At 39.2% G+C, this 144,179-nt stretch overlaps 2 protein-coding genes and 1 long non-coding RNA gene across 5 annotated transcripts; 1 reads left to right on the forward strand and 2 right to left on the reverse strand.

Annotated features, from left to right (window-relative positions):
* Positions 1-281: 281 nt before the first annotated feature.
* Positions 282-40,903, reverse strand: FBXL5 (F-box and leucine rich repeat protein 5). Of its 2 annotated transcripts, XM_032494340.1 has the most exons (12): positions 40,678-40,855; positions 33,067-33,282; positions 30,601-30,696; positions 29,050-29,236; positions 27,008-27,190; positions 24,888-25,013; positions 23,074-23,222; positions 22,381-22,463; positions 20,610-21,335; positions 7,745-7,893; positions 6,370-6,420; positions 282-1,063 (listed from the first exon to the last, which is right to left on the reverse strand). In XM_032494340.1, exons 1-11 carry the CDS (start codon positions 40,759-40,761, stop codon positions 6,383-6,385), a joined length of 2,037 nt encoding a protein of 678 aa, XP_032350231.1. In that variant the 5' UTR covers positions 40,762-40,855; the 3' UTR covers positions 282-1,063; positions 6,370-6,382. The 2 variants fall into 2 exon arrangements, with proteins under 2 accessions (XP_032350231.1, XP_032350239.1); XM_032494348.1 differs by lacking the exon at positions 6,370-6,420 and having other exon boundaries at positions 40,678-40,903.
* Positions 40,904-77,867: 36,964 nt separating this feature from the next.
* Positions 77,868-90,272, reverse strand: LOC116668007. The gene is made up of 4 exons (XR_004325037.1): positions 90,216-90,272; positions 88,893-88,941; positions 86,916-87,023; positions 77,868-81,490 (listed from the first exon to the last, which is right to left on the reverse strand). It is a non-coding gene; the product is annotated as an uncharacterized LOC116668007 (long non-coding RNA).
* A 160-nt stretch (positions 90,273-90,432) lies between these two features.
* Positions 90,433-113,417, forward strand: BST1 (bone marrow stromal cell antigen 1). 2 transcript variants are annotated; one of them, XM_032494364.1, is made up of 10 exons: positions 90,433-90,872; positions 91,870-91,996; positions 93,572-93,707; positions 97,094-97,176; positions 100,012-100,088; positions 100,412-100,504; positions 103,140-103,226; positions 106,079-106,138; positions 108,047-108,105; positions 112,065-113,417. In XM_032494364.1, the coding sequence occupies exons 1-9, from the start codon at positions 90,679-90,681 to the stop codon at positions 108,069-108,071; spliced, it is 882 nt and encodes a 293-aa protein (XP_032350255.1). In that variant the 5' UTR covers positions 90,433-90,678; the 3' UTR covers positions 108,072-108,105; positions 112,065-113,417. The 2 variants fall into 2 exon arrangements, with proteins under 2 accessions (XP_032350255.1, XP_032350249.1); XM_032494358.1 differs by lacking the exon at positions 108,047-108,105 and having other exon boundaries at positions 90,436-90,872.
* The last annotated feature ends 30,762 nt before the right edge of the window (positions 113,418-144,179 follow it).

Consider the following 144,179-nt stretch of genomic DNA (forward strand, 5'->3'; position numbering starts at 1 on the left):
CATGACATAAAACTGACTCAACACGTGCCTTTCTGAATAATAGGTCTCCATTCCAATTGTTGTTTCACACAGCAATAAAGCTAAACTTACAAGTTTAAATTCTGACTACTGCACAATTAATTTCAAAAAGACAATTCAGCTCAACAAAATTAGGTATCCGTCTAAAACTAACTGTCAGGGTCATGATTTCATGGAAGCTCAAAAGACAAAATATTTAGTTCTATTTCACAGTAAAGTAACCCTGGATTGAGATTTACAACAAAATCAAAACACAAAAGAAATTACTTGGTAAGTCCTCAAAGTAGATTTTATTTATACATTTCTTCAAATGATTGTGGAACTTTTAAAAACCCCTCCCAAACGTGACAATTTAGGGACTGTGGTGGGAAACAGGGGTCTTTGAAAAAAGCAAATGCAGATGCACTGGTGCTGTGCCAGCTCCCTGAGCTAACACCAAGAAGCCAATTTATTTTATAATCTTAAAGAATCATATGTAGGTATGTCTGAATTGGCCCTCTGAGAATTGTTCAAATAAAGGAAATACTTTGGAAAAGAGACCGGTTTCCAAAATAAAACTTCAGAAATGTATGTCTGAAAAGATCTGCAAAGCTTGGTACAGTGTTTACCTATAAAGAGAACCAATAACCCCATTGACTTCAAAACTCAAAGTAATCTAAAAAATACTTTAAATAGCATGGCATTAGTGACATTTTTCCCCCAAAGTATTCAATTTAAAAGAAATCAGATGAAACTGTTCTCACCCTATGAAAAAACCTAGCCCCTTTCTAAAACAAAAATATGATCTGCAAGAGAAACAACACTGTACAATTCACTGGTAAATTAAGATTTTTGAGGCTGTAAGAAATGGGGCCAAAACAAGTCACACTCAAAAAAGGATGGTTAACACAAGAAATGTGCTATAAGTAAAGTGCATGAAAGGAAGCCTGCTCAGCTAAATGAAGTAGACAAAGGTCAGAAGTCAAGGGTCATTCGCCAGAGCGGCAGCAGGCTCGAAAACCACACTGCAAATTCTGGCATCCGCTGGCGGTGTCAGCATGAGGACCTGTATGAAAACAGAAAAGTGTGAAAGGAGGAATTTCTTATCACATAAAAATAATCTTGCTAATGAAAAAAGTAAAACACTGATTTTTCTTTTTTACTAGTAATACACTTATAGAAGTAAAAATACCTCACAATGAATGTATAAAAAATTATTTGGAAACAAAAATCACCAATAGCAGCTTGACTTTATAGTTAAATGAAAAGAAAGAAGGAAAAGAAATAATTTTTTTGGCAACAATCTTACAAAATAAAAAATCCAAGAAGAAATGAGATAACCCACAGAAGCAAGACTGCCAGGCTAACTTAACAATGGATTTCTTATACCATGAACATCCTTCCTAGAAACATAATTAAGGCAAAAACAACCCTATTTGTAACCAATAAGCTAAAGAATCCAGTATTGAGCAATTACAATAAATATTATCTTCAAAATATGTTAAAAATAAACTATGCAGACATAGCCTTAACATGTCTGCCATATTTTTATTTAACATCTGTACCCAAAAAAAATCATATGGTAGGGCTAGATGAAATTATCTTGCAGAATTAAGAATATAATGAGTGACTAATTAAATAAACATATCTAAGACATAATAAAATTGTGATTTAATTACAAAGAAAAGTAATAAAGTATTTGTGGAATAACTGAGGTTTTATTCTAATCACAGTATGCTACCCAAACACTAGATTAAAAGATCCATCAGGGAACATTGCTCAGAATTAGAAAATGTCAAAGAGTTATCACGACACATATTCAAATATTGAGTACTCTGAATGAGTCACAGTTTTCATAAAGGCAGGCAAATGTGGAAAAGATGTTTTGACTACATTGAAGCCCTGAAGGGTTGCATCATGAACAAAGTTAATGAGTTCTTTACTCATCAGTTAGAACCAAAATACCTGTAATTGTGATAAGGACCACAAAAGTACATGAAATATAATTTCATTATAGAATATATCAAATGGATTATAATTGAAAAAGCATAGTACCCTGAAATGATATCTAGACTTTAACTCAGAAAAAATGTGAAATTAGCTTTGTTTTGTTTTTTAAAGTAGTAATCCATTGCAAAAGGCAGCAACTATGCTAATATCAACACAAGAAAATAATTACTTGCAACTAAACACATAAAACACACATTTCCCAGAATTTAACTTTTCTTTGTATTCCTGAAATGGCAATATATAAGATTAATATAAAAGGCAAATTTCTTAGGCTATGCAATCAATTAAGTATAATGTTCACATATTTCACTATGGAAATAATAATGTATCTTTAAGAAAAGAAACTACTGAACTTTACAAGCATACTGGGACTGCAGTTGCTTCTAATTTCACTTACTTTCAGATACTTATATTTAACTTGTAAAATTAATATGATACCTGGAAAATGGGGAGCAGGTATGGGAATGGGCAATGCTATATGAGAAAAAGACTGGCCACAGGTTATAACTGCTGAAGCCAATGATACATGAGGGTTCATTGTATTATTATGTTTATGTTTTTAAAATTTCCCATAATTAAAATTTAAAATCATTTTAAATATAAAATTGAATTACCACAGCCTATTCTTTATTTAATCAAAATTAAAATCTGTTCCAATTTTAACATGAAAAGGTAAATGTGTCAAATGCTTAGAATTCACGAAGTGGCATTTTTCCTAAGATTATTTCCCCTTAAAATAAGACACAATGTTAGTCATCTTAACTACAGAGCCAAAATGAAATTTCCTAGTTCATACCATCAGATATTAGAAATGCCCTCGTAAGAGATCCTATGGCTTGATACTCTTCTCTCACTAATAACCTCTAACCAGGTTTTCCTCTTGAATACATTTTCAGCTTTAACTACTATTCCTGGAGCCCTTTCTTTGCTTTCCTTTCTTCACCACTTACATTGGTTACTGCTTTTATCTGCCAGTCACCAAGTAGAGACTTTCTCCAGGACACAGTCCCCTGCCTCATTACCATTGCCCTGAACTGACACAGTCCCTGTGATGAAATGCTTGAACTGGTGGCCTTTGTAAAAACATATCTGACTATCATTTTCTCAGTATATAATTTTAAATTTTTTGAAAGGGAGAAATATGAGGAAAGAGAAATGGAGACTTTGGTGCAATATTCCAAACTGAAACTCCCTAAAACACTTCAAAATAGCTATATTCCTATTTTTCAAAAGGATAGAAAGGCAAGGAAGAAATTTTATACTGAAATCAACAGTGGCCTATGAAAAATCATAAGCAATGGCTGAAAGCAATCAAAATGAAGCATGCTACTGATTTTCAAGACAGAAAACAGCTTTAAAGGAGCCAACTGGATCAAGGAAGCTATTCAAAAGTTTCATCGTTTTCCAAACACAGGCATACTTCATTTAATTGTGCTTTGCTTTATTGCACTTCACAGATTTTGCTTTTTTTTTTTACAAACTGGAGGTTTGTGACAACCTTGCATTGAGCAAGTCTACTGGCATCATCTTCCCAATAGCACTTGCTGACTTCTTGTCTTGCGTCACATTTTGGTAACTCTCAGCATTTCAAGCTTTTTCATTATGATTATGTTATGGTGATTTGTGCTCAGTTATCTCTGATGTTACTATTATGAATCAATGAAGGCTCAGATGATGGTAAGCATTTTTTAGCAATAAAATATTTTTAAATTAAGGTATGAACATTGCTTTTTAAGACATAATACTATTGCACTTAATAGACTATAGTATAGTGTAAATGTAATCTTTACATGCACTGGCAAACCAAAATATTCATGTTGCTCACTGTATTGCAATATTCACTTTATTACGGTGGTTTGGAACCGAACCTGCAATATTGCTGAGGTATGCCTGTATCACACAGGTTTTCATCATCCTCCCCAAAATACAGGGGCCCAGTATGCTCAGCCTACACCCTGGTGACCTGAGTCACTCTTTGCTCTCAAAGTCTAAGGGATGGTATTACGGATAATTGGGAAAGAAAAATGTAGAACTAAAAATATGTGCCCCATATTAGGTAGAATGTAACGCTGACATCTGTCAGGATCTCCTTATTCATCACAAAACAAAGTTCTCGCTCATACTGGTGTGTGCGCCCTCCCTCAAATACGCACTAGAACATGTGCGTTTCACTGGAATTCTCGGTGCATAAATTGTACTTAACCAACACTAATACCAATACCAATACCAACGACCTCCAAGCTCCAATCCCATCATAAGCTCAATGACATTCAGGTGACTATCCTAATAATCCATAAAAGTGACATCATCCATGAAGGAATTATATTTTGTTGAAGGCCTCGAGCAAAGCAAAGGTGAAGACAACCACTGTTTTTAACTTGTTAGTTTCATACTATATAAAAAAGGGGAGAACAGCAATTTCCAAAGAATGGACATCGTACGCAATGATTAACAGTAAGGCCGTTAGCATCACAGAAAGATTGTTCAGAAAAGGGAGCAAATGGAAAACAGAATAAACAGACAACAGGAAAAGTGAGGCAGCATTAGAAAGAAGCATGACTAACACTAAGTATCTCAAGTAGGAATGTGCACTTCCACAGACACAGAATTCAAAAGGTGAGTATTTGACTTATAATCTGTAAATGTTGATCTTGGTATGAGATAAAAAACTCAAATGGCTATAATATATGAGGAATAAATTGTATTAAATAACAAAGAAAATAGAAAAAACTTGCACAAATAAAATCTTTAAATGCATGGTAAAAAATAAATTTTGTAAAAAAGCATTTAAAAAAATCAGATAAGAACTACAACTTTACTAGCTATTGTTATTTTCCCACATTTTTCTTATTGAATGACATGTTTTTCCTAGATTTTACGCATATTACTTCTGCTGTATATCTGCACTTACCTTCACTTACCTTGAATTCCTCTTTAACTTAAATTAGAAACATAAGAAAGCAAATCATCTGAGACTGTGTCACCTACAGAACTATGAGCTAATCTATCTTAATTCATAAATTAAACATACATTGAAATGCAAATCAAGCCAAAAGTTTATTTGCTATCATTGATCCAATGTTCTTCAGAGCTCTGAAATTATGCAATTCTACCTAACACTTCTTAAATGACATAGAATCTTTTAAATGTTATGGCTAAGAATTCTTGTTTTATGTCTAAATCTTAATTTGTTTATCAATCAAATAGCAAATTTAAATGTCATGAAGAATCATTCAGAATAAAAATGACATTTATGTCAATGCCTAGTAAACTGTCTTCCACACAGTAGACTTTGTATAAGTATCTGATTACTTATTTATCTTTTCCAAAATGTCTGCTATTGCTTAGGAAACAGAAAATTTTGTTTTATTTATCACTATTATTTAGTTAATGAATATTATTTATCAGTATTTACTTCTTTTAGGTAGTTAGTTAACTATGTAAACTCTCTTTTGACAAAACACATTTTTAGTTAAATGTTACTCTCAAATATTAAAATATAATCTGTCACCTAAACATACCCCCTATAGCCTAAGATCATGTATAAAACATAACTACTTTCAAAAATAATAAAAAATAATAATAAAAAGGAAGACCTTAGCAGTTACTAAATATTTACTATACAAGGAAACTGTAATGAAAGATACTGGATCAACCATGTCATCTCGCAAAACTGGATAAAATGCAACTTTATTCTAATACTTTCTAGGTTGTCCATATGTCTTTTAAAGGAAACGATTACAGCAGACGATTGCTTTAAGAGCAACTGGTTAGAACTCTACAACATAAGTTCATATGACAAGTTACCCTGTAAACTTTAAAGGATTTCCATTTCCCCCAAATCATGAAGCTGTAAAAAGAGACTTGGTACTGGATTATATAAGCACTGTAAATTTCCTTTCAAACCTTTCAAAGTCAGACATATTTATTAAAATTCATTTATTGAAAATGGACCACTCATTTATCAAAAAAAAAAAAAATCTTAACATTCAATAAAAGGAATGTAGCCACTCCTTTGGAACATATTAATATTTATATATTCGAAACCAGTCAATATGAAAGGAATTCTAACATACTAACAAAGTACAAAAGATTTTAAGTATCTAACTTTATACTATCATTTAGATTACTTCAAGAAGTTTTAAAACACACACACACAAAACAAGTAGGCAAATATAAAAATGAAGTGAAACCCAATCCCCCTACCAACCCAGTATCTATATACACTCCAAAATAAATGTAACGAATTCAGTTATGAGATTTATTCCCACAAGCATAATCTATGCTGAAATCAATATAAACAATTCAAGTGCAACCTACCAATAAGATGTTTTTCTTATTAAAAAAAAAAAGATTGCTTACCGATTACTTTTCATTAATATGTCCTAGAAGCCTTAGTAAGTAACACTGAACCTACAATGACATAACTGTATATTAAAAAAAAACTCCCTTCTCAAACTCACTGCGTCCGCAGAAGCAGCAAGTGCTTCACTGTAGCAATCACACTTTCTTTTGTACACTTAGTGGGTTGCAACTAAAATGACCTTCATCTTCACCATTCCTTATTACACACCGAAGGCAACAGAGAGCAAAGAAATGCTCCAACTTAGTGCTGCTATTTCAAAGACATGGGAAGCCACCTCCTGCGTTGCCAGTGTGAGTCCAGAAACCAGGGAGCTGCTATCTCCTGTCTCTTCATATATATTTTAAGGAAAATCTAATCTCTGAGAAACAACAGATTTGCTAACTTCTCTGCCTACTTTAAATGTCATTAAAGTAGAGACCATTCCTCTAGTCTTCTTGGCTCCTGTCAATTTTTCTGCCTGAGAGAAACCCGGTTATATTCCCACCATCTTAAGATGAACTGGGTTCTCAAAAATAACAATATATAATGTAAAAACACAGTGGAATCTGAACCATGTACATTTTTTCCAGTTGTAAATACAGGAGGTTGATTTGCTTACTAATAATTGAGGAACAGCTTTTTATGCCTCAGAACTTCAGTCTCTACCAGTGACTATGAAATGTCCAACAGGGCACTGTATGTTACTTTGAGAAAATACACTAAATAGGCCCGAAAAGCTCGTTAAACAGGCCCACTACAAGGCAGGGATAGGCTTAAAAAACAACAACAACAAAAAAAATCAGGAAAGTTTTATCTCATGATTGTTAAAAGGAGGTTCAGGAATCAATCTCCAAAATACTATAAGAATTTTAGTCATGTTTAAAGCATCTCAAGCCTCTTCCCAATACCACCCCGACCATCCTCCTCACTCTTCTATGAGATTTATTTGGAACGAGATCCAGGATCCATGAAGAGCTCCCATTACCAAAATGCTTCTTCTTCTACTATATTTTATGAAGTTATCCTCCAAGAAAACTACTCTACCATCCCTAACAATTAGACGTACCTAGAACATCAATACTTCTAAACTGTTTACGAGTACTCTTTCACGATAGAGGAATTTCCCAAAATTTTGTAAGAATGTTAGTAATTCTACAACAACTTGCCACTTTGGGCTGATTAAACAATTACATGCTTATAAAATCTAAAGAATGGATAGCTGAAATAACTCCCCATTAACAATTTAACTTTAGAAAAGGACTAAAACTGAAAGTAAAAATATCTGGTAACTAGAAATCTAGATAACAAAATAGAAACACTAAGAATTATCAGCACTGTTAAAAATTTCTAAATCAACTCCTCCAAAATTATCTCATTGTTAAAAGGCATTACCGTTAATGTTGTCACAGTAGTAAAAGTATTCATCATTTAGAGAAGGACATGCTGAAACCAAATCCTGCAGGCCTGCACCAGTTACAGTAAGACAACCAGAGAGATTAAGGTGCTCCAAGTAAGGCAGCCCTCCTCCCAGAGTCAAAACCCTGTAAGAGAAGCAATTCAACAATCAGAATATATTAATTATATGGAATCCATGAAAACGTACGTATTCCCATGGCCCAATGGACCACTATTAACAAACCTTTTAATTTGGTAATGAGAAAATTTTTAAATTTCTATAAAACATGACAACTAACTTCCATCATTAGTCAGGATACATTTAACAAAGACATTTCTAAAGACATTCAGTAAACAAGTTTATGAAATTTTTCTTTGTAAGAACATTAGAGTAAATCAGTTTTATAGAAAGGAAGGACTGAATCCTGGAATTGTCATTTACATTCTCTTACCAGACTGTCTAAGTAAAAATTATCAAGAAATTAACTAACCAGTCTGGCAGTTCCTCAGAGTTATGGAGTCAGCACATGACCCAAAATTACTCTCCTAGGTATATATCCAAGAGAAGTGAAAACATATATTCACAGAAAAACTTGCAAACAAATGTTCACAGCAGCATTATTCATAATACCCAGAAAGTGGAAATAACCCAAATGTCTATTAATGACTGGGTAAACAAAATATAGTCTATCCATACAATTACATATTATGTAACCATGAAGTACTGATACCTGCTACAGCATGGATGAACCTTGAAAACACTGTGTTAATGAAAAAAGCCAGACACAAAAGACCACACACTGCATGATTCTACTTATATGAAATGTCCAAAATAGGCAGAACAGAGAGACAGAAAGTAGATTAGTGGTTGCCAGGGGCTGGGGGCAAAGAAGAATGAGGAATGACTGCTAATGAGTATGGAGTTTCTTTTTGGTATAATGAAAATGCTTCTGAACTTGATAGTGCTAACAGTCACCGATCTTGTAAATATATTAAAACCACTGACTTGTACCCTTTAAAAGGATGAATTTAATAGTATGTGAATTTCATTTCAATAAAAATGAAAACCCAATACTGTAGAAGATTAAAAATAGTAACTTATATTTTTAAAAAATGAGAAACTGGCTAAAATGACGATGGCAGAGCTGAAAAATATCAAGAGTAAAATTGGGAACATGAATTTTCCACACTATAACAGCAAAAATTGGGAAAATTATAGTCTATCTTGAATGGGATATTAAGAAACTAATAATATAATAAATTTAGTAAAAAAAATCAGCATGATTATGCAGGTACATGGAAATTAGGAAGTAAAGTTAAGTATGTACACAATTAATTGAGATTAGAACAAATTGGAAATACATATTCAGTGAGAGACACTGATGTGCAAAGATTAGCACAAATATTTTAATGTTTTGTCACTGCACTTTAAAAAAAACTGATTTATTAAAAACACTTTATCAAGACCCCAATACATATGAGAGATTTACATGCGTATTTCTCCTTACATTTTGACTGAGAAGAACTGGCTTTTACTTAAATTACAGGCTCCCTGATCCACCCCTACAGTTCAGCAACAGTGGCAGAGTTCAAAACCTCAGCGGCTTGACAGGGCCAGAGCAGTTAGAGACACACATGTTTAAAAGAAGACAATTAGAGTTTAAAGTTTACTAATTCTTCTTTTCCTGTAAAATTGAATAGCTCATAATAAAAAACAAAACAACTTCTAAAATATGGTCTTAAAGATCTCAGAGGTTATCTCAAAGCAGAGACTACTTCATGTTCTAAAATTTTCAGTACACTGAGGATGGACTGCATGGAATATAAAACTTCCCATCACAATACACTTGAGTAAACCACACACGTAGTCAACTGGCCTCACTGAGTTTAGTGCAAAACCAAGCAAGCCAACCAGTTAGAATGTCATATGATAAACGCTTTCTGGGGAATATTCTGAAGGGCCTTGGGGGGGGGAGGGTAGCAAAAGGTTGCTCATAAGCAGTGACATTTAAACTGGAATGGAGATAGAAATGAACAGAAGTTAGCCAATAAATGTATGTTAAACAGAGAGAGAGAGAGAGAGAGAGAGAGAAAGCAAATGCAAATATATGAAGACAAGAGGAACGTGGTTTAGGAGCACGGTTCAGGAGCACCTCAAGACACTGCAGGTTCGGCTCGTGACCACCACAATAACGCGAAAATCAATAAAGCAAGTCACAGCATTTTTTTTTGGTTTTCCAGTGCATATAAAAGTTACATTTACAGTATACTGCAGTCTACTAAGTATGCAAAGGCATTATGTCTAAAAAACTATGCAAACCTTAATTTAAAATACTTTATTTTATGGCTAATTGCCAAAAAAAAACCTTCTTATATCATCTGAGCCTTCACAGCAAGCCCAGCTCTTTGCTAGCGGAGGGCTTTGCTGACTAACCAGGGATGGCTGCTGAAGGCTGGGGTGGCTGTGGCAACTTCTTAAAATAAGACAACAATGAAGTTTCTTTGCTGTATTGATTGACTTTTCCTTTCAAAAAATGATTTCTGTGTAACATGCAGCACTGTTTGATTCCGTTGTATCCACAGGAGAACTTTCAAATTGGAGTCAGTCCTCTCAAATCCTGCCATTGCTTTAACAACCAAGTTTACGTAACATTCTAAACCCTTTGTTGTCATTTCAGCAATCTTCACAGCATCTTCACCAGGAGTAGATTCCATCTCAAGAAACCACTTTCTCTGCTCATCCATAAGAAGCAACTCTTCATCTGTTTTACGTTTAATTACAAAGATAATTCATTCACATTTCATGCTTGACTTCTAATTCTAGTTCTCTTTCTATTTCCACCACATCTGCAGTTACTTCCTCCACTGAAGTCTTAAATCCCTCAAAGTTACTCCTGAGAGCTGGAATCAATTTCTTCCAAACTCCTATTAAAGCTGATATTCTGATCTCTTCCCATGAATCACAAATGTTCATCGCATATAGAATGGTGAGTCCTTTCCAAAAGGTTTTCAATTGACTTTGCCCAGGTCAATCAGAGGAATCACTCCATATGACAGTTATAACCTCACAAAATGTACTTCTTTGACTTTAAAGTCAAAATGACTCCCTGATCCATGGGCTGCAAAATGGATGTTGTGTGAGCAGGCATGAAAACACCACAGATATCTTTGTACATCTCCATCAGCACTCTTGTGTGACCAGGTACATTAACTATGAGCAGTAATTTTGAAAGGAATGTTTTTTTCTGAGCAGTAGGTCTCAATAGCAGACTTAAAATATTCAGTAAACCATGTTGTAAACAGATGTGCTGTCATCCAGGCTTTGTTGTTCCATCTATAGAGCACAAGCAGAGCAGATTCAGCATCATTCTAAGGGCCTCCGGATTTTCATAATGGTAAATAAGCATTGGCTTCAACTTAACGTCACCAGCTGCATTAGCCCTAACAAGAGAGTCAGCCTGTCCTTTGAAGCTTTGAAGCGAGGCACTGACTTCTCCTCTCTAGCTATTCAAGTCCTAGATGGCATCTTCTTCCAGTATGAGGCCGTTTCATCCACACTGAAAATCTGTTGTTTCGGTAGCTGCTTTCATTGATTATCTTAGCTAGATCTTCTGGATAACTTGCTGCTATAAACTAGTTTCTATACTGTCAGCAGTTGCTGACTGATCTTGCACTTTTATGTTATGGTTTCTGTCCTTGACACCTCATGAACTAACCTCTGCCAGCTTTCTCTTGCAGCTTAGCTTCCTCACCTCTCTCAGCCTTCACAGAACCGAAGAGTTAGGGCCTTGCTCTAAATTAGGCTTTGGCTTAAAAAAATATTGTGGTTAGTCTGACCTTCTATCCAGACCACTAAAATGCTCTCCGTATCAGTAATAAGGCTGTTTTGCTTTCTTATCATTTGTGCGTTCAGTGGAGCAGGACTTTTAATTTCCTTCAAGACCTTTTGCTTTGCTTTCGCAGTTTGGCTAACTGGTGCAGAAGATCTAGCTTTCACCTATCTTGGCTTTTGACACGCCTTCCTCACTAAGCTTTATCATTCCTAGCTTTTGATTTAAAGTGAGAGATGCACAACTCCTCCTTTCGCTTTAACATTTACTGGCCACTGGAGAATTGTTAAGTGGCCTAATTTCAATACTGCTGTGTCTCAGGAAATAGGGTGGCACAAGGAGTGGGAGAGAGAAGGGGGGAACAGCCAGTTGGTGGAACAGTCAGAACACACACAGCATTTATCAATTAGGTCTGCCATCTTATATGGTTTGTTGCACTCTGCAACAATTACCACGGTATTATCAAAGATCACTAGTCATAGATCACCATAACAAATATAATAATGAAAGTCTGAAATATTGAAGAATTACCAAAGTGTGACACAGAGACATGAAGTGAGCAAATGCTATTAGAAAAATGACACTGAAAGACCTGCTCAATGAAGGGTTGCCACAAACCTCCAATTTGTGAAAGATGCCATTATCTGCAAAGGACAATAGAAAGAAGTGCAATAAAACAAGGTCTGCCTGCATCAATGCTAAAGGAAAAGAAAACAGCTGAGTACAGATTAAGAAGGGATGGCTCTGTGTTTGTGTGTTTGGGGAAGGGGGTGTTATGTTTACATTTACCTATTTATTGGCTTTTTTTGGCAGAGGTGAAGAAATGAAGAAATAAAAGAAAAAGATTTAAAGAAGGTAACAAGACATAAACTACAGGGGTAAGCAAAGGCCAACAATCTGAATTTTAACAAAAGGGCAGTAAGACTCACTGAAAGGTTTAGACAGAGGAGTAACAGCAAGTAATAAGAAGTGCATTCTAGACAGATCACTCTAGTCTAGTTTTTATCCCTAATGCCCAAGGATGTCAGGCGCAGGCCAACAAAGTAAAATACAAAATGAAAATACATTCTCTGTCCTCAAAGAAACACTTAAACAAAGTATTGACAATGCATGCAATAAAAAAAGTTACAGAAATATAATCAACTTATAGAAACAATACAGACCAGGGAGTGATTCAACAGCAATCATCTTTTCTTGAATATGTGTAAGCACACCTGACTGTCCTTTATGACTCGATTATCACATTCTGCTGATTCTTTTTTTGCAGTTGGCTTTATTTCTTTGATAACTATGTAAGTTTAAAAAGCTAAAACTCTAATCTATTCTTAGAAACAATTTTCAGTACACATAAGTAAACTAAAAAAATGTGCAGTATCTTGTATATATGTATTTACATGCAATATAACGTATATGTGCAAACTGTAAAAATTCTACTTAATAAAACTAAAAAAGAAAAATCAAAAAAGTAATCATTTTTAAGACTAGAACAAAATCCAGAATTCAACAATCTATAATTCACATTATCTAGTATTCAATCAGAAACTACTAGACACTCAAAGAATCAAGAAAGAAAATCAATCAATAGAAATAGAACAGTAAGTGATAAAGATAATGAAATTAGTAGATAATGGCTTTAAAACAAATTTTATATTTTAAGTACACTCAAGAATTTCAAAGAAAATGTAAATATAATGAAAGTAACAGGAAAATACATCTATATATTTTAATATTTTTGTATGTGTCAATATATTTACATACATTATTTATGTATTGATATGTGTGTATATGTATATATGACGGGATAGAGCACAAGTGTACCAAGTGAAACTTCTAAAGGTGAAAAACATAGTATCTGAAATAAAAAATACAGTGAATGAGATTAGCATTCTGCTAATGATTAGACATTGCAAAAATGATTACTGGACTTGAAGAAGAACCAGATTAGCCAAAATGAAGAACCAGGAGAAAAAAGAACAAAAACAGTAAAAAGAAAAAAGCCCTAGTGTTATGGGTTGAACTGTGTCTCCTTCCCCCCAAAAACATATGTTGACGTCTTAACCATCAGTATCATAAAAGTGACTTTAGTTGGAAATACGCTCTTTGCAGATTTAATCAAGTTTAAATCAGGTCATAGGATGAACCTTAATCCAATATGCCTGGTATACTCGTAAGAAGAGGGAAATTCAGACACACACACACAGGGAAAATTCAGTGTGAAAATGCAGATACACAGACACGAAAAGGAGATGACCATGTGAAGAATGAGGCAGAGACTGGGGTTATGTATATGCTGTCACAAGCAAAGCAACACCTGGATCTATAAGAGGTTGGAAGAGTTAAGAAAGGACGCCCTTTTAGAGGTTTCAGAGGGAGCATGGTTTGGCCAACACCTTGATCTCGGCTAGACTGCAGAACTGTGAGAAAATAAATTTATATCATTTTAACCACCTCGTTTGTGATACTTTGTTATGATAGTCCAGGAAACTAATGTTCTAAAGTGACCTGTAGGACAGTATCAAGCCTAACATATATGAAATTCTAGCAAGAAGCAGTGGTAAAAGAATAAGGAGGAGAGAAAAATACTTGAAGAAATAATGGCTGAATTCTGTTTTCCAGTTTTATGACAGCTAGAAACAACAGATCCAAGAATCTCAATAAACCCCAAGCAAGATAAAGGTGAATAAAACCTCACCAAGGCACACCACAGGCAAACTGCATTAAAAGCAGAAAGAAAGAAAAAAAGTCAAAGTAGCTGGAGAGAAAAAAAAAATTGTATCACATATGGAAGAGCAAAGATAAAAGCGAAACAGACTTTTAGGAAACTACGCAAGCCGAAGACAATGGAACATCTTGCAAGTGCTAAGACAAAGCTACCAAGCTAGAGCACGATACACAGTGAAGACCTTTCTATAACGAAGGTGGCAGCTTTTCAGACAAGAGCTAAGAGTGTTCACTGCCAAAAGACCTACAGTGTAAAAAACTAGAGAATACTGCAGGCAAAAGAAAAACAATACCAAATCGAAAGAAACATGAACCTGTACGAGAGAATGAAGAATGCCAAAAAAGGTGAAACAAGACTTGTTAATTTTTCTAAAAGACAACTGTCTAAAGAAAAAAATATCAACAATGTATTATGGGGTTTAAAACTTTTAAGAGAGGTAGGAGAGTACAGCTCAGCAGTAGCATGCACAAGGTCCTGGGTTCAATCCCCAGGACCTCCATTAAAAATAAATAAATAAAAACACCTAATTACCCACCCCAACAACAACAACATAAAATTAAGAAAAAAATATATATATAACAAAAACAGCACAAAGAATGGGGAGAGGAACAGGAGCTTACTGTTTTAAAATTCTTGCACTCTATGTAAAGTGGTATAATATTGTTTGAAGGTAGAAAGTGAGAAGTTAAAAATGCATACAAAAAAAATACAACAGTTACAAATCTATGTTAAAGGGCACACAATGTATAAAGATGTAACCTGTACCAATAACAATATAAAGGAGGTGAGAAAGAGATGTCAAGAGTTGAGTGTCTGTACATGATTGAAATGAAATTGGGTTGTCCAAACTTGGCTGTTTTGAGTTCATGTTAACTATATCCCTAAAGTAACAACTAAAAACCTAACTTTAAAAAAATAAAGAAAATGGGAAAAAAGGGAATTAAATGGTATACTACAAAAACAAAACAAAGCATAAAAAGAGGAAATAATAGGAAAAATGACAAACAAAAAGCATGTAAGACAAAAGGAAAAGAAATAGCTAAATGACAGAAGTAAATTTTTCCTTATCAGTAATTAATATGAATCCATCAAACTCTCCTATTAAAAGGCAGACATTAGCAGACTGGACTAAAGATTAAAAAATTTGAGAGTTAAAATTAAAAAAAACATAATCCATCTATATGCTGTCTGTAAGAGTATACAGACACTCACTTTAGACACAAAACACAAAGAGGTTAAAAGTAAAAGCATGAGAAAAGATACTCAATGCAAAAATTTTATCAAAAGAGAGCCAGGGTTGCTATAATACTGCAAGACAAAAGAGATTTTCCATTTTTAAAAGGTTACAAAAGGAAAAGGATACTACATATTGGTAGAAGTTTAACTCCACTAAGATTTTAAAAATTATGAACATACTCACTTAACAACAGAGCTCCAAAATATATACAACAAAATTGACAGAACTAAAGGGAAAAATAAACAGTTCTACAGAAATAGTCGGAGACTTCAATACCCCCATTTTTAATAATGGATCGACAAAGAAGTAGAGACCTTGAACTATACTACAAACCAATTAGTCCTGGCAGACAGACGGAGAGCATTCCAGCCAACAACAACAGAATACACAACCTTCTGAAGTGCACATGGAACAGAAATAGACCACATTTGGCCATAAAACAAGTCTTAATGAATTTTAAAAGGTTGAACTGATATAAAGTATATTTTCTGAGCACAATGTAATGAAACTACAAATCAGTAACATAAGGAAAATTAGAAATTCACTAATATGTGTAAGTTAAACAATACACTCTTAAGGAATCAATGGGACAAAAAAGAAATCACAAGAAAACTAAGATGAAAGAAAATAAAACACAACAAACCAAAGCTCCTGGGATACAACAAAACCAGAGCCAAGAGTGAAATTTATAGTCGTAAACACCAGTGCTAAAAAAAATCTTAAATCAACAGCCTGACTGAACACCTTAAGAAATCAGAAATAGAAGAGCAACCTAAATCCAAAACGAGGCAAGGAAAGAAATAATAAAAACTACAGCAGAGATTTTTTTTTTAATAGAGAATACAATAATAGGGAAAAATCAACCTAAACCAAAAAATTCGTTTCTTTGAAAAGATCATCAACAAAATTGACAAACATTCAGTTAGACTGACTAAAAAAAAAAAGGACTCAAATTACCAAATTCAGAAATGAAAGCTGGGACATTACTACTGATGTTACAGAAATTGAAAGAATTATTAAATAGTAACATGAACAACTGTATGCCAAAAAATTGTACAACCTAGCTGAACTGGACAAATTTCCTAGAAGCACAAAAAATAACAAAACTGACTCAAGGAAAAAAAAAGAACAAAAACAGAAAATCAGAACAGCCTTGTAACATGTAAGGAGAGTGAAATAATAATCAAAACCTCCCAACTAAGAAGTCAAAATCAGATGGCCTCACTGGTAAATTTACTAAACATTCAAAGGAGAATTAACAACAATCCTTCTCAAACTCTTACAAAACACTGAAAAAGAGGAAGACTTCCCACTCATTCTATGAGGCCAATATTACCCTGATACCAAAGCTAGACAAAGGCACAAGAAACAAAAATCACAGGCCAAATGTCCCTTTGTAAATATAGATGCAAAGATGTTCAACAAATACTAGCAAACTGAATCCAGGAGTATATTAAACAAATTATACATCATGATCAAGTCAGTTTTATCCTAGGAATGCAAGGGCGGTTCTCAGTCAATTTAATAAACCACATTAATGACTAAAGGGAAAAAAAACACATGATCATCGCAACTGATGCAGAAAGAGCATTTGACAAAATCAAACGCCCTTTCATGACAAAAATACTCAGCAAACTAGGAATAGAACTTCCTCGACATAATGAAGGCCATATATGGAAAACCCACAGCTAACATATTCAATGGTGAAAGACTGAAAGCTTCTCCCCCCTAAGATCAGAAACAAGATAAGGATGCCCCCTAGGGATGCTTCCATTTAATGCAGTACTGGAAGTTCTAGCCAGAGCAACTAAACTAGAAAAAAATAATTTTTTTAAAGGCATCTAAGCTGGAAAGATAGAAGTATAATTATCTTTGTTTGTAGATGACATGATCTTATATGTAGAAAACTCTATAAAGAATTCACACACACACAATAAAAACCATTATAGCTAATAAACAAATGTAGTAAAGTAGCAGGATACAAAATCCACATTCAAAAATCAGTTATAGGGGGAGCGTGTAGCTCATTGGCAGAGTGTGCAGCTCATTGGCAGAGTGTGCGCTTAGCATGCATTAGGTCCTGGGTTCAATCCCCAGTACCTCCATTACAATAAGTAAATAAATAAATAAACAAACAAACAAACAAACCTAATCACCCCCCCACCAAAATCAGTTATATTTCTATATACTAACACAATCAATCTGAAAAGGAAATAGAGAAAATTCCATTTATAATAGCATTAAAAAGATTTAAATACTTAAGAATGAATTTAACCAAGAAGGCAAAAGACTCGTACTGAAAACTGCAGAACACTGCTAAAGAAATTACAGAAGAAATGTAAACAAGCATTCAAATACTTGTATATCAATACTCACAGCAGCATTATTCACAACAGTTAAAAGCCAGAAACACAAGTGCCCGTGGCTGATGACATCAATGATGAATGAAGAAACAAAATGTGGTATACAAATACAGTAGAACATTATTCCACTATAAAAAGGAATGAAGTTCTGATACATTCTACAACATGAATGAACCTTGAATACATAATGCTAAATGAAATGAGCCAGCCACAAAAGACAAATGTTGTATGTTTCCACTTACATGATGTATCTCTGATGTATAAATAATGCAAACATAGAGACAGAAAATAAAATAGTAGTTACTGGAGCCGGGAGGCATGGGAGAATAAGGAATTACTGTTCGATAGTTACAGTTTCTGTTTTGAGTGATTACAAAAGAGTTTTGGAGATAATGGTGAACAGTATACAACATTGTGAACTCAGAGTGCCAGTGAGTTGTACACTTAAAAATGGTTAAAATAGTAACCTTTCTGGTATGTAATTATACCACAATTTTTTTTACAAGATGCATACAAACCCTAGAGCACACACGAAATAAATGAGATACTAGCCAACAGTAGAGATAAAGCAGATACTAAAAGTACTTAATATATCCAAAACAAGTCAGGAAAGACAAAACAGTAAAAAAGAAAAGAGAAACAAGGGAAAAACAGTTAAACGGTAGGATTAAATCCAACCATACCAATAATTACTTTACATGTTATATGGTGAAACCATCAATTAAATGACAGAATATTTGACTGCAGACCCAACTATACAGGGCATCTGCAAAAGACTCAAGAGCAGTTGCCTTGGGTTCAAGGAGAGAAAGGAGTAGTTTATACCCAAACAGTGATGGCAATGTGAGGGGGCCAAAGAAAGTGAGACTTAAAATAAGAGGCTTTTTACTCAATGATAGCCAAGATTTACTTTATTTCATTCCTATGAAAACCAGAAAATGTTGCATGAAGACTACACACAACACTATCTGTTCCCTATGGCTTCAATCTAGTTTAAAACTTTGATTTTCAACCTATATTCTTACAGTCAATGCTCTTTTAACATGCCCCATAACCAACTTGTCAGAACTCATGCTACACATTCCCAAATAAAACATAATGACTAATGCAGAGTGATACTAGAACGCTCCCAACCAGCACTTCTGTTCCCAGAAGTTGAGCTGAAGGCTTGCACAAGTTTTATTTGTTCTTAAACCTACTGACACCAGCTGAACTTATTGTAAGTTAATGAAATTACTTTTTAAACCAATAGAATGAATGAAAAAAAAAGTTTCTAAAAATTAAATTACTATTTTCTATTTCCTTAGCTTCTTTCCCAGGAGATGCACAAAATTCACTCTTTAACTTCATTCCAATCTCTACTAAAAAAAATGCTTCCTTTCAAGGCCTTTCCTGTCCATCAAATATGAAGGAATATTCTCTGTATTCTCTATCCTATAACCATACTTCACCTTTTTTCAGAACATTCAGTCTGATACTGTATCTTTGTTGTCTACTTTAACCGTTAGGTTATAAACTCTATGAAAGCAGGGAATTTGTCTCAATTATTTTGGATCCCTAGCAGTTAGAAGAGGGCAAGTCATACAGCAGGTGCTCAATAAACACTTAGACGATTAAGAACGATTCCTTCAAGATAATCTGATTAAAAGGAGTTGCACTTCTTTAAATCTGGGTTGCACTCAGAATGCAAGTTTTTTGATAAGCTACCAATCCAAGTAGTATCAAATAAATGTTTCCCTATCTGCCAAATGAACTCTTCCCTAAATGCAAACTCTGCCAAAGCCTTATTTCCCACCATTTCACATACACCTCCTTCATTATAACCAAACAGGGACACCAAGTCTCCTCTGAGCACCCCCTACTGAGTTCAGTTTAATCTGCTAAAGATCACACTTAAGACAAGAGGGAGTACTAGGCTTTATGCTGTATGAATCTCCAATTTTTAACACGTCTGACACCCCATTATTAAAGAGCCCCAGTAAAACTCAAGCCTATTACAGGGTGAAAGAGAAAACATGAAATCCATTTCCAAAGGCTCATGTCAAAGAAAATCAAACAATTACTACACATTATTAATAATGAGAACAATCATAACTGGCCGAACAATATTTACAACAGGGCTTGACTGTGGGCTCAAATGATCCCCACTGCTTGGAATGTTCTCCTTTCCCACTGCCACCCATCAAATCCTTCATCTTTCTTCAAGGTTCAGTTCAGTGCCATCTCTTCATTACATTCTTCAATTCATTCTTATCCAGACTGTTTGCTGCAACTGGTAGGAGGTCTCTCTCTCTCTCCTTTAATCCCCACAGAATCTTTAATTCAACATCCCTTAAGGAACTGTACACAAATAACACACAGCAACAGAATATGGCATATATATATTCTTCTCTGTTACAAGTCCTAGAGGGTAAAAATTGTAACTTATTCATCTTTACATTCACTAAAGTACCTTAGAAAATGTGTTGCAGATTTGCTAAGTATTTATTAAACTCTTAAATTTATGTTCTTCCATATCACAAAGGCATCGAACTAACTGAAACTTAATGCTGAAGTTATATTGTTCTAACACTCTGAAGTAGGAAAGATCTTGGTTAACTCTTTTGGTTAAATGAATTAGTTGAAAGGAATGACTTAGATTCAAAATTTTATACTCTATTTGAGAATGAGAACATGTCCATTTCCTAATACTCTGCAAGTGATTACTTACCTGAGACCATGGTCTGTGATCTGATAACATCCAGACAGACTGAGAAACAAAAGTACACGTCCAGTCTCTTGATCAGATTTTTCACTCCCAGAGTAAATTAAGTCTGTTTCCCTAAGCAATCTCGTCCTTGATGCTTTTCTACACAATGCAGAAGACTCTGGGAGTGCTGACATAGTTCTTAAAGCTGTTCCTGTGCAACAAAATGAATGACCACAATACGCAAAGGCCGGTGAAGCACAATGCTGCTGCCAGCAGACGCTAGTCCTTAGTCCAACAATGTCCTTGCTGTAACAACCCGAGGAGGAACAACTAAAGTTGGATGCTGTTTCCATTACACAAAGACTTTCAACATTTCTGTGTCTCCACTCTACAGCATCTTCAATATCAGCCAAATCTTCAGCATCTAACATCCACACATATGGAGAAGTGAAACTTTCAGAAGAAACAGGCTTAGTCCAGGGATGTTCATTATCTATTTCTTCTCCAACGCCCTTGGTGGTCAAATCGTGCAAACAAGCATACTGGTTGGTGGGCTGCATGGTAATGTCTTTATTTTTCCATGTAGTCGAAGTAATTTTGCTTGTAGAAGTTTTCAAAAGGCCACTCTGATGAGATGTCAGAATTCCAAGAGCTCTAGAAATCTTTTCTAGAGCCACATCTGTGATTTTTTCACATCCAGATAGATCAAGATGCCGAAGACTCTGGCAGCAACCAAGCCAAGACCAACTATAATTCAGAGGTAACAAGACTATTAGTGGATATTGTTAAAATCTTCAAAAGCATCTGATTACATGTAAGTAGATGGAAACTACAAGAAAGATTTTAAATCTAATATAATTAAACATTTACTGAATATCTATTGTCAGGCACTATTTTACATGTTAGGGATATGAAAAGACAGTAAGAGTAATTAGGAACTAAGAGTATCGCTAACCTAATGGAAGGGTAGGAGAGGAGAAGGGTATGGAAGGGAGAGACTGCTTATCATCCTGAAAAGTAACCAGTAGAGGAAAGGCCGTACACACATGAAAGAAAGAATATAATAATTAGTGGAGTAAGATCCAGAAGAAATAAGCTCTAGGAATTGGGAGAGAATTAGCCTTAGCCAGAGATGAGTACATCACTCCCGCTAAAACAGGAAGAGGTGGGAAAGAGCAAGGTAAGGTACAGTAAGAAGAAACAAAGTTGTGAAGAGTGTGGCTTAAAGAAAGTGTTAGAATTTCAGACTAATTATGAACAGTTTAAGAGGGAGCTTTGCCAAATGGTACTCGGAGCCTAACTGCGCCAATCTACATGGCTGCACAGCAAGGCTTAAAAGCCTAGGCAGACTAGACATAAAAATAGATTAAAAAAAAATTTCTTCTGCATAGCACAGGGAACTATATTCAGTATCTTGTAATAACCTTTAATGAAAAAGAATATGAACACGAATATATGTATGTATGTGCATGACTGGGACATTGTACTGTACACCAAAGACTGACACATTGTAACTGACTATACTTCAAAAGAAATTTTTTTAAAAGGCCTAGGCAGAGCACAAGATTATAAAGATGACAATGATACACGAGTTTTGGATCAGCTGGGATCTATGGACAAGAGGCAAAGAACTGGAGGGTGCTATCAAGTTACTGACATAACATGATTGAAATCTGATAGTAAAAAACCATAGTATAATTAAACTCAAATTATGCAAATGAAAAATTACAGGAACGATTCTATTGATTCACAGTTAGAGATCATTAAATATAAATATTCAAAAATAACTAACCTGTCAAATGCAGAATCTGAAATGTCAGTTTGGGTAAGATCCAGATGCTCCAGGTTAGGACAAAGCTCTAAAATCTGCCTAACCTAGGAAGGAAAAAAGTCACTATGAAGATCTGTAGCCTTTTAGTTTTAGACAAGAGACATAATATTAATCCAGTGGTTCTCAAGCTTTTCTGCATGTAAAACATCACTCTGATTCTGCATTACAAATATATATTATATGATTAAGTCCCAGTGAATCTATTTTACTAATTGTAAGATTAGATCCAGGAAATTTATATTTTGAAGGAATACCCAAGGAGATGCTGATGTAGAATGTCACAAGATAGTCTTTTATAAAGCAGTGATTTATTCTCAGTTGCCCATCTTACCATGTCTTACATATTATAAAGAATCATATAAAACTGGGTTTCATCACTTAATATAATCTGTGAAACTAAATAAATGATTTAACCTCTCTTAGTCTCTGTTTCCTTTTCTACAATGTGTAGACAATGATATCTATATACCAAGATTACTATGAGAATTAACATGAAAAATATAAAAATTAACAGTGTATCCCTACCCATGATAAGGTACTCTCATGGGTAAATTGTTATTTTTTTTTCCTTAATTAAACTTAGGAATAAGCAAGCCAAATGTAGGTCATTGCTACTTTTTCTTAATACCCAAACTAGTGCTAATTTATACATACCATTTTGCTGGAAACTGCAGAGCTGTATGCTAATACTAAAGTTTTCACGGAAGTACCAACATACGGTAGAACATTATGAATTAAGCCATGGAGTAAACGTTTCTCCATCTGTGCAATGCTGATAGCAATCGATTCCTCTGCAGACTCTTCTGTAAAATGAATTCAAAAGTCTAAGAATATACTAATTACAGCTAGGCTACTCAAGGAATCACCAAATCATTAAATACGCAATACTTTTTGCTCTCCTTTAACTCCCTTATATACGTGAAGTAAGTTAAGTGGTCAAGGTCTCATTCTCCAGGACTTAAAGTTGAACAGGTCTGACAACAACTAAAAAGAGACAAAGGGTTAAAAAAAAAAAAAAAAAAGTTGAGAGTATTTTCTCATCAAGCTAACTAGTAGGGAGAAGGAAAAAAAAACCTCCAGTTTCAAGTACTGAAAAAATTTTGTAAAAAAACTGACTACTTAATATTCTTCAAGTATAAGTTTTTCAACAAAATATAGGATATCAAAAGGAAAATGAACCATAATAAAAGCTGTCATTCATGATTTTACATAGATGAAAGGGACACAGAGCTAGAAGAGATTTCCTGACACATTTATTTCCTTCTTTATTTTTCTCCACAGCAGATGACACTATCTAATACAATATATATATTTTTCCTGTGTTTGCTGTTTGCCTACCCTCTCCAAATTTTATGCTAAACAAGGCCAAGGATTTTTTTTCCATTTTGTTCACTATTAATCTCATGCCCAGAAAGTGCCTGCCACAGTGCAAGCAAATCACCAAATTAAACTAGAACAGACCTCTTTCTTACATGGTACCCTCCAAACATTTAAAACTATACAAAGCTGTGGCACCTTTATTTCATAAAAATAAACTTGCTGCTGATAGAATAATCTTTGTATTTATAGTCCTTACTTTCCACATGTTTAGTTCTTTTGCCAGACCAGCTTACTGTAAGTAGGCAGCTTACAAACAAAAAATCCCTACAGGTTCAATTTTACCAAGTAGCAGAGTATCTTATTCATTCATTTTTTTTATTATTTCACCATCTTTTACTAATTATTATATAGAACAGTATCTAAAACAGAATTTATACCTTTCTCCTCCATATTCCCAAATAGCATCTTACTGCACCTCTATTACAGGACTTTCCAGTACGTACCTTGATTAAGAATCATGTATTCTAAATTCTCCTGTTTGCTGAGTTCTTTGAGGGCAGGAATAGTCTTATTCGCCCTTGAATTCTCTCACAGTGCTTAGTGAATGGCTACACTAGTTTATATAACTTCTTACCATTTACAAGGAATTTCCATGTACATTACTTCTTAGTTCTATACTAACTATACTTAGTTCTATACTAACAACCACGTGAGGCAAGTGGCGTGACTGTTTACAAATAAATGAACAGATTCAACAGCTTCATGTTCCTCCCTCTGGGCCACAGTATGACTCAATATAACAGTACTAATCAGCTGAAATGGCCCTAAAAACACATTGCAAACTGCAGAGCACTAAAATGAATGTATATTATTCCAATAAGGAAAACCAGCTGTCATTTTCTGATTTTTTTAGTGTCTAAATAAATATTAAAACATATGGGAAACAACCCTGTGTATTTTTTAAAAATACTTCAAACAAAACTTTAAATATGCTTATTATTCCTTCAAAGTTTAAAAAGTAATAGGGTTAAAAACACCAGTTTCTTTAGAAACACAAAATACATAAACCGGAACACCTAAGTAACTGTTACATGTCACATTAATTAATAAAGCACCATGTAATAATTTTAACTCTAAACAAAGCTCACCGGATTCGTCTATGTCCGCATCTTCATCCCACTCCTGAAAAGCACGACTTTCATCTTTCCTATTTTTCACCCACTCCTCGTCAGGTTCAGTATCCAGTTCAGTTGCAGGACCACTGTACCAGTCACCTACACAACAAATAAATAAGAGGGACAAAATAAGAGTATGCTGGCTACCATGACAAAAAAATTATCTATTTATAACAAAAACCTCTGCATACATGAGCCCCAGGCAATAGGCCAATATTGCTAGAAATATTCAATTGTGGCTTTAAAAAATTACACTTAAAAACACAGAATTCAATTTCAGACATGCCAAAAAGAACTATGAAAAATAATTACCAGTCTTAACATGCAATTTTAGAAATAACTGAATACAACCCCATCTTCTTCCCCTACTGTGGCTTCACACTGGGTCCAGCAACACCCCCATCACGATAGTAGCTAATAAACAAAAGGAAGCAAGACTTCCTGCTCTGTAGTGAATCAGCCAGCAATTCAGAAATAGGTGGGAACAGAAGTCAAGGGAAAGATTAAGGTAAAGTTAAACCATAATTTAAAGATCCTGGAGAATATACTGCAATTAAATTACACGATTGTGAAGTAAGCGACAATGCAGAATTAATTTACCTAACCCCTAACATTACATTTACCTTAGGGTTTCTCAGCCTTACCACCACTGATGTTCTGAGCTGAGCAGCTCCCTGTTGTGGAGAGCTCTCCTGCGCGTTGTAGGGTGTTTAGCAGTAACCCTGGCCTCCACCCACTGGATGCCAGCATAGCCCCCCAAGATGGGACAAACAAAAATGCACCCACAGACATTTCAAACATCCCTTGGAGAGGGTAAAATCAATTGTGATTGAGAACCATTGAACACAAATACCATAAATTAACTGAATTAAAACCATTTTTACTGGAACTTCTTAAGCATATTAAAAACAGGGGAAAAAAAGCGTATTTAAGATCTGGTTAACCTCACAGATGTCTAGCACAGCATTATCACATTTGATCATTTCAAATAGTGTCCAATTATGTATTACTTCCTAAAAATTCATTCTTCATAATCAAAAATACAGCTAAACAAAAAAGTATTTGATATATCCATATTTACCTTATTTGACTTTTCACTTAATATTTTATCATACAATAGGAAAACTTATTCCACATGAGATAATAATTCTAATAATTCAGCTCATATAAATCTACCCAACACTCCAAACATCTTCATGCAAAAAACATTAAATATCTAACAAAAGTGTATTTTAAAAGTGCCATATATTGATATAAAAAATAAAACTTTTTAAAATCAGACTCATAGCTTAATTATGTGGGAAATAAATATGTCCATGTCAAAGTGACAAATTATAGAAAACTAAAAAGAACATTTACATGAATTTTGAGGTACTCACCTAGAAAAACTATTTTAATTCAGTGACAGAAAAATACATGCTGTATCAGCTTTATTTATCCCGTGACTGCATTATATGCTCATGAAAAAAAAATTTTCTTTAAGTGTTTACATGTAAAACTAACTTACCACAATGAAATTATATAAAATTGTAATTTATAGAATGAGGCATCACTAATCACAAAAAATATGCTAAAGACAAAAACAGACTCCACTATCTTGAGCCACTACCAAAATGGAGACACAATGTCTCACCTTTAAATTTTATAAAATTTATTTTGTATTTTTAAAATAATTGAATTACTTAAAGCTGTTCTAACAACCTATTAATTGTATTTTTAACTTTCTGTGATGGAATATTCCAAACATAGTCAAAAGTAGAAATAAGTAGCATTAAACAAGTGGCATAATAAATACCCACGTATTCATCACATTATCTTCAATGATTATCAACATTTTGCCAATTATTTTCATTCCTTCCCCAATTATTTTTAAAAGAAATTGCACATATCACATAATTCACCCTGAATACTTCAGCATGGCTAGCTTCCTAAAAATGCACACAAAGACACATAATCTAACTATGAAACCTACTTACTAGTCAACCTCTCAAGAGTCCCCCTCTCTGGCCTTGCTTATGAATGTCCGTATGTATTTATTTAAAAAAAATTGACTGAAATATTTTTAAAACAAACTAAACATCCCATTTACCTACCTCTGGCCCAATGAACAGGGTAAAGATGTTTCCAAAGTGATCCAGTCTTTGCCAGCTGAGACCACTTAGTGCTTACTTGACTGCATCGACATAATTCTTGAGGATTAAGATAACTGAAAATTGACAGCATTACCTCAGGAGGAAGATGGGTTATACCTGTGGATTGTTCTGACACTTCTGCTTCTGAAATAAAAAAGAAAAACTTTAACATTAAAGGCTATACAGAGCAAATGTAGTAAGAAATTACAATCACATTTCTACAAATAAAATCCAGTGCCTAAAGTCCACTTCTTCCTGCTTGCAAGATGTGAAAAGGAAATAACATGGATTAGAGGTAACATGGAGATGTTAAACTTGGTAAGAACCTGGAGGGTTAAACTATCACAGCCCAAATCATACTTCATCAGCAGGAGCTACAATAATGAACACAGAATTGACTTCCTCTTACAAAGGCGTCACAGGAAAACAATACTCGCTTTGTAGCATGAGAGGCATCATTTGAAAAAGGAACCCAGCAGGTTATACAGCTTTAAGTCAGCAAGTGCAGAGTCGGCCAGGGTATGAGATCTCCAAGGCATTTTTAATGACACGCACAAATCTCACACACTTTCCATTCATGCATTACAACTTCTGTCAGTATCTTCCTTGTGTTCCCTCTTTTATTTTCACATTTCACATAAGAGCTCTGTGAAGTCTGACCTCTTTTAACCTTTTCGTGTCTTAACCTAATTATCCCCCACCTGAGTCAGCTGAGACAATGTAATGTAAATATTTCTAATGCTGGTGTACATGTATCAGGAATCTTTTGTCAATAACTATTATTGAAAACACTCACTGGATATCCAATATCCTGTAACGTATTATTTCAGAAGCAATTTTCTGAAGGAAAAGTGCAAATGAGGTGTACAATAAAGAATATTTAAAGATTCATTATTAAGGAACTAAAAATTTGAGTAACTTATATACTGGATTTGTCTTCACAAAGCAATTTTAATATAGTAACGCTATGATCAAATTACTTTAAATCAACCCTTTCAAATGGCAAATATTTTAAACATAATACAGCTATAATTTACTTTGAAGGAGTGGGAAAATTAAATGTGTGATGCTTTTAAATCCCATGTTATAACTCAAATTAAACCAGACACGATAGGTCTTGGCTTGGTGTCTAAGACACAAGCTGCATTTCAGAGTGAAGCACACAAGCTTTATGGATTTAATTATACAGCTTAACATATAAAAACAGCTTTGCTTCAACATGCATCTCATCTACTTTGTTAAATAAAAATAAAAGTACTGATTCCAAAGACTTTCAAGTAATTTTAACAGGAATGTCATTGCTACTGCTCATCTAGCAAAAGCAAAAGATTTAAGGATGTCAATTTAAAAGGCAAAGTTATCAAAGATAAATTAGACTAAAAATGAGGAAGTAGTCTATTAAGAAAAAAAGCAGGCATATTTTATTTGCATTTGTCATTTGTTTTCTCAAAGTGACTATACACAGAAAAACTACGCCTCTCATACTCACTCCACTGCATATTACTGGATCTAAACCAAGAGAATGACACATGGAACGATGGAAATAAAACTATAAGCATTAAATAAATTTGAAAACTGATGAGAAAAACAAGGAAGGACAGAAACAGCCACTGTGGTCAATGGAGTTCAGAAAATAGGATGACACTGCAAAAGTGCTCTACATATGGTAGTTCTCAATAATTTTGACTGGCTAAAAAATTTGTATTACATGTTTATATAAATAATATTGATACTATCATCTATCAAAATAATGATTATTACTATTATGATGCATATTAAACTTCTTTAAGAAACACTATACAGCACATGGTCCAAGTATAGGAGGTGCTAAATGATCAGACAACATTAAATTCTAAAATAGAAACTACTATCAATTAAATTTACTACACTTGGAAACAAATGGCTTAAATTATCCTTCAAACAAAATATAAAGTTCTTATCAACAAGAAGTAAATGGCCTTGGAATGAGTAAGTTCCTGGCTATCTAAACATACGACTCTCACCTGTATCTGATTTTTCATCCACAGAATATTTAAAGAACTTCTGTCGCTCCTCAGCTTGATTCCATAGGCTGAGGCCTCTGAGGAGCTCTGCGGCGTCCTTCTGAGAGCAGTGCTGTGCAATCACTTTCTTTTTAATATCCTTAAGCTCTTCATAGGTAAAATATTCCATTAACATGGGCTGAAAAACCTAAATTAAACAAAATACTCATCAGGAAATATGCTTAACTGGTTCTGTTGCACTGTACACTTTTTAAATTATTAGTGGCTCGAGTGTGGTCAAATGCCCACATTAAGTGCAAGACATAAAGATTTAGTTGTTATCACTAAGTTAGCTTATCCAAAACTGCAGAGAACACCACCAAGATCCTTCTTTCTGTGGCTTCTCCAGTTAGTAAGTCAATCCCTTAACAATTTAAAAGCATCCAAACCAGAAGGTCTTCCTGTACAGAGCCTGTCATACACTCTCAATCACTCTGTATGGTCGGACATTTAGGTCCGTTAACTGCCTTCTGCTACTGCAATTGACCTCTATCTAAACCGGGCCTCTACATCACATGAGAATGGTATTCAGTATATTGGAATCATGAAAGTCAGAGCTCTACTAAGACCTTCAACTATTCAAAATTATCTGGGAGATTTCTTCTCTGAAATAGATGTTTAGTCCCGACCTCTGACAGAATTAGAATCTTAAGAGGTAGAGCCAAGGGCTTTTTGTTGTTGTTTCATAATGTTGACATACATCACAGGTTAAGAAACACTGCTCTAGTAACTCGGTAGTTTCAATGCCTGTTGCATATTTGCATATTATAATGACCTGGGGAGCCTTTAAACTGTACCCATGTCAATATCTCTCACCTGATTTAACTGGTCTGGAAAGGGCTTAAAAGGAGATTTTTCTAAATAGCAATCTGATTACAAGGTGAAGCCTTATTATACTGAGAATCACTATAATAACTGATTTCCAGCTGAACAAGAATCAAGTTTCTCATAAAATATTTTCTCTATTCCTCACCCTGATATTCATCCCACTTTAGAGAAAGAAGAGAATGAGAAAATGTTTTGCTAATCCATTCAGTGATATCCTAATACGTGTGCACTAGGCGTAAGGCTGATAAATTTAACACCACCACTTAATTACAAAAATCTACTCCTAAAAAAACCACTAAAAATTCTTTAAACTTAATATGAAAATACAGGAAAACATTAAAAAGTTTAAAGAATCTTTAAAAAAAGAAATAAAACAGAAAAAAGTTTAAAGAATCTTCTAAAGGTTCAGAAAAGACAGTAGGATTGCATAAAAAGTTATTAACAGTGCCATCCACATAACAACATAATAAGTATTTGTTGAGTAAATGAATTAAATCACTCATTCAATGGAAAGCAACAAACTCTCTAAGGGGACAAAATGAACTCTTTTTCCTTGGGTTTTTCTTCATTTCCTAAAATGAACTAGAAGTCCATTTTCCTATACATTATTTTGAAGAATCAAAGGCGAAATAACATTTTTTTAATTTCATAAATCAAAATCACAAGGGGAAGAATTATGCTTACCTCCTCTTCCTCTTTCATGTGAGGAAGAAAATCTCTTGTAAAAGCCTCCAATCTTTCTTTCAGCTGTTTTGCATAATTTAACTGCTCATATTCATTCTGCAAACAAACAAAAAAACTGTATTCTATAAAAATGCCGATAAGCTATAATGGAAAAATATCTGAAGACAAATAGCTATATATAAATATAATAGATACAGATATATATGTTTATATGTATAACTGAACTGCTTTACTGTACACCTGAGACTAACATTGTAAATCAATTACACTCCAATAAAAAATAAAATTTTTGAGTAAAAAAAATTGGTTCATTATTTATACTGTATCTGGTCCTAGGAATTCAGTTTAAAATGTAACATGAAACCTCAGGAAAAACATTAGACTAGCAAACAGCAAAGTGGTCTCTGCACTTTTCTAAGTATAAATGATGTCCTTAAAACATCTTTTAAAGGAAACTTGAACTCCTTCAGTAATGTGATCTCATACTTTTAAAAAATGTCATAAAAAGTATCTGCTCAAAGCTTCCATTGACTTCTAATGTATGTATTTACACAATTCTGTGTGTCAGTTTTCTTATACTTCTGAGCAGCCCTTAAAGGCCTACTGGACTATATCATTACAGAATCCCTTTAAGGTCACCTGGTGTCTCCTCCACTAAACAATTAAGAATACCTGTTACATTATCCTTCAGAAGACCATATACACTTCAAAAATGACTAACTGTGGATAACAGCTGAAAAGTTCTTCCTCATACAAACTAAGATCATATCTCCCTGTAACTTATCCACCGCTCCTCTATCAGCCCTCTCAACTGAATACGTGTGGAAAATTAACAAAATAATAAAACTTTTTAATATGGGAGTATTTTATTCCTGCTGAGTCCTCTCTAGTCTCTTCCTTCTTGAACTAATGTACTCAGCTGCTTCCCGATAGCCTATCCAATGTCCTAGTCTCTTAGGATTTGACACGTTTTCCCTAAGCATAACCAAGTGGTCTCTATTGCCACTTACATGCTAATAAGTATCAATTTTGCTTTCCGAACTACTATTCTAACCTTAAAGCCCAACTATGCCTCCTCCTATTAGTAAACGTCCACCTGGACTGCACAGGCAGTTCCAACCCAACCTGTTCATTATGGATCTTTTTATTCCCCCAGCCTCTTTCATATTCCGTAGAAAGTCTGGCTCAACTCTATTTCCTTTCTCATTCTCCATTCCTCTCCCCTTTACAGACAAGCACTGCTTTCTATCAATGTTATATCCTACATTATTCTCAAGTCTGTCCCCTCCCCACTCTCTACTAGTCATTACTTTAGTTCAGATTTTAATCATTTTACTGACTAGATAATACGTGAACATGTTATAAAATTCAAAGAGCAGAAAGGAGTATTTAATGAAAAGTGAATCTCCCAATACCATCTTCCCTCCCATCAGCCTATCCCTACTCAATCTCCCAACTCCCCACCAAGTAGCTATTTTGTATTCTTCCAGAGACTACAATAATTTTTTATAACAATATTCCTGCTTGAGTCTTTTCCTTCCTTCAGTCCATCCTCTTCCCTGATGCAGAACAGTCTTTCTTGAACACAAATCTGTAAATTAAAAGTGTGTGGTGGTTTGAGAGAGTTGCAACTTACATCTATGCTTCACCAAGCCAAACAGGACAAACGAAGATCAAACTTCAAATAGCCCATAATATGTAAATACAATTAATAGGAAAATTTTTCTACATTAGTATCCTAAACTATGTTCATTCTAAGTAACAATTTTACCTTTAGTCACCAGTAACTGCATTTATTACCACTTTCTTTTAAGAGTTCAGCAAATGTTATCAGAAATTAAAAAATTTTAAGTAATTAAAATTTCAACTTAGAACAACACCTTTAAGATTTGGGGAGTAGCATTCATGATTAAATTTTGTATAGAGTAACAAAGAGGTAACTGATAAAGATTCTCATCAAAACTCAGTGAGGCTCCACTGAGTCTTTCTGTCAAGTAGGCCCTAACCTTGAGCTCTGTCCTTGGCCCACTTGGTCCAGTTTTAGCAAAAAATCATCCTAACCAGTCTATCAACCTCCCCAAACTCGTCATCTGATAACCCTCAGTATCTACCTGCTCTGAGTATCTTACCACCTTGGTCTGCCTTCCACAAGAGGCAGCAAGTCAGTCTTGCAAGAATCTCCCAGCCTTGATGCTTCCTATTAGCAAGTTTCCTGACCCTCACCCTGCTTTCTGGCTATAAATCCCCACTTGTCCTTGTTATATTCACAGTTAAGCCCATCTCTCTCTGCAAAACCCCACTGCAGTAATCCCTTTAATAAAGTCTTCCCTGCCGTCTTTAACAAGTATCAGAGTAATTTTTCTTTCTTTAACATAACATCATTTACTAGAAAATGCTAACAAGTTTTGCCAATGACATATCAGAAGATAGCAAAAGTTCTGATAAATACTTATTCATGCAACTCACCTTAACATTCTTCAAACCCTTTTCAAAGAGGCTAAGCATCTCAGAGAGTTTATTGTCAGAATGCACATTATAAATGGTCTGGCTGCGTTGCTGAAGCAAACCAATAATGTATTCGTTTTCAATCTGCTCATGCATTTTGAACTCCTTAAAAGTAGCATACAGAGACTGCAGAAGAGCACGGAAATCGTTGTTGTTGGAGAAGTTGGTTTTAGAAAGCTGAATAAAAATTTAAAAAGAAAGGCATAATAAGTACATGTAAATATGCACCAGTAAGAAATATTCAAATGCATTCCTATTTAGTTTTGTATATAGCAAAATATCTCCCTTACAATTGGTTAAAGTAGGGAAGGAAATTCATAAACTAAGAAGTTATGATGGTATAATAAAAAGGGCCCCAGGCCAGGAATGCTGGTTTGAATTCTGAAGGAAGGAACATATGCACCAACAAATAGCATGGTTTCTTTATATAAAAGGGATTAAACCAGACTCCATCAAAAATCTAAAATTCCATTATCTGTATTCTAAATATAGACACTCCATAGAGTTGTAGGTAAACATTAAAAGAGTTATGTTAGGATAATGTGATGTGCTTTTTCCTCTGTTTAAAATGTACTTTATGCTACTACACTATTTTTACAATGTAAAAAATTCAGAAACATTCTATTATAGTTTGTTTAAATATTAATATCAAGATGCATCTGATCTGTTCAGAAAATAATTATAAAACATTGAGCTATTAGAATATTACTAGATAATTTCAGGGGAGTAATTTTTTTTTTTAAAGAAAACCAGGATAAACACTTGGCAGTTTATATAAGGAGTCGTGTACTTTTTTGGTGTGGAAGCACTGCAACAGTACAACGTGAAACCTGGCACATCAGGCCATGAGACAGCAAACGCACCTGAAGGAAAGACAAAACTCAACGAAAATATAAAGAAATACATACAGTGTCATCTTCCTTAATTCTACTATTCAACAAGAGAAAATGACTATTCTGATGTAACTTTTACTTTTTACATTTAATGTCAAATAAAATTCTCATGTTTAAAGCATACATATTATCAAGAAGCTCGATTCAAGTTGAAGTTCAAAGTAAACCCAAACCTTCCAATTACCTCCACTGCCACATTAAATCTACCTTCTATTATGTCAATTCCAGTTTCAAAATTCATTTTAAGAGGGAAAATCTGATTAGGTTAAAAAACAAGAGACAGTAAATGGAGGAGAAGCTACTAACACCAACTTCCTAGACTGCTCTGCAAAGTCTGATCTAGGATTTCTAAAATGAAGCAGAGTCTAACCTGTCTTAACTGCCTGTCTGTTCCAGGTAGGAATAGTAGGCTCGTGACAAAGTATCAAAAAGACAAACTCCAAAAGCAAAACTATTCTACTACATATAATAGTATATAATACATAATATATGATAGATAAGCATTTTCTGTATAAGGCAGTATGGATTAGGTATTAAGAGTTATTTATAGAAAGCCAGACCTAGAGCCAAATTCTCTAAGGTTAGGTTCCAGTCCTAGTATTTATTTAGCTGTGTAACCCTGGGTAAGTTACTTTTCTCCCTAAATGTCTTAGTTTCTTCTTGGTGTTAAATGGGAATAACACCACTGGTACTTCACATGGCTGCTGTGAGATTAAAATGAATTGGTGTTTAATAAATATTAGCTATCATTATTTTGAAAATTAGTCATTCATTTTTATAAATTAATGCATTTTTTTACTCCATTCAACTATTTAATGAGCAGCTATTATGAGCCAGGCACTGTTTCTGGTACTTGGTATACTTCTGTGAACAAAACAGACATCTCTGCCTTTATGGAGCTCACATTCTAGTGACTGGAGACAGGACAATGAATAGGAACCACAGTAAGTAAATTATCTAGAATAGGGATTGGCAACTTTTTCTGTAAAGGGCCAGATACTAAGTATTTTACGTTTTGTGGGGCATACTGTCTGTAGCAACTATTTAATTCAGCTGTTGTAGCACAAAAGTAGTCATATGAATGAGTATAAATGAAATTTTATTTAAAATTTTAATTTCATATAATTTTCACATGTCATAATATATTATTGTTTTGATTTTTTTCAAACTACTTAAAAATGTAAAAAATAGTCTTAGCTCCTGAGCCACACAAAAACAACGACAAGACAGATTTGGTTAAACCGATGCTGCAAATGTTATCTTAAGAAATGCCACACAAAAATCACAACAAAATTCCCTAGTGGCTCATCTCAGGAAATACTATTATGTGTCATTTTATTTAAAAAAAAAATAAAAATAAGTCTTAGTGGAAATAAAAGATAGATTTTGAAAGTATTAATAATAGCTATAAAATTTTTAAAAACAAAAGCATGGCAAAAAAGTAAATAATGCTCTCAGTGAGTTATGGAAAATAACATCTTAAAAGACATGTAAGAAGTTTTATAAATATTCTCACCGGACTATTAGAAAATCTTTCAGATTTAATAACAAGTTAAGGCAAAGACCAGGTTCATGCTACAGACTGAGAACCAAATTAGACAGACAAAAGGACTCTATGTTATACACAGAGTCAACCCGGCAGAGTGGTTAAAAATGCTGACTTTGGAGCCAGACTGCTGGGGTGTGAATCCATCTCTGCCAGCAAGTCACTAAGTTACTCTGTACCTCACTCAGCTTCTTATCTGTAAAATAAGACTAATAAAACTACTTCATAAAGTTCTTGTGATGATTGAATAAATTAATATGTTTAAAGAACACAGAACGTAACCTATATAAGTCTACTTAGGCTTTTCTGTTATTTCTATATCTAGCCCAAATAAAACTATCACTAGAAGTCCTTACCCTACTCAGTTTTTCTCCAGTTCAACAACTGTTTTTAACTAGGTACCTAAAGTCAGTAAATTTAGCAGTGAAAAGAATAACCTGAGCATATACAATTTAACTTTTAAAAAAATCTGTTCATATGAATCGTTTTTTTTTAATTGTTTGTCTCTTAATTGTTGCCACTGTAGACGTGCTACTGACATCTTAGTGGGTGAATGGCAGGGATCCGCTAAACACCCTAAAATGCACGGGACAGCCCTCACAGCAAAGAGTCATCTGGCCCAAAATGTCAACAGTGCTGCAGTTGAGAAATGCTGCTCTAAAGAAGTGTTTTTTCAAGCATGTTTAACCATGACCTTTAGTATGAAATACAGCACAACCCAGACACATACACATCACAACACTTCTAACAAATTTCAGGAAACAGTATTTCCCTCCCTAATCCATGATGTATTCTATTATTTACTTTTCCATTTCACTTTTAATGCTATTTCTGACCCATAAAATTAATTCCATGACCCACAAATAGGCAATAAAGCACACTTTGAAAAATATTGTTCTACAGTAGGATATAAAAGTTCCTAAGTGACCTATAAGCTTGTATCCTCTGATGCCTGGCTAATTCAACAAAGAACCTATGTACAACAGGAAACGTATACTCAAAAACAGTAACATGCTACTTCCTATATTTTAAAAGAATCTGTAAACTGACTTTCTGTCTCAGACATTCTGCAACTTAAAATCATACCTACAGCATGGCTTCAAACTGATTTGAAAAGTTATGTGTCACTTGAAGACTAAATATTAAGTTCAAAAACAGACAGGAAAAAACATAACAAAAATTCAACTACTATTACCACAAACAAGTTTTTATTTTTTTGTCTTCTCAGCCAGTGCTTTCATTTCATCAAGGGAGATTTACACTCAATGAAGAAAACCTTAAAACTGATATGCTCAAACTAGCTTTAATTTACAGACAGAAAAAACCATGATCCACAGGTGAAATGTTTTGCATAAAATCATACAGCTAGTAATAAGCAGCAGAACCATTAACGTAATGCAAAAAACAGGAGCTTCAGAAAGAGAAAAAATCCTAAAGATTAAAATTCAGGCTCCCCTAATTACTAGGTGAGTGAGTTAGGTAAGTTAGTTAACCACTAAGTCTGTCTCCTCTGTAAATCAGAGATAATACTTGCCACACAGCACTCTTGTGAGGATTAAAAGAAATAAATAAGCACGTAGTAAGAACTCATTAAATTCCCTTTCCCTTCCTCTCCTAGCTCTCAATTCAGCATTCTCTCCAATAAATCAACTCTCTCAATGCTAGTCAATAACAGTTTTTACAGGTATGCAAAGAAACAGGAAAACTAAATGAATTCTTCATAAACCTATATTCATTCAATTTTTTGAAAATAATCTATTCAAATTATTCTCAGCCTATTTCCTCTCTAGGGTTTTGGTCATAAATGTTCTATTTTTATAAAATGGTAAAGCAGGTGGCACTGTTAATATTCTTACCTGAAAAACTTGGGCACTCGATAAAGCCTCCAGCCCTTGAACTCTGTATAAGTGGTTTATGTATAAGTCTGGGAATCTCTGTACTAAGCACATCCTTAAAACCACCACCTACTTTGTTTCGAGAAATGAGTTCAAACACACTGTTAAGACTACTTCTGACGCTTTAACGTAGATCTGACCACGTACTTCCCTTCGCTCCCACCATACGGCATTTAGATTTCCATCCTAGCACAAATGTTAAAATTGTAAACTCCTTAAGAATAGGAACGACATTTCACACCACCAATACAAGCTACTACAGCGCCAACTGACAGGAGAAACTCCACACTCACTAGCAGAATGTTAAGTTTTGAGGATTTGAGGAAAAACTGAGGAATTGAAATAAGCTGGAAAAAGGATGTCATCCAATGTAAATATTCCCTAAAAACCATCCCAAGTTGGAAGGTCAGTGAACAACAGATTGTCAACAAGAAAAATTCTGTCAGAAACTACTCTGGTTTCATACAAAGAAAATTAAGCTAGGAATCATGATCCTGACGTGGGGTGCCATCCGGGTCCAGCACTGCTTATGTCAACTTGGTCTAGCTAACCAAGGCCTACAAATACCCAGCTATAAAGCAGAAATACCCCTGCCTTTACCTACCTCAAAGGACTGTTGTCTGAAAACTCTTTCCATAAAACGTTTTATAAATGTAAGGGGGAATCCATGAGCAAACTATTAAATTAGGTATTATATAGCATATTTAAAATGGCCTACAACTTCAGAATAAATTATTCTTAGTAAACTAATCGTAGCACGAAGCACGTAAATAACTGAATTGATGCTAATAAATGGATGTTTCTAAAATATATTGTACTTGAAAAAGTCAATACTGGAAATAAAACTGACATCTTTATAATAACTGGGCATTCAGAGTCAACATTTAGAACATAGTGAAATAACACATTTTGTAAAGTTTTACTACATGCTGCTTGGGTTCAGTATCTATTGTCTGTACAACCAAAAGATGACAAAGGCAAAAACTAAGATGACCAATGAATAAAAACAAATAGTCCTTTAAGACAATTCAGCCATCATGAAATACGTTTTTTCCCCACTATCTCCCAAAGGCTGTCCCAGGAGAGATTTCCACCAACTATTAGTATCAGGAAGAAATCTGGATATAGAATTCCTATGCAGTTTTTTTTTTCCCTAACTCACCTTGGCCTCTGATTCACAGTTCAGAAAACTGGACTTTTAATCTTGATAAACATACACAACAATCTCATTTACTACATCTAATTAATTCAAATTATGTGATAATTTTAGCTTAGGTTATGGCAAACTGAAAATGCTTTCTTAGTTATTTCAAGAGCAGACATTTAACTCCTGAAAAGAAACTTATTTGACTCAGATGTTGTTTTTAAAAATGGCACTGTATTTTCAAAATATGATCTAACATTTTCAATCACCAGGTAATGGCACACACAATTAGTACCTGACTTCTTCAAATTTTTTAAATAGGGCTGGTCAGGCTAGCGTGTAACTAAGTCAAGTTATGATTCTTAACTATTTTGGGAGAATCAAGTCACAATCGTTTGGAAATCTACTGAAAGTCACAGACCCCCTAGAAAAACGTACACAGGCACCAAAATTTTCCTAACAATTTTGGGTGATCCTTGGACTACCTCTCTGAACTGAAGAAAGGACCTCGGATTCTATTACTCCTCTTTAACTTTCCCTTCTCAATTTGAGAAAGTAAAACACCTTCCCATTTTTTTCCTGCAATTTTTCTCCTGCAATTAAAACATATTATCAGAATAACTAAGTCCAAAAGCCAGAACAGATGAAAATGCTATATAGTAAGTGAAGTCAAAAATCCAGAGTTACACGGCTTACCCATTTGTTGTTTCTCCCTTTTGGCCGCACACTGGACTAACCTGGGGAGCTTTAAATTACACTGGATGCCTGGGTCCCTCCCTCAGAGGCCCTGATTTTAACAGCTTTCGGATGACTCTCATGAGCAAAGTTGAGAACCACTGTCCTAGACTGCCCTGGTATTTAAACCTATATCTGAACCGGGTGTTTTTAATCTTCAAAATGGAGACAGGGAAAAGACGGTTGTGGGTGCTTGTTAAGTGTGGCCTAGCACTGAAGACTTTGGGCATCCTCCAACCCAGACCTCACTGGGCTGCAAGTACATCTCTTTTCTCTCAACAGTGATTCTCCTTAATGCTATGTAATTTCTGAAAGTTCACCAAAGTTGATTTCTATGCTTAATAAAGAGTACTTTGTTTTTCGCTTGGTTCACTTCTACATGAAACAGAATTGCCCAAAGTTCTCAGGATATCCGTATATGGACTTCCCCCAACATAAATTTTTGACAGAAATGTTTTTAAATCATTAGCAAAAAGGCCCTAAACTAAGGCCCTAAACTATCTCCACAAAAGTGCTTTTTCAGCTTATGCTGCGCCAATTAAGGGTGCAAAAAGGTTCTCGCAGTTAAACCAACTTTTTCGGAGGCCCCTTTCATTGGAGTCCAGTAAAGAATTCCAACAGAGAAGAGCTGCGTTGTAACAAAATCTACATCGAGTAAAGGCTCCAGACAATACAATTTGCAAAGAAAAGATAATCGCAAATGAAGAGTGAGGGTTCTCAAGAGACCTGAGTTTTTTTCCCAAATCAAACCAGTGAAAAAGCTGGGGCGTAAAATAGGCAGAGAGCAGTTAGGAGAAGCTGCCTGTTGGGCCAGGCAGCAAGCCAGAGGTTTAGAAGGATGGATGGGTGTGAGTACAGACTCGGGGAGCCCCAAAACAGGCCAGGGGGAGGGCGGGGGCAGTGCTGATGCAGGAGGCGGGGGCAACTGTAAAAACGACCTGCCCCAAGCGGAAAGGAAGCCACCGAGGTGACCGGCCCGGGGTCCCCGAAGGCCGGTGGGGTGTGGAGGAGCCCCTCTCCTCTGGGGGCAGAGGCGTGGGGAGGCCTGGGGCGGGAGGCCGGGCGGGGCCGCGGGGAGCCCGCCCGAGGGCGGCGGGCTGCCAGGCCCTTGGCCAGTAGGACGCCACCGGGAAGGGGCCGCGCCGCGAGCCCCGAGGGCACGTCCAAAGCCGCCCGCCCGGCGGGGACGCGGGCTCCCGGGGAAGGTGCGGAGGAGCGAGCGCGGAGCTGACAGCTGCGCAGGCAGCAATTCGCGCGGCGCGGCCCCCGGGGGCTGCGGGCGCGGCGCAGGCCCTGCCGCCCAGGGACCCGGCTCGCTCCTCCCCGCTGTCCGGAGCCAGAGGCCCCGCACACCGTTACCTTGTCGCAGTAGAGCCCCACCAGCTGCTTCATCCGCCAGTGTGGGGCGGTGAAGACATCCACTTCTTCGGGGAACGGCGCCATCGCCACTGCCTCCGCCTCAGCAGCAGCGGCCGCCGCCTCTCCATAGACACCCTCGCCGCGGGGCAGAGGCGGCGCGCCCCCCTGCGCATGCGCCCGCCCCGTCGGCGCGCGCGCCCGGGCTGCCGGACCAGCCCGGACGCGGGGGCGCGCGAGCCGCCGCCATGCGGTCCCCACGGCCCACGTGACCGGCGCGCGGCAGAGGCTTGCGCTTTCACCTCCCACATCCAGTTTTCTCGTTCCTCGTCCTCCTCATGCGCCGGAAAAAGAAGCCAGTTCTTTTCCCTGTTTGCTTCCTTGTTATGTTTCACAACATAAAACATTATCCGCGGGGAGGGGGTGTCGTTTTAGGGGCGCTGTCAGCGTGTCTCGCGGCCGCTACGCCAACCAGGCCTTGAAGCCGAGGCGGCCGAGAGCGCTGCCTGAGCGCCGCCGCAGGCCGGGCTTCCCTGTTCGCCTGGGCGACTTCGCCGTGGGTCCCCCCGAGCCGCTTTCGCCTCCCAGCCATTCTCCGTGCCAGAGGTGGACGCGGGCCCGAGCGCCGACCTCCTCGCCCGCTGGTCAGGCGCCCCGGCGACTGTGGGAACCAGGACTGGGCGATCCAAGAGCTTGCAACGCGCAGGGAACACGGGGACGCGTGACAGGACCAGACAATGGCGGCCCCCGGGCTCGGGGCGGGCGCGGAGCCTGGTGCTGAGGGCTGGGCGGGAACCACGCATCTCCTCGCGGGCGGGCGAGGGGGAAGGGCCGCGTGGAATTCTGGAGACTCCAAGGAGGGGAAGATGGCTCCTGGGGATGGGTAGGCGGGAAAAATGTACCCCCAGCACAGGGACGCCGGGTCAGGAGTCTCAGAAAGGCCGTAGGTGCTGGGGAGGATGAGTAATCACAGAAAAATAGTGCGGGAAAAGAACCTCGGTACACAACCCTCCATTTTAAGCCGAGCAGACTTAAACAAGGTCACTGCCAAGAGAAAGGTTAGTGTGTCTCTTCCTCACAGGTCATCTGGTCCCTGCCCCAGCCTCCAGACACCTAGGAAGATACTGTTATGGGCTCTGATGATCTGGATCAAGCCTGGACTGGTTGGTTGGAGGATTAATGGACACACAGAAATGAGAGAGAACAGGGAAGACTGAGAACCCGGGAAGGGTTATATTATTTGCTTAATAACGATAAACTCCAGAGGAGCAAAAACCATATAGATTCTGTTCACCCCTTATATCCCTAATATCTATCACATTTCCATGAAAACATAGAGGTTCAATAAATTTTCAGTGATGGAGTAGGAGGTAAGAAGAACGCACTGGTATATTTCTAATCTTACTATGTGCCATTTATTGGCAGCTGTATGAGCAGCGTTTAAAAGCACAGATTGGAGATGAAGTTGGACTCCTGGTTTGCCAGACACTACATGTATGACCTCGTGCAAGCTTCGTGACTTCTCTGTGCCTCAGTTTCCTCATACATAAAATGGGGTTAATACTTCTAGGAACTAAGTGCTTGTGTCCCCCCTAAAATTCATATGTTGAAACCTTACCCCCCCATGTGATGTTATTAGGAGGTTGGCCTTTGGGAGATCATTAGGATCATGAGGTCATGAAAGTAAAACCCTAATAATGGATTGGTGCCTTTATAAGAATCCCAAAAGAATGTGCCTCCCTTCCACTCTTTCCCATGTGAGGACATAAGGAGAAATCAACAGTCTGGCCCTCACCATGCTGACACTCTGATCTTGGACTTCTAACCTCTACGACCATGACAAATACATTTCAGCTGTTTATAAGCCACCTAGTCTATGGTGTTTTGTTTTAAGTCTGAGTGAAGGCCAATACCTACTTCACAGGATTGTTACAAGGATTAAGATAGTTCATACATTTGGATTATTTATAATAGTACCTAGCACCTAGTGAGTACTGTCTGTAAACTGTCATTATTAAATAACTCTGTGAGGTCGTCCTGTAGGAGAATCAAGTCTTAAAGGCATTCTGGTAATTGCCTGGCATCCCACAAATTAGTGAGTAATCAGGCCATATGAATCTAGGTCTGGTAACACCCTCCCAGGTGCAGTGTTAGTTGTGTGGGATTCAGATGATGGTTTATACACAGTCTGCCCTAGAAACAGGAATAATAGTATTCCTGTTAAGTACTAGAATAGAGATAAAATTTTGATATGTGTCTTTCTCTCTCATCCTCTTTCCCTTTTTCCTTTATTTTTAAACTGCTGTTTCACTGTGGCTTTGCCTCTATAACTTTAAATATCCCCCAGAGGATGTTTCCTTGTTTCCCCTCTATTTCTTTACTTCATTCTGATCTGCCACTCCAGCTGTCTTGGAATGGCGATCTAGACCTCAGAACCAGCTATACAGAGCAATGAGCTCCAAGAGAACATGCACATCGTTTTAGCCTCAGTGGTTGAACAATGCCTATCATACTTAAACTTAGCACTCAGTATTTGTTGAAAAAAGAAAGAAGGAATAAGGGGGGAGGGCATAGCTCAGTGGTAAAATGCATGCTTAGCATGCATGAGGTCCTGGATTCAATCCCCAGTACCCCCGTGAAAATAAGTAAATAAATAAACCTAATTACCTCCCCCCAAAATAAATTTTTAAGTAAAAAAAAAAAAGAAGGAATTAAGGACATTCGTGGCATTCTGTAATTTCCTCATTTTAACTAACTTTTAATACACCATGTTTTATTTCCCAATAGCTATTTGTGTCCATGTCGTTCACCAGTGTCCCTTAAGTAGATGTTTAACAACAACAACAACAAAAACTCCATCCACACACAGTTTCACTGTGACCAAGAATTTGAAACTGTGTGGTCAGCTGAACAGTAGTAACAGCCACTTTGGACTCTGGCCATTTCAGGGAATTTGAGATGACAAAATGATAGGAATAAAGTAATAAAAAAAAAAAAGTCCTGGGGGTCATTCTTCCCTTCAGAAGAAGCTATTAACGTTTGCTCCATATACTGAGGAAGGTAATAATTAATCACCTGATCTATCCAGAATAAGTGATTGATTTACATTAAACTTTAGCCCCAGAAAGGCGACACTGATGGGTGTAGTATCGTCTTTATGGGTGCCCGCAACTACAGCAGGTGAGGAGCTGTTACCAAGGCCAAGGTTGTCATTTTAATCGTGCCTTTATGATTTCTTCTGGTGTATAACAGCAAAGGAATTCTGACAGACATCTAGCTGTGGGTAACAAGGAGACTGGTTAAGGCATACGAACAGAACAGTGAAAAATCCACATTGCATAGTGCCTGGTGGGCCGGCAATTCCTTCTTTCCTGCTCTCATTCTCTGTGAAAAACAGCGTGCTAGCAGGGTAGAAACAAAATGCCAGATCATTCCCTGGGGATCTAAATATATGATGACACTAGGCCTCTTTACTGGTATCTCCCAACCCTAGTTTTGAGGGCCGTGGAAAGTGGTATTGGTCAGGGAAAGTCAGTTCCGAGACATTTATATTTAACTCTCTTTAGCTGAGTACGTGACAGCTCTTCTCCCTGTCATTGTTAGCTGTGAAAGCAAGCAGTGAAAAGATGTTGCTATCCCCAACAGCTGGTGTCCCGGTCCTGACTCAGTACCAGAGCTGATCCTTACCGTCAGCCAAAACAGCCAATCAGCAAGTGCAGCGGCAGGCTAGGTGGATTTAGGAGTAAAGCTTTTAGCAGGGATGATGGCCTTATTAAAAGAAAAGATAGCCGCTGAACTGAAATTTGATGCCAGATGCTACGTTTCTTTTTTTATTTTCCTTTCGGATACTTTATACCCACATGGACCTAAGAAAATGAAATATATATAGGCCTGCATTTTGCCCCATACTTTTTACTTTCTTTCTTTTAATTTAAACAATGAATTCTACTTCCCCATTGGTTTTTACTATATAATTATAGAAGCGTCGCTGTGTGTGTTAGTTTGCTGGGGCTGTCATAACAAAATATCACAGACGTAAAGAACAAGATCTCATTTCTCACAGTTCTGGAAGTCCAACACCAAGGTGTCAGCAGATTTGATTTCTTCTAACGCCTCTCTTCTTGGCTTACAGATGGCCACCTTCTTGCAGTGTCCTCACATGGCCTTTTCTCTGTGCCTGTGTGTGTCTGGTGTCTATGTCCTAATCTCCTTTTGGGATAAGGACACCAGTAAGACTGTATTAAGGTCCACCCTAACCACCTCATTTAACTTAATCACATCTTTAAAGATCCCATCTCCAAATACAGTCACATTCTCATATACTAAGGGTTAGGCCTTCAACGTATGAATTTGAACAGAACACAATTCAGGCCATAACACTATGGAAAGAAAAGCTTGTAACAAAAGATACAATAAAATATTTTGCACGCTGGGACAAAATTAATTGGAAACAACTAGATGTCCCTCACTAGGCTGCTGGATATTAGACAAATAAATTATAGTACATTCATTCAATGGACAAATATGCATCTGTTTAAAGATGTAAGATAGATCTATGCTTGCTGATATGGAATGAAACCAACATTTTCTAAGCTAAAAAAAATAATGTAGAGAACACTGGTTAAATATATTCTCCTTTGTGTTAAAAAAAAAAGAAAGAAAAGATATAGTGTATGTTTCTAGAATAACACAGCAGAAATTAGTGACCAGGGGTTCTAGGATGGGAAACAGTTAAATGCCTCTTAAATACATATCTTTTGGCACAGTTCTAGTATTTTACTATGTTCACCTATTGCTCTTACAGTTATAAAAATTTGTTAATGATAATGCATTTTAAAAGAATTTAGGCAATAACTTTTAAGACTTTAAAAATGCTAAAATGACTGTATATAATCAGTAGCAAGAGTGTTAATTGCAAGTAGAGCCATTTTATGTTTATTCCAAAACTGTATTCTGCCTTGTGCATCTGCTCTGCCTCTGTGCTCTCTGCTGCACTGCTCCACTGCTCTTGGGTCCACATCCATTTTTCCAGTGGGACCAGAAGCATCTTTAAGGGTAGGGACAGTGTTCTGAATGCCCTTGGGGAAATGGGTATGATATAAAGTTAACCAAAAAAAAAAAAATGGGACCAAAATTGCAGTACAGTATAATCCACACCAAATTTATAAAAATGCACAAAAAGGGTTGGAGATAAATGACACAAAGTCTTAGTAAGTCTCCTCTTAGTGACAAAAATTATAGTGATTCCTCCCTCCTTTATATTTTTCTATTCTTTCCAGTGTTTTGAATGAGCATATTTTACTTTTAATGTCAGAGTACGAAAATGAATATATTACAAACAATCTGATGGCAACTATATTTTATAGCTACATTTACAAGGGGCTAAAAGTAAATATATCAAAATATTGATGGTGGCTGTCTTTTGGTGGTGGGACTGTGGCTGCTTTGGGGGAAAGGGAAGCTACTTTTTTCTTTAAATTTTAACAAAATTTTTTCCTAAATTTTGTATTTGAAAAATAAAGTTAGGCTTTTTTTTTTTTTTAAGATTTCAGTTTAATCAACAGCAGCCGCTATTACAGCCGTAATTCCAGAGCTATGTCCAGTCTCTCAGAAGCCCCACCCGACTGCACAGTTACATAATGAGAGTCCTAGGTGCTTCCTGTACCTGTACCTAGAGACCTTTGCCCTCATCTCCTGCCACGTGGTCCCATCCTTCTGACATGGGGCTTTCCCAGCTTGTCCCTAGGAAGCCTCCAGTGAGTTCTCGCTGGGTTTCATTCCTTACACCACCAAGCCCCTATGGCACTTCCTGCAGGACACACACACAGGAACCTCTTCACCTCGGCGAGGCCTCTCTAGCCAGCCAACAGTGCGGCCAGATCTTTTTAAAGTCCAAATAGTTGCTAGGAAGTTGGGAGGGGTTCTGCCACATGGGGTATTCTCCTGTTCGGTGGCTCTTTGTGCTCACAGTGAATCTCAGTGTCTGTTCCCAGAACTTCAAGTTTGCATTTTTGGAGCACATTCCTGACTTAAAGATTAAGGCATCAGGTTGGAACACAGGTACTACTTACTGTGCCCTTTTTTTTCAAGGTGTGGAGCTCTCTCCCCTAGAGGTGGTGACTCATTGATGCCTCATGCATAAGATAAAGAAATGCTTGGACTTGTGGGTAGGATAACAGAAGAGCTGATAAGAGAAAGAGGCATAAAAGAAAAAGGGACAGATATGACAGAAATAAAAAGACAAGGAACAGCACAGTCTGGGAAGGATTAAAGGAAAGGAAAAAGATACAGGTAGAAGTAGACAGAAGAAAACAATAATTAAGATGTGTTGATGTCTTACCAGGCACTGTAAATGCTTGACATGAGTTATATGTAATCCTCACAATAGCTACATGTGGGAGGTTTTACTATTCTTCCTACCTGATGGGAAAAGAAAAATAATGTTTAGAATTATTGACTTGCCCAAGATCACAAAGCTAGTCAGTGGAAAATCAGGGATATAAATCTGTCTTCCTCATCCTAGAACATGTACTTAACCTTACATTAAAAGACGGTTCTCTGTCATCAGTTTATCTCAGCAAACTAAATGCATAATATGTGTTATTAACCTCTGAAAAGGAGCCAGAGGTGACAAAGAAGAGTGTAGGCTATACCACAAACTACGTAAGTGTCCAAATAGAGAGGAGTTCAGTCCCCTAGATTACCTTTTGAAAAGAAGTAGTTTAGATAATGCTAAGACCACAGTTTGCGCCATTAGAAATATGGAGCTATGATGTGCGTAGTGGTCCATGTTTTGTGGGAGCCCATGATTGGGTTAACAAATTGTAACAGACCCCAGCCGCTTGTCTCCTTAAAGAAGAGCAAATGTGCTTAGTAACTGCCTTGCTTGCATAGTTGAGGTTTTAGATAGCACTCTGCTTGTTACAAAGCAACAACCCAGGCCCTCGGCTATAAACGCTGGGCGTGCCTGCTGTTAGATAGTCTTCTATCCCCAAAACAAGGAAGTGGCTGGTCTGGTGGTCTGCTTTAACATAGCTCTAAGAATGTATCTTGTTCCCTTCTTCTCATGACTTCCCTAGGGATAAACTGTAGGCCCCCAAAGGAGTCTTGGGCTGGAATGGTAAACAAGTTATAAAAAGCTGCAAACTCAGAGGTGAGAAGGCTGGTTAGCCAATGATGGGTAAGATCCCCAGAGGGGGGCAACCTAAGACAGGCACAGCCGCCTGAGTCCAAGAAAAACGTTGTTAAGCAGCTGCTTCTCATACATTCCGCCCTGATAAACTGTAAGACTCACTGGTGCCAACACGAACATGATTTACCAAAACATAAAGGGTCTTCTGACCTTGAGCCAGACTCTACAATCTCGATCCTACCCTGTCTTTCCCTAAATTCTTGCATTCCATCACACAACTGTTAGTAATTTCTCCTTTGATTGTACACAGTAAATGTGGGAGCATTTGAGAGGTTCGTGAAGTTGGCTCCCAACTCCCTCTCGCTCTCTTGACTTTTTCCACAGAATCTCGAGTAATTCATTCCATCTCGGTGGGACTTATGCCGGCCAGAACCCACAACTGGTGACAAACCCACAATGTTTCTTTGCAAACATTTCAGACAGGTAAGAGCCTTCCATTTCCTAAACATACCTGTGCATCACTTACCTGTTCTTAGTAAATATTGCCAAGTCAACACCAACTCCAATCAAAGGCTCTATTATGAGCTGACTTGCAGGATGTGCAGTATATATGGCCTGAAGGAAAGATGGTGACTACAATCACGGACAACTTGACTAAGCTGTTTGCAACAAGTAGCGAGGGAAAGTATCACACGGTTTCTGGAATGGGAAGGAACGATAAGCTTCCTGTAAACTGTCGAGTTTACATTCATCATAATGATGAAATCTGGCAAGTGATTGCTTAATCTGTGCCTACGGAGAGGGGAAAAAGTATTTAGGGAAGTATCAGCTGTGTTTTCTTCCTACTCCTGACATTAAAAAAAAAAAAAAACTCATAAACCCATGGATACACAGTACAAAAAAGTATCCCCAGGTACATAAGGCAACTCCCAGGAATTTTTTAAATGCTAAGAGATATGTAGGCAGAAAGAAACAAGACTGTCATTTAAACTTCTGATTCCCATTAATTGACTAATTAGTCAAAATTAATTGTCCCACTAATTGACTAAAACTGGGTTTGTGGGGAACAACTTGGTTAATATATAAAACATTGACCTGAGTTCTAATTCCATCTCTGCCGCTATCTACCAATGTGGGGGACCTTGGGCAAGTTACTTGCCCTTTCTGAGACTTCAGTTTTCTCATCTGTGCAGATGTGAGTGTTAAGGGGTGATAAATAATACATATTAATTAGTCTATGACACACATAGAAAGGACTCTCCCAGGTAAGTGCTTCTCTGTTATGGGAAATCAGTCAGCAACAACCCAGTTCAAGAGTTAACTGACCTTCAGCCAATCATTATTTTCTTTGTTTAACTAGTCTTACTGTGATTCTTTCCACTCATTTTTCCTAAAATGCCCCTACCAGAATGATTCTTTGAATTACTATAGATTTTTCCCCTTATGTGCAAGATTGTAATGAAACATTGGCATATGCTTGTAATTGAACTGTTTGAAAAGTACTCCCTAACAGCAGAGAGATAGTAAGTCAAAGTGGGTAGGAGTGTGGACCCAGTTTCCTCATCTATCGTATAGGATAGTGAGTCTCTCCCTCCCAGGATAGCCTGAGAATTACATGCTGTACAGAACTTCGTAGAGAGCCTGGCAGAGGAAACACTAAATATTAGCTGCTACCTTTACCTATAAAGTGAAGAGGTTGGACAAGGCGCTCTCTTTGCTCTCCTCCAGTTCTCAGTTTCTGAGACCCTAGATATAGCACCTTGAAAGATGTTTCTTTAGGTTAATTCTACAAATTAATTTAACTGAAGAAAGGAAGACTCAGAGTTAGACTTGGCTGTTAAATGACAGAAAACACAAAACGACAGTGGCTGAAACAAGATAAAGATTTTTTTTCTCTGTCTCATGGTATTAGTTATCTATTGCTGCATAACAAATTACCCCAAAACTTCCTGGCTTAAGATGACACCAATTGTTTCACAGTTTCTGAGGATCGACAATTCCAGAGTGGCTTAGCTGGGTCATTCTAGCTCAGCTTCTTTGCAGTTAAGCTGGCAGTTAAGCTGGTAGTCTAGCCACATAAAATAAAATAGAAGTCACAATGACTCTGCAAGTTTAACAATGAATACATAAGAGATGGCTGTGAAATATTTACCAACTGTAAATGTCCAACTTGAGTCAGCTTTAAGATGGGTCAAAATAAAAGGAATGCTATTATTCATGAAGAATTACAGATTTACACATGTTTAATTTTGCCTGTCTCAATATAAACATTCTTGAGAAATCTCTCTTTTTTTTTTTTACATACAGCATAATACTTCTATGATCTTCCTCTCCAAATGTAAGGGTGAATTATGCATTGATGATAGCTATCAGCCATCAAAAGACTAACTGTATACCAAGTGCCACGTTATCTGACAACATAATGAAGTATGTTCTGTCAACCCAAGTTGACAGATGAGGGAACCAAAGCTCAGAGAAGCACAAGTAAGATTTGAAGTCAGATCTCTCATTTTCACTGCACTGCCATGCTCTTTCTGGCTTGTACAGCATCGCACTTCACTTTCTGTCAAACACAAGTCCTGCTATATAGCCTTGCTGAACTCTTCATTGGTGAAAAGGGGTGCAGAGAGTCTGCAATAATATACGGCAGAACAGGATGCAGACCCACACTGCTTCAAGGTTCTTTGCTACGTGCTGGCAAGCGTTCACCTAGATTAACGACAGAAGATCTGAAATAATAATTAAGAGCCAATAAACTGCATGGTACTGACAATGCAAGTACAATAAGACTTCAGCCTGAGAGCTCAGATGCCAGGGGTACCTGAACTTGACCATCCCTTACAGTGTTCCTCAAAATGTGTCTTTCTGGAAACTGATTAGAATCTTAACAAGTCCTTTAAAAGGTTTTATTTCTGAGACTCACTTTGGAAATTCGATTCAGTACATTTGGGGCAAGGTCTCGGACTCTACATGTGATTCTTTTATTATAACTAAAGTTTAAGAAATACTATTCCAGTTACTAACTATGCATCCATGATTAAAACTATTTTTCAAACTTGAGGGGGTGGGTATAGCTCTGTGGTGAGGGTATGCCTAGCATGCATGAGATCTGGGGTTCAATCGCCAGTACCTCCATTAAATAAATAAATAAACCTAATTACCCCCCCCCAAAAAAACCTCTCAAACTTGATAGGTGGTTGTAGAGTTCATGGAACTCATGATATCATTTGCAAAATACAATGACACGATACGCTAAGTTTAATATAGCTAACTTCAGAAGATAGAGTACTATAGAAATAATATAGACTTCAAAAATAAACAGACCGGAGCTCAAATCTCTCCTCTGCTGTTTAATAGTTACCAAATTATGGGTAAGTTCCTGAACATATCTGAACCTTAGTCTCCGCTGCTTTGAAATATTGATTATAATACCTTGATGGGTTATTGTGGAGATTGAAGCTAATATACATACAATGCTTGGCATATGGTAGCCATTCACTTGATGACAGGTTTTCTTATGGTTTTTTTTTTTTTTTGGGGGGGGGGAGGTAATTAGGTTTGTTTATTTATTTATTTATTTTTTAATGGAGGTACTGGGGATTCAACCCAGGACCCCATGCATGCTAAGTCTGCCCTCTACCACTTGAGCTATACTCTCCCCCCAGTGACAGGTTATTTTATTGTTAAACATCTAACACGATATAAAATAAAATACTGTATCTTAATAGGCTCTGTTAAGTATTAAGAGATATTAGGGGCCAAAGGTTTCAAAGTGGTTTGAGCCGTCATAGTGGTTCAGCACACCAGTCACGTTGTCTCGGCTCAAATCCCGGCTGGTCTGCTTTCTCACTTACTCCCAGCAGAGTAAGTCAGAACTTCCTATGCCTTCTGGGAATGAGGTCTTTGTTAACACTGTTAAGCCACAAGCCTGTGCTATTCTGTTGAATAAACTGTGAAGTGGAAATAATACTACTACCTCTCTGACAGGATTATGCGAGGATGAAATGGGATTATGCAGGTAAAGAGTTTATGACAGTGCCTGGCAAGTGACCAAAGTGCTTTAAAAAAAAAGAGAGAGAAAGCAAAGAAAAGAAAAAACAGCTCACTTCTATTATTATTCAACAAATGCTTCCTGTATGTCAGAAACTCCAGATTCAGTATCTCCAAAAGTGATCTCACTGTCTTCTCTGTCCTCTGCGTTTGCCAAGCCTCTGTGTTCTCATCGCCCTGACTTTTATCACCGTTCACCTAGTTACTCTAGCTAGAATTACAACAGCAAACAAACCTGAGTATACGTCACTGTTCTAGGGACTTTTGGTATTAAATTCTATGCATTCACAGAATGACTACGTGGAGTACAGTTACTATTATCATCCTTACTTTACGGAGGTGAAAACTGAGATGGAGAGGATCTTTAATTCGCCCAAGGTCATCCTTTTTGTAGCGGAGCCAAGGTTCTCGTGCAGGCATTTCAGTCCAGGAAACTGTATCTTTACAGTATGTGATGCAGCCTCTGGAGGCCTTGGAGTTATTTTAAAAGCTTTCACTCTCCATCACTTCAATATCTGATAAAATGCACAGTCCTCTCAAATGTCTCAAATCCGTCCCTTTCTCAGCTCACACTGATATGGACCTAGTTTAGGCCCTACTTACCTGCTGCTGGAACTACCAGTCTCCCTGATTTTAGGTTCTCATCCGATCCTTCTGCCAAACCAACTAGTCAGAAATGTTTCTAAAACATAGATCTGATAACTAATTCTCCCTTAATTAAAAGCATTTAATGGTGCCCCAATTTCTACAGAAGAGGATGCAGATACTCTTATGCGTCATTCAGTGAGGCATCTGGTACAGTACCTCACTTACAATAGTGAATACATTGCATTTTGCTTTTATCAATATGACCGTGTCTTTTTCCCCATGAAAATGGGTCCTTTTTGAACGTAGGGTCACTGTTTTCTTCATCTTTATATAACCCATATCTCCCCAGGCCCCAGCAGCCTGCAGATACAAATGATTAATATCAAACAATATCATTAATATGTGAATCTAAATGATTCATTGCTTCACCAGCCATTGCACAATCTGTAGCTTCAGGAGAAACCACCCACCATTACTGAGCAGTACTTCTGAGTCCTCAGGGATGGCTTTCACAGGCTCAGTAACAAATCCACTCCTTGTAGAGCCATGCTGCCACCCCAGGTGACAAGTGAGCCACTGTGTCTCTTCCATTCTTCCCCTGGGCCATGTATTCTCAGATGGTCATTGTGAGCTTAGGTGCCAAGTAAAGAATGGCTTTCTTCTTTGTGACTGTCAAAGGGGTCCCAAAGGAGGGTTGCTTCAGCATCATGAGTTCAGTGAAGCAGCTTTCAACTGTATTCACTCAGAGAACCTCTAGCCCCCTGGGCATCAGATACGCTCTTGGGCATCTAAGCCAGGGCAAATGTGAGGTACAGCCATACCATCATATTCAGAATCCCTCCTTCACTCCAACAATGGTTTTAATATTTATCCAGCTTGTTTCTTTTTACCTCAAGATGATCTGCCTTGCATAAGTTACCACAGCAAATTTGGTGAAACTTTTATGGGGCCACCCTACTACTATGCTGAAAGTATCTAAAATGATCTGCATCCCAGAGTACCCGTAGGAATATGCTCAAGGAATATGCTCCAAGCTACATTTGTCTCACCCCTTCCTGCTCTCCTCACCAGCTCCACTGCTGGAGATTCGTGCACACTAGAGCCTCAATCAGTGTTTTTTAATCTGTAATAACAGTTGAAATTTGATGCCACTTGAGCAGAGCTAGAGTTTATCTGAGGAAGGAACACAAACTTACCATGCGACTACCTGGCTTTCAGCCAAACGACACAGAAGCTCTGATATTTAAGGAAAACAAAAAACGAAAACAAAAGCAATGAGCTCTCAGCTGAGATGGATTTAGCCGTTGCTGGGACTCTGATGACCACAGTATACATGCACCTATGTTCTCCAAAGGAAGCCTCCAAAACAATTTGGGTCACAAGTGTATTACTCAAGACTACATGCCACACCCTTCGGCTGAAGCAAGAGAAGGCTGATTCACTCTCCTTGTGGCCATTTGCAAACAGAATTGCATCAAGTTCCTATTGACACACTCTTTCAAAAAGACCATTTGAGTTATCTTATTCCTGTAATGTAAGTCTTTTAGGTTGATTTGACTTTTCAGATTTTAAGTAATGAGGTTGTTGTTGTTGTTGTTGTTCTGATGACATTGCAACCTGTTAGGCAATATGATATTAATGGAGAAAATTCACCCAATTGCTAACTAGATCGGGGGTTTAAATATTGGTAGTATTTTCAGCTCACTGGTATTAAATTAACTTCAAAAGAAATTAATGGATATTGAATACTTTCTGGTTTAATGTGAACATTATAAACCATATTAGTACTATTACAAATTGCAACTCTTAATAGTAAAAATCTCATCCCACTCTTTTTTTTTTTTCTGTGAGGTAATTGGGATTAAACCCAGGACGTCATGCACACTAAGCATGTGCTCTTCCAGTGAGCTATTACCCTCCTCCCGTCATTCCACGCTTAATGATTAGAATCATGGTGTATAGAGCAAAGGGCACCTGAATGATGTCAGTACTTCACTTCTGTTCTTTGGCTCTTTCACTAAACAATCACATGATCGTGGGCAAGCCCTATAACCTTTATGACAATCTACGGGAAAACAGGTAGAAGGGTTATCACTCGGCATGTTGTACAGGCATTCAGTATGTGTTAGAGTGGAAGTTTTAACATGTATTAAACAGTTTATATTCTTTGTGAATTGTATATTAAGTATTTGACCTTCCTATTTGACATGTAGATATGGAAAGACTTACCATTACATTCAAATGAGACTAAGCAAAGTTTCGTACAGCCTCTAAATGCAAAATCAAATGGCATAATACAGTGCTTTTTAAAACAGGTCACAAGCTAATTATGGGTTGAAACCAGCAAGTCTTTTTAGTAGAATATGCCAGAGCAACTTAAAGTCCAAACAAGGACTATGCCTACTGCCACAAATACCATGATCAACCTTGGCCACTGTTAGGAGAAATGATAAATGGAGAGGAGGTGATAAATAAAACATGAATTGGCTAAGATATTTTGATTGCTGTCTTCTCATTTGATTTCTTGGTGTAAGATGGTCAGCTTAACTGTCACCTCACTGGAAAAGCTAATAACTGTACAAATAAATGTTTGGTTAATGTAATGTAATTCAATTAGTTGTGAAGGAATTTCATCTGCTAGTGACAGAAGTTATCAAGATTTGCAGTTACAAATGTTCAATCTATTTGTCAGAAAACATCTGGAGTGATCTCTTAAATTTATAATTTATAACATTTTAATCAAACTAATACAAATTACATAAAACTCTATTTTTAAAATAAAAATAAAGATGATGAAGTGAGAACTGTTTAACTGCTAGATCTGGGTTGTAAAATAGTGACAATATGGAGAAAAATGTTCATTTTAAACAGCAAAATTTGACTTCAAACCATGTTCTAAAAAGAAAAGCAAGAAAATACTTAAAGTTTATCATGAAGATAATTAAATATGTGGGTTTATCAAATTACCAATGATATTTTTAAAACAAAAATTTTAAATATTCAAAGTTAAAAAGCTACTTGGAAACAACTTGCTGAACTTATTGATAAAGAAAGGGGGAAAATATATTCAAGTTCCCAATGTAATTTCTTAGTCATTTCACCACTGTTGGTGATAAAACCTAACCTTACTATCATCATTTAGGCATATTGAGAGACACAAGAGAAAATGACTTACATATTTTCCTCCAGCATGTTTAGATATGGTGTATATAACTTTAAATCTCATCTAATTGATTAAAAGCTATGCAGAGTGATAGCACAGTGGCTCATTTATTTTTTATTACTGGAGAAAATTTAGAAGCAATACTTCTCATAAATCTGCAGAGATTGCAAAATCCAATTTGATGGAAACAAGCTGCATAACACTTTTAGTTTGTTGGATATATACGTAGTAAGATCATAGGATACATTATGTTGTTTAAATATAACATCACACAAAACTAAATTAAATATGTTTATAGTCGATAATATACTGCTGGTTAATACAGGTGTAAAAGAAGTTTTATGATGGATAATGTCAAGCACACGTAAGAATAGAGACAATAATATAATGAACACCCCAATTCATCCAATACCTGGTTTCAATAATTATCAGCTAACACACAATATAACAAAATTCTGTCAACCAAACTCATTCTACTGAATTTATTGAGGTATTGAAAAACACAAAGTTATTTTTATTAAATATTGAATACTACTTGGTCATCTGTTTTTTCCAGTTGAAAAGAAATTACTATTTGGAAAACATTTCCAAAGACAGTAGCTAAGTAATAACATGACACAGTGAAATGATATTTTCAGCATTCTCAATGAACTGTCTCTACAACTACAGGGATTTATTTCAACAGTCAAGCATATCTGAGGGTTCCAAAAGGCATTACTGTCATGGCGGTTATCCCCTAGCTATTACACATTACCCACGTTTTTACAACATATGGAAGACATTTTAAAAGAAATACATTGTTATATCTAACCTTTCTAATGCAAACTTTTGTAAAAACTTTATGGAGGCATAACTGATATACAACAAACCACACACATTTAAAATGTAAAATCTGATGTTTTGACAAAGGCATAAACACAAGAAACTATCACCTGAATCAAAAAAAATATCTCCACCATCCCCAAGTCTCATGGTGCCTTTGGGTTAGCCCTCCCTCTTGCTCTCCTCAACCCCATCCCTGCCTCTCTACCCCAGGCAATTACTGATCTTTCTGTCTCTATGTCTTTAGTTTGCATTTTCTAGAATTTTATATAAATATAATCACATGGAATATAGCTTTTGTCTGATTTCTTTCCCTCAGCATAACTAGTTTTGAAACTCATCCATGTTATGATGAGTATCAATATTGCATTCCTTTTTATTGCTGAGTAGTATTCCATTGTATGTTTTCTACTGTATACCAGTTTACTCACTTGTTGATGGACACTTCGGTTATTTCTAATTTTGTTTATTACAAAATGACAGAACTACTAAAACATTTGTGTAAAAGTCTATGTATGGACAAATATTTCCTTTTCTCTGTGGTAAATACCTAAGAGTAGAATGGCTAGATCATATTGTAGATGCATATTTAACTTCAGAAGAAATTGCCAAAGTATTTTCCAAAGTGGTTGTACCGTTTCACATTCTTTACCCCTGGCAATATTATTTGTTGTGAAATCTACTTTGTCTAATAACAGTAGTCACTCCAGCTTTCTTCTGGTTGGTGTTACCATCACATATCTTCACATCCTTTTATTGTTCACCTATTTGTGTCTTATAAGCAGTGTATAATTGGGTCTTGCTTTTTTATCCAATCCAATAGTCTCTGCATTTTAACTGCGATATAGAGCCAGCGGTTCCCAACTGAAAGTGATTTTGTCCCCCAAGAAACATTTGACAATATCTGGAGATATTTTTTAAATAACCTTTTAAAAATGTAAAAGCTATTCTTAGATTGCAGGCAACACACCAGCAAGGTTGCAGACCATAGTTAGTTTGTCAGTCTCTACTGTATTTCCTTCTGCCTGAAAGACTGGACTTGCTTTAACATATCTTATATTACAGATCTCTTCTAATGATGAATTCTTTCAGCTTTTGTCTGAAAAATCACTTTGCCTATACAAATGAAATGCATAGATATAGTATAAATCCTATTTCAAAGAAACAAGTGTGAAGCAGGAAAGGTATTTTCTTCAGGCACAGAATTTTAGATTGACAGAGTTCTTTCCAGTACATTAAATAACTGATTACTCAATTGAACTATTTACTAAAAGATACCTGATGTCTTTCTCATCTCAGAAACAGTGCCTTTTTTCCTTTGGTCTCTAAGATTTTATCTTTTTTTCCCCTAAGATTTTATCTTTATCATTGGTATTAAGCAATTGGGTTATGATATGCCTTGCTATAGTTTTTTTCATGCTTCTTGTGCTTGGGGTTCATTGATCTTCTTAGATCTATGGGCTTATAATCTCCATATTAAAAAAAAAAACTTTTTAGCTATTTCCTTAAATAAATTCTTCAGATTTCTCCTCTCACCCTTTAGTCTCCTTACAGGCATATTAGACAGTTACGCACAGCTCACTCGTGGTCTTTTTCTGTGCTTAATTTTGGATAGTTTCTATTGACATGTCTTCAAATTCATCTTTTCTTCTGCAATGTCAAATCTTCCATTAATCCCATCCAGTGTTTTATATTTTACATAGTGTAGTTTTCATCTCGAGAAGTTTGGTGTTTTTCTATCTTCCATGTCTCTACTTAACTTTTTGTTAAAATATGGAATAGGTACAATATAATGGCTGCAACTGTTAACATCTGGATCGGTTTTAGTTGATTTGTCTCCTTTTTATGGGTCCTCTTTTCCCACTTATTTGCATCTTTGGTAATTTTTGATCGGATGCCAAACATTGAAAGATTCACCTTTCTAGGTACTGGATATTTTTGTAACCCTGTATATCTTTGTTCTGGCACAGTTACTTGGAAACAATTTGATATTTTCAGGTCTTGCTTTAAATACAAAGACAGAAGAGTGTTCAACCTAGGGCCAATTATTTCCAGCTGAGGCAAGACCCTTCTATGCACTCTACCCAATGCTTTGTGAATGTTTTTCCAGTATGTCTTATGGGAACAGCCATTATTCCCAGCCCTTTTTGAGTTTATCACGAATACTTTCAAGTGGTCCTTTCCTCGGCCTCAGGTAATTTCCTCACCTACATGCAGTGATCAGTATGCACCTGAAAACTCAAGGGAGTTTTTTTTTTTATTATTTGAGCATAGTTGATTTACAATGTTGTGTTAATTTCAAGTGTACAGCAAAGTGGTTCAGTTATACATGTGTATCTGGTTTTTTTCAGGTGCTTTTCCATTATAGGTTATTACAAGATACTGAATATAATTCTCTGTGCTAGACAGTAGGCCTTGTTGGTTATTTTATATACTTCAAATTCCTAATTTATTCCTCCTCCTCTTTCCCCTTTGGTAAGCATAAGTTTATTCTCTATGTCTGTGAGTCTATTTCTGTCTTGTAAATAAGTCCATTCGTATCTTTTGTTGTTGTTGTTGTTGTTGTTGTTTGGGGGGAGGAAATTAGGTTTAGTATTATTACTTTATTATTTAACAGAGGTACTGGGGATTGAAACCATAACCTCATGTATGCTAAGCATACACTCTACCACTGAGCTATACCTTTCCTATTTTAGATTCCATACATAAGCAATATCATATATTTGTTAAATGGAGATTCTTTCCAGATTTCTAGCCTTCACTTTCTGTGCAGCTCTCTCCTTTCTAGTACTCTGTGCTGCAAATTCTAGCCATCTTGGTTTCACCAGACTCTCAGCTCTAGCTCAAACCAGGGATCCTACCAGGCTCTTCCTGTGTACCCCATGGAAATTCTCTCAAGGCACCAAGCTGGAGCAATCATAGAACTCACTTTGTTTGTGTACTCTCACTCAGGGTTCATATCCTTTATTGTCTCTTCTTCATTGCCCAATGTCCAGTGTCTTTAAAAACATTGTTTCATATATTTTGTCCATTTTTTATTGTTTCAAGCCTGCTCAAACTTTTAACCATTATATCCCAGAAAAAAAATTGATGCATTCAAGAAAAATATCTGGTTATACGCACTTGTTTTCCAAAACTCTGAATCAAAAGCTGAGTTTATAGGCTTGGTAATTAAAGAATATGAAATATTACAATTTACTTTTCATAAACACTAAAGAACAATTATGAGGCATTAAACTTATCATCCTTTTGGATGAAAGAAGACAGTCCATTGAAAAACAGAATTAATGTTGTTTCACTCATTAGTGCTTTTAATACTTAATCCAATCCAATTAAAAACATAAAATGTTCCTAATTTTTTATTTGTATTGTATTTATTTGGGATTATTTCTCTATGCTGCATTTAAATATTAATGAGATTGTATGTAATCATAACTTTTTTCCCCTGCAACACAAAGGTATCATTTTATGACATTTTTATTTTAGTCATAAAATCTTTTCTATCAGCTCATTTCTATTGTATTAGAAAATGATCAAGGTAATGGCATTACATGATAAACTAATTTGTCATAGACCTACAATCATTGTTTTTAAACTTCCCATCAGTTCACTGGGAGTCACTGAAAAAGGAAGCAGTGAGCTTGTGACTACAAACCCCTTCTACACGTCAAAAAGATGAAGCATCTCAAGATATTTCAGTGAAGTGTAACCAGGCTTGTAGGAGATTTTTTCACATCACTGATTTCACAGCATCTGTTCAGTTATGTAAGCTGTAAAGGAATGTAACTTTCCTCTAGCTTTCACTTCCTATATTTTGTTACATAATTCGTTTTCTTTAAATTAGTATTAACTTACAGCTAGTATTTATGAGACAAGTAAAAACTAAGCTGGGAAACAAAGCACACCAGCACTAAAAGAAATGAGGTGAACAATTCCACAAGTAGAAATTATTTAGGACCAAATAACCAACTATTGTTGGAGCCTATAAGGGTTTTCTTGCATTCTTTCTACCCTGTATTTCCCAGGCTTCAGGCTTAGGTGCTGTCTAAGCCCCTGTGACTATTGCTCTCAGACTTGAGTTTTAGCTATCATACTGGACTACAAACACCAGAACCACTCAAGGGAGTTGAAAGTTTACTTATACACTCTATCTTACCTTCTCATTCACAAAAATTCTAGTTGGAACAGGCAGAAATGCCATCCTGATCACCTCTGACATTTTTCTGACCCATGAAAACCTCCAAATGAAGGCAGATGAGGCAAAATTTTAAAAGGAGTAGAAGATGAAAAAAAGCCCTACTTCTAGTAAGTTAGCTGTATGGCTTTTGGCAAATATTTAACTCTCTAGGACTTAGTTTCCCCATATGTAAAAACAGAGAGATTAGAGACGAAAAGACTACAGAGGAACACATGTATATTCCTTAATTCATACATATTAGACCACTGTTTCAAAAATATTGAGGACTTTCACCACCTGTTATAAATGCAATAAAATGTTTATAAGCCACCACATAAATATTTTGCCCCACTCCCTGGGAAAAAAAGTCAAACTTTAATCTGGTCAATCATCTACCTTTAAGTGGCAGTTTATGGGAAATATACATGATAGACCAGGTTGAGTGACAGTATGAGGATGAAAACAGCCAGATCTAGGATACGGGAAATTCAACTAGACAAATGACCCAGTCTCCACAACAAATAAATGTCAAAGAAAAAGAGGGGAAGAGAGCCTGCTATATAATAAAAGCCATAAGAAATATCAAATGAAATGAGATATTGTTTAAATCACAATTCAAAGAAACAAGCATGAAAAGTAATTTTTTGAGAAAATTAGAAAAATCTGAACACTGAATATTAGGTGATATGTTATAATAGCTAAGATATGCTTTAAAATAATTCTGGCTGAGAGAGGGATGGGATGTGTGAAGTGTGTTCATGTGGGCTTGGTGGGGAGGTAAGGGAAGGAAGAAAAACAAAACTGGCCAAATATTGATAATGGTTGAAGCTAGGTGTTGGGTTATTGGGTTCATTTTATTATTCTCTTTGAAAATTTTCATAGTAGTAAAAAACAGTATGACTTTCAAATCTATTAACTTTATGTATGTTAATCTGATTTATCTCTAGGTCTTGTTGAAGAAATGGAATTCTCTGAGCTAAGCACAAAATCTTAAGAAAACAAAAAGACAAAAAAGTAGTTGTTAAAGGCCCAATATAATTATCTAACAGTGATAATTATAGAAAGTGATACATTCTATATCTATTAAGAAAATAAACCACTGAAACCAATAAAATTAATACACTCAATAAGCCTCAACGATTATCAACACATGGCCCTTTTTTTTTTTCACCTAAAACTGCATCCAAAATACCCCCAAAACCCTGGTCCCATATTAGAAATGCCTTTTTAAAAGGCTTATTAGTTTAATTTTGAGTTGCCCTAAAAAAAGAATTTTTTTAGTCTTTGGACCAAAAACCATTTCCTGTGCTTAAATACACTTAGCTCTATTCCCCACATTTGACAGGTTCCAGATCATACACATATTGTTAAATAATTTTATATATATATATCATTTAAAACACAAAAAAATCCAGTTACTACCAGATATTAAGATTTATTACAAAACCATAGTAATGTGATGCTGGTCTAGAGGTAAACAAAAATCATAATTATAACCGAATAGAAACAGAAAGAGAACCAAAGCACATGCAGACTTGCAGTAGGTCAGAGTACATACTGCTGATCAGCTGGCTGTAGGGGGAGAGTATTCAATAAACAGGACTAGTACAACTGTTATTAATATGCAGAAAAATGAAAGTACATATCATACTGCCTCAAATCAAACATTAAAAATATCAATTCCAGGTACCTTAAGGATTCAAATGTAAAAGTTAAACATTCAGATGAGAGACTATATTCTTTTACTTTGGAGATTGGGAAGAATTTCTTAAATAAGACATAAAAGAAGACATTAAAGGATAAATCTTACTTTCACTAAAATGAATTCCTAACCATCAGTAAGAGAAAAACAAGTAACATAACAGAGAAGTGGACAAAGATATAACAGGCATTTTATTGATATAAAAATTAGAAGATATTCAACTCTCCTTCTTATCAGGAAAATGCAATTAATATGACAATAAGATTTTATCCTCTCCCAATAGATGGGAAAAAGTCAAGTCTGACAATATCAGATTTGGGCAAGGATGCTGAACAAGAATTCTCACACATGCCAGTGGGATTGTAAATTGGTCCAAGTACTTTAGGAAAACGTTGGTCTTACTAATTAAACTGAAATTGTGCATAATTTACCATCTAGCAATTCTAACTGTATCAGTTTGCTAAGGTTGCCATAACAAAAACACTATAGACTGGGTGGCTTAGACAACAGAAATTTATGTTCTCAGTTTTGGAGGTGGTAAGTCCAAGATCAAGGTGTTGGCAGGTTTGTTTTCTTCCAAAGCCCATCTTCTTGCAGTATCTTCACTGGACTTTCCTCTCTTCATGCACATATCCAGCATCTCTCTATATGTCCTAATCGCCTTTTGTTTAAGGACACCAGTCAGACTAGATGAGGGCCACCCCAAAGGTCTCATTTTAACTTAACTACCTCTTTAAAGACCGTATCTCCAAAAGCAGTCACATTCTGAGTTACTGGGGTTACGGCTTCAACATATGAATTTTGGGGAAACATAATTCAGTTCATAACACTACCCCTAGACATATTAGCCAGCGAAAATTTTGCACATGTTTGAGAATGCTGACAACACTTTAATTCATAATAATAAAAAATATAATGGATAATTCAAGTGTGTTGTACTTCTAAAACAAAATATTACAAGGTAGTGAAAAGGAATGAATTATAGCTATGTGCATAAGTTTGGATTACTCTTAGAAACAGTGTTAAATGGGAAGAAAATTAGTTACAAAAGAATACATGCAAAATAACTATATTTATAATAAGGTGGAGAAAAAGCAAAGATACAGTGCATATTTTTGAGATACATCTAGGTAGACTTATAATAAGTAAAGTAAAGAAAAGTAAGGTAATGAATAGCATAAAATTCAGGATAGAGGTGCCCTCTGGAAAGGAAGGAGGGGGAACACATCTAGAATGAGATACAGGAGACTTAAAAAGGTGTGTTAGTATTCTATTTCTTAATTAGATGTTGGATATATCTGTTAATTTTATTATTCTCCTTTGTTATAATAAAAAATATATTTGATCTCTGTCCTTGGTACAGAGCTCCTAAAATCTGGAATTTCCTGAGTGACAGGAGTCTCTTTTGTCATTTCTGCATCCCTTTCAACCACACCTGACTTTATGCTAATGAGGTGACTCATGGGGGTTGGGAGACCCTAGATAGCTTCTGTATAGAAGCTGGTCACCAGAAAAACCAACCAAGTGATTGTAGGACTGGAACATTCAAGCCCATCCTCCAATTTCTAGGCAATTATGCCTACTCAATGAAATCCCATAAAAAATCCTGAAACAACCAGGCTCAAGAAGCTTTCAGGATGGTGAACAAACCAATGTGCTGGGAAGGTGGCACACCCAGGCCAAGAAGCTCCACACTCCTTGTCCCCCATACTTTGCCCTATGCATCCCTTCCTTTTGGCTGTTCTCAATTGTATCCTTTATGATAAAACTGGAACATATATACACACACAATGGAATACTACTAACCCATAAAAAATAATGAAATAATGCCATGTACAGTAACATGGATGGCCCTAGAGATTATCATACTAAGTGAAGGAAGTAAGCCAGAAAGAGAAAGACAAATACCATATATCACTTATATGTTGAATCTAAAATACGATACAAATGAAATTATTTACAAAACAGAAACAGACTTACAGACATAAGACAAACAAACAAACTTATGGTTACCAAGGAGGAAAGGGGGTGGCGAAGGAGTAAATCAGGAGTCTGGGATTAGCAGATACAAAATATATATAAAAAATAAGCAATAAGTTCCTACTGCATAGCACAGGGAACTATATTCAATATAATAAACCATAATGGAAAAGAATATGAAAAAGAATTCATATATGTATAACTGAATTATTCTGCTGTACACCAGACACACAGCATTGTAAATCAACTATACTTCAATTTAAAAAAAAACTGAAATAGTCAATACAGCACTTTCCTGAGTTCTGCCAGTCATCCTAGAGAATTATCTAGAGGAGGGAGAAAGCAGTCATGGGAATCCCTGAGTTTGCAGTCAGCTGAACAGAAATGCAGATAGCTTAGGGATACCTAAAACTTGTGGCTGGTATCTAAAGTGGAGACAGTCTTGCCTTTGACCTGTGGGTCTGCTCTAACTCTGGGTAGTTGAATTACAGGACATCCAGCTGGTGTCGGAGTTTTGCAGTTGGAACTACATATCTTTAAACGGGGTGTGTGTGCACATCATATAGAGTCTTTTACTGTAAATTTAATAAGGAAAAATTCAACTACTGTGCACTTAGAGTCAAAGAAACAAAAACTATGAGGTAAAAAATAGCTACACAAACCTTTAAGCATGGGGGGTAGTAACTAACCATGGGTCTTCAGTATTGAACGAGCCAGGATTGCCTGTATTGAATTTTATCTTTTAGTCTAATAAGGATGATTTCATTAATTTTATAAACAAAACATTATCAATCTGAGTATTTTCTGGCATATTTTCCAAGAACCTACTTAGGATCTTTCACACTTAAAATCGAATTTCATTGTTATTTGTCTCAGTCCTTAAAAAAAAAAAAAACCTGATCAAACTATTCTCAGGTGGTATTATAATGACAACCATTTGATTTCCCCAAGGTCAAAATTCAAGACTTTAATAATAACTCATAAAGAAGCTACAATTCATGCAAAAAGAGAAGCTATAATGCTAATTTCATATATACTTGTACAAAATATACATTTAATACAGTCTCAATATGTTTGTCTGAAATTGTTACCAAATAATAAGAATGCAATAATTTTTGAACTAAAAATATGGTCTTTTAACTTCTTTCCTAAGTAGAGCACTCATTTAAATATATTTACCTGAAACTAGTTTAAGTTTTTTATATTAAAGCTAGCATTATCTAATAAATCAGCTTTTAATCATAACCATATTTTATCCTACAGAAAAAGGTATTATTTATAAGGTCACTTTAATATGACAAGTATATGTGTGTATATGATAATTTAATTTATTTTTATCATATATAAATATATATGTACATATTTAGAATCCTAGCTATTTTTTCCCTAAATTATACAAGTCCTTAAGGCTTTCAATCAGTAAATTTTTAAATGATACACCCACTCATTGTGAATGTTAATAAAAACTGAAAAACTTCTGGAATACTTTCAAGAAGAAAGTAAAATAATTAAAATAACTTGAAATGTCACTGTCTTTTTCTTCCTTCTGTTTGGATGAGTAATAAACTCCTGCAAATTCTATTTCTTATTCTGCCACAGGTTCCTATTGACAGATCATCATAGCATATTTAAGGCATAAACAAATATGCCCATTAAAAAAATGTTTTATCGACAACCAGAAATATAAAGCAAATTTTTCCAAACTACATTGATAAAAAACTTTATTCCCAGCAGTGACCTAAGACTCTCAGTAATATTAATAATTGTTCACTAAACTAAAATCTCTACTCTTTAATAACTCTTAATTGTCCATCCAGAAGAATTGCTGAGGAAAATATACTTAAGTAATCATTCACACACACCTCTCCTGTTTTTGAGTTACTTCTGTCTTCAAGGCAGCATAGATTTTAATCACAAAAGATGCTTTTGATTCTTCTCTAACTTCTTGAATCTATTTAGAAAAATGTGTCAAAAGTTACAGTTCAGTTACCCCAGCAGCACCAACAAGAAGGCCTGGAAACAGGGCAAGAGGAAAGCCTAGAAGGATGAGATGGTGGGCGCCAACTTATTCCTGACCCTGAGCACTGCTGCCCTCAGCCTGCAGGAGGTGGAGAGTAAGAAGAATGGCTTCAAATGCTTCATCAAGAAAATGTAGGGCAGCGCACTGCAGCTCAACCACAAGGCCATCGAGTTCCCACGCAAGCAGGCAACCGGCTTCTAGAAGTATTAGGTGGGCCAGTCCTTCCGTTGCCTCAGCCAAGCCTTTGAGTTGGACCAGCAGGCCTTTTTGCCTGGCCTGAATCAGGCCATCACCTTCATGAGAGGATGCCTATCATCGGCAACCTCTTCTCAGAGCAGCCCAGGCAGGACCTGGACCCAGTCATGCACCTGTTAGCACTGTATCAGGGGCACCTGGCCAATTTCCCTGACATCATCCATGTTCAGAAGGAAGCTCTTACCAAGGTAAAGGAGACTAGGGGTCACGTGGAAGAAGGGAAGCTGGAGGTCCAAAAGGCTGACAGCATTCAAGATCTCTGTAACACTATTTCTTTTGCCACTTTGGCTGAAGTTTACCACTTGCGTCAAATTCAAGTAAGAGACTTTAAATCACAGATGCAGCATTCCTTACAACAACAAATAATACTTTTCCAAAAAGTGATGCAGAAGTCAGAGGAGGCTCTTCACAAATATGATAGTATTTAATGACTGGATGTTGGATTGTGGACTTTTTTCAGTTCAAGGATAATTTCTACAGCAGAATAAAAACTGCTATTAAAGAGCTATTGCCAACTATCAGCAGTTTACAAGGGGTTTTCTGTTCAACCGAAACTCAGCTCAATATGTAATTCTGTAGGAAACAGTTAATGTGGTTATATAATAGAAACAGTTCGTTGTAACTAAATTATACTATGTATGCCTACACTACCATTGTAACTTTTGGAATAATGATCATAATATTTGCCTTATTGCTTTTTGATGTATTGGCATTTTAGTGCATACTTTGCAGACCTCAAAACCTATGAAAGGTCTCGAAGAAGCTAGCTGGATAAAAGGCTGCTGTGGGTGCCTTTTTACTCTCATAGGTTGGGATTACCTAAATTCAGCCTATTCTCTGTTTACAGACTCCAACTAGAGCAGCTATGTGACTTTGTGCCTTTGGACTCTTGGTTTTTCATTTCTCCATCCTGCCCCCACTCCTTTTTTAAAAAGTAACCACAACTTCTCTTTTGAAAGAGTGAAAGGCCAGTGCACAGAATGACAAACCGCCGGGAACCTCCTACTGGCGCTGGGGGCGGGCTGGGAGGGTTGGCTGTCATCAGCTCGCCCAGCGAGTTTTGTCTCCTGATAAATGCTGGTGAGCGTGGCAGAGGGAGACTCATGCCCATCTTTGAATATGGTGTCTGTTAAGGAAGAAAATGGTGCCACTCTGTTCCCTTAGATGCTACAGTAGCATAACCTTTTCACTCAAGTGTCCTGGCAACTTGGCCCAGAGAGTAACTGAACATGTTCTATAACCCAGAGAAGAAGTCTAATCAGTCAGGGACACAAGCACAGAGTCAGTGGTGACACACGCTCGATTTTAGTTCTTGGGACGGTTTTCTTTATCTTTCTTTCTTTTCTTTTCCTTTCTTTTCTTTTTTTAACTGGAAGATTTTCTTTTAATATTCAGTGTGATTTTTTTTAACGGATTTACACTGTTAACTGATTGAGACTCCACTGTGATTCACTCATTTACTTAATCAAAAACTTTTCAGGCATGTCTGTAAAATTCAGTGTTACACCTGATGAAAAGTGGTATTGGTTAACCTAAGGAGAGACCAGAAATAATTTCTACTATTCTAAATGCTGACAGAAAAAAAGTAATTTTTTTAAAGTATTGATAAGCCCCCAGGACATTTAACCTTAAAAATTATTTTAAATATATTCTTTTATTATTATAAGGGAAATACAAATGGCTGATAAATACCAAAAAAATTCAAAAGCAGCTTAATTTATAAAGCACAATGAAATTCTGGTTTGAAACACCAAAATCTCAATGTTTTTATAGTTGCTGAGCTCAATAGCGTGATTCTTGAGGTTACAGATTTAAAAACTGTCACTGAAAGGTTAGAGTACCTACTGTTTTTGATAGAGTCAAACTTATGCCGCCTCAGAAATCCATGGGTATTGAAATGGTAACACGGAAGTAAAGAGGTCAGTTTGAAATGCTGGTGAGTCACACTGATTAAAGAAAAGGGTCAATTTGCAGGTAGTCATACAAAGAGAAGGTTATTGAAGTAATTACTCAACAGCATATTTACTTTAAAAAGTAATCTCACATGAGTTGAATTTTTAAGATCAAACTATAATAATTTTGATCAAAGTTTTATACCTTAGGTAACTCAGCCAGATTTAACATCATGTGGCCTTGTCTCTACTATTGACATGTGGAACTGTAATCAAATACATTGTGCTCTAAAAAGTAAATTTCTCCTGTTGATTGCAAAATACAGTTCTATAAACAACACCCATGTATATATATATACATATATATAGAGAGAAATGTTAATTTTATTGCATAAGTTTGGATATTATAATTATAGCATTTAAGTTTGAGTCTATTGGACAAATAAGCACTATGCTTTTCACATGATTTGAAAATCAGTTTTATATGCCTCATGTTTTGATGATGATTTGACTTAAGGAAAAACACTAAACTTGTGTGATAGTAGCATGGAAATTATGTGAGGTGTCTTGTATGATAATGATTTGGCTAGGTGGACATAGCCTAAATTATAAAAACTAAAGATTAAAGAACAAAGAAGTGTAAGTTCATGCTGCCTATTTAGAAGAGAATTTTCATTTTTTTATAACTGTATAACGTTATAAAGCCATTGATTCATAAAGGGGCTAAGTTAATTCTGTGGGGTAGGACACCAGAATTATTAGCGTTAATTTTCATCTAAGATCTTTATTTCTCTAATGTTCTTGGTCCTATTGAAACATTTCAGTATACAAACACACTGCAATGTTAATACCCAAGAGAAAAGCCATCATAATGTGTATGCTGGTCATAATGATCAGAATGGTACAATTTTTAAAAATAAACTGTCATGTCCTTTTTTAAAAAAAGAAAAAAATACAGTTTTTAAAAAGTGGTCTCAATTCAATACTGCCTTTTATAATTGAGCCTTCCTATACACAGCAATTTCTTTTCAATATATATGCTATCATTCTAACTCCTATTCCCAAATCATTAAGGATTTTACTTATAATTTTTCTCATCTATCAAAAAAATCCCCCCAATTATTTTCTAGTTCTTTCCAATTCCCCTTAAAAAAAAAAAACCTCTCATACTCTGCTGATGGGAGCACAGAATAAACCACTCTTTAAAGGCCACTGTCAATATTTATCACATTTACAAAAACATTTCCTCTTTAATCCAGCAATTCTCTTCAGAGATTCTGACAGTTACCCCTGCAAATGTAAGAAATGACATACATTCATTAAAGCATTGTTCCTAGCATCCAAAGACTGGAAATAACACAAGTGTCCATCTATAGGGGACTGGCTAAAAATTGGACTATATCCACAACATGGAATATATGACAGCTGGAGAAAAAAAAAGAATGTGGATGTTTAATTAAATGGTGATAAGGAAGAATATCCAGAATATACTGTAAAGTGAAAAAAGTAAAGTGCAGAACAATGCAGAGAATACTGAAGGAGGAATGAAGGGAAATAAGAACGTATATTTGCATTTGCTTGTATCTGGTTGAAGACCAAAAGGATGAACAAGAAACTAATCAAAAATGTTTACATGTAGAAGACTATGAGGAACAGTTACTGGATGGGGAGTGATCATCCCAGTGCATTTCTTTTTATGTCGTTTGAGCCATGTAAAACAAGTATTTACTAATAAAAAAAATAATTTTAAAAAATCCAGTAGGAGAAGCAAAAAATAAATTTAAGTGACCATTTCCTTTTTTAGTTTTTTTTTTGAGGGGGTGGTAGTAATTAGGTTTATTTATTTATTTATTTTTAGTGGAGGTACTGAGGACTTAACCCAGGACCTCATGCATGCTAAGCATGCACTCGACCACCGAGCCATACCCTCCCCACCATAAAATGGTTTTTAAAAATCTTTTTGTAATCTGCAAGTAAAAAAGGCAGTAGTTTGAATACTGACAGTCATGTGAAGTCTTAGAGTTGAAATGAAAACTTCTCTATTTAACTTTTTCTATTTCTTATACTAAATTATAATAAAAGGCAATAAATACAGGTTATCCCTTATCTGAAAGCAGAATGTTTCTATGAAACCTTTCATAAGCCAAAATGGCATGAAATGAAGAAGCAATTACCGTTAATTTATATGGATAAATTTTGAGCATTCCCAGATCCAAAAATTAACCTACCAAATCATACCAAATAACACATAAAACCTAAAATAATACTAACGTATGATAAAAGCAAGAATGATATGATAAATACACAGCCTATATAAAGTAGAAATAGTGTACATAAGGTGCAGTTTTGTTAGAGCAAGCAGGTAGCTAGTATGAGCAGAGAAAGGGGGACAAGGGCCAAATGGCAGAAAACCATTTAAAACAGGATCCTCTGGACTGATAACAAACCATACATTCTCGGTTGACAAGTGTCCTGGAGGCAGAGGGTGGGACAAGACAGGAATCCCTACCATTTGAATGTAACCTTTTGATCATTATGACCGCTGTCCAAATGTAACTTTTGCTTATGATACCCCCATGCAAATGTAAACTTTTGTTCATTATGGCCTCATCCAACTTCCTGATCAAGACTAAATAAGGACAAAAAAATACCTCCTCCCCACTTGAGATCAGGAAAGATGACCCTAAACTCCTCCCTGACAATAAACATTCTGCCCATTCATTTTACACCCATATAACCAGCTTGCCAAGGAAACTCAGAGCAGCTCCCCACCTGGGTCTGCCTGCTCTTTCCTTGAGCGCATACTTGTCTATCCCTTGATACATTCTTGCTTTGCTTTCTTGACCTCTGAGTCTTGTTTCTGAATTCTTTCTGCGGCAAGACAAGAACCTTGGTCGACAACAGTTTCACTTACCAGAATCGAGAGGACAGTGAGCACACTGGAAGGCTGAGACCTGGTGATGTGATGTGTTAGGCTGAGTTGCAGGAGGTTGTGGTAATGGGAGGTATGGAGACAGGGCTGTAGAATAGAGATCTATTAACATCTCATCATCATGTGAATCCATCACCACAGGCAAGTCACTAAGGTCTACAGGTTCTTCTGTCTGCTTGCCTCAGTGTTGAAGGCTGAGGTTTGACATTTGCGGTGGCTGATGTGGAAGGCTTGAAATTTGACAGCATGCTTGACTGCTTAGCCTCATGTATTTTTTCTATCATACAGTTCTTCACAGGCACTCAAAACATCCTGCAAACCTGCCCTAAACTTAAGTGTCCTTTCAAAATTAAAGTCATACTTTTCTGCAACCAGTGCAGTATTGTCAATTGTAGTGAAACTCTGTCTCATGCAAGTGAGTTGCGTTCAGTTCCTGGAGGTCTTCACTTTTGAGCTGTTCACTACTATGTTCAGTTTCAATTAATATTTAATTAGTATCCTTTCCTCTTGCAATTGCATCAGCTCTTCATCTGTCAGTTCTTGGTTATGGGATGCCAAAACCTCTTCAACATCACCTATATTTGCTTATACAAATAACCACCTTCTGTAATTATTTTCTTCAGTTCTTCTGGCAGCTTTTTGGCAGCTTCAGTATCAACTGAAGCACTCTCTCCAGTAACCTTTAAGCTATGAAGCTGCTCTTGCCTCAAAAACTGATCAAACCACCCATGACTACCTTTAAATTCCACTTTCAAAACATTTTCATCACCATAGTCCAGTGCTTTCTGTTTCAGCTCGTTAGACTGACCAATTTCTGCTTAAGTATAAGATAACTTGAATACTATGCTTTGTACACCCATCAATCCACTTAAGCAATAAACTTTCCACTTTATCCGTAGCTGAATGCCAACCAAGAGACCACTTTGCTACTAGCAGAAGGCAGTAATAACTTTGGCAGCTTTCAAGAGTCTTTCTCTCTGTACGGAAATAGTGGTCCCAAGCAAGTTAAACTCACAAAATGTCCATTTCCTTCACCCTGATCAAAACATTTAAAAATTACATCATTTTATGTTAAGCTTTTCTGATACTTTGGACACATCATGCCATCAGATGCACAAAATGAATCAAGATGAAACACGATGCTCACAGACCCAGTTCCAGGCTTTGGGAGCTTGGTGCTTAGATGCTGAGCGTGGTTCCAAGGAAGGAACTTGGTGGTGCCACTCTGGCTGCGCATGGCCTCTGACCGCTCCCTGCAAAACAACCACTGAACACTGTGCCAAGTATTTTTGCTTTCCGTCTTTTTTGGTAAAAGTGAAAATTCTCTTCAGATTTCCTTGTTATCAAAAACAGATACTAATACACATGTGTTCTAAAAGCGAAGTGGCGTAAAGTGAAATTTTGAAAAGAGAATACCTGTATATCGACCTGAAAAATAGTTGGTTTGTAAGAAAAATGAACTTCTTTGCACTGACTTAGTTTGTTACTAATAAATGTGTTTTGTTAAACTCATTACAGGACAGGAATGAAAACATATATTTAATATATTTCTTAAATTTATTTAATGAAATGCATATTTTTGTTAAAAATGGGTGAATTGCTAACCTAAGGAGACAAGAGCCTATTGCGATTATTAAATACAATTTGGTTCTCCAAGTAAGTAAACAAGGTAAAATGATACTAGATGTCAAAAATCTCTATAAACCTCTTAGAAAGGTGACACATTTAGAGCGGGCTCCCGGGTGCACGAGCGGGGCCGGGAAGGGGCGGCAGCGGAGGCCCGGGGCCGCGCTCACCGAGAGGTAGGTGCGGCTCAGCCCGGTTCGGGTGCGGCTGCTGCGCCAGCTGGAAGGCCTCCTTAATCAACAGCAGCTTCTTTTCCGCCCCCATGGCGCCAGGACACATGCGGGACGAACCCTGTCGGCGCTCAGCTGCGGCGGGCCGGGCCGACCACGCTCAGGGTCTCCACAGCCTCCCCTCAGCGGGCAGCGGAGGGCGTCGTTACCGCCAGAGCGTTCAAATAACTCCCGCGGGAGAAGAAAACACCGCGAGATGGCCGCGGGGGCAGGGGCGGATCCCGGCTTCGCGCATGCGCAGAGGGCTGAGTCGGCCCTTTCCCGGCTGGCCGTGGGATTTCCGTGGGTGCTGGGGTTAGGCCTGAAGTGGTGTTGTGTAGGGAATGGGGGGTGGGGGGAACTGAACCGCCGGTCCGCAGGCGAGGGGCGAGGTTTGTGGCGCTGGGCTGGAGGTGAGAAGGAAGAAAGGCAACTTCTGGTGGGAGTGGACCAAAGTCCGCTAAAGGGAGGCATTCCGGGGTTCGCTGGAGGGAGGCACGTTTCGGTTCTGCTCAGGGAACTAAAGGATGTCTCCCCGGAGAAGGGGCTGTGATCCAGGATCTGAGGGGAGATATAGTCTGTGTCAGCTGAAAGGGTCAGGCTGAGGTTCTTAGGCCTATTTAGGTCGCTAGAGGGCTTGAGGAAACAGTCAGGAATCTCCTGGGAAGAGGGTTACATTCTAATCTACCTAAATCTCATTCCTGCAAGTTCCGAACCTGAAGGCCTAAGTACTAATGACAAGGAAACAAAGGAGAGAGCGAGAGATAGAAGGTAATTTTAAGTTACTGGTTACGAGACAGATTTGCAGGACCTTCAGAAAGGAATCAAGCCTTAACCATCCCTTTAAAAAAATGAATATTTTAGACAGACAAAAGGTAGAAATAAAAATATAACTAGCATTTGTGTATTCACCTAACAGGAGAAATAGTTATATAATTGAAGTCCTTTGTCTTCTCCGCCCGATCCCATTCTGTTCCCCCTTGCCCAAGGTAACCACCTTCCCCAAGGTAACCACCTTCCCCTTCAAGCACCTTTGATTACATATATAGTGCTGTTTTGCATAGTTTTGACAACCAGAGATGTGTATATTCTTTGGCAGCTTTCTTTAACTTAGTGTAAGATTTCTCAGGGTTATGTGACTCTAGTTCATTCATTGTAACAGCTGAACAGGTATTCCCTTATAGGAATATATATCACTGTTTATCCATTTTCTTGCTTTATGTCCCCAGTGCCTGACACGTTGTAAATACACGAATGTTGGTTGAATGGATGAATGCTGTAGCATCTGAGATGCTACATGAAGAATGAGTAGGATGTCAAATGACTTAAGAAGGCAAAAAGAGTATTTCAGGCAAAGAGAATACCAGTCAGAACAAAAGCAGAAAGTGCATGAGGTTTTTCAAGAACCTCCACAGTCTTAGAGCTTAAAATGTAGAATTGCATGGAGATAGAGGATGAAGGAGAAACTGAGAGAAATAGGATGAGGCTTGAATTTAAAGGCTATTATCTTGAGTAGATAACACTAGCTCAGAGCCATTAGAGGTTTTTCAGTTATAAGGAACTGATCAGAGCTGTATTTTTAGAAGATAATACTCATAGCACCATGGAGATATGTCTAAGAAGTAAAAATGAGGGAATGTGGCAGGGAATTAAAGACCACCTATCAAGCATAACTATGATCATTGCATTAAGCATGTAAGGCAATCATGCAGACTTGCTCAAGACCCTGAAACATTATCCCAGTCCATTCATGTCTAGAAAAGTACTTGTCACTTTTCTAGACAACTGTTTCACACCTTCTGTCAAGCTGGCCACATTTTTTACTCAGACTCCCAGTTAGCTGCTACCTTGCACCCTCTTTCAGCTAGAAAAGGACTTCCCTGTGCTTTCATCCCGATGTCTACCAGATCTTTCCTAATACACTGTGTCCACTATTACTGTAGGTTAATTGTCTGATTTAGGAGAGGGAGACTAGGCCCTTTAAGAAAACTTTTTTTAATACAACAATCTGAAGCATAGACAATTATAAACTCTCAAGAAAGATTGGATTGAAATGGGAATAGTAAAAATATAAAAGAACAGAATGATTTAAAGAATTGTTTTTGCCTAAAAGAATACATAGTATTTCATACCTATAGTAATATAAATAAGATACCATTTTTTATGTGAATTTCTTATTTTCAGGTAGATTTAAATGTTAGTCTTTATAAGCTAAACCTAAATATAGTTTACATTTATGTTTTTATAGGACCATTATTTCTACTGCTTAACATTATAAGCATTTTATTTTGAAATAGGACTTTGTTGATGATCGAATTTTAAAGAATATGTTTTACTAACCTTCGTCTTACATATAGCCAAATTGTTCAAATATAGTTTGGTTACTTATTTTTTACTGACTAATAAAAATAGAATGTTCATGGTACAGTTTACTACAGGTGTCATTCATTCTCTCTTATCTTTCAGATACATTTATTAACGTATGACAAACACTATTCTAGAAACATGTGGATAAAAAGATTCATTAATGGAAAGTCACTAACCTGAAACCATATCACATGACTATATTAATGCACCTTGGTATATAAGAAATTTTTAACTACAAGTGCTTGGTTACCTTAATTGAAATTCTCTCCTAAAGAAAGGCTAAGCTAGATGCACAGCTGATTAAAGAGCATTATTGCTCTGAAATGTGGTTATATATCCACAGCAGTCAACCTTAATGCATACATCTTAAGCAGCCGTGCACACATCTATAGATTTGTGAAGTTTGGGCCAGAAGGGCTCTGTCCCAGCAGAACCCACCTGGGTTATGGAATTACACATGTACTTACTCATGTTAATGTATGTATAGGCCCTGATTTACATTGAGTTTTAATTGAGAATATCTCTGTTTAAAGTTCCAAAACTTACGTTTAGACCAAAAACCTCAGGTTTGAACCTACTCCCAAACTCCTGTGACTTCCCAGTAAGGCACGTTTCAGAGACAAAGGTAATGAAAAGAGGGCAAACAAAAGACTTTGCAGCATGTTTTGTCTAACGCCATCTTTCTTTAGCTACACAGGTGAATATCCATAAAACATCTGGAGAGAGGAGGCATATAGGATAAAATTGTAGTGGTTTGAGATCTCTTGTGGGGGAAAAGCATTAAAAACAAATGAGCATCCTTAACTATGACAGGAAGAATCAATAAATGTTCTCTTTCACTTATTAAGAGCAGTTATATGTGAGTCAGATTGCTTCAAGTCTATTGTGAATTGCCCTCCAACTCTTCTGATTCATTGAAAAGATCTATGTGCAGTTGCTTTTCCAGCAAGTTAGTTCTGGTTTAATACACTGACACTGTCCACCATGCTCTGACATCCCAGAGGAATCTGCCATTAACTCTTTAGTCCTACTAACAACTTTGGCAGACAGGCCATAAGAAGACCTCCAAAGAAAAGCATTGCCTCTTTCTCAGACCACCTTGAAATACTTAGAACATGTCATCTTTTAAGGAAACATCTAATAAAGATTAAGTCAAAGGCACCAGACCCAGAATTCTCTCCCATATGCACACTTTTAAAGTATAACCACGTACTATGTACAGTCGCTCTCTAGCAACTGATCATAGTTTAAGAATTTATGATAAGTTGATATTTTTAAGCCCCTCCTAAGGCAACCAACACCTAAAAATGACACCACCCTAATGAATAAACCCTGACCTCTGCCCCTATTTTTAGCTCTTCCTGATGACCAGCCCTTTATATTACTAGACAGAAAACTACGCCAAGAGATTGCTAGTCTAGAAACAGGGTGATGTATTTTGCTCTCTTGCATACTACAACTTAATCCTTCTCCCTGTAGTGGTAGTTTTCTCAGTTGGCACCTGCTGGCACATCCCTGAATCTGCATTCCAGCAACATTGCTCTGGGATGCGCTTTAAAGCTTTTAGAGTTTCAAATAAAGTTTCTGCCCTTAAATTTAACATTTAACATTTGTCAATGCCAAACTAACCAGATAGGAAAATATTATCTTGACAGTTTCCCACATTATTCTTTCTCACTGAATTGTGCTAAATTGAATAATCCATCTCACCAGCCACCTTTATCCCTGACTATTCAGGTGTATACCCCCAGTTCTGACTTGGTTCTGTTTTCTGACAGTTCTTATCAGAGATACCAACAGGGTAACTCATTACCAGAGTAAGGCTGTCACAACTCGTAAAATCTAAGTGCAGTCCTTTTGGCATTATTTGAAGCCTGTCAGTGTGAATGAATTACATTAACAAAAGTTGGCACCGTTGCAAAAAAAAAAAAAAAAAAAAAAAAAAAAACTCGAGCAACATCTATGCTATGTCTAGAAAGCATAATGTGTGTGCATGGTTTTGGCAAGCTCTAATAACAAAAAGATACACAAACTTTGCAAGGATCCTCGGTAAAAATGTAATGTACATACAATATAGCAATCAGGGGCCTTAGTATTTACCCAAAGGAGTTGAAAACTTTTGTCCACACAAAAACCTGCAACCAATGTTTATAGCAGCTTTATTCATAATTGCCAAAATTTGGAAGCAACCAAGGTGTCTTTCAATAGATGAATGGATAAACTGTGTTATAGTCAGACAATGAAATATTTTTCATTGCTAAAAAGAAATGAGCTATCAAGCCATGAAAATACATGGAGGAACCTTAAATGCATGTTACTAAGTAAAAGAATCCAATCTGAAAAATCTGTATACTATGTAATTCCAACAGTATGACATTCTGGAAAAGGCAAAACGAGCTGAGCTGATTTAAAAAAAAAAAATCAATGACTGCCAGAGATTGGGGGGATGGAGGAAGGCAGGGATGACTAGGCAGAGCAAAGGATTTTTAGGGGAGTGAAAATATTCTGATACCATGATGATGGATACATGTCATTATACACTTGTCAAAACCCATAGAATGTACAACACCAAGAGTGAATCCTAATACAAATTTTGATTATGAGGTGTCAGTGTAGGTTTATCAGTTGTAACAAATGTACCACTTTGGTGGAAGGTGTTGATAACAGAGAAGACCATGCATATGTAGGGGCAGGATATATATGGGAAACCTCTACCTTTTGCTCAATTTTGCTATGAACCTAAGTTCTTTTAAAAAGTTTATTAAATTAAAAAATGCATTATACATGGCATACTGTAAGTCTCCTTCAAGTTTACAGTTAAGAGTAAAGCCCATATAAATATAATTAATGAAGTCTCAAGGAACAATCTCACCAAGGCTATGGCTTCCTCCCTCTGGCAACATCTTTCTTGTTTCAATGTCACTATGCCCTATGATGGCTCTTTCAAAGGCTGTCTTTATTATTAAAAGACTAGCCTCCACATAAATACAGTGGTGACAGGCTGATGAAAACTGATGGCACGCAGATAATTTGTAGCACAGTTTTGAGTACTGCCTGGTATTACCGAAACCCATACTTATTTATGTACTGTACTCTGTTCACTCATGGAGGAAGGATGGGTGATAGCTAGAATGAAAAATATTTAATATGTCCCCAAAACTGAGGGATTCCAATCTTCTTATCAAGTGATTGGGGGAATTTATGCGCCAGGCAAGTAATAAAAGTAATCTCAAGATATGGGTGTTTCAGCTTCAACACTGACTTCCTAGAAGAACCCATGGAAGGCAAAATTTGTTCTAAAAAATAACAGACCTTATGGGGAAAATAGGATTAGGGCCAAACTGTACAACTTTGTAACCAGAGCAATAACAAAATAAAAATGGTTTACCCAGGATTTGTTTTAATCAGGTGTGATAATACACACAGACACAGAAATGGCTCTCATGAAGCAGGTGGTTTTTATACTTACCCTTAGATACAGAAGGAAGAGCATGCCATTGCCACGCCACACAGCGGAGGACGGGGGGCACGCTGGGGAGCCCCAAGATTGGGCAGGAGGGAGAGGGAGCGGAAGGGGAACTGTGGAAAAGCCTGTATCTGGGTTTTCTGGGGAGAGAATTGGCCAGACCCAGCAAACAGGTTTCAGATTGGCTTTTTGAATAATTTTACTGGGCTTCGGGGCATGGGGGCTGTCCCTAGTTACCTGGTGCCTGGCCCCGGGGTGACCAGGGCAGGGGAATACCTGTGGTTTGAACACTGTGTTCCTGGGCTGTGTTTACTATCAGTCAAGTTGTTTGCCCTTAGGAATTAGCTAACCTTGGAAGGAACAGTCCCTCTCTGTTTAGTGAGAACTCAGATGCCAGAGCATCAAGAATACAGAAAACAAAGAAATACAGTTAGCGCAAGTAGTCCTAATAAAAGTATTGACATCGTTAAGACCTTTAATTTCTAATAAACACTACGGTAAATGTAAGACCTGTCTCCTCTCACAAACGGCATGACTTGATGGAGAGGTTTGTAAGGAAGCGCTGTGTGTTATGCTGACAGGTTCAGAGAGCAGTGCAGTGAGTACTTCCACGAGGGGCATGGCCAAACTTGAGGAAGTACATAGAGCGAGTGAGCCGTGCTTCTCCGTGGTGTGCTGGATTTAGTTTTGTCAGCGTACTTTACAACTCCTGAAGCTGACTTCTGGGTCTGACTGACATCATTTTTTCTATCTGCCAATCTTGGCCGAAGGGGTTTTGCCGGGAGCCATTCCACCAATGTCGATGCCCCTTGACAAAGTTGGGGCAAAATGGTCGTGCGGATGGCAAAGCAGTCGCCACTCTGGAAAATACTAGCATTTCCTTCTGTTGTTCATAGTGCCTATAATTGGATTGGGGATATCTTTGGGATACATGGGCTTTTTGAAAACTGTACAGGATGATTCTCAACCTGGGGAAATAATAGGGGCTATGATGATGAGTGTGCAGGGCACATTAAGTACTTGGGAACAAATCAAAACATCAGCGCTCCCATGGTGTGTCATGCCTTAAGCCTTAAAGACAGTGTGTGCCGCCAGCTCTGTAAAAAACATAAGATAGATATCTATAGCTTTCCTTGTACGTAATAAGAACAATAATCAGCCCACTGTTTGGGTTCCAGGCGCCAGTTGGCTGGGACCTTTGTGACCTTTTCTTTTTGTGCTTGTTTTTATGAAATAGTCTTCAGTTAAATAGAATTGAAAATAGGTTGAAAGTTAATGATTAACTAGGTAGAGGGCTAGGAGGAAAATTTAAGAAATCATAAGGGTGATGACGTTCAGCCAAGTCGAAAAAGGCCCATGACCACATCCGGGTATGGAAAATAGGTCAACAATGTAAACAATGAAGGTGTAAGAGTCAACTTGGCCACAATGTGAAATCACCTGTCTGATAAAATTGTATAAATACCACAAATAAAGAAAGCCTTGTAGAGCTGCCTGCATGGTGATCAAACTTTGACTGGCTCTGTCCCTCTTTCGCCGACGCCGTCCATCCCTGGGTGCTCCTGGACCTGCTGGAACGGGACTCCGGCAGGGTTTGGCTTAGAGAAACAGGCCTAAGCCTATATGACGTGGTGTTGAGGACGCTGCAGGCTTTTTGCTTCAGCACCCATGACCTTGGATATTGTAAAAGCCTCTAAAGCTGGCAATAATATTGCTCTGTGTTGTCATGCTTAATGTCATATCTCTAGTCTTATTCCCAGGTCAAGGATGCATTCCAAGAAAATTTAAAAAATATGTCACCAGCTCCAACCTTATAGCTGACCTAACCATGGAAAACCTCATTGGATCCTCTGTAGATCAGACTATAACTGGCACTCTTAAAAATACTCCCCATCAAAAAGTATCAGGGATGAAAATCTGAGATATATATACCTTCCACTTCAAGAAACTTCCTGTAGCAGCCAACAGTTTTGCAAGTCAGCTGGTTTCTTTGATCATCAAACAGACATAGTCAAGCTACCAACACAACAGAGGAAAACATGTCTGTATGAGTGTTCTTCACATTATGTGTGTGACCCATTTAGTAGGTCATGTGATCAATTTTGTGAGTCACGACGAACATTTTGTTGAGACAAAATAAAATATAAAATATCAGAATGAATATTCTCTGCATGAATCCTTTGCCAGAATTGTGCACATTGCAAGGAATACTAAGGTCAGTTCCACTATGAGGAAAGATTTGGTCAAGGTGATAGGATGCCCAAGAAATGTTTTTTTCAGTCGTTGGTCCACCGATGTCTTGTTTGGTTTTCATAATAACAAGGTCAATGTGCAGTCTAGTTTTTTATCACCATGACTTGCAACCGGATGAAAGTCTGAGATGTTCAACTGAGATTCAGTTGTAAACTGCATTTCTTAGAAAGATGTTATCCAGGCTATAAATAAATAAATAAATAAAATTTGAGTTAGTGGCAATTAAAACATTTTTTCAAAATTGCTTTTAAAATGGATCATTTCTTTTTTAAAAGAAAGAGGAGTAATGAAGCGAAATATACAGAAGCATATTCAAGTTCAACTGTTGGGCCTGCAAGTGTGAATAGAGACCATACTGAGAAAAATATCGACTCTACTCTGCAAACATCAACTTTGTTTGAGCCACATTTCAGAAAGAAAAAAATAAGTGCAAAATGTTATAATGAAGATTATTTAAAGCATGGTTTTATCAAACGTGAAAAATCTTTTGAAAATGACAGACCTCAGGGTGTTATTTGTAATAACATTCTTGCAAATGAAAGCTTAAACCTTTGAAATTAAAAAGACACTTAGAAACCCAGCATGCTGAACTTCTTGATAAGCCTCTTGAATATTTTCAAAGAAAGAAAAAAGATGTGAAGTTGTCAACACCATTTCTTAGTTGTCCCACTGCTGTCAGTCAGAAAGCCTTATTATTATCATATTTAGTTGCATATCGGGTGGCAAAAGAGAAAATGTCTCACACAGCTGCTGAAAAAATTATTCTTCCAGCATGTCTGGATATGGTGCGTATAATTTTTGATGATAGATCAGCCAATAAATTAAAAACTATACCTAGTGACCACACAGTATCTCTTCGAATATGTACGATTGCAGAACATTTGGAAACAATGCTTATTACTCGGTTACAGTCTGGTATAGATTTTGCAGTCCAGCTTGATGAAAGCACTGATATTGGAAGCTGCACGACACTTTTAGTCTATGTCAGATACGTGTGGGAAGATGATTTTATGGAGGATTTTTTGTGTTGTTTAAATTTAACCTCACATCTAAGTGGATTAGATATTTTTACAGAATTAGAAAAGTGCATTGTTGGTCAATATAAATTAAACTGGAGAAACTGCAAAGGAATTACAAGTGACGGAACAGCAAACGTAACTGGAAAACAGAGCAGAGTAATTAAGAAATTGCTAGAAGTCACTAATAATAGCACTGTGTGGAATCACTGTTTTATACATCGTGAAGCTTTAGCATCCAGAGAAATTCCACAGAATCTCATGGAAGTATTGAAAAATGCAGTGAAAGTTGTTAATTTTATTAAAGGAAGTTCACTGAATAGCCGACTTCTTGAAATATTTTGTTTCGAGATTGGCGCTAATCGTTCGCACTTGCTGTATCATGCCAAAGCTCGCTGGTTATCTCAAGGGAGAATACTAAGCAGGGTTTACGAACTCAGGAATGAGACCCACGTGTTTCTCATTGAAAATCAATCTCATTTGGCAATTATTTTTGAAGATGATATTTGGGTAATGAAACTGGCATATTTAACTGATATTTTTGGCATTCTGAATGAACTAAGTTTAAAACTGCAGGCAAAAACAGTGATATTTTCCACCATGTCGAACGTATCCAAGGATTCTGAAAGACATTACTGTTGTGGCAAGCAAGGCTTAAGAGCCATCATCCTAGCTACTACATGTTTCCAAGACTTTTGCAGCACATTGAAGAGAATATTATTAACGGACACATTTTGGAAGAAATAAAATTAGAGATGTTGTTGCATCTCACTTCTCTGTCTCAAACTTTTAATCATTTCTTCCCAGAAGAGAAATTTGAAACATTAAGAGAAAACTGTTGGGTAAAAGATCCATTTGCTTTCCAAAACCCAGAATCAATAATTGAGTTAAACTTGTTGCCTGAAGAAGAGAATGAATTATTGCAGCTCAGTCCTTCATATGCACTGAAGAATGATTATGAGACATCAAGTTTACCAGCTTTCTGGATTAAGATAAAGGAAGACTTTCCTTTGCTAAGTAGAAAGAGCATCTTGCTATTATTACCATTCACAACAACTAGTTTGTGTGAACTGGGGTTTTCAGTCTTAACCCAGTTAAAGACAAAGGAAAGGAATGGACTGAATGGCGCAGCCGACATGCGGGTAGCGTTATCCTCCTGTGTTCCAGACTGGGATGAACTTATCAAGAGGCAAGCACACCCATCACGTTACATAAATCTTACCTGGCTTTTGTTTTTGCATTTCTTATTTTCTGATATTTTCTGTGTTGTATTTAATTGTTAATACAGCATTGTATGTGATAACTTTTTGTTTTTGTTTTTGCTATATTTGAGTATGAATAAAATCATAATGTACTTTTATGTTCATTGAACAAAAATTTAATGAACTTCTATTAGAGCTCAGGAACTGTTCTAGAGACATTTAGGATACAAAGTGAAGGAAACAGATCATTCTCTAGTGGGGCTTATGTTCTGGCAAGGAGAGCGAGAGACAGTAAACATGATAGATAAGCTTTATAATATTTAGAAGGTAATAAGTGTTTTAGAGAGTAATAAGAAAGGAGGTTGGGGAACTATTTGGGGACCACATCGTGAAGGGCTCTAGACCATTATAAGGCCTGTGAGGTTTTGTCAGTGGAATGGAGAGCAATGGAAGGGTCCTGCAGAGGAGACACAGGATGTGAATTAGGTTTTTAAAAACTCACTCTGACTTCTGTTTTGAGAATAGATTGAACTAAATGTTACCTCTTTAAAGAGATCTCGCCTAAGGACCGTAGTTTGGGTACATCCTTCATTATTCTTTTATTTCTTTGTTTTCTTGGTAATTTGTAACTTACTTTTTTTAATATTTCTTGGGGAAGGTAATTAGGTTTATTTATTCATTTATTTCAGTGGAGTTACTGGGGATTGAATCCAGGACCTTGTGCATGCTAAGCACGCACTCTACCACTGAGCTATATCCACCCCTCGGTAGTATGTAATTTATTATGTTTGTATTTCTTTCATTACTAGTTCTGTCAGTCTGCCACCCTGGGATGAACGCTCCAGAGAAGCAAAGATCATGTCCACCTTGCCTGATACATATTAAGTGGATATTCAGTTTACATTTGGTGAAGAACCAGTGAATCAATGATATCTTAACACCTGTAACATGAGGTCATATTCCCAGGAACAATTGTTAAATGTATGGCAAATTTCTTTTCTCTTTTTACATTTAAAATCTCTATAAGCATCCCAGAACAGCACTGATTGAGGTTGCTTCCTCACACTATTGCTGGAAATTAAGCAACTTATATGCTTAATTTGTCTTCCACAAACTATTTCAACGTCTGCCTCTCTTTACGTATTTCCTGACTCCACTGGGTAACGTTTCTTTTGGCGTGGTCTTTCTCTAAAATCATATAGGTTAGCCTTTCAGTGTTCAAGGTCAGCCTTGTAATGTTTGATTTTTCAGATTTTTTGTTTAAAGGTAGTAGATTCCCCTCACACACACACACACTTTTTGATTCTTAAAGTGTTGGAAGACAATTCTCCATGAATAGCTTACATTTCTGCCCAGTCTAGATCCTCTGAATGGAAGTATTTGCTTCCAAGTTAAGGACGTTCGTATAAGGAGACATCCCAGGATGGTAAACTAGACATTGTTCCTAAAAACATCCCAGGGAAGTAAAGATAAAGCAGTCTCCTTCCCTCACTGGAGATATTTGCTTGCATTCCAGGAGTAATGAGTGATCTCTCTGTAGGGAAGGATGAGAAGATGGACCAGCAGCCCCATAAATACAGAGTCCCCGGGGGCATGACCACTGCGTGCAGAGGTAATGTCTGTGGGAATTGGGGTGTGGGGGGACCAAATCACAAGGCTGATCTGGGTGACTTTTTCTTTTTCTTTTTCTTTTTTTTTTTTCTGCTATGAGTAATAAATTTTATCTCTGACCCAAAGGTCTTGTGTCTTTCTAACAGTGTATGTCACTTCTGCAAAATCCTTTTTACCATGTATGGCAATGTAGTCACAGGTTCCAGGGATTGAGACTTGGCCATCTTCAGTGGGTACCATTATTCAGTCTATCACAGTCTACCCCCAGTCCTCAAAGACTCTTATACATCCCACATGAGAAATACCTTTGCCCATTCCAAGGCCCCACAAAATCGCAGCCATTACAGCACTAACTCAAGTCCAAAATCTCATCTGAGCCTCAACTCAAGGGTCTCAAATCTCATATCTAATCATCTAAATTACCCTATGGATGCAAAGACCCTGGGGCAAAGTCCTCTGTGAACCTGTGAAACTAGAAAGCATGTCTGTGCTCCTAAATTACAGCGGTGGGACAGGCATAGGGTAACAGCTCCATTCCCGTCCAAGAAGGGAGAAAATGAAAGAGTCACCAGCAAATCACTTTCAAAGCCTACCTAGGCAAATTCCATTGCATAATTCTCATGTGGCTCATGCCTCTGCCCTCTGGACCGCTGACTCCACTCTCTGGAGCTGCGGCTCCACCCTTGGGGTCATCCTTTTCCATAAAAAGTAGCACATGTCAGTAGTTTTCATCAGCCTGTTCTCTGCCTGTAGAATTTTGTGAGTCTGACAGCCTTTTCGTTTTTGTCCTCAGTCACATTTAGTCCAACTTGACAATGTCTTTGTTGGTATAGCATTCTCAAAACTCTGCGGATCACAGGGATTCACTCCATTAGAAAAGATGCTCCTCTACAGATCTTTGCTGAATAATCTCATCTCTGTTTTTGGTTCTGAGGTGGCTGACAGGACCCCTAAGTCACACGCCCCTTCAAAGAGCCCTCTGTATACTTGAATGCTCTAAACTGTTGTACTTCCCAAGTGCTAGCAGAAGTCTATCCACACTTAAAAATACTTAAGATAATAACTTTTATGTATACTTTACCACAATTAAAATTTTTTCTAATTAAGAAAATATTGTAACCACATCACTGACTTATTCTCCAGAGCATGCTTCCCTGACAGTGGATCTGTTAAATTAAGCATCTTCTGCAATCTGGGTAGGTTGACAATTTCCCAGATCATCAAATTCCAGTTCCTTTTTGTAACAGTTCTTTCCATTACATTTCACTTTTAGCAACAAGAATAAACCAGGTCACATCTTCAGTATTTGGCTTGGAAATCTCAACCAAATATCCAAGTTTATTACTTGTATGTCCTGTTTTCTATATAATTATGGGACACAATCTAAGCTTTCTACCATTATATAACAGAATCCCCTTTCCTCCAGTTTCCAAAAACGTTTCTCATTTCCTTCTGAACCCTCACTAACAATGCTTTTAAAATCCACTTTTCTACAAGCAGTGTTTATTATTTCGGTATTAAGACCATACAGGTTTTCTCTATTAAGCTCTTCACTTCCCTCCAGGACCTCACCAGAAGCATCTTTAGCACCCATATTTCTACAAACAGTTTATTAAAGGCAATCTAGGATTTTTCTATCATGTTCCTCAAAATTCTTCCAGCTTCTCTTCAACCCATTACCCACTTCCAAACCACTTTAATATTTTTAATATTTCTTACAGTAGAGTTGTCATAGTTTGGAACCAGAAAAATGTCTTTCTTCTGATGGCTGAGCTCACCTCGCCTGTTCTTCAGTCTCGCTTCTTCTTTGGGGCACACTCCTTGCCGACTCTGGCCCAGATTAACCAAGAGTAACAGTCCTGTGCTAGTGATGTCCGAACCTCAGTCTGAAGGAAAAAGGGAGGCAGAAAGAGGGATACTTCCAGATACCGAAATTTGTGCTCATTTCCTATTGCTTTTGAAAATTTTTTCATTTTATTACTTTTGACGGAGGCCCTGGGGATGGAACCCAGGACCTCATGCATGCTGGTCGTGCGCTCTACCACTGAGCTATACCCCACCCACCCCCACTTTTGCTGCTGTAACAAACCACTACAAAATTATTGGCTTAAAACAACATGAAATTATTATCTTTTGAAGATCAGAAGTCCAATGATAGTCTCCCTGGACTAAAGTCAGGGTATCCGCAGAGTTTGTTCCTTCTGGAGCCTCTAGGGAAGAATCTGTTTCCTTACTTTTTCCAGCTTGTAGAGTCTGCCTGCATTCCCTGTCTCCTGGTCCCTTCCTGTGTCTTCAAAGCCAGCAGCAAAGCACTTTCAAATATCTCTCTGCTCCCAACATCACACTGCATTCTCTGTATGATCACTTCTCTATGTGATTGCCTTCACATATGATTATATTGGGGCCCATCCAGACAACCCATTATAATCCCTTCATCTCAAGATCCTTAACTTAATCACATTTGCAAAGTCCCTCTTACTGTGTAACATAATATATTCACAGGTTTCAGGGGACTAGGACACGGACAGCTTTGGGGCCAGGACTCAGCTTACCACAACAGAAAATAAACACAAGAAGCAAAGAAGATGATGCTAAGTATTTAAAATATTTATTGAGAGGACACTATGAAACCTGTTCTAAGACCTTCAAATTCACGATCCTTCTTGCTTCATCCCTTAACAACTCAAAATTCCAACCCACCAACAAGACAAAATTTGAACAAGGAAGTTCAGGAATTATTGAAAGCACTTGACGTTCAAGAGAAAAAAGTCCAAATCAGTATTGTGTCCAAGGTTAAGACAGGGCCCTAGTTGTTTTTTTGTTTTTTTGTTTTTTTGTTTTTTTTTTTTTTTTGTTTTTGTCAAGTGTCAACCTGCACCCTATTTACCAGTCAAATTAAAATTTTACCTTTTTCAGGAGATGCCCCAGGCTTTCCCATTATTCTGCCTTTGCTTAGGCAGTTGGTTCCTTCTGAAATCTCTTTCCTGCCAACTCTGTATGTCAGCATCCTATTTCTTCTTCTAGAACCTCGTATATGGGGAGTGATAAACTGTGTATCTCTTCTATTTAGCTTCTTTCACTCAGTGTGTGTATTTTTTAGATTCTTCAGTATATCTGTAGCTTGTTCTTTGGATTGCTTAGTAGTATTTCATTGTAGACCATATCATAGTTCGTTTATTCTTCTCATGTTGGGCGTTTGCATTGTTTAGGGGCTATTGCGAATTAAACTGCTCTGAACATTTCGTGGATAAAGCTTTGGGTAAACACATTTTCATTTTTTCTTTGGTAAATACTTAGTAGTGGAATATCTCCTTTGGTGAGTTATCTGCTCAACTGTTTTGCCCATTTTAAAATTTGGGTTTTTCTTATTTTGGAGTTGTTGAGTTCTTTCTATTTTCTGGACACAAGCTTTAAAGCAGTAATCAGCATTTACATTATTATGACTTGTGAATATTATTCATGGCTGGCTTAGAGTATTCCATGGTTACATTTTTTTTTTCTTGTAAACTTCCTGCTTAATTTAGAGATAATAATTGTCTTCCTCTCCCTGACCTCCACCTTATTTGTTTGATTGGTATTCTACCTACATTTATGATTATGGTCAAATTCTCTACAAGACATACAAATCTCTCAATGCATTCAAAAGCATCAATCAATACTTCAGGTGGTATGGGTGTGACATCTTTCACTCTCTTTTTTGTTTCTTGGAAACATCCTTTCTAGAGCTGTCAGCACAATGAATGAAAACTACTCACCCTTATGTTCATCTCTGAAATTTCATACTCTTGAGGTTTGTCCTAAAAACTTCCAGAGAGAAGAAACAGGTCAAATAAACAAGATCACAAAAATGCCTTTAGATTTTTCAACAGTATCATAGTAATCAGAAAACAATGGAGCCCTGCCTTCAAATTTTTGAGAGAAAATGATTTTCAACTTAAAATTCTCTCCAACCAAACTCTCAATTGAATGTGAGGGTAGAATAATGATGTTTTGTGTTATTATGTAAATCTCAAAAAATTTAGCCCCTATGGCATCTTCTCAAGAAGATATTGGAAGATGTGCTCCATAAAACAAGAAAGAGGAAGACATGGGATCTAGGAAACAGGGCATCAGCCCAGGGGAGACAAGAAGGGGCGTTTTCCTGGGCTCCTGCAAGACAGCTATGCAGCAAGTCAAGAGAGCAGTAAGCTCAGACTGTGACAGTAAATTGGACACAAAAGAGTGTTTCCAAGAAACCAAAGAGAGAGAGAGAGGAATCACATACACCACACCTCCTGAAATATTGACTGATGCTTTAAATGCACTGAGAGATTTATATGTCTTGCAGAGAATTTGACCATAATTATAAGTGTACATATAATCCCAAGCAAACAAACAAATAAGCCAGGGATGGAAGTGAGGGAAAGGGAGAAAATTGTTACCTCTAAGGTAAGCGCGAAATTCGCAAGGAAGGAAACATAATCACAGAATACTCTAAGCTCATCCATGAATAATATGCACAAGTCATAATAATGTAAATGCTGATTATTGATTTAAAGCTTTTGATAAAACCACTTGGACAACAAAGAATACAGAAGGATGTCTTTTGAGGATGTGTGGGGTTAAAGAAAAAGTTTTCTTTTCCATAGTGGGAAGTCAAATAATATTATCCAAGATGCAAACATCAAGAAACAGCATATAGGCAATATTATTTGGAAATGTGGAAGTAAATACCAGGGGGGAAAAACTGTTGAAAGAATTTAAAAGGCTTATTTCTGGAAAATGAACTTGAATTAGGGAGGGGCTGGACAGGAAAGTGCAGGTTTTGGTTATAAACTTTAAAATGGGGGGGGATTAAAATTAAAATTAAATATTATAGAACCCTCCGAACCTACTTTCACTGGCCTCCTACACTTGTCACATGTCTGCCAGGCAATCAGGTCACAGCTATCATTACTGTGGACGTTGAGGACTTGGCCCTCCACGTGGAGTTCTGTTAATCTTAGCTCTCTAAACTGATTGTCTCTAGGATTTTGCATCCATCTAGAAGGGAGACTGTGACGTCTGACAAGTGACTTCGGGTCCCTGAATGTACTCACCTGTAGTGGGGGCGATAAGCCGAGCTTGGAAGGATGTGTGAAAAGGAAATGAAAATTATGCTTGTAGAGTGCTTGGTACATAGTAACAGCTCGATATATATTAGCTTATGTGGTCATTATTTCCTGAAAACAAACACCATCCACTCATCATTGGCCAGTGAGAAAGAGGGCGTCTCTCTGAGTGGTCGCAGTTTGAAGCCAGAAAAATCTTCCTTTTGGTGACTGAGCTCGCCCGCCCCCCCCCCCAACTTCGCTTCTTCTTTGGGGCTCCCTCTTCGTGGACTCCGGCCAAGATTAGCCAAGGGCAATAGTCCTGTCCCCGGTGATGTCCCAAGTCGGTCCTAGAGCTGAAGCAAAAGCGGGGGCAGGAAGTGAGCGCAGCCGGCTTTAGGGCGAGGCGCGGGGAGCCACCTTAGTGCGAGGGGAGGAGGCGAGTCCAGGAGGCACTCCAAAAGTGCCTGCGATGGCTGCCCGGGGGCGCTCGCCGGCCGGGCTGCAGCTGCCCGCTCTGCTGCTCCTCCTGCTGCTGCTGCTGCTGCCGCGGGCCGCGGGCGCTGGGGCCGCGCGGTGGAGCGGCCAGGGCACCGTCCCGCACCTGCAGAGCATCTTCCTGGGCCGCTGCGCCGAGTACTCCGCGCTGGGGAGCCCGGAGCTGCGGTGAGCGCGGCGGGCGAGGGGCCGGGGAGAGGAAGGGGAGAGGGAGCAGGGACGGGGAATCTACTGGGGAGGGGTGAACTGTGTGGGGTCTGGATGTGAGGGGTGTGTGTGTGTGTGTGTGTGTGTGTGTGTGTGTAACTGAACAGGAGGTTGTTGGGGGTAGCTGAGGATTGGTAGCCGTGAGTTTGGATGACCGCCAGCGTAAGCTTAACCAGAACCGTCACACCCAGAAACATGGTCTCCAGCTGGAATTCTTCGAGTTCAGGTACTCTGGGAATTAAAATTTCAGATCTTCTAATTTAGACGACTTTTAAAGTTTGAGTCTCTCTTGCCAGCACTGTGCTTCTTACTAATTTTTGTTCCTTCTTTGGCCCCACTTGTTCTGTTCTCATAAACTCCTTTCTTGTGCCAATTGTTTTTATTGTGCCTCATTTCACACAAATAAGAGCAGAGAACAATACAAGGAACTCACTGCCCAATATGAGAAATGACAAGTTACAAATGGGGTGGGGAAGTTTTTTGGAAAACTAGACTGGACTTCAGGGGTGGCGGAGAGCCCTGAAAGTCATACTTTCTGCCTTAGCAGGAGGTGGAACAGCCTTTCTCAACCCTCGCTGCTCACTCCTGATTTTACAAAGTCCTGCATCACCTGCTCTCACCTGGCCCCCAGCCCCACAATGGACCTGTGTGTGAATGGAGAGGCACCCCGAGCCCGTGCATTTTCTGCTGTCTCTGTAAGCCTGTTATGAAATATGTGTAGCACTTGCTGAAGGACACATCCACTGTCAGCCTTCTAAATGCATTACCAAAGTTGTTTTTCTTCCTCTTGGGAATTAGGAAATGCCTGAGTCATGACAATTTCCTGTCTTTTTTGTATGCCTAGTTCTGTAGAGTTGATAGTTGGGGAAATTGCTCATGAAAAACTCTTGGAGAGAGAAACAGAAATGTATTACATTGAAATGTGGTCTTTTTTTTTTGAACTTGTACTTTTCTGCAGGGACAAGAACTGCACAGCTATCTGGGAGGCATTTAAAGTGGTGCTGGATAAGAATCCCTGTTCCGTGGTTCCCTCAGACTACGACCTTTTTTTGAATCTCTCTTGGCACTCGATTCCCAGAGACAAGGTAAGGCTGCCTCCACCAGCTCTGTCTCCATAGAGACAGGCAGTGCCTCTGCCAACCAAGCCTCGAGCACCCAACTCACCATGTGCTCTGAGCTCTCTGGTGGGAAGGCATTTTTGTCTTCCACAGTGACCCTGGGTCTACTGCCTGTCATGGACAGAAGGAACTTTCCTAAATCAAAAAGTCAGTGCAGGAACCAGAAGTACATCAGGGCATCACCACACCTTTCCCACGGGACCCCTGCACCCGGTCAGTTTGGAATAATCTGCATCCTAACTGGCCCCAAAGACCTGAGCCTTGAGTCCTTCAGAAAACCCTCCATCTCACTATTCTTCCAGGAGACCAGTCCCTCGTTTTAATGGGCTTTGAGATTATATCCATTCAAACATGTGGTTTACATGTCTATATTCTGTCTGTACTCTAAGACCTACTTTGGTAAAAGCAATTGAGAGAATGATGTAAAATGCTTTAGAACAGTACCTTGAGGCTTAAACAGAATTTAGATACTGTTTTTATTTCTCTGACATAAATTCCTTCTTTTTAATGAAGGACATCTATTTTTGACATAAGTTCTTACCTTGATTTTTTCATTGTAAAGTCAAGTAACACTGATGTTTACAAATGAAAACATCTCAACATGGGTTGTTTTCATTTGTTAAGGCAGGTAAATGGAGCTGGGAGGTTCAAACATACCATAGACTGAAAACGTGATTTTTAAGTCTATGTTGCCTTTGGAACCTTGCAGCCTCTCTGTCAGTTAAAAGGGGGGCCATTATTTTTTGTTCTCTCTTCTCATAGACTTTGGTTGATAAACTCAGTAAATACTGAGCTGCTTCCATGTACCAGGTGTTGTTCTCAGGGTTTCAGGGAGAAAAACACCCTCTGCCCTCGGGGAGTATCCAGTCTGGGCAGAGACTGCTGGTTGGAACACTGAGGATCTGACTGCACGATTTGTATTACTATTATTATGTGAAAACATGGTAACTTTAGAATGGAAACTATAAAGTGTAATGTAAAAGTCATGTATTTTTGAGGCATTTTACCTTTTAGGAATTCCTTTTGTGATTATATATTATCCTAACCACAGCTGTGAGAGAGAAAGGGCTCATACTCTCCATTTTCCACATGTGGAAACTGAGGCACAAGGAGATGACATGCTTTGTTCAAGATCACACAATTAGTGTGTGACAGACCCAGGATCCCAACCCAGGTCCCTTGATTTCTTTTTAAAAAATCTATCTATAATTTTTTTAACTACTGGAAAAAAATCTATGTCTGTGTGTATCTATCCATCCATCCATCCATCTATCTATCTGTCTATCCATGTCTCTATATTTTTTTACGACTGGGAAAATATTTCACTAATATTTGCATGATACCCTTGGAATAAAGGAAAGAGAGTTAGTGGCGCTCTCCGAATGGGTAAATAAAGGCACAGAAAAAGAAAGTTTGGTGGTTTTGAAGCAAGTCACAGTCGAATGAGAAATGATTTGCCAGACTTGTCTTGATGATACTGTGTCCGAAGAAATCTGTATTGATCTTAGTTTATACTTTCACTTTGTGTTTGTTTTTCCTTAGTCCCTGTTCTGGGAAAACAACCACCTCCTTGTTACCAGCTACGCGGAGAATGGCCGTCGCTTTATGCCGCTGTGCAATGTTCTGTACGGCAGGGTTGGAGATTTCTTGAGCTGGTGTCGACAGGAAAATACCTCTGGTAAGAATTCTGCACGAATCACAAGAAAAGTCAGAGTTCCTATTTACTATGCATTTGCCATTTGTGCTAAATGCTTTCATATGAATTTATCTCATCTGATCCCCCCGAAATCCTCTCAGTTAAGTGATCATAATGATAACTATCATCTGCATAATAACATACAATAATAATAATAACAACAATACTAGATGGAGAGCACCTATCTTTTGCCAGGTACTGTTCTAAGGACTTTACATCTATTAGCTCATTTAATCCCTGCAGCAGCCCTGTGGGATGGGTCCTATCCTGATTCCTATTTTGACAAATGAGGAAACTGAGGCACAGCAAGGCTGAGAAGCTTGCTCGAGAGTGCACAGCACATAAGCAGCAGAGCCGGACAGCCTGACTCCAGGGATCGTCCTCACTGCCTCACTATCCTCATTTTCCAGAGGGGGAAACTGAGGCTTTGGGGGGTGAAATGATTGGAAGAACTAGGGCCAGGATTCACCCCTCTTCTGACTGATTCTGAAGCCACTCCAGGCTGCCAGCAGATGAATTGAATTTTTGACATTAAAATCATAGTGAAAGTTAAAATCTCAAGGGCTGGCCTGATGGTAGATTTTATGCTACGAGCTGGCGATTCAGTGGTCTCGATCCTCAGGGAGCTTATGGCCTTGGGAGGGGCATTTGGTCTGGAGACATGTGCTCTGAGGCAGGCAAGACTGGGAGCTAAGAGTAGCAGAGGGAGACACGGGTACAGACCAGAGCTGGGGGAGCATCCCAGTGGCTCTTGGCTCCTGGTGAGTCTTGAGCAATGCACAGGACCAAGGCCGGCAAGGAAAGGGGGTGGAGGAGGTGTTCCCTTCGTGAAGACTGGAGATTCTTCATCCCTGGGTACTGGAGTCATGTTAAAAGTTAACCTGAAAAATACCATATGATATCACTTATATGTGGAATCTAAAAAAAAATGACAAAAATGAACTTATTTACAAAACAGGAAGACTCAGACACAGAAAACAAACTTACGGTTATGGGGGGCATTGGAGGGATAAATCGGAGTTCAAGATTTGCAGATACAAACTGTATATAAAATAGATAAACAACAATGACATGCTGTATAACACAGGGAACTGTATTCAGTACCTTGTAATAACCTATAATGAAAAAAAATATGAAAAGGAATATATCTATGTATAACTGATTCACAGCGCTGTACACTAGAAACTAACACAACATTGTAAGCCGACTATACTTCATTTAAACAAACAAAAAACCCCACAAAATACTCTGGTACTAAAACTGTGGAGTGTAATAAAAAAAAAAAAAAAACAAGTTAACCTAAGCTCAGTTCTGTTTCTTTCTCCTCCATTCATTCATTTATCCACCTAAAATTCAGAGTGCCTGCTACATGCCTGTCTTCCCTATTCCCTCTTCTAGGCAATGGGAACACAGATGAGAATAAAACAGGAAAATAACACCTCATCCTTACATTATAGAGTTGGGGTGGGAGTCAGGGCAGAGAGAAAACAACAAACAGGCAAGTAAAATACATAGTCTGCCATAAGATGATAAAGGACACAGAGAAACACAAAACAGGGAAAAGAGGGTAGGAAGGGCTGGAGTGGTGAGAAGTAGTGAGGAAAGCGTTGCAGTTTTACATGGGCCCAGGGAAGTCCTCACTGAGAAGCTGATATTTGAGCCAAGACCTGAAGGAGACAAGGAAGAGCATTTCCTGACAGAGGGAACAGCAAGTGCAAAGGCCCAGAGGTGAGTGTGTGTCTGGCATATTTAAGAAACAGAAAGACAGGCAGTAAGTGAAGAGGCAGTTGGTAGACTATGAGGCTAGAGGGATAAAGGAGGGCCAGCCAGCACAGGACGCTGTGAGGACTCTGGCTCTCACTCTGAGTGGGGTGGGAAGCATGGCCGAGTACAGATCAAATGGACACAGCTGTTTTTCCACTGGACTATGATAGGAAGCTTCAGTTTGATCATCCTGCAGAGGGTGGGAGAGAATGGAGGAGAGGTGTGATGGGAAGATCATGAAGGTAGGGAGACTGTGGCCAGTACAACATAAATATTTATCTTGGTCCCCTGATTCCTGGCACACAGGTCCTGACTCTGAGGAGTGATGAGTGTGTTTTGTACGGCAGTGAGAGGACCGGTGGTTGGGGGTCCCTGGATAACTTCCAATGAGGGGCTGGTCACTGAAAAGACAGAGGCCTGATTAGAGAGCTGGTACTTGCAGCCCCATCCTCTGTCCTCAGGGAAGGGGAGAGGGGCTGGACACTGAGTTAATCACCAGCAGCCAAAGTGATTTAACCAATCATACCTATCTTATGAAATCTCCAAAAAAAGGCCTCTGTGATGGGGTTCAGAGAGTCTCTGGGTTGGTGAGCACATCAGATGCTGGGAGGGTGGATGGCGGGGTGCCCCGAGGAGTAAGGAAGCTCTATGCATTTCCCTTCGAAAAGTTCACATTTATGTGGAATCTGAAAAAATGACACAATGAACTTATTTACAAAACAGAAATAGACTCATAGACATAGAACACAAACCTATGGTTACCAAAGCGGGGAGTGGAGGAGTGATAAATTAGGAGTTTGAGATTAACATATATACATACTACTGCGTATAAAATAGATAAACAACAAGGACCTACTGTATAGGGAGCTATACTCAGTATCTTGTAATAACCTATAATGGAAAAGAAGCTGAAAAAGAATATAGATTTGGTATAACTGAATCTGCACACCTGAAACAAACACATTGTAAATCAACTACACTCCAATTAAAAAAAAAGAACACCATAAAAAAAATTCACAGTTTGACCTGTTTGGTTCTCCCTGGAATGACTTGTCAATTAGCAATTTCTCCCTTTTTTTAATAGACTAAATGGGGACAAATTCCATTATATATCCGCTGAATTTTGTCTTTACAATTTTTTAAAATGTAATACATTTTAGCATTTTATATATTTTAAATGTTATAAAATTTCTGTTTTCTGGTTAAGGACCGTTACTTTTGTTGTCTGTTTTTCTTGAATTTACTTCCAAGACCTGGGCTAACTGAAGAAGGCGTTTGTCCCCAAAAAGCCTAAATAAATAAATAAACAAATAAATTAATTAATAACTTACTTGCTAGAGAGACAGTAGAGAAATACCCAGCTGCTTAGTTCTCCCCTTGCTCACCTTTGAGTTGAGCAAATGACAGATGTCTTGGTATCAGGGGTTGGGCGTTCCCTGGCCAGGCTCCTTGTGAAGCAGGTGAGCAGAACCATGAATGTTAAGTCTGTGCACATTATGCAGAATGAGGTTCAATATATTTTGCAGAGTCAACAAATATTTCAAGTTAAGTCTTCCCTGGTATAATATTTTGAAATGAAACGTGTTTGCCTCTTTTCCCCGTAGGACTCGACTACCAATCCTGCCCTACAGCAGAAGATTGTGAAAATAATCCTGTGGATTCTTACTGGAAAAGGGCATCCGTCCAGGTAACCCTGGAACGGGTGGCTGGGTGGCCGAGCAGGCATGGGACGTGTGAACACGGGTTCAGAGGCTGGGCCATCCGGTCATGACTTAACTCCTCTGAATCTCACTTCCTACCTCAGCAACATTCTGATTCACCCTCTCAGCTCCATGAGGGTGTGAGGATTTAAGGAGCTGAAATGCTCAATTCAGTGGCTGGTACAGAGAAAACGTTCTGAATGTCAGCTCCAGGTGAGGTCACTGAACAGTCATTATTATTACTGTCACGTCATGGTTGTTGTTAGCATTTCAAATCAGTGATTTTGACTTTGATGTGAAATGGGGTAACCCCTGCTTTACCGGAGACCCTGGGACACCTGAGACCTAGATGTGGGGGTGAGAAACGTCCCGTAGATGGCTATTAGTGGGAGAGGAGGTGATAGGAGACTGGAGATAAACAGGAGACATGGAAATGGTCCCCTAAAGGTAGGTCTGTTCTTCAGAGGACATTGTCACCAGAGTTGATGATAGCTGTCCGTAGCTATAAAATGCCAGTGACTACAGCTTAAATTTCTGTCACCAGTGTCAAACCAAAGATTACAAATAAAGAGGGTGAAGTCCTTAGCCTGGGGTGGACACAGAGCAATCGACTATTAAGTGTTGTCTGTATTGACCAGGAGGCCGGTGGACACCAGGGCCTTCCACCCACCACCGCCAAGCCCTTTCCGGGCTCTCTGTGTCTCTTTTGGTCCCATTTCCTGTTCTGGACCCCAGGTGGCCACTGAGTCTACTGTTAATCAGGGTGAAGGGGACTTTCATCAAATCCTCCACCATAGCCGCAGTTTGGAACTAAGCAGGGGTCCGCACCAAAGACATTCTCATTTCTCTTATCTCCTGCCCGCTCTGGGGCCGGGTTGCAGGGGAAGGAAGGCTCCATCTGCACCTGCTTCCCAGAGCTTCTGTCTGGAGTGCAGGCTGCCTGAGCCCCTCACTGAGGAACGGGAGGCTGCAGATACATCAACGGAGTATAGGGTCCCAACGACAACTCAGGGGTGATGTCAACAGTATACGTCAAAACCCGGATACTCTACCCAGTGAATCTGCCCGACTTCAAAGCGGCTCCAAGCCATCATCCATACTTCCTCCAGCTCTAGAGTGGGAATCCAATAATCCTGCCCATGTTTTATGAACCCTTAGAATCTGCTGGGTAGTCTGAGCACGAGGATAGGCGGTGAGAATAGTGATGTGGGCAGGGTCTGAACCACCACAGAGACGTATTCAACAAACGTTAAATGTCATTTAAATGATTTGATCTTTACAACAATCCTGTGAGGTAGGGACTCTTGCGATCCTTGTTTCACAGATAGGAAAAATGAGGACAGAGAGGCCAGGAAACTTAACCAGACTTATCACAGAGCTGGTAAGCGCAGCAGCCGGACACCAGATTTTCAGCCACAACATTGAACAGCCGCCTTCTATCTGCGTGCATTTTTTTTAATTAAAACTTTTTTCTTATCAAACATGTAACAGCTGCTCATGACAGAAAATGACAAATTGTAGAAAATGTAAAAAAGAAAATGAATCATCTGTATTCCTGCTACCTAAGGGGACCCTCTTCAGCAGAGCGGTCATTGGATCTTGGCATTTGCAGATTTAACCGTGACTGTTCGCGTATCTGGAAGCAGTCTGAGAGGAGCATGGTGTGGAGCAGGTTGCCGCTTTGCTGCGGCTGGTGCTGGGTTTCTCTCTGCTAAAGAACAAGCCCAGAATTTCAAGTGCTCCGTGACGCCCCTTCCTCTGCCCCTGCCTTCAGTCTAGAATAAACATTTTATCAGGGAAATTACATGTTCCAGGAGTGTTCTGAACTGGAGATTTGGAAACTTCTCGGAACCTGTCTCTCTCCCTTGGAGATTTCAGGGGTTGACTCATAGTCCCAGACTTCTGTCCCTGAATTTTTAACAAGGTAGAGTTCATGCTCTGTCCACCTAGTCTCGCATTTTGCTTTGACTATAAGCACCTTCTATGCTATTGCAAATCTTATGGCGACTTTTATCAATGGCTGGCTAGTAGTTCAGACATGTGACTGCCATGATGTGCTTACCCTTCCCTGTTGTTGACTGCTTCTTAGATTGGTTACAAACCGTGCTGCACTATCCACCTTTGTGCACATCTTTGTACACCAGATGGTCCTTAGTGCTGTTTACCAAGTATTCCTTGCTCATCTTCTGAACACGTGATTTATACACATTCTGTCTCATGAAGTTACTTCTGTGTGACTTGCACGGGCCAGTAAGCTGTGAGAAGGAAGGACTGTGTGACTTCTGGGTGGAAGCCTTTAAGGACTGGTTTGTGATTTGCCACTGTTTTCTCCCTTCGCTGATAACCAGTGACTCTGCAGATGTGGAGACTTCATTGGCTTGGGTCCCAGAAGGAGGACACGGGGAGCCACATCCAAGCCTCAAACCCCAAACCTGTGAGAAACATATAGGGAGTGCAAGAAGTAAATCTTCGCTGTTTAAAGCCACTATGATTTTGAGGTTGCTTGTGATGGCAGCATAAGTTAGTTTTCTCCAGCTGATACAATGCTGGAATCTGATACTCATTTGCATTTTTTTCTTAGGGTAGATTCCCAGACATGGAATTACTAAGTTTATGAGTTTTTGACATTTCAAAGCAATTTGCTTTCCAGGATATACCAGTTGGCATCCCTTCTAGCTCTACAAAATACCAAATTTATCACATCCTCTCCAGTATGGAGAATTGTCAGTTGAAAAGACAATTGACCATCCCCTAGCTGAAAAAGAACGTCTTATTGTACTTGGTGTTTTGGGTTTTTTTGTTTTTTTTTTTTGTTTTTGCAGTATGCAAAGGATAGTTCTGGGGTGATCTACGTCATGCTGAATGGTTCAGAGCCAAGAGGAGCCTATCCTGTAAAAGGGTAAGAATGAGCACTGACATAGACTACAAAGATATCAAAATGTTTTTTAGTTGTTTTGAATGGAGACTTAAGAGAATCATCCTAACCCCAGCCTAATGTTTGTTTTGTATGTTCAGATAGAGCAAAGCATTTGAATGACCTGGAGATCAGAGCCATATCTATACATTTATACCCCTAACAGCTAATGAATGCATGAATGCAATATAAAAATGAAAGTTAAAAAGTAACCCTCAAAAGCTTTAAAATGTAAATCAACTAACAATGTGATGGGAACAGTATCATATTGCTTTAAGACTTTAGGAAATGTCTTTCCTGTTTCTCAGTTTTTTTGCAGATTTTGAAATTCCCCACTTACAGAAGGACAAAATCACACGAATTGAGATCTGGGTCATGCATAACATCGGGGGACCCATCATGTAAGTTACGGTGCTACTGGCGATGGTCATTGTGCAAACATGCTTTTCTTGGATGTGATATGATCAAGTCTGATTTACATGTTCATTTCGAGGGGAACAACGGTCGCCTATGCTTCTAATTTGGTGGGCAGAGAAAGGCAAAGGCTTGACTTTCTGGAAATACCACTAGCCAGTCCTGAGCCCAGAGGAAAGCTCCTTTATCCAGATAGTCCTCTCAGCCTTTCTGAGCGACCTGGGCAGCTCTGGAGAGGAGAGGTCCTTATGCATCTGTGTGGGTCAAAGCCAGTTTCTCTGCCTGGTCATTTGAAGCTCCAAAACCTCACCAGGAGTTCTCAAAATTGACTCATGGGCTATGTAATGAAGCTGTTCTCCTCAGAGAACAACCAGTTTCACAACTGGGTCTCAGATAGCTGGCCGAGGAAACTTTTACAATCCGTGATTTTTCTGGGTAACCACTAACTTAAGTGGTTCTAAACATGCAAGCTTAAACTCATCCTTCTCATCAACAAAGGGCACTGCTGCAAAACTAAAGCTAAAAAACTTAAATCCAGCTGGTTCAGAGACAAGCCAACGAGATCAAGGCTGGTTAAAGCTGTGCAGCCATGATGGTGCTTCAGAGGTGCTGGGGCCTCGTTCCTCAGAGCACCGAAGCTCAGTGGAGGACAGTATTGGGTAGATGTATTATTAAAAGCATGTTCTGGGAGGATCTTAGCAAATTCCCTGTTTCAGACCCCCAGGACTCCCTAAGACTCACCACATAATGAGTGATATTTTTTCCAGTCTCTTGGGTAATAGATTAAATTTACAAACGATTTATTACATAATCATACCAGAATCTGCTTTTCTCTTCCCATACGTATTGTTGCGTGAAGAACAATGTGCATTATTTTTCTTGTTTCTGGGAGAAGTTTCTTTTCATCTAGAAATTATGCTTGCCTGCTGTTCTAATGTATCTGTCAGAGGAAGCTTGTCCTCTGAGTCTACTTTTAATGAGATAAGGACATTGCAATGCTGTGTCATCTCAGCCCATCATTTCTGTGGCAGGAGAGATGATAAAAGGGGCCAGAACCCCAAGTTGTACACATTTGGGCCATAGGATGGAGATGTGGGTCATGAACTAAGAAAGTGGGTGTCCTAAACTGCTCAGATTTTAGGGGAAAAAATCATGGACAGAGAGCTAAGAACAATGCAGCTAATAACTGTGTTTAGTGCTGCTTCGGCTGCCTTTATTTTAAAACAAAACAAAACAAAAAAGCAGAATAACTCATTGACTGAACACTGTGTCTCGGTGTCTTAAAACCTCCATGTCTCTGCTCACCAAAAAAATTCAGTAGTGAGCTTGGCCCAGAGAAGGGCATCGTCCCAGATTTGGCAAGGTTCCCAAACCCCCAAACATGATGTCACTCAACACCTTGCCCTCTTCATTCCTGTAATGCCTGGAATTCCACTTTTGTGAAAACCTCCTCCAATGGCTCATTTTCCCCGTACACTCCCTGTTAATTTTACAGTGAGGGGGCTGTTTACCTCCCCAGTCCAGGGAAACTGAGCCTGGGCCTTGCCTGTGATCTGAATCCTTGCCTGTGAAACTGAGCCTGGGCCTTGCCTGTGATCTGTGCTGGGGAGAGCAGGCAGCGTTGTATCCACCTCTGTTTGTCTTGATAAATCTCCCTGCTTCATTATGACCATCAGGAGGGTGATCATGATGACAATGTGGGGAGAGGAACATCTTCTACTCTGTTGGGGGTGGTCAGCATGGGGTTCAGCTTTACAGGGCCTATTAAGAGCCTTAAAATGCATTCAAAACCTTGGTGCCAGAAAACCTACTTGTAGGAATTTAATGCCAAGGAAACAATTAAGCACGGGTATGAAAATGAAGCTTCAACAAAGTTTGCTGTCATATCAATGACGTTGAAATGTAGGAATGAACCTTGGTCTTTAACAAGAGGGGCTGCTTTTATGAATTATGTTCTGATTATGTAAAGGAGACCAGGCAGGAATCAAAAATAATGCCAGAGAGGTATATATCTGTATACACAGACATGGGCAAACACAGATTACAAAAGGCATCAGACAGCAGAACAGCATTGTTATATTTTAAAAATCTCATGAGAATAAATGTATTTAAAAAGTCTAGAATGATGTCCACCAAAATGTTAGCAGCAGTCATCTCTAGTGGTGTGCGAATTGGGGCTCTTTCCCCCTTTTGTTCATATGCATTTTCTAATATTTTTTGGTTTGCATGTTTCTGTTTCCATTTATAGCTTAACTTAATACACCGTGGGCTAAACCAGTTGGCAGGCAGCACTGGGCGGTCGGTGCACAGCACGGGGCTGTGTTGGGGGGTGGGGCTGTGATGCACCGTGTGGCGCACCGCGCATGCGCCGGCCCAGACCCTCCCAGTGAGTGACTCGCAAACCTGGGACGGGTTTGAAGGCCCAGAACATCCCCTCCTGGGGAGCCGAGCGTTGACTGCTGGCGGCGCTTTTGAGTCTAAAGAACTTCCCGCATAGTTCTCCAGAGAAGAGACTATCTCTGGAGCACACAGTCAAAGTAATTTTCGCTTAACGCAGAAACGGCTTCCTCCATCCGCTTCTCCTTTTATTTTATTTTTTATATATGTATTTCTGTGTTTCAGAGAATCCTGTGGAGAAGGCAGTGTGAAAACCCTGGAGGAGAGACTGGAGAGGCTGGGTTTTCAGTACAGCTGTATCAATGATTACCAGTAGGTGGCATATGATAATCTGTGCATATATTCAAAGCAGGGGCGGTGATTTTGGAGGGCAGAGGGCAGTTGAAAGGGTTTTTCAGGGATCAGCTCCAAAGGCCTTGAACTGTGCCTTTTGGGTAGTCACTGGGTTTGGAGACCGGGAGTGCCTTCTGGCTGGAGTTCTGCCTGGCCCCCACCCACTTCTGTCCGGAGTCTTAGGGGACAGACAGCAGCTGTTTGTCATTTGTGTGTGTCTAGTTTCCTCCTTGCTTGCTTACAGCTTGGTGAGTCACCTGAGAACGGAGACTGTGCTTCCAGTATCTTTGGATGCTACACTGTCCACCATAGGTGCTAAGGTGGAGTTTGAGATACAGACAGATGCATCGTGCCTGTGGACCCATAGGAAAATCGTCACAGCTGCCATTTAAGGAGCACATTATGGGCCAGGCACTTTATGTACTTACAATCAGATATTGTTTGTAGGCGTTCCTGATTCTTGGAAATGTAAATAAGTTTGGCTCAAACCCTGGGACAGTTCAAAGCCCTCCCCGGGGCTGGGAATCCCTCACCTAGCAGCTACCTGCTTCTCTCTGTGTCAGCCCCTAGGTCTGCAGGCCTGTTTACTCCCTCAGGGTCTGGAGTCCAGCCCGGCTAGGACTTCCATTTGTGGGTATGGCCTGGTGCAAATTACATCTGCAGTCTTGTCCAGCACCTGTGACCGTCCCACAGGCTCTGCTGCCTTCTGCCTTCTCAAAAGTTCCGGGATCCTGATAACCCTCCCACCTAAGCCAAGCCCCGAAAGTGTGGGTCTCCCCTACTCAGGCCTCCCCAGGAGAACCAGCCCCTCTGAGCTGTTCTCTTTTCCACAGCTTGAAGCTGTACCATTTCACTCATCTGTTCCTGCTAATGCTCTCAGGACACTCTAGGTGTTGTTATCACCCTCTTAAAAACAAAGCAGAGCACATTTTCTTATTTGGAAATATAACCTACGTACACAGAAATGCAGAAACCATAAGTGTACAGTTGCGTGACTGTGCATACACCCGTGCCCAGCGTGCAGATCGAGAAACGGCACAGCCAGCAACCTGGTCTCCCCTGGCCTCTCTTTCAGGCTCCCCGCCTCACACACTCTCCAGATGTGTAGGATCATAGTTTCATTTTGTCTGTTTTTAAGATTTATATAAACATCCCCTTTTTATGATTGGATAAATTAAGGGTCAGAGAGGTTAAGCAAGTTTCCCAAGGTCACCAGCCAGTGACAGAGCTGAGTTTTGAATCCAGCATTGGGTGGCCCTGAAACTTGCTCTTTTCTTTCTCCTACAGGACTCTTTTCTTAATCCAAGCACCAGATTTTAGTAAATTAGATAAAAGGTAGTTCTTATTCGAAAACAGCTCAGTGATAGAGAAAATTGTGGCTGTAAGTTATGAGCACAGTTATGATTGATTTGCTTTGGCCCAGAAACTCCCCAAGGAGGGTGTATTTTTATAAGGTGTCAGGCCAAGTGTGGGGCCCAGTCAGAGCCCAGGGTCTCCTTCCCTGCTCACAACTGTCCTCAGGGTCTCAGCCTACTTTTCTGGCTCTGGTTGCCTCCACCAAAGCTGGCTTCAGGGCTCCTCCCTCGCACGCCCAGCTCAGTCCTCCGGTCCCGTTTCTGTGCTGCCCGTGGGCTCTCTCTGTGTTCAGGTGGGCTTCTGTGTTGCTCTGGATCCCAGAAGAGGTGACAGCAGGCTTACACGGGAGAGCCACAAAGGGTGACAAATCCAGCTGCGAGCTGGATGTGAGTGAGAACCCCCTGCCTCTCAAAATCCAGGTGACACTGACCTCTGTCCTGTGGCAGTCACAAGTTCTCCCCACGATTCTTACACATTTTGGCGAGGTCTTTATTCCAGAGCCTCTGTTGTCTCCTGGTTGCTTTCTGCTTAGCGCTGTGTTGAAGCAGACTCAGTGAAACTCTGGGGTTTTTTTTTTTTTTTTTGAGGTGGGGGGACATAACAGAGCAATAACAAACTGCTCTAGTGAAAAAAAACAAAAACAAAAAAAACTGAGTAGCGTAGGCTGGACTGGAAAGTAGGCAGACGAGTCCCAGGAAGGCATCACGATAACAAGCCATAGACCGTACAACGTGTTTCCTGTTCTTCCAAAGTCCCCTCCGGTCGCCCTGCCACCAGACAGCCTCTCTTGGCCTGCTGCCCACCGACCTGGCCCCTGTCCCCACTGCTGCTTTCCCTTCTCTCCTGGCTACCTGGAACCCCACAGCTTCTTTAGCTTTCTCTGCTAAATTGTGGCCACCAGCCATCACTCGTGTGCCGACGTCCAACCTTCTGCCCAAAGTTCTTATCAAGAGGTTTTTCCAAGCAAAATCGTACATCTTTACAGAAGTGGTCCCACGCTTGGGCTCTGGCATGGAGGTTCAGGTTCAGCTCCCTGGCTCGCTACTGTGAGGACTTGGGCTGGTCCTTCAGGGCAGCTTTCTCAGCTGTACGCTGGAGACACAGTAGTACCCTGCTCCATCTGGTGGTTGTGGAGATTGAATGCCATAATCTGTGTGAAATACCTAATTAGACTTCTTGGTACATAGTAAGTGCTCAGTAAATGCTGGCTAATATTTTGGGGGTAAAAAACCAAAACTGTGTGTTCTTTGAGGTCAGAAACTTTGTATCCGCAGTACCTTCCAGGCACTCTGTAAATGTTTTATGAATGAAAGTCATTTAAATAATCTCTTAAACATTACTTACTTTCTTTTTTTTTATTGAAGTATAGCCTGTTTACAGCGTTGTGTTAATGTCTGGTGTAAATCATAGTGATTCAGATGTATGTATGTATGTGTGTATATATGTATACATTCCTTTTCATATTCATTTTCTAGATCAGTGAAGCTGTTACAGTGCGTGGATCACAGCACTCACCCGGACTGTGCCTTAAATTCGTAAGTAAAGGTTTTAACCCAGCTTCCCTGCTTCCCTAAGGTAGCCAGTCCTTACTATTTACAGAACACTGGTGAATTGCAATATGATTTTGCACCCACCCCCTAAAATGCCCAGCTGCAGAGCCAGGTTGGTACTTCTGCACTGCACTTCCCTCCGGCTCTGAGCTGCTAGGTTGGCACAGCTGTGCTGAACATCTGTGCAGCTAAGCTGAACCCCTGCCTGTACTGCAGAGCAGAGGCTGCACTAGCTTCAGCACAGAGTCTGGGAGTGGAGCGGCAAGAGGACCTTCGAACATTGATTTCTGTTGACCTTAAAACTAAGTTAATTTTACTAGCAAAAATGGGTTTATTTGGGAAGAGCAGGGAATTGCAATTCGAGACAAACAAGCTATAGCAAAAGCCATAGGCAAGTCCAACAGACAAAGGAGAGGAACGTTATTTTATAGAGAAAAAGGAGGAGGTTGGGAAGGGGTGTTTTGAATGAACGTCCTTCAGAGAAAAACGGGAGTTCAGGGTGACGACGACGGTTTCCCATTGCCTGAGTTGCTGGGGTGGTCAGTTTCTCAGGGAATATGCCACGTACATGTCTCCTGCTGTGGCCTGTAACAGATGATTCATTCCTGTTGATGTTTCTTCTGCTGGGGTCTGCAAGGACCCAGTTCTTCCTGTAACTGATGTGAGTGGTCCTGCGTGAGGGCTCCCCCTTCTGGCCTCCTGACTCCATTTTAGTGGTGAGGTTTCCTTTGATCAATTTCACATTTCTTAATCTTAATATATTTTTAAGTCATGTTAACGTTTTTGAAAAGGTAGTGCATGGACATGGGGTGAAATTCAAAGTTATAAAAGGGTAGAGAAAGTGAAAAAAATCTTTCTTCCTCTATTTCTAGTCACCCGATTTCCTTACCCAGAGACAACCACGATTTCTAGTTTCTTGTGTATCCTTCTAGAATATTCTGTGTCTGTTACACACGCACACACACACACACACAGAGGCATATTTCTCTTATACCATTCGTATAAGTGGTAGTCTGCATAGGATTCTGCAACGCTCTTCTTTCACATAATGGTGTTTTGGTGCTGTGTCTCTGGAATTCTGTTATAGGTACATATGATTTATTTAACTCATTGCCCATAGGTGGACATTTGGATTGTTTCCAGTATTTAGCTATCATCAACAGTGAATGAGATGATTTCTTCTCCCTCTACTCCCATTTCCTCAAAGTAATTTCTTTCAGCATTCTGGTCCATCTCCTCCCATACGTCCTCAGTGCACTCACAGACACAGGTGTAAGTTTGTTCATCCATTTATTTTTGGTTTGGTCTTATTTTCATTTATCCCTTTGCCTTTGTTTTTGTACAAAAAGCAGTCACTGTAGACAGACTCTTCTGCTGTGGGCTTTTTTCACTGAGCAGTATAAGGATGTCATCCTTCTCAGTCTGTTCACACTTTCTGACTCGGTCTTTTTTGTGGCTGCGGAGTATCCCGTCGGAGAGCCACTTGCCATTTATTTAACCGTTTTCTAGCCGCAGGCTGACTTAGCTGTAGGTTGTGGTTGCAGTTGTTTTGTTATTATAGACTATGCTGAACTGCAGTCCTTGATTCCATACCGTGAGCCCTTGGGCAAGGATTTGTGTGGGATGGATTACCGGAAGGGGAGTTGCTGGGTCAGAGGATGTGTGTAGTTTGAGTCTTGATATGTCTCAGAAAGGCTGCCCCTTGGATGCGCTCCCGCCAGTGATGTGGGCTGGGGGCTCCCTCCGCCCCTCCTGCAGCCACCCTGGGCACTGTCTGCAGCTGTATCTGAATCTGCATCTGTGCCTGAGCTTGCACCTGTATCTGTGCCTAATTTTAGTCAGTCTTATGGATAAAACATGATGCTTTATTGCTCTTTTGATTTGCATTGGCAGGAAGATCTCTGATGCTGCTGCCTGAGTTCTCGTCCCTTCCTGTCCTATCTGCTAAAATCGTATGTACCCTTGAGGGCCCAGTGCCTCTTGTCCCTTCGTCTGCAAGGCTTTCCTGATTCCACAGGCGGATCTAAGAGTCCCCTGTTCTGTGCTCCGTGGACTTTGTCCACAGCCTGACTATAGTGCTCCCCTCTTCCCAGCCACGTTGCAACTCATTCGTCACCATCTGTCTCCAACATTCGACTCGGCGGTTGCATCAGTCTCCTCTTTACTTGTTTCATCGCAGTGGCACATAGTGGGCGCTCCATAAATGTCTGTGGGAGACAGAGGGGGAAGGAGGGGCTGCTCATCGACCCCGCCTAGTTTTGCTTCCCTTCTTCATTTAGTGATAGAAGCCTTGAGTGTTAGTTGGGCTCATGGCTGCCAGGAATAGCCAGAGTGCTCCCTCACCTCCCTTTCCTCTGTGGCCGAGTGATGTGTGTGACTTGAAAGGGAGGCACGTTCGTTCCCTCTCCTGTCGGCTGTTGTCAGGTGAGCCACCCTCACTGGGCATGACAGGGCAACACCACAGGGGGAGCTGCGTGCCCCCTACCCTGGAGCCACCAGCTCAGCCCAGACAGTTACTGAGAGAGAAATAAACACGTCTTGTCTAGACGACTGGGACTTGGGCTCATTACGACAGCAACCAGACCTGTGTCCGAACTGACGTGGGCAGTTTCTGCTACCCTCACTTCAGAGGTGAAGAAACTGGCCCAGAGAAACTGTGATAGAGGCCTTGCCCAAGACCACCCGGCCTGTGAGGGGGTCTGAGGCGAGTCTATGAGGTTTCCAGATTCCACAGCGGCAACCGTTAAGGCTCTTCTGACTGGAAATTAAGACGACAGATCCACCGTCACTGGGCTGTGTCTCAGGGTGGCTGGTGAGGTTAAGTCCTCTCTCATGCTCTGTACTTCACTCCCTGTGAATTAGGCAAGCGTTGTTTGTTTGTTTGTTTTGAGTCTTCTCACAGAAAATGAAGTAAGTCTATGGACCTGGGCCTTTACTTTTCTCACCTGAAAAATCAAACCCACCCTCCTGTCCCTGCTGCTCAGAACCCTTCAAATTCCCGGCCACCACGTCCAAACTTCTGGCCTGGCCTTCTGGGTTTTTCATCCTCCTTCTAAACACACCACCCACTGCACCCCACCAGGAACTTTCCCTTCAGGCCAGCTTTGATCCGCTTCCCTGAAGACACCCTGTGCTTTCCTGCCCACAGTCCTGTGGACCCTGACCCTTTGCCAAGTTCTTCTCCACTTTCATTGCCCTGGAAGGAATTTTACTAATCTCTTTTTAACAACTTAGCAAAGAATATTGGTAGATAATTTACAAAAGACGGACCACCAGTGGCAAATATAGAACATTATTTCACTGCTCTAATAAGAGTGACATACAAATTTAATAAGGTGCGATTTCCACCTCAACTTCTTTGACATACCGCAGCAAAAAAAACAGCTGAAAAAGATTTTAAAGATGTTAGTCAGTGCTTGCTAGCATGGTAAACTGGGAAAATGCTTTGAGAGAACACTTTGACAACATGTACCAAGAATTATAAAATTATTCATAATCTTTGATCTAAGTCAGACCCCAGGGTACTCCTGGTACCCTATTCTAAAGAAATGATTTAAAATGTAGATGCGGTCTACATGGTCACAGGTGTTTCCCCAAAGTGTTCTTTTTAGTATTGAATCAGAAGTGCAGACACTGGGAGCTGGACCTAAATATTCAAGGAAAACTAAATGGTTACATGGAAGGGTTACGCTTATGACATGGGATAGAGTGGAGCCGCTAAAAACAATGGTAAATGGTATATGGCAGTTATATCTCCATAAAGCTGAGGGAGGGGAAATAATCATGCATCAATAGGACAAAATTCTCACAATCACAGTGAAAAATATGTAGAAAACAACTTTATATACTTACAGGTTACAATATTGGCCAAAAATTCTGATAATCTACAGAATTGATGAGGATATGAGGAAACATACTCATGCCACTCACACAAGGATGTGCTGTGTCAGTCAAGGCCAAGGCAAGACATCAGATCTCTCATCTTGGCTCAAATCCTCTGTCCAGAATGTGTCCCCTGACTGAGTCCTGGCCCTAGGCCACAGAAGTGGGACACCAAATTTCACTTGCTTAGCAATAGGGGGTAAAGGGCTTTTACTCAAAGGTTTAGAATCCAATAAAAAACAGTTTTTATATAAATCCAACTCACATTATGAATAGTTTTCTGATAAGTTTCAGGACGATCCTTTTTTGTTGTCGTTATTTAATTCATTTGCAACCTTTCAGAGAATTTAGCATGTAAGACTAGCTTTTGGATTAGCCCTGTGATTCCATTATAAGTGTATCTATTAAATAACTTATTTTTAGACTTAAGATTTTTAGTGGAAAGTTATCAAGAGAATTTTGCCAAGTTTTAAATCAGGAATGTTTAAGAGAATTAAGATGAAATGTTATACATTTATTAGGTTTACTAGAATCAAGTATTTGAGAAGGTTTTGCTTATCTAAAGTCATTTAAAATATAAAGAAAATGTAATATTTAAAAACTTAAGTTTAAAACAATGTAACCTAAAATAACTTGAGTTTAAAATATTCAGGGAATTTGAGTAATTGTGAAGCCCCCTCAAAAGTTATTATCAAAGTTCATTAGGCTTCATTATCATACTGCTCATACATCAAATGGAAAGTATGGGAAAATCAAGCTTTTGAACTTATAAATTTAATATCTGAAATTAATTTTTAAAACCAAAGTAACTGCGTGCTGTACACCAGAAATTGACACAACATTGTAAACTGACCATCCCTCAATAAAAAAGAAGAAACCAAAGTAACTGCGAATAACTATTTTTCTCTGCATAAACGCTGTCCTCAAGCACAACCTCACATGGACATGAAAAGTTGAAGTTAAAATGTGAGAAGTCAGTGCATAGAACGGGGACCCAGACATGTAAAGCAGAAGAAAACAAGACTATGTTTGTACTTATGCATGATAATGGATGTAAATGATAGAAATAGTTCTGAGAAGATAACTCCAAATTGCTAACAGAGAACTAGAAAAAGATGAAGGGAGACTCATTATTACTGGGTTTAGTTCTACATAGTTTTCTTTTCTTAAAAAAAAGTAAAATTATCTTCATATTAATTAGTGAATTATTTAAAAGCAAAAACAATTTTGAATGAACTAGGTCTGGGAACATTAACTGAATCAGAAGCGCAAGTACAGGAAATGTCCAGCAGGAGGAGCCCTAGTACAAATTTGTGGGCTGCTCGAGGTTTCTTTAGCCAAAAAAAAAAAAAAAAAAAGAGGTGACCAGAACTCATAAGGAGTAAGGAACTTTCAAGGACCTGAGCCACTAGTCGGGAGTCATGGGATTAAAAACATCAGATTATTTCATAATTTTAAAAAATCACCTTTTAATTGGTTTCCAAGAATTCAGTAGTTTCTGTTCTTAAAAATCTGATGATCAGACCATTTGCTATGACCAGAGTCCCTACTCTGGCCAGGTCCTCGCTCAGTGTCTATGACTAGTGTTTCCTCACCAGTTACACTCTGATGATGCAGTGTCCATCAGGGAGGAACTTGGCCAAGTTTTTGGTACATCCATCCAATCAGAATTCATCCATGAGGAAGAATGAATAAATTCTGTGTGTACCAATAGGGAAGTATGTCCAAGATAGGGTGCTGGGTGAAAAAACAAGTGGTAGATTCCATTTGTGCTCAGATAAGAGGATATGTGAGTACGCATGTGTGTGCGCCTGTGTGTGGGAGTGTGTACACATTCCTGGGAGGACAACTCAGACTACCAAGAATGATTCTCTGTGAAAAGTGCAAATAGGGAGGCCAAGAAGCTTTTCCTTTTCACTTTGTAACTTTCTGTGAGATTTAAATTTTTCTGCCGTGTGCATGGGTATTTTCAAAAGTAGGTGCCATCCCGCAATACTGACATTTTTTCTGTTTCCTTTTTAATTTGCAGGGCAGCAGCCTCTACTCAAAAAGAAGTCCCATCCCCTTATGGATTACAAAGTGCCAGCTTTGTCTTTCCTCTCTTAGTGGCTTCAGTTTCAGTGGCTCAAATGTAACTAGAAACTCAGCTTTGCTGCCCTGAGATGCCCGTGGCCCTGAACCCTGCCCTTGTGCAATCATCCTTGTTCTGTGCACAGCAGGCAATTCCATTGTCTCAAGAAGCTTCCTGCTGGGAAAACAGTGTCCTAAAGTGTGTCTTTTATAATGATATGCATGCTCAGGATTTCAGAAAAAGGAAATTAATCTAGTTCTGTTTAACTGGTTAAAACTGCTGCGTTAGAATTAAAGCTGGTTATTATTTTCTTGTTTTTCATAATGCTACAATGCATTGAGACCCAGAAAGTTTGTTTTACAGTCAAATATTATAAGAGAATTCTAGTAGAACTGTATATATATTTTTATATTTTCCTATACCACTGCAGGGCATACTGTTTGTTGATAGCTTCACATATGTGTATACTATATAAATGTACACATATATGTTTCATAGGCAAAGAATTCTGTATAAAGATGTTCAATTATTGGTTATTCGTAATGGGGGGTCTAAAAATTCTAGTCATAGAGAACTCTTTGCATATGGTTTGGTATATCTGTAGTATGAAATGTCATTCAAACAGTAAATTATCAACCCAAACGTCCTTCAACTGGTGAATGGATGAGTTAATCTTAGTATATCCACATAGTGGAATATTATTGCGCAATCAGAAGTTACCAGCTATGGATGAATGCCACATCATGGATGAGACTCAGATGCGTGGTGCCAAGTGAAATAAGCTGGACCCAAAGGCCACATACTGTGTGATTCTATTCATGACGTTCAGAACTGATCAGTGTCGGTGTCGGAGCAGGGGGAGGGGCTGACTAAGAAGGGGCAGTGGGAGGGCATTTGGGGGAAGTGGCAGAACTGCTCTGGGTGTTGATTATGGTGTGATGGTAACAGGAACCTATGTGTGTGTCGACGCTCAGAAAAAGGTCATTTCACTGAATGTAAAGGAAAAATTTTCAAAGAACATTTCCTGGCGTAGAACCCAGTCGACGATAAGTGTAAGACATAGGACATGCAGCTGTGTACCGTATGATCCAATTGTCTAAGCCGTGATACAGAGGTAACGTAGTATAGACGTGTGTTTGTATGATACACACGTATTATACATGAAGGAAAGGAAAGGAAATCAACCCAAAGGCAAAGCAGCTATCTCTGGGGAATGGTCTAATCAGTGATTCCTAGTTTGGCTTTTGACTTTTTGTATTGTTCGAATTTTCTCTGATGAGTGTGAGAAATAAACACACACATAAACATGCATCCATCGTCTATGGGTGGTAGTTGGACCCAACGCAAGATGTTTCCAGAAGAGAAAAACAAAACCAAAACTTGTCACAGGCACTCCTCTGTCCTCACTCCTTTCTCACCTAAAGCACGCTCGGGTGGCTCAGACCTGAGAACTTGCAGACTGTGGTGTCCCTGCAGCCAGTAAGGGGGCAGTAGGAGCGTTTGCACTTTCTGGAGTTTCCTATACATCTCCAGGGAGAAAAAGAATTACCCATCGAGGGCAGAGCCGTTCCTGAAATGTGCCGCTCTGAGTGCAGGGCTCCTTCCTCCTCCTGGCAGCGCCTCTACTCCAGTTTTTGTAAACACCACTTGTCATGCCTTCCAGCTCCATGCCCAGCAGACACTCAGGCACCTGGTGGAACAGTGGGTTCCTTCCTCCAAGCCAGGACACTCTGGGGACCATGACATGGGTGCTGGCTACACAAGGAGTGAGTGGGGCTGGGAACCAGGTCAAGCTCAGAATGGGCTAAGTAAACAGACTATGGGAAGAAAGACTAGAGGAACAAAATCCAAGAGGACCTGGCATGTGGTAGGATGTTCACTGATGTGGCCTCTGGTATGAATTATAAGAGTGGTATCAGCTTCTTAGAGAGGCTGTAACCAGCTGGGCATCATCCAGCCGAGCAGCTTGCCGTGACCCAGACGTGTCCTACTTTCTCATTCCACGGGGCCTTCAGTGTGCTGCTCTCTCTGCACTGATTTTCCTTCCTGCTCTGCCGTCCACTTGTCAGATTTCAAGGCCCACCTTAAGCATCACCTAGTAGTGGAGCAAAATTTTCCACCCCAAATTATCTCTTTGGCATACAGGTTCTTCCAAGCTGAAAACAATCAAGGCCCCAAAGACTCAACAAGAAACTTTGACCTTCCCCTCAACTGCCTAAAAGAATTCAGATAGAGGGCCTGTTCCCCAGAAGAGAGCTCTCACCAGGGACATCTGCAAAGAACGTGGGCTCAGTGCGGTGGGGGGGACTCGGCAGGGCTAAGCGACCAGAGCCCACTCTGTGTCCCACTGTCTCTGCAGGGCCCAGCAAACACTTCTTGACCAAACATTTGCTTTTCTGTCTTCGTGTGAAATTGCATTTTTCCTCATTGACATCCCCTACCGTGACCCCCAGCATCCTCTTTTGTCTTCCACTGAGGGTGGCATTTGAGGTGAAGGCTTCGGTCATTTTGATGAGTTAGTTCATCAGGGTCTCTGCTATGTGTGCATGTTATTATTAAACTTGTGTTTAATTTCCTCCTGTTAATCTGTTTCATGTCAGTTTCATTCTCAGACCAGCCAGGAGCACCTAGAAGGCTAGAGGAAAATTTCTTTCTCCCCAGCGACCTCCCAAGTCCCCTGGTACCTCTGCCCAGGGCCTTGGTTGTTCACTGCCCCTGTGCTGCCCCCACCCCATAAATTTCCCCAATGTGGTCCATCACCACTGTCTTGTCGTCCTGGGACTGTGGCTTCTCTGAAGACTCGCCCATCGTTTGCTCCAGGGGCCAGCCAGGCGTGGATAGAGTGGATATTCCACATGTGGTTTTAATGAGAGAATCAACATGTGAATAAAATGGAATTCAGAGAAGAAAACACAGGATGGGTGATTCTTTAATTTTCTTTCAATGTAAATTTTGTTGGAGGAGGTCAGGGTTGATACAAGAGAAGAGGAAAAGCATCACATGTCATACTTTTCTGTATTTATGCTCCACTTCAATAAAACACTTGAAAGGCGTGATTTATTCTAGTGTGGGCGAGAGGAGCAGGGAGGGAGGGAGGGAGGGTGACAAGTGGCCTAAGAGCTTGGGGTTCCTAGAAAGGAAGAGAAAGGCCCCAGCTGACTTCCAATTCACAGTTTGTCCCAGGGCCAGCCAGCTCCTCAGGCTAATACCCTGGAAGCCCCAGCCAAGGGCATCTCTTAGGCCAGGCTTGGAGAACATAGTGTCCACTGCCTTTCAGTTGCCTGGGTTACCAGTGGATTTACACAGTCACTCACAGCACACCGGCCTGGGACTTAATTAGATGCTGCCACTTTGAGCTCCGTGGAAAAGAAAGTGCTTTATTTAAAAGAAAATAAAAATTGCTTTTTTTCTGAGTATAAAAGTAATAACTTAAAAGACTCTAAACAAAACAAAAAAATAAGGAAAAAGGCAATAAATATCTTTTGTTATATTACATGCAAATTAGCCAACTTTTCTCCATGTATATTCAAACGCGTACTCATGCTTTTGAATACACGAGGCTGTGTTTGAGGTTAAGAACACAACAGAGAGCAGAATCATTAAACCACAAGTTCTAGGATTTTTACACGTTAAAATGCTGATTTCTAACAGTTTCTGATCCATTTCCTCCCTAGCCTAAGTTCTGCAATGCTGCCAGAGCCAGCATCTAAAGCAAGGGTTCTAATTGCATGACCCCTGGTTCAAACTCAAAAGTGCAAAATAAAATTTATATTTTAAAACCCAGCAGTTGAGATCATTCCATTTGCCGCCAAACTGCCTTGCTCACCTCGTGTCCCCAGAGACCCTCCGTGCCTTCCAGATGCCTTCTCTCAGTTCCCCATTCTCAACAAAACATTCCATGTCCGGTCCCTTTGCTCAGCTTCTCCTTGAAGCCTCGCTTTGTTCCAGTTTCAGATGCATCTGTTTTTATGTCTCTCTGGAGGATAGTGACCTCCGTTGTCTTTGTGTCTGTCACAATGCTCCACCCTGAACAACCATGGCCCTGTGAGCATTTGATACATGAAGGACTCAGTATTAAATCTGCATTTAAGATTGAGTGAGATGATCAGGTTTGGGGAATAGAAAGAAAAAAATGCACACTACTCCTGAGCTACCCCCTTGCTCCCCACACAGAGCATTTCACATCTGACACTTCTGGTTACCAGATACGTGAGTTTCTTCCCATAATAGGCAATTCTCCGACACCAGCAGAGTGTCCTACAATTCAACACAACCCAGCCGCTGTCTTTCCTGGAGACAGCATCAGCTCCCACAGGTTAAGGGCTCAGTCCTACAAGGCTGTCCCCACCAAAGCCCCTTCAGATGCCAGTCATCAGTCCAGGGTGTCACTGGGACCAGTATTGATCAGAGGTTCCCATCACCTCCTCTTTGTGTTTGATTAATTTGCCAAGTGGCTCACAGGACTCAGGAAACCTGTTTACTCACTGGATTACCATTTAATACAAAGGATGTAACTCAGGAACAGCCAGATGGAAAAGATGCAGGGGACAAGGTACAGGGAGAGGGCCCAGAGCTTCCACGCCCTTTCCAAGCACCACTCCCGGTACCTCCAGCTCTGCAGCAATCTGGATGCTGTCCTTTGGGTTTTTTAGTGGGTTCCTTACAGAGGCATGGTTGATTGAATCATTGGCCACTAATGACTAAACTCAAACTCCTGCCCCTCTCCCCTCCCTGGAGGTGGGGGTGGGGGAGGTGAAATGGAAAGTTCCAATCCTCTAGTCATGAGGTTCCCTCGGAAACCAGCCCTCTTTCTGACCTATGGGCTTTCTGAAAGTCACTCATTAACATCACAAAAGACAACTTGACTGCTCTCCTCACATTGGAAATTCCAAGGGTTTTAAGAGCTCTGTGCCAGGTACAGGGATGAAGACCAAACATACATTTCTTATTTTGAACTGCAGTATCAGAGGGGAGCGAGGGGTGGCCGCCCAGCATTGTGGTTAAGGGCAGGTTCTGTTAAGTCTGGCCCGTCCTGCCTTCAGTCACTTACTAGTTGTGTGGCCCTGGGCAGACCACGCTGTCTCTGAGTTGCATCACCTTGTTGTAAATAGGGATTACAAGCACTCAGAATGGAGTAAGTCCAGGTGATAAAGAACCCACGACAGTGCCGGGCAGGTGGGAAGTGAGGCCTGCGTAAGTATTTGTTGCTGGTATTGTTACTACTATTGGAGTTTTTGATTATTATCTAACCTCTGTCTACTACCACAGTACTTTCTAGTGCAGGTCAAGGGGTGACTGTGCAGCAGGCATTGTGCCGAGCGCTTTCACGCACACCTTTTTTAGTTCTCACCTGCCCCGTGAGGTTAGTTTGATTGCATCCTGTTTTGCAGAGGAGAAACCAGAGAGGTTGAGAGCTTTCATTATGCGGCTGAGATCACACAAGTTCAGCACCTCTGAGAGTTCCTCCTGGTCGGGGCGGCGAGGGCGGTAGCCAGCCTCCGCAGAAGCACTGACACACCTGTTTCTTCATGATCTGACATAGGCAGCGCCAGCACCACGTCTGGTACTTGGTGGGTACTCGCTGTGTATCTGCTGAGGGACTGAACATGACAGACATTTGACCACAAATGAAATGCTCGTCAAAGGCCCCAGACCACGACAGAGAGAACTGGGCAGGCACATGGGGGACCCGAGCTCTGGCCTTTCTCCTGTTCTGTGTCTCCAAGGTAGCCACCCTAAAAGTTGGTCATTTTCCCTCTAGCAGGACGTACGTGATAACAAGGGACTTTCAGAAACTGAAGAGGAAATGGTAGAAACCAAGACAGTGAAGGTTAACCTAAAATAACAAAACAGGCAATTATTTTACCTGTGAAATGGGTTTATTTGGGAGCAGTCGAGTTGCAATTCAGGTCATGCCGCTATGGCAACCGCATGCAAGTACAGTAAAGCAAAGGAGAGGAAACTCTTTTATAGAGGAGAAGCAGAAGCTGGGAGATTCCATTAGAAACAAAAAGTCTGTTGGAGGAAACTGGGACTTTGAAGTAGGGTGGCTTTCCATTGGCTGAGTTGCGACAGTCTCCCATTGGCTGAACTGTCTGTCGCCAGGCAAGGAGAAAAATGTCCTTCCTCCTGCTGGCGGTAGTAAAGTGGTGACTCTTCCTGCAGGAGATGTGAGTACGTCTCTTCCTGTTGACACCTGTACTGACTTAGAGTGGTTCCTGTGTGAGAGCTTCCCCTCCGGACCTCCCGACTCCATTTTAGCGAGGTTCCCTTTAATTAATTTTCACAAGATACTGACAGCTTAGCAAGTCTGAAGACACAAATGCCTTTGACTCCCACAGAAAGGAGGCCAAAATCTCCATGGGTCCTGGCTGAGTTCGGTCCATGTCAATGCCCCCCTCAAACTTCAGAAGCAGCAGGACAAAATAGAAGCCCAACTTGAAAAGGAATTTCAAATCTTTGGGAAAAAGTATAAAGTCTATGAGCCCTTCCTTGTGGAGGCATCCAGTCTGTCTGGTGTATGTATTAACGTAGTGGAGCGGCGTGTGCAAAGATCAGAGACTGAGGAGATGTTAAACAGGGAGGACCTGGGTTCTGAGGCATCTGATGATGCTGGTAAATGAAAAAGGAGAAAAAGAGTTAGAAAAAAATCCTAAAAACATTCCTGAATATTGATCAATTTAAAAAATATATTGGAAGGCCCAGGACTTTGATCAAAAAACATGGCGACCCTCTTCTGATGGTCTTCAGACATGTGGAATGGGAATGATCACATCTTGGGCGGCTGATTGGTTGCATGTCTGACATTCCCCTTGAACACAAATGTTAGACACTGAACTGTGTTCCTCCCCAGTTCATATTTTGTTATGGCTGCCTTAGTAAACCAATCCAGCAATGAAGATGTCAAAAGTAAGGTGTAGAGGGAGACATGTGATGAAGTGAAAACCAGCTACCTTGATTTCTTCTTCCATGAGATAATAAAATTTGTGGTTTGCAAGGGTGGTAAGTAGATGTGGGTGAATAAATAGGGTCACTTAGAGAAGTATTCATGGCACTGCTCCATGTAGGACAGTCCAAAACAGAGCTGGACCAGTCCTGAATGCTATTCTTCCATTTATTTTGTTTTTCCAAAATTCTTCAGTGCCTGAAAGTGGAACTCATGAAAATGAAACTTCACTGAAGACTTTGCAGTTGCTGGAACTTAATTAACAGGCTTCTGAAGCACAGGGCTCAACTTTACACTTCACAGGAGACTTCTGGCGCCAAGGAAAAGGGCGAACTCAAGCTCTGCCCTGGAGAACAGGGTTCAGCTACTGTTGAGACTGGGAAGCTGCCTTTTTAAGACCTAGCCAGGGTTCTGAATATCCACATTAATAACCAGTGAGGCAGGTGGCAGAGTCTGAGCTGCGCTAATTTCAACACAATTCTTCATTATTTATAATCTTATGTTTTTGTGTTTTCTTGGTAGAGTCTATCTCAAAATATGTCCCAATAATAAGAAATGTGTATATATCAAATCACTTAGAATTTTAGGAATATATTTTGCCCCCAAAGATGTGTGTGTCTGTGTGTATATGTATGTGTGTGTGTTTGTATGTTTTCCCCCAAAGTTGTGTATGTCTGTATGTGTATGTGTGTGTGTCTGTGTTTTTGTTTGTATGTGTGACAGGGGTGGGGGAAGCTATAATTAACACCATTATTAAGAATACGTATCAATGGCCCACAGGGGCCACATTTGACCCATCACTTGCTTTTGTACAACCCAAAAGCCACGAGGGGGGTTTATACTTTTAAATAGTTGGAAAAAAAGCAAAAGAAGAACAGTATTTCATGATGTGGAAATTACATGAAATTCAAAGTTCAGTTTCCATAAAGAAAGCTTGGTTGGAACCTTGCCAAGCTCATTCATTTGTGTGTCATCTTTGGCTGTTTCTGAGCTGCAGCAGCAGAACTGAGTAGTTACCTCAGTGCTTGTACTGTTCGCAAAATTGAAAGTACTTACTATTGAGCGTGTTACAGAAAATGCTCACTGACCTGAGGAAGTCAGTAGCCCCCGTCCCAGTTGCCACACTGGGAGAGTCATGTCAATCCAGTTGGGGCATGATGGCTCCACTGTCTTCTTCCTTCACTGATACATGATACAAACAAATAGTAGTACATTTTCTTCTAGCATCCTCAGCTCTGCTGTCACAGAGACAACCAGTTTCTCAGGTGGAAGGAGGAGAGGCTCTAAAAGAGAGCCCCCAGGCTTTTGCTGAGCTGTTTTCCTCTGAGAACTTGAAAATTAAGGAATCCCTTTTATTACTCAGGCCAGAATAAGTTGACTGACTTAATGACTTACAAGTTGTTCTGACTTTCCTAAAAGCAGACCCCACGACAGAAAATAAGTCCAGGTGTTTGACTTGAGAGATGATCTCAAGAGTTGCTGGTGAGGGAGTGGGAAGTGAGGCAGGAAGGCAGGAAGCCAATCTGGGGTTGTCGAGTGAGGCATCTGGAGTTTAATCTTGGAGGCAGTGTAGAACATACTTCAGAGTTTTTGCACCTGAGACAGGAGGAGGTTGAGATATTTTTCTACCCATTGGTTATGGTGACACTGGAGGGATGGGGGCAGGGCGCAACCATTAAAAGAATGACATAACCATTAAGGACACGACAAAAACTGGTTAGAACCTACTAAGCCCAAGATGGTGGAAGATTAGAATTCCAGTAAGAACTTGAGCCTCATTATTCTTTCATTGTAATAAATTAGCATACTCATGACATGCCTGCAGGTTCCATGACACTTGGGAGACTGACCATAAAAGGCCAAAAACTGGATGGTTGCCAAATTCCTGGAAATCCCAGCCCTTTCCCTAAAGTAGTTGGAATAATCCTCCCATTGTTAACACCTATGAAATTACCCAGCTCATAAAAACTAACAGCCCCACACCCTGGGGCATCTATCTCTGGCCTTCTGAGATGGCTCCACTCTGTAGAGTATGTATCTCTCTAAATAAATCTACCTTTACTCAACTGTGACTCACTCTTGAATTGTTTCCTGTGCAAAGCTAAGAACCCCCTCTTGGCAGGGTGTACCCCAAGGACTCACCTGAGACCTGGGACACGACCATCCTCTCAGGCTCCCCATTTTTCTGTAACAGTGGGTTGAGGGCTGCTCCCATGAGGACACCTGGCCTGCACTGTAGTGGCGGCCGAGTAAAGACGTAGAGATGGGATGGTGACGGCAGCTGTGCAGCAGCACTTGCCCTGTGTCCCCAAGCCTGTGCTTGTGTCACCTGCACAAATATTAACTCTCTGGCTTGCGGTCTGTGACAGAAATTGCCAATAGTAAATAACATCAGTAAATTATCACAAAACAAAGTGCACACATGGACATAACAACAAAGCACATCAGGGAGCTACTGGAATTTTTCAAAGAATTTAGAATCTCTGGTTTTGAAAATGGCTGCAGCACTCCAAAGCAGATACCCACAGACTTAGAGATAAAATGAAATTTAAAATTTGCTGCAATGGACAGAAAAGAAGTGGTATGTTCATGTGAAGTTTCAGATGAGCCAGTATTAACAAGGAACCATTTTAAAATTAATTTTTTTCTTTTTAAGAAACTGTGAAAGAATGAATAAAGAAGACTTTTGAATTATGTGAAAATCATGAAGCTACTTCTGGCTTGATGCACAACCTCTACAAGTTACGGAAAATATCAGAGGAAATGTCAAAATGCCATAAAACCAAACTCAGACTTACCAGACTGACTTGTGAGAAGAGTTTAATCTTTTTAGAAAAATTACTCTGCAAATTATCAGTTCTACATGTACTAAAACTTACTCTATGAAATAAACTGTCATTATTTATTCCATTGCTGTCAAAGCCTATAAAAGACATTTTAGCTCCAGTAACAGAGATATCAGCAGAAAATCCTTTTCAAAACTTAGAATTATTTGTGATCTTGAATTTGCAAAGAGTGAGTGACAAGCTTCAATCAAATTGATTGAAGTTTCTAAAGATATGAACTTTGATGACTTGACACATGAATTTGCAGAAAGGTGAACCAGAAAAATCTTATGATCAATTAAGATATCACATTAATAAAGTATTATTATTTATTGTATTACATAAAATTGTATATTATATATTGTGTTATGTAAAACTATGGCATCAAAGTACTATATTCTTGCAATTTGTAAGTTTATGTTATTATTCATAACCGTCATATTTTGTAAGTAATAAAATATTTTTAAAGGAAAATAGTTTATATTTTAGTAAATTTAGCTGCACTTTTCTCCCTATTTTTTAGATATTTTGTACTCGGCTCCACAGATTATGTAGCCGGCCCTTCCTCCAGAACTGTGATTTCTTTGGGGTCATATGGATGAATGTCAAAGAAGATCCAGGACCTCTCTGCAGCTCCATCTTAAAAATATTCTGCTTTGGCGCAATTATTTTGAATTAAAGTTACTTGAGAAACAGCCAGTATAAGAAGGACACTCTGATGGTCCTCTGTAAGCAGGAGTTTAATCACTCATGTGAAATGTACCCTCTCTGTTCCAGGAAATTTGGGACAAGGAGGCTGTATAAACAAACCCTGCTACTTCTTCACTAGTTTACTGCCCTAAGCCCAAACCCCTTTTTCTTGTTAGTTCTTCCCAAATTTACTGCCTCTGTCCATTTTATTTTATTTGAGTTTGTTTGTTTGTTTTTTTAATGGAGGTACTGGGGATTGAACCGAGAACCTGATGCATACTAAGCATATACTCTACCACTGAGCTCTACACCCACCTTTTTATGTGCATTTTATTTTATTTACTGCCTCTATCTAAAAGGTATAAAAGCTTTCTTCTTTGATCACTTCTTTGAGTTTCATAATTTTATGCGGCTCCTATATGTATGAAATTAAATTTGCTTTTCTCCTGTTAATCTAGTTTATGTCAATTGAATTATTAGACCGGCCAACGAAACTAAAAGGGATGACTGGCAAATTTTCCACCCCTCCAATGCCCTCTTGTTCTTGGAGACATTAAAAATCAAAAGTCTTCTGAGTTACACAATTAATGGATCAGAGCCATATTCCCAAGTGTGGTTTGCGCTGTCCTAAAAATCCAGTGAAGTCTTCCAAGGGCCATACTTCTTTCACAGCAGTGGGAGGTACAAGGTACAAGATGTAATAACATGTTCTTTATTTTGGAGGGGATGTCTTGGCATGCCCCAGACCCCTGGCTCACTTTAACTTTACTCTTGAACCTTTGTAGGGTTGGTTTATCTCTCACATTCTAGCCTGCATGTGTTTTACCGGGGCATCTAGGAAACTTGCTACTTCACGACTACTAGTTTTAACTAACATGATATCAATACAAGGGGCCAGACTGATGTTATGCAGAATGTTTAGACAATCAAGGCCTTTCAATGAACTATTCCAACAGTGTCACTAGGACTGGCTCTAGGTGTCCTTGCCAGATGGTTAAATTTTGAGTTACGGGAGATTGCTCCTTGTCAATACACTCCTTCTTATCTAGCTTTGGATGTTCCATACCACCATCTCCAGTCCAGTACCATTCTCAGACATGCTCTTCCAGTTCCAGGCATATAAATTAGGCAGATACTATAATTATTTTAGTTAAAAATCCCATTTCTAAACAAGTCAGAGCCTTTCTGCACGTGCATGGTGCTCATGTGTGAACCCAGTTATAGAGCAACGAAGGGAGGCAGGTCCTGAAGAGGGCAACCATCGCCTGGCAATGTGAAGACTGAGCAGGTCTCCAGGCAAAGGGAGTTGCTGTTCTCCATTGGGGTGAAAGCCAGCCCTACGAACTCTGGGGGTTCAAGGTTTTTCAGTCACGTGTAGAAAGAGATCCCCATCCTAAGTCTCAGGGTCCCAGTTCTTCCCTAGAAGGGAAGGAGACCTACCAGGGCTGTGAATTTAGATCTCCTGTCACTCTGCTCTGCTCACAGTGAAGATGCTCGCTCGAATGATGTTAGCACAGTCTGCCCTTTGGCTACAGGAGATGAGGGTCTCCTTAAATGCACCATAGAGGTCTTCCAGCCTCACATCATGCCCAAGTTGATAGCTGGCTGACCTGATTCTGTCATTTTCTTCCTTTAGCACATCGGTGGTGCAGAAAGCAACTCGACGAGGGGGCATCCTGTACTACGTATAGGAGTATCAAACTGTCAGATTGTACACTTTAAATATTTGCAATTTGTCAGTTTTATACCTCACCATAGCTGAAAACAAAATCACAAGACTATCTTATCAATGGAGAAAGTATTGACTTAAACCTGCACAACACTTCTTGCCCTTACTTACCATGTTTTTCCTGGTAGCTTCCCATACTTTTCTCCCCCACTCCCCTTTACCTATTAAGAAGGAATTTAATCCTGAATTCTAAGCCACTTCAGGGAGTTACTTATTTTCTTCTAGGCATCTCCCATGTATACATGAGGGATATATATGTTAATAAATCTGTTATTCTCTGTCTTTTATTACAGGACCTCCGCCAAGAAATTGAAGGGGCAGAAGGAAAATTATTTTTCCTCCTCTGCATCTGCCTTTAGCAAAATCCCTGAAGTCAGTTTAGCCAGAATCCCTGCTTATTATTGATGTCTCCTGTTGGTAATTTTCTACCCCCTCCACCCTGTGCCTTGGCTGTAAGTCCCCACTTGTCCATGTTCATACAGACTGGAGCCAACTCTCTACCAAGGTCTCTCTTCCCCTATTATAATAGTTCCTTAAAAAATATAGCCATCATTGTTTTAAATTCTGTCTGGTTCTGGTTTTCCTTTGACACCAGTGACATCTGGAAGTACTCTCTTTCATTCTCTCCAAGATCCACTGATCATCAGTTCTCCTAAATGTACTCATTCAACTCTTTTTATTTCCATCTGGGATGCTTCCTCTCACTCATTCAGGAAGTATCTTCTATTTAGAAAAAAGAAGCAACCTTCAGAAGAAAGGTCGTGCTGGTTGGGGAAGGGAGGGTGCTGAGCAAACCACATCACCCACAGACCTGGCACTCACCTTCCCCTTTGGCATGTTGCACGTCTGCCCTGGCTTCTCTTTTCTTAGCACAACACAGAAAACCCAGGATTTCTCATTTTTCACATATCATACTAGTTCCTATCTTACAGCAACTCATGGTGATGGGGGAGGGTGGCTTGTGTAAGATCAGAGTATGAATTGCTGCCAAATATGCTAAAAAAGCTTTAGTTTTGCCCCTACAGCGATGGGGAACTACTGGAGATTGAAACACTTCTCCCAGGGGGATGGCTGCTGTGTGTGCCTGTCCTTAACTCATTCCACAAGTACTACTGCGTGTCTGTAGGTTCCAACCCCTGTTGTAAGTCTGCAGTGAGCAGACACACATGCACGTCTTCTCGCAGTGCACATTCTAGTAGGTGGGGGAGACAAACAGCAAGTAGTCTGTATGAAGAAGTAAATTGTATTTGAGAAGGTGATCCATGCTATGAAGAAGAATAGCAGGGAAGGGTGACAGAAAGTGCTGGGCCGGGGGCTATGGTGTTACGTAGGAAGGGCTGGAAAATCTCCCTCAGCAGATGATAGCTGAACAAAGATTTGAAGAAGTGAAGGGATTAAGCCAAGCTGATCTCTGCAGAAGGAACCTTTCAGGTAGAAGGAACAGCAGGAGCAAAGGTCCTGTGGTGGCCTCATGTTTGAACTATTCAAGGAAACGCAAGGAGGCCAGGACAGCAGGATCAGTGTGAGGGAGGGGAAGAGGCCAGGTCAGGTTGGGTCTTGTAGGCCATTTTGCAGACTTTTCTCTGAATGTGATGGAAAGCCACCAGAGGCCTATTGAAAAGAGCCCTCTAGCCACAGTTTACTGACGCCTCCAAAGACTGGTTGAGGATGTAAATTAAATATAAATCACTAAGAAGGTGAAGTGCTATCCTGGTGGAGTTTCATCTGGGAATGGGTGACTCTGACCTCTATGGCTGTGAAATAATGTCATATCCAAGATACACAACACTGTATTCCTCTAAAATGTCACATTACATGTGTTCGAACTTCTGTCAAAGCTGTGTTTGTCCCTGGGGTCAAATAGATCTGGATTGATGGCACAGGGTTTTTGGAAGTCCCTTGTGGAAGGGGTTATCAGATAACAGAGGAATTCTGGAAAGTGAGAAGACTTAGAAGGTCATCATTATATCTATAGAGGGGATTGGTTGTGTCTGAGTGTGTGCACTTGTGTGTGTGTAGACACCAACCATCCTGGTGGGTCCCTGACAGTGCCAAGTGGTGTCCTTTGTCCCGGTGCCACTATTTATTTAGTTATCTATTTATTTATTTATATTGAAGTACAGTCAGTTACAATGTGTCAGCTTCTGGTGTACAGCACAATGTCCATACAGTCATGCATATACACATATATATTCGTTTTCATATTCTTTTTTATTAAAGGTTATTACAAGATATTGAATATAGTTCCCTGTGCTACACAGAAGAAATTTTTTTTTTAAATCTGTTTTTATATGTAGTGGCTAACATTTGCAAATCTCAAACTCCCAAATTTATCCCTTCCCACCCTCTTTCCCCTGGTAACCAAAAGCTTATTTACTATGTCTGCAAGTCTGCTTCTGTTTTGTAGATGAGTTCATTGGTGTCTTCTTTTTCGCTTTTTTCTTTTGATTCCACATATGAGTGATATCCTATGCTATTCTTTCTCTTTCTGACTTACTTCACTTAGAATGACTGTCTCTAGGTCCATCCATGTTGGCGCAAATGGCATTATTTGATTCTTTTTTTTATGGCTGAGTTGTGTCATTATTTAATAGCATCGCTCTCTGTTAGGGAGAGCCTTAGGGAGAGAAGGCAGTGTGAGACACAGAGCCACGAACTGGTGGCGGGGGTGAGGGGTGTCCAGCTACCAAAGAGCGACCCAGCCACGGCCCAGGTGTAGGTTCCTAGCGAAAGTGGTCACTGCAGGCAATGATGGGACAAACCCATACTGCCTTTCAGACAGTCTACATCAGTCAGGGTCCTAGGAGGACCTGGATAACACATTCAAGTTTGGATAATTTGAGGAGGGTTTAATAAAGGACCATTGACCAAGGTATCGATAGTGTGCAGAAACACCAAGGCCTGAAGGACCAGTGGATGAAGTGGCTACCAGAATCTGGAAGGGAAGAGTCCCATGGAGAGGTCACCTTGAAAGGAGCAGTGACCTTCTGTCCATGAACTCAGTAGGTGTGAGACAAGCCTGCAAGGAGGGAGCCAGCTGGGGAAATGGCTGTGCTCTCAATGAAGGCGTGCCCCTCAATTCACCTGTTGAAATCCTAACCCCCAAAGATGGTGGGATTAGGAGGCGGGGCTGCTGGGAGGGGCTGATGCCACGGGGGTGGAGTCTGATGAATAGGACGGGTGCCTTGTGAAAGAGGCCCCACAGAGACCTCTCAGCTCTTCTACCACGTCAGGACGCTGCCGCGAGAAGGCGCAGTCTGTGTATCAGAAAGAGATCCCTCACCTAAACATGGCCCCGCTCGTGCCCTGATCTTGGACTTCATCATGGATCTTGGATCCCAGCCTCCAGAACTGTGAGAAAGACATTCCTGCTGTTTAGAAGCTACCCGGTTTTTGTATTTTGTTATAGTGGCCCGAATGGACTAAGACAGGAAATAAATAGCTCACTCTCCTTCCTCCCTCTGGAAGAGCCTGCTGGGGCCGGATGGGGGCAGAGAGCCAAATGGAGGCGGGTGGAGGATCTGGAGGCCCAGGTGGGGGTGTCCAGCACTCAAGCTCTTCAGTACACGTCACCAGTGAGGACTGAGCAGGAAGGGAAAATCCTGACAGAAGCCGCGGGCTGTGGGCAGCCTCTGTGACCAGAAATGAAATGCCCACCACGAGGACCCACAGAGATGGTGACGTGGAGACCCTTTGAAACAGGCTGACGTTCTGCAAAGCAAGTGAAGACTTCAGAAGACAGTGAAAGAGAGGTGACTGGGGTTACGGTGACCCCATTGTGAACTTTGGCATCACAGGACTCAGGGAAATGGGTGTGCAAAACTTGGAAAGATTTCTGAATTTCCAAACAGTCTTCTTTTAGTCATGCACTTACCTACCAGGGCTCCTCTCTAAGAGCACTTCCTGTCTGCCAGCTCTGTTCTCAGGGTCCCCAGGGTGGCACAGATGGGTCAATGCTGAGAGGAAGGATGTTGTCATCCGCTCTGTGTGGCTGTGAAACGTGAAATGACAAGGATGCAGCTGTGTACACACTTGATTATGTTGATTTCAACTGGAGGGTGATTGGATAAGCAAGCCTGATAAGATGAGAACTAAGAGCTGCCCCGATGGTCCATCTTATAACATAAGCAGCTATTTTTGTTTTAGATCATATTTGGTGATTCTTATATTATTCCTGAAAAGGCAATACACACACATGGTTCAAAAATAAAAACAAAAAAATAAAAATAAAAACAACATAAACAGCCTCACTCCCATCCTTGTTACCTCTTCTGTCCCCACCTTTCACTCGGATAACTATTTTCATTCTTTGTGAAAATGCAAACACATATGAATAAATATTATTACTTCCTATTTTTCTTTTTCTTTTTCTTTTTTTTTTCATTTTTTGGTGGGGAAAGCAATTAGGTTTATTTATTTACTTGTTAACAGAGGTACTAGGCTTTGAACCCAGGACCTCATGCATGCTAAGCATGCACTCTACCACTGAGCTATACCTTCCCCTTCACTTCCTACTTTTTCTTACACAAAAGGGAGTGTTCAACACACAATACTTTGTATCTTGCTTTTTTAATGCTTACTAATATATCCTAGAGATTACTTTGTATCAACACAAAGAGTGATTTCTCACTATTTTTTATGGCTACATAATATTCCATGGGAGAGATGTTCATAATTTATTTAACCCATTCCCTGTTAGGAGCATCATTTGGTTTGTTTGTATTCATTTTCCCTTATTGACAATGTTCCAGTGAGTAATCTAGTATTCTCATCACTTCTTATGTTGGCAGGGATATTTGTAGGATAAGTTCCTAGAAATGTGGTCAAGAAGTAAACGCATTTGTAACATTGATGTATTGATATACTAATTCTTCACTGGCTCTCTGTAATCTAAGCAGTGAAATGAACAACCACAATTATTATTTCCAGGTGAAAATCTCTGAGGAGGAAAATAAATGCTAGGTCCAGATAGAACCTTCAGTCAGTGTAGAGTGCTGCTTCCTGCTTTTGATGAACATTTCTGAGTGTTTATTCGTGTCTGAGTGCCAGCTCCATGTATACCCTGAGAATCCAGCTTGAAAAAAATCTAGCCATTTGGTTATTACTGTGGATAAATACTCTACCCCACCTCCAAAGAAATGAATTTCTTAATTATTTAAGAGACTCCAGGTTTTAATTCCAGCAGTCTAAAAGCTTCAGAGAACAAAGTTAAGACAATCTAAGAGCTGGAAATTCCTCCACCAGGGCAAATACTGTTAGATTGATGGATGTACTAGGGTTTCAAAGACAGTCTGAAAAAATCCTCTCATTCCTTGCAACAGAGGCTTAAGCTTCAAAATTACATGGTAAAAAAGACCTTTATTTTGCAAGTAACCACGGACTTCAGGGGAAAAAAAGTAAAAATTAAACAAAACACACCATTAACAACAATAACCAGGTGTGAGAAAAACAAAACAAAACAAACACCACGTTCCAGTGTTTTTGCTAATACACAGCAAGGTGGGCTTGTAACCAAGCAGGACCCTATGGGGCCTTCCCGGGACAGACCCCTCCATGTCCTCCACCTGCCTCTTGTCTGTAGAAAAACTCTAGCCTCCTAGGCCTTGCCTAAGTTCTAAAGAGTAAATTTATTCAAAGAAGTGAGAAAATGCAGAAAGAAAGGACAAGAAAGTCAAGCAAGACAAAATAAAAACAATTCAGTCATTAAACAAAGTCAAGGACCTTTAGCCCCTCCTCATGGGCTATCAATAATATTCTGAGCCATGTCCTTTGAACTGTTTTGCAGAGGCTGAAACCCCCACCAGATGGAAGAAGATGACTGTATGCTTCCCCCAGGTCAGTTGGAACCGGAAGTTTGATGATATTGACTCCCAATTACATCATCACCAACCAATCAGAAGAATGTCCACAAGCTTATCATGAGCCCCACAACCCTCTCCCTCACCCTGTCTCTAAAAACTTTCCCCTGAAAGCCAGCTGGGAGTTCAGATCTTTTGAACATGAGCCTCGCGGACTCTTTGTTTGGTGCCCTGAGCCAATGCTCCTCCTTCCTTCACCACAACCCGACGTCAATCCATCTGGCTTTACTGTGCAAAAGAGTGAGCCCGAGTTTGGCTCAGTAGCAGATTGGGGAAAGCTTTTCTCATTAAAGAAAAACACAAGAAAGCCTGGCCTTTTAATGAGTTGTGAAAAATAGACTGTCCAGTAAAGCTTAACTATTAAAGACCCTCAGGGGGAGAAAGGGTGTAGCCCCACAAAATACCCCGCTAACTGAGAACTTTCTTATCAATCTCCAATATTTTGGTTTTAGCCATTTTTGTTTGTGGCTAAAGGTTTGCTTCACAAGGCAGGGCTGGGGTTGGTGTGCATCTGAAAAACTGTATTGAATTTGTATTTTGCAGTACAAGCCAAACCCAGGAAGTGACACTCAACATTTTCTGGGGCTGAGAGTAGACATGGTGAGAAGGTGTTGAAATAGGTTAAGAAAGACTGAAAAACTACCTGGTCTTGCAAAGACGATGCCCTGGATTGAATATGAATCTTTTCTGGGTGAGCCAGGCCGTCATCTTGAACCTGGGTTATTGTAGCGTCCTGCAGGTGCGTCGGGCTGTTAATCCTGCTGGTGGCCTTGGAAGGATGAGATTTGGAGTGATTTTCACAGTTTTTCTGTGTGCTGTATGGTTGTGCAGTGGCCAGCCAGGTCTCTTTCCATGATGCTCAGTCTTCAGTGTGTCTTTCTGGGCCCAAGGTCAAACATCAGTTCCACAGCATCTCTGTCTTGTGACCTTGGCTGACAAGATGGTACTTCTCCTGTCTGTAAGAGGACAAAGCACACAAGTCCAGGACTGTTGTAAACAGCGTTCCTCCTGTTAAGGAAAACAACTCTGCAATCCCACCCTCTCTTCACCACCCCTTCCTGTTAATGTTACAGAGAATCATTTTCATCTACAGGGAATTCCTTAGTAAATGTTTTCTTTCTTTTTTCTTGTTTTATTGGAGTATAGTCGATTTATAATTTTGTGTCAATTTTTGGTATACAGTGTACTGTTTTAGTCATGTATATACAAAAATATATTCCTTTTCATATTCTTTTTCATTATAGTTTACTACAAGATATTGAATAAAGTTCCCTTTGCTATACAGTAGAAACTTGTTCTTTATTTTACATATAGTAGTTAGTATCTGCAAATCTTGAACTCCTAATTTATCCCTTCCCACCCCTCTCCCCTCTGGTAACCATAAATTTGCTTTCTATGTTTGTGTGTCTGTCTATGTTTTGTAAATAAGTTCATTTGTGTCCTTTATTTTAGATTCCACATGTAAGTGATATCATACGGCATTGGTCTCTCTGTATGACTTACTTCACTTAGAATGATGATCTCCAGGTATATCCATGTTGCTGCAGATGGCATTATTTTATTCTTTTCTATGGCTGAATAGTATTCCATAGTATAAATATACCACAGCTTCTCTATCCAGTCATCTGTCGATGGACGTTTAGGCTGTTTCCATGTCTTGGCTATTGTAAATAGTGCTGCTATGAACATTGGGATGCAGGTGTCTTCTCCAGATATATGCCCAGGAGTGGGATTGCTGGATCATAGGGTAAGTCTATTTTCAGTTTTTTAAGGCATCTCCATATTGCTTTCTATAATGGCTGCACTAAACTACATTCCCACTAGAGAATAAATATTTAATTTTTAAAAATCCAATAACACCATCACTTTGATTAACAGTGTTTAATATCAGTTAATGGTTTTAATATGTATAAAGTATTTGGTGTCAATACCTATATAGCCCCAAATTGAAACAGAAGAAAGTGTTTCTCACCTCAGCCATGTGTTGTTCATCGGGACTGGCATGCTGGTGCAGCCTTCACTGTGGGTGCCTACAGCATTTGCAGCTCAGTGTCTTTGGTACAGCACTGTGCACAGGAGTCAGTGCATAGAACTGGGTGGGTCTTCAGTTAAGTTACTTGATCTCTGCCACAATCAGGGTTCTTAGTATGTACAACAGAATCAGCTCCAAGTAATATATTACAGGATGGTAAGTTCCAGAATCTCTAGGAGATTGGAAGAATAAATATTGTTAAAATGGCCATGCTACCCAAAGCCATCTACAGATTTAATTCAATCTCTATCAAATTACCCAGGACATTTTTCACAGAACTAGAACAAATAATCTTAAAATTGATACGGAATCACAAAAGATCCAGAATTGCCAAAGCAATACTGAAGAAAAAGAACGAAGCTGCAGGAATAACCCTCCTAGACTTCAGACAATACTACAGAGCTACAGAACCTCTAGGCAGATGGAATTAGGAAAGAGCCAGAAATAATATCCAAATTATATCACTGATCCAGTTGAGAGCCTAGCACCCAGATCTCGGGGCAAAGGAACTGAACCATGGGTGTGCAGCCCAAGATGTGACCAACCGACTCTTCCTCTGGAAACTGGATGCCTATCACACTCAGTTTCCAAATCTATAAAATGGGTATAACAATCGTATTTACCTCATGGAGCTATTTTTAGGATTTAATAATGTGACATATATAAAGAGGCTATTATGGAACCAAATTTGGGTAGGCTCACCCACTGTGCAGCAAAAACAATCTACTGACACCAGGTTATGGCAAAGGAAAGAACAGCATTTATTGCAGATGCTAAGAGAGGGGAATGGCCAATACATGCTCAAAAGACCCAAACTCCCCATGGCTTTCAGGGAAAGATTTTTAAAGGCAACATTTGGAGTGATGGTTGTAGCTGGTAGACTTTCTTCTGGTTGGTTGGTGACAAGGTAATAAGATAATGTTTCTGGAATCTTAATCATCAAACCTTCTGGTTCCAACCAGTCCAGTGTCCACAGGCTGGTGTAGTTATCTTCCTCCACCTGGGTAGGGGTCAGGGGTCTTAATTTCTGCAGAACAACTCAAAGATGTGTGTCAGATTGTTGTGCACCTCCCTTGGGAAGGACCCAGGGCTCTGTTTATCACTGGACTCTTGTTTCTTGGCTGCTTTTCCTTTGATTCTGCATTTTCTCACTTTCCTCATTAGTTAACGGCTTGAATCTGTTCTTTGGAACTCAGGGAAGACCTAGGACACTAAAGTCTTTTTCTACAAATAAGACACAGGAAACATGGAGGGGCTTTTGTATCCAGGAGGGCCCCACAGGATCCGGCTTGGTTTCAAGCCCAGTACAGTGTTTGGCACATACTAAGTGTGCAGTTAGTGTTTCCTCTTCATTTCCTCCTCTTCCTCCTTTTTTTCTTCCTTTTTTTTCTCTGCCCCTGCCCTCTTCCTTCCTTCTTCCTTCCTCCTCCTCCTTCTAAGAGTGATAAGAAACAGCATGTAAACAACTCTGCTCATGGAAATCATTTTCCGTGTTTCAGGGCCAGGAGGAGTTAACAGGGTACAAGAGCCCAAAAGCCACCGTTTTGTTGGATAGTACCACAAACTGAAAATGCTTAACACACCTCTTTCTCCATTTCTCGCTCTTTTTAGTGTTTCTCTAGTGATATCAAATATGAAATGAGCTGGCTTCATGTCAAGTCCAGGAGAAACAGGATGAAAATGCACTAGCGAAAGTAAACTCCATGCGGGCAAGGTTTGTATTAAAAAAACTTTATTGAGATATAATGCATATACCATAACATTAATCCTTTTAAAGTATACAGTTCAATGCATATTCACAGTTTTGCAACAACCAACCACACAATCTAAGTTTAGGACGTTTTTATCAGTCAAAAAAGAAACTCTGTATTCATCGGCAGTCGCTCCCCATCCCACCGCCAACCAGCCCTAGGCAACCACTTTCTGTCTCTACAGAGTTGTTTATCTTGGACATGTCATATAAATGGAATTATACAATGTATGGTCTTTAGTGACTGGCATTTTGAGCCTAGCATAACGTTTTCAGGATTCAACAATGTCTTAGTGTGTGTTAATAACGTCATTCCTTTTTAAGGCTGCAATATTCCATTGCATGGGTATACTACATTTTGTTCATAGATTCATTGACTGATGGATATTTGGATTATTTCTACTTTTTGGCTATTGTGATAATGTTACTATGAACATTAGCGGGGCAGGGATTTTCATCTGGTTTGTTCACTGCTGATATAGTGCTGGCATACGGTAAACCCAATATAAGTATTAATTGAGCAAAGTGAAAAAATGAAATAATAGTTGTCTGGTGAAGACATAATTTTTCCTTACATAGTAAGCATGCATAAACTATTTTTGTTTGAATATTAAATATGGTATCCAGTTTCCTCCTTCCTTCCTCCTGTCCTTCTTCCTGTCCTTCCTTCTTTCCTCTCTCCTTCTCTCTCTCTCTCTCTTTCTTCCTTACTAGAAAATAAAAGTCCCCTGTCTTACATTACTCACAAAATTAACTCAAAATAGATTAAAGGCTTAAATGTAAGATCTGAAGCCCTGAAGCTCCTAGAAGAAAACACAGAAAAAAGACTCCTTGACATGGGTCTCGGCAATGATTTGTTTGGATGTAACACCTAACGCATACACAATAAAATAAAACACAAGCACATGTGACTACATCAAACTAAGAAGCTTCTGCACAGCAAGAGACTCAACAAGGTAAAAAAGAAAAAAATCCATGGAATGGGAAAAATACTTGCAGACGACGTATTGGATAAGGGGTTAATATCCAGAATGTATAAGTAATTCATACAACTCAACAGCAAAAAGTCAAATGACCCAATTTACATTGATTTGACTTCCATGTGGAATCTAAAAACAAAAAACAAACTCATGGAATAAGAGATTAGGTCTATAGTTACTAGAGGCAGGGTCTGGGGAGAGGGGAAATTGGAGAAAGAGGGTCAAAAGGTACACACATCCAGTTACAAGATAAATAGGTACAACTGACCTTCAAAAGGCACGGTTTGAGCTGTGAGGGGCCACTTACACGCAGGTTTTTTTCAATAAATATAGAACCTGTATTTTCATTGTACAGATCTTTAAATTAATAAAGTGTGGGGGAAAAGTCTGTTTTCAATTAGGGATCACAATATGTAGAAGAAAAAGAACCAGTGTTTGAGTCCTGATTCTATCCAGACTGTTCCAGCTTCCTGCCCTTGGGGGAGTCATTTATCAATTCATTTGTTTTACTGCGGAGAAAGCAGTACGTGGATATTTGACTACACAGCAGTTGATTTCTAACCTCCACATTGTTCAAGTGTCAACTGTGCTAGGGACGTAATGCACAGCATGGTGACAACGGTGACAATAGTTAGCACTGCTCTACGATATGTATGAAAGCTGTCCAGAGAGTAAATCCTAAGAGTTCTCATCACAAGGAAAACTTTTTTTTCCCTATTTTTACTTTCTCTTTTTATTGTACATATATGAGATGATGGGTGCTAACTAAACTTAATTGTGGCAGTCATTTCACAAGATATGGAAGTCAAACCAATATGCTGTACACCCTAAACTTATACAGTGGTGCATATCAATTACAGCTCAGTAAAACTGGGAAAAAAGACAAACACACTGAAAACAATGGGATTTTGAAATTCCACTCTGATTTGTGTAATTCTGAGAAAGAGCTTTTTTTTGGTGCCCAGTGTGTCACCCTATGATTCTAACAGGAAAGACGATGAACTGAATGTGAAATTTAAACGAGATAATACTGCATATGGTAATACATGTGTGGGATAATGTAGGCACACATGAAAGTACCAAAAAAAAGATAGTTTCTTTACTCTTACTTTTTTAGGCTGTTTGTAGATTGGAAGCTGGAAAATCAAGCTTTAAGGCCATATATAAAATATGATAAAACGATGTAAAAATGAGGATCCAGTGAAATTCTAATTTGAGTTTTTTCACCATTCACTCACTCCTGCCGCTACATTTCTGTCCATGAGCTTGTATCACGGTGTGTATAACAATCAGTTATTCTTAGTTAATAAGAATTCTTTCTCCAGGGTCAACTGTAGATCTTACAGGGCAGACACCTTGGCTGGAAGGTCTTTATGTTCCTAGAAGCTAGTCCACAGCCGGGTACACAGAGCAGGTTCAATGCATAGTTTTGAAGTTTTATGTGAAGGAACAAGTAAACTCTTGTGACATTACTTAGGTGTTTATAGGCCATTTTCTTTTTTGTGCATAGCTTTCAGACTTCATTATAAACTACACATTTATATATGTGTGTGTGTGTGTGTGTGTGTGTGTACAACTCTATATTTTGCATGTATCATATGTATATATGATTGTCCATGTGCTTTTAGCAGTAGACTTAAAACAAGCAGCGATACATGTCATGAGTAGCTTGGTGGCCAGGAAAAGAGTAATAATATATATTATGACAGTGATAATCACCTGTCAGGTGAAGTGGAAAAAGCAGTCTATTCCTGAGGAAAGCCAGCTGCACAGATCATTTAAAGGGTCAGTTTCTCTTACATCTTGTAACCATCTTGCCCTTTGGGAAATTTTTTCTTGGTGCGTCACAGCCTCTCCAGAGGTACTGACATAAGGACCACAAGTAGTATGAACAACAGCACAGCCGCTCCTTGTTTAGCTGGCACAAACCCCGAGGCGACCTGTTACTCAGTACCGCCTGGGCTAAGGGACTGAGGGATGCCTGCTGGCTGCAGTGCTTTTTGCAGTCTCCTCGGCTGTTTGATCAACGCAGCTGGTACATCTCTAATCATACTTCTGTTTACGTCTACTCCTGCACAAGGAGCCAAGATTCCCCAAAGACTTTGCCACCAGGTATCTTGTTATCCTGCTGACATGGATCTCTTGACTCTGTAGTGAAGAGAAAAAGGAGGTTCATCTGTTTCCTTACGTACAGAAAATGGGTAATGTAACGTCCCAGTAAACATAAACCGATTTCCCAGTTTATGTGCCCATCCTTGGGCAAATGGGGCAATTTCAACATCACACATGAAGACAAAACCTGGGGGAGTGTAAGTGATCCCTCCCGGAAGGCCTTCATGGCTGGTCTCCTGAACTGGAAGTTTTGTGAACACATTAAACCATAGGTAATTTCTCTTGCAGGCTTTCCAAAAGTCATCTGTATGGCATTTAACATATGGGATTGCTGGCATAATTTTCTTGCATTTTTCTTTAAGATAATTTTCAATAAAGTAAGGGACAGAGTGAGGGAGCCCTCGGGTGTATTGTGCTTGGTCCCTAAGGATGGAAGATGGTATCAGACAAGGTGTGGACACATGAGTATGTTGAAGAATTTGAACCTGAAACGTTAGGTCAGAGGTCGGTTGGTCTAGGTGAGTGGTGACCTTAGGAACATCTGAAAAGTTGGTGACAGGTGTTACGAGAAGCTTATACCAGTCTTGTTTCGACTGAGGAATTTTATGGCAGATCCAACAGCCGGTTAGATTGCCCCAGTAGCTATGCATTGTGACCACCTTACTAAAGAATTTTCTTTCCATCCTAAACATTGGGGCAAAAGCAGAACTAGAAGTAAAACAATAGCTTTCAACTGTGATAGGGAAATAAACACTTGGCCAACAGTTCAACTGAACCTGGAGGGTGAGTCACAGGGGCCTGGTCCAGTTCTTGGGTCACACCTGTCTGTGGCTGCTTCTCATCTTGGTGTGGGTGTTGTTTCTCCTGGAAGTGTTGTTTTAAGGTGACTTTGAGGTCAGCAGTCTTCTCTATAGGCCAGTCCAACGCAGAGGCCCCTTTGAAGTGGGAAATATACATCCAAGAGTCAATTCCCTTCGGTTCTGCTGGGCATGAGCTAGATAAGCGTACCTGATCAGGGGCCTTCCATCTAGGCTGGAGAGAGGGTCCCTTAAATAATGTCTTTTCCAGTAGCACAGCCTCCTGGCTGCAGGTCATGGGCTACCTGATCTTCATCCAAAGATAGATGACTGTGGTAAGCTTCAGGAATCAGCTTGGAATATCCTTTCAGTAATTCAATTAAGCCTTACACTAATATAACAAAGCAACAAGCCGTCACCTAGGAAGTGGGTTTTAGACAGTAGATATCAAACCTCAGAGACAATTAGCAACACCAGACTTTAATATCCACAAAGGTATATTGCTGAAATATTTTTTTTCTCTAGAAAATTATACTTCTTTCTACCTAATACGGTCAAATTAAGACTAATTTGTTAGCAAAATAAGTCTGGTTTCAGTAAACTTGGCCTGATTATTTGCTTAAGTGTGATTGATCCTATAGGCTCTTTTAAATTTGACTTTGCTGGAACTTTTCACAAGGAATCTCAAATTCAATTTTTAAAAGGCTTCACAAGGCCAGGAAACCACACTAAGGACTCATCGGATTCTGCCTGCAATACTTACAGATTTGGGTGGATTCCTCTCTTCTTGAGTTTCAAGATATCTTGAGGTTCCTGCATCTGCCAGGAAGTGGCTTTTCTTATTCACTTGGTAAGGCTTCTGGGAACCTTGTAAACAAAATATCAGGTTGTTTTTTCAAGGAGCTTTATGGCTCCATAAAGTCTACCATATCTCTTTAAAGCTATCTGGTAATATTTGCTTTTATGTTCAAAGCCATGGTAATATGACCAATATTTCCAATTGTTCCTTGTTATAAGCAGAACAGATCCTCACTGAACTCTTGCAAATAACTATATTGCCATGAAAATCACTCATTAAGAGTTTCCAAATTCTTGAGGGTTGAGGTAGAGAGAAAGATAGCTGTTTAAATTCTGCTTACAAAGGTATAATTTGCCAAATCACTGTAAGTCATAATTAACTCAAGAGGAATTAGGTAGAATAAAGATTAAAAGCCAGTAATGTTTGGACAGTTATAAAAATTATAATCATATTTACCAGTTCATTCAATCTCATGTGATTAACCCTTGTTCTGCTTGAATCCAGTCTCCCTATCAGTTCTGCCATCCTTGCCTGATGATTGGGGGTGACAGTGGCGGTGGTAATTTCAAGATGTTTGCAAGGTTTTTGTTAAGCCTCATATGATTTGCCCAGTGAAGAGGATGCCTTGATCGCCGGAGATGGTAGAAGGTATATCCCAAATGGAAAGTACATTTTCTAACAGTCCCTTTGTCAGTGTTGGGGCATCGTCCTTGCAGCAAAGGAGGGCTTTAACCCACCAAATAAAAAATGAGGTTTGCCAGGGAGCCAGGAAGAGCCCAGGAACCATCTCGGGTTTCCCAAAGCCTGGACTGTTTATTTTACAGCTTTTGTTTATCCACATTCATTTCTCTGATTTAGGAACAGAGTGTTGCCATGTTACAAGGACATCAGCATGGCAAAGGTCTGACAATGATGGGTTAATTTTTTGTAGAAACAGGATGAACTTTGTCTACATGTGCCAAAATCTTTACAGAGTTTGTTGTTGCCTTTGCATGAATGTCAGCTAGGGCATTTCCCTAATACTCAGTTCAGGTTCAGTTCCTTTACTGTGAGCTTCAATTTTGATGACAGATAACGTTATGTCAGGACATACAAGACTTTAAGGAATTTCACGTAATTTCCAGAACAGTTATAGACTACATACTTATACAGACATAACACAAAAAAGGCTTAATCTTACCTTTTATTTGACAGTGCTTCCTATGTAATTTAACATGTCAAATAAGCATAATTAGTTTAATATCTCTCCTTGAGATGCGTCAAAACAAAATCGCTTTCTTTTCCTTTAACAAACTGCATTTCCATTCCTCATACCTTCTTTTATTGAATACACACATCCTATTTTCCTTACACACTGAAATGTTTCCTTTATTATTTCTTGTAGCTTTAATTACATATATATTTACAATTTTTAACCCTTAGAAAACCTTAATCTCTAGTGAAAACCAAGAAGAAATAAATTGTGACCTATTTGTTATACTATAATTTCCTGATTGGCAAATTTATAAACATATTCCATAACCTCTAGTAACATATAATTTCTCACAGTATAATTTGTTTCCTCAGTGTGGTTGGTATAAGACACATGTCCAGTAAACCCAAACGTCTTTAGCTTTTCTCTAATAAAAGGACAAAACTAGGTAAACTTAGACTTGCTTGGCAATTGATGTTTTAGTATTTTGTCTTATTTGGAAAAGATCTGGCTATTCAATGATTTCCCATCACTTAACTTTATTTTTTTAAAGCAAACGCTAATGTTTCAAGTTACCAAAATCTGGAGAAGCTATTTTTAAGTATACATACCATAAGACGTAATTATTCTTTAAGAGTTCACTTAAAAGCTTTTGTCCCCTTTATCTCTATTTCATTACTTGTGAAAATGTCATCATGCCAAGTTAATTTTCTTGTTGATACATTTTGTAACAGAGATAACATGAGCTAATTGACTTTCAGTAAAGCTAGGTAATATAAAAATATATTCAATATTGATGACTCTAAAGACATGTCTGTATTAAATAATCCAATAACTTAAACTTGTTTTCAGTCATTAAAGATTAATCCTAAATCATGTGGTCCTTTAAAAAAAAATTGGGCTTGTTCAAATATTTAATTTGTAAGCACTTACTTTTGAGACAATTCAATAGAGCTCTTTTAAGAATTAATTTTGGCAATACCATTTCAGAGTTAGAATCACATTGTATTTATAATGTACAGACAGACATCCAGATAGACACAGAGCTCCCACAGCTTTCGTTTTAAAACTTAGTCATGAATCACATATTGCAATATCAAACTCAATCGTTCATAAGTAATAGAAGGAATATGTTAAGGTTACTTGTTTGAGTTTTAAAAGTCCCTCCCCCTCCTTTTTTTCCTTTCAGCTTTGGCGTCTCCTAACAGAGTCGAGGCCACAGTCAGGCATTGTGGGCTGTGTTTGCATTTTAAGGACATGATGGAAGAGTTACACCTTTCAGTTTTCGGCTAGGAATACTTTTGTTCCCTCAGGGTCAGAATTTTGCAAAGCTGTTTTAGCAGGCTCTCTTTCTCTAAATGCGTACACAAAAGCCAGTCTCGGAATGTCAAAAGGGCCCATCTTGCCCTTTGGCGGTGTGATAAGTACTTGTAAGCACTGGCTCCCTCCCAGCTGCACAGGAAGCCGCTGGAGTTCCGGGGGGGGGGGGGGGCTGCACGTCTAGGAGCTGGGAGGCTTTCGAAACACACTTTCCCATTTTCTTTTAGTTTCATTTTACTGTAAAGTATGGGTCTTTCTAATTTGAAGTCACATTTAAAAAAAAAGGTTAGCCAATCCATTTCACTCCAAACTTCCTTCTAGGCATTTCCTGCCTAGAAATGCCCTCTGGGTTCTTGGCCTAGGAATTTCCCCCTAGGTCCCCTGTCTAGGAACTTCCTCATAGGTCCTCAGTTTGGGGAGCTCCCCCTGGGTCCTTTTCACCTAGGAAATGGGACTAGAATCCACTAGACTCCAAGCCTTAAGATAGTAGTTTAAGTAAAAGTTGTGGGCCATTGCTTAACTGAGAGAGATCCAGATACCGGGAAAAACTCGCTGACACACCTGAAGAGCGATGTGAAGCTGGGGAGAAGGGGCGCTCACAGGGGGCCAGTGCTTGGTACTGAGTGCTGCTCCAAAGTGGACTCCAGGCGAGTTTTTCTGACATCCTGCCAACTGCGTCAAGTAATGTCAGTGGAAACAATCAATAAACTATCCGTAATAGGAATATAAAAGAGTTTTATCTGAGCCAAACTGAAGGCTATAACCCATGATACAGATTCAAGAAGCGCATGAGTTGTGCTCTACTGGGCTACAAAATGGGGGAGGCTTGTAAAGGCAAAACCCACAAAGTCACATACGTTGTTTGCCAAGAATTACAATTGGAGCTGGCAAGAAGCAAGGGTGCTTGCTGTGTAAGGACTGGTTGGGGTCTGAAATGGTTTCGAAGTTACAAGGGGAGACCTTGAGATCATAGGGTTGTAGCTGGCAGCTGGCAGCAGATACTGTTTTGAGATTGGCTAGTCTTGTCCTTGAGTCTGAGACAGCTCAGAAAATTCAGGTTCTCAGTTGTGGGAGCCCATGATTGGGTTAATCAATTGTAACAGACCCCAGCCTCCTGTGACCTTTAGGAAGAACAAATGAGCTTTGCTGTGACATGTATGAGCAGCCTATGATTAGACCCTGGGTCCCTTCAGGGAAAGGGCCAGAGATTCCAGTGGAGGTGGAGTATATACAACCTTGTTCCTTGAGAATTAATCCTGAGGTAGAACATAAGTCCACTGTGGACGCACTGATGAAGGGGTTTCTGCAGGACCGGACCGAGGAGGCTGGGTCTATCATAAAGACCTGTGTTTGAGCTGACTGGGCAGGATTACTCCACTTGGGTTTTGGGGCACAGGAGCTGGCATCCCGTTTCCCATTTCCTGAAATCAGATTGCCATCCTTATCAAATTTAGAGTGACACTGGCTTGCCCAATGTCTTCCCTTGCCACACCGAGGGCAGTGTTTGTCAGGTAATTTCTGAGGCGGACCTCCTTGCCCTCCCTTATTGGACAGGCGGCATTCCCTTTGAACATGGCCAGGTTTACCACACTTAAAGCAGGTCCCAGCAGAAGGGGATCTCATTAAAGCCACAAGGACCTGAGCAAAATGGGTTTCAGTTCCCACATTCTGGAAAGCCTTTATATAATCAGCTATATTTTTGTTTTGAGTTTGAATACTGGCAAGCGCTGCCTGGCAATCTGCATGAGCGTTTTCGTAAGCCAGTTGTTGCAAGAACACTTTCGCTGCCTCCTGATTATCTGCTAGGTGAGAGATGCTCTGTTCTAAAAGATTAATAAAATCAACACAAGATTTTCTGATGCCTTGTTGAATGGTAACAAAGGAGCCAGTAGCAGATCTGGTATGGGGAAACTTGGACCGTGCCATGAGGGCAATATCAGTACATTGCTTGAAAGTCAGCCTATCCATATGGACCTGTTGCTGAGTGTCAGCATAGTGACTTGTTCCTTCAAGCGTTTCTATAGGTATATCAATATTAACATCAGCGTCATGAGCAGTTTGTAAGAGACAGCCTTCATGATATTCTGAAGCCCAGACAGCAAACTGAGCAGGAGTTAAGACAGTTTTTACAAGAGCTTTCCAATCCCAAGGAATCGTAACACATAAATTTCCAATCGTATCAAGAATACCTTTAGTAAACGAACTCGGAGTCCCATTTTCCATAACACTAGTTTTTAGTTCCTTGAATACCGAGAAAGGGACAGCCTCATGCTTAGTACCTTGCTCATGCCCTGCAATCACCAGGTAAGCATGCAGCTCTCCGGGATGTAAGCCTTCTTTAAAACACTGTTGCAAAGCAGTTTGCTTATGATCATACTCCTCAGGAGAGGGGGGAGGAGGCGGTGGCAGCGGCAGATTGATCTCCTGTGAAAGAGGGGCAGATGGAGCAGAAGGGACTGGGGGTGAAGAAGCAGGAGGAGAGGAAGGGGGAGAACGGGATTTAGGTTCAGCGTAATTATTCTGCGAGGATGAATACACGCTCGCGTACCAAATGGAAGTGGGGATTTTCTCCCCTTGCTGATGCCTACATTTTCGATTCTTACCAACCCGTTCCCAGAGTTCCAAATTGATTGTTCCATGGTCTGGAAACCAGGAACAAATCTCCTGTACCATTTGTAACAATTTAGTAAGTTGCTCTTCTGACCTAGAGCAGAGAACCGCTTTCAGCAGCTGCTGCGATGTGCGGAGGTAGATCATTTGTTCCTTAGTTAGTTGTTGGCCCATAGTAAGAAAATGAAAGAAAAATAAGGGTTTCGCTGAATTCTAGGCACGTTGGCAACTATCCGTCAATCGGGATGAAATTTATGGGGATCCAGATGCAGTTTCTCTCTCCAGCTGAAGCGTGCCGGTTCCGTTGCCGTGCAGTGGATCACGTTGGGGGTCACCAGTCGTGGGTTCTGTCCAGCAGAAGTCCCACCGAGATGGAACGAATTACTCGAGACTATGGAAAGTCAAGAGAGTGGGAGGGAGGCGGAAACCAACT

This window comes from Camelus ferus, chromosome 2, assembly GCF_009834535.1.
Source record: "Camelus ferus isolate YT-003-E chromosome 2, BCGSAC_Cfer_1.0, whole genome shotgun sequence".
NCBI lineage: Eukaryota > Metazoa > Chordata > Mammalia > Artiodactyla > Camelidae > Camelus > Camelus ferus.

Bases quoted from the DNA above. Each gene is read 5' to 3' on its own strand.
- BST1 (XM_032494358.1), top strand. From the start codon at position 90,679: ATGGCTGCCCGGGGGCGCTCGCCGGCCGGGCTGCAGCTGCCCGCTCTG. The intron at 97,177-100,011 runs GTAACCCTGGAA...TTGTTTTTGCAG, and splicing joins GGAAAAGGGCATCCGTCCAG to TATGCAAAGGATAGTTCTGG. The intron at 100,505-103,139 runs GTAAGTTACGGT...TCTGTGTTTCAG, and splicing joins AACATCGGGGGACCCATCAT to AGAATCCTGTGGAGAAGGCA.
- FBXL5 (XM_032494348.1), bottom strand. From the start codon at position 40,761: ATGGCGCCGTTCCCCGAAGAAGTGGATGTCTTCACCGCCCCACACTGG. The intron at 29,237-30,600 runs GTAAGCATAATT...TGTTTAATTTAG, and splicing joins ACATGAAAGAGGAAGAGGAG to GTTTTTCAGCCCATGTTAAT. The intron at 22,464-23,073 runs GTATGTATAAAT...TTTCCTTCCTAG, and splicing joins CTGCAGTTTCCAGCAAAATG to GTTAGGCAGATTTTAGAGCT.